This window comes from Lampetra fluviatilis, chromosome 17, assembly GCF_964198595.1.
Source record: "Lampetra fluviatilis chromosome 17, kcLamFluv1.1, whole genome shotgun sequence".
Lineage (NCBI taxonomy): Eukaryota > Metazoa > Chordata > Hyperoartia > Petromyzontiformes > Petromyzontidae > Lampetra > Lampetra fluviatilis.
This window is the reverse complement of record NC_136291.1, coordinates 6,850,485-6,994,663: the sequence shown is the minus strand read 5'-3', so window position 1 is coordinate 6,994,663 and position 144,179 is coordinate 6,850,485. Positions and strand designations below refer to the sequence as shown.

At 44.7% G+C, this 144,179-nt stretch overlaps 1 protein-coding gene across 2 annotated transcripts in view; it reads left to right on the top strand.

Moving 5' to 3' along the window:
- The first annotated feature begins 134,982 nt into the window (after nucleotides 1-134,982).
- Nucleotides 134,983-144,179, top strand: part of KDSR (3-ketodihydrosphingosine reductase) — a 30,965-nt gene continuing 21,768 nt past the window's right edge. Inside the window, exons 1-3 of one of the 2 annotated variants that reach the window (XM_078864096.1) lie at nucleotides 134,983-135,041; nucleotides 135,656-135,717; nucleotides 136,743-136,834. In XM_078864096.1, coding sequence (XP_078720222.1) covers nucleotides 136,814-136,834 — 21 coding nt within the window. In that variant the 5' untranslated portion in view covers nucleotides 134,983-135,041; nucleotides 135,656-135,717; nucleotides 136,743-136,813. Of the gene's footprint in view, nucleotides 135,042-135,655; nucleotides 135,718-136,742; nucleotides 136,835-142,256; nucleotides 142,560-144,179 lie in introns of those variants that run through there. The other variant, XM_078864095.1, reaches the window with a different exon arrangement.

Here is a 144,179-nt window from a genome sequence, read left to right as displayed (position 1 = left end):
TAAATATATAAATGTGTTGTTAAAACCCTCCACCACCCGACACAGCCAACTAGTAAGGGTTGTCACGTAAACAGAACGTGGCTAATTCGTCACTAGTACAGCACACCGGTGTGTTGGAGAGCCAAGCCACAACATTTACAATATTGAGTACAACGTTTCGCCAGTAAATACAACTAGCTTCATCAGGCAACAGCCAGATTTGTGGAGAAGTCCACCTGTTTCGTTCCTTATATAGAGGCGTAGATGTGGTGACCACGCTTCTGCGCTCTTGCCCCCCCCCCCCCCCACGTGGTGGGGGGGGGGGGGGAATTACTGAGGCAACGTACATTATGCATTATGTGAGCCCTTTTAACTTGTCCTTCCTGTCTATTGTGTGTATTCAAATAGCCGTACCAACGGTAATCCCTATTGAAGTATGCTGCCCTTCATAGGCATGCATTTAAACAATGTATTATTTGATGATTCGCTTCCACGCAGCACTAAGACGGTAGCTATCCAAACGGTTAAAGTGATTTTTACGTGACTTTACCGAAAGAACCAAGAAGATGATTTTTATTTCTTCCAATTTCGATAGATTCTCTAATTAGTCTTGGCCAGTAGTAGCTAGTTTGGCACAGAACTTCAACAATATCAAAATCAATTGAGTGTCCTTTTTACCACGTGTGTTCTGCTACTGCTGACAGTTGCATTTGGGAGAATTTAATATTTATCTGATGTTCTTTTAGGCTCGTGCTGATCATTCGTCCTGTTTGCCCAACATAACATTTACCAAACGTGCAGTTAATCCTGTACACGCCTTCTCCTGATAGCGTCGGTCATACATCTTTTGTACCAGATATTAATTTCTGTATTTTATGTACCGTGCCAAATGTGACTCGGATGGTTTTTTTTCCAAACATCTGGCTAGTTTATCAGTTACTCCCGCAATGTACGGTATTTTGATCGTTTTAATTACTTGGGCAGTTTCAATCCTCGTGTTATTTGATTTGGTTTTGGCATTCAATGCTCTGTTAATTCATCGAGCTAAGAAAGTGTCAAATGGTGACAGAAGCGATGCAAATGAACGGTTACAATAATGCACAAATCAACAGAGCATTAGAATGCCAAAACGAAATAAAATAACACCAGCATTGAAACTGCCCAAGTAATTAAAATGATCAAAATACCATACATTGTGGGAGTAACTGATAAACTAGCCAGATGTTTGGAAAAACAAAACATCTCTGAGTAAAATTTGGCGCAGTACATAAAATATAGAAATTAATATCTGGTACAAAAGATGTATTACCGAAGCTATCAACAGAAGGTGTGTACAGGATTAACTGCACGTGTGGTAAATGTTATGTTGGGCAAACAAGACGAATGAATATTACGATACTTAAAGAACATCAGAGAAATATTAAATTATCCTAAATACAACTGTCAGCAGTAGCAGAACACGCGTGCCAACAAGGACACTCAATTGATTTTGATAATGTTGAAGTTCTGTGCAAACTAGCTACTACTGGCCAAGACTAATGAGTTAATTATCTAATTAGATAGATTAGGGTTAGGTTAGGGTTATTTTACTTTTAATTTATGGTTAATTTATGGTTAGGTTAGGGTTAGGTTGGGTTAGAGTTAAGTTAGATTAGGGTTATGTTAAGGTAAGGGTTAGGTTAGAGTGAGGTTAGTGTTACATTAGCGTTTGGTTAGGGATAGTTTAGGGTTAATTTAAGGTTAGGTTAGGGTGATGTTAGGGTTAGGTTAGGGTTCGGTTAACATTAGGTTAGTGTTAGGTTAGGGTTAAGTTAGATTAGGGTTATGTTAGGGTTAGGTGAGAGTGAGGTTAGAGTTAAGTTAGGGTTAGGTTAGGGTTATTTTAGAGTTAATTTAGGGTTTATTTAAAGATAGGTTAGATTAGGGTAAGATAAGGGTTAGATTATGGTTAGGTTACGGTGAGGTTAGGGTTAGGTTACGGTAAGGTTAGGGTAAGGTTAGAGTTAGGTTAGGGTTACGTTAGGGTTTGGTTAGGGTTAGTTTAGGGTTAATTTAGGGTTAGGTTAGGGTGATGTTAGGCGTAGGTTAGGGTTAGGTTAACGTTAGGTTAAGGGTTATGTTTGGGTCAGGTTAGGATTATTATATATCGAAAATGAAAGAAATAAAAATAACTTTAACTGTTCAGATAGCTACTGCCTTAGTGCTGCATGGAAGCGAACAATCAAATAATACATTATTTAAATGCATGCCTACAAAGGGCAGCATACTTCAATAGGGATTACCGTTGGTACGGCTACACACAATATACAGGAAGGTGTCATGCCGCCGCCACGAAGCCGTTCAGCAGGCGCCCCATCTAAGACCTCACCACCACCAAGCGACGGAGCCGACCCCGCGTCCCCCTCACCTCACCTCACACGAACACACCCGCACGCATCCCCCCCCCCCATAGAGCTCCGTGGGGAGGTCACCTGGCCGACCGGTTTTTATCCAAGAAGCCCTTATCGGGATTAAATTTTCACGGTTTCCGGCGACCAGGGAATTGGACGACCTCCCCCGACGCTACTTTGCACCGCGGCGCTGCGACCGGCCTTAAGGTTGCAAGGTCGCAGCGAGGGGCCACTCGGCCACCGCGGGGGAAACGCATCTCACACACCCCACACACGCAAGTATCGACGGGGCAGGCAGAGGGAATAAGCATTGTGATGGAGGAGCATCATTAGAAAACACGCAGGCACCATTGTTAGGGGAGTTAAAGGATAAGGCTGTTAGTATGAGTAATCGGGAGAGCGGGGTCACGCGGGGAGCCGTGCACAAATTCCCACGGCGCACCTTTGTGACGGACGCCGCCGCATAAACTGCGATAATGGGGGGGGGCCTGCGTGAGAAAGGGATTGATTGGAATTTGCGCCGCGCAGGTTGAGCATTAATTAGCATATCAAAAGCGGATTGATTGGAATGTGCGCCGCGCAGGTTGAGCATTAAGTAGCATATCAAAAGCGCCCGGAACGGCGGTGCGCATGCGAGAGGGTCGCGAGCCTATTGTCCAGAGTCGCATTCCCTTTGAGGTAGGGAGGATAAATGGGGAGCGCAAAGGGGAAATCGCTCTGTTGCTCCGAGAAGCCAACGTCCAGGACTGCCCCAGCTCTGCCCTCCGGACGTCCGTGCGACGTGTCGAGGCAAGCAGCGAGGAAAACCCACGGAACGTCGAGTGCCTCAAACCGTGAGTAAGGAGGTAAAAGTGTTTCGTGAACGATAAATAGGGAATAGGTTCCGGGTTAGTAGAGTAGGCAGCCTCGTCGATTCATACTGACTCAACAACCAGTCCCACGTAGCAGACAATAAATCATTAATAGCTGATCGTGGCCTCGTGTGATCTCGTGTTATAAGTGTGAACGCGTGTGGTACTGTGTATGCGTAAGCTCGCGGCGTGCGTAATCAGCGTACCCCAGGTGCGCGATCATAACGTGAGCGGCGAGCGCGGCGCAGAGCGGCGCAAGAGTGGGTATCGCGTGTGGAGCTGTATGCGTGTGTGCGCGCACGTTCACGACGTGTATAATACAGGTGCGCGATCCTAGCGTGAGTGGTCAGGGTTGAGTGAGTGCCGCGCAGAGCTGTGTGTGGGTGTGCGCGTACGTAATTAAACATGCCTACTACGCGGACCCGCGGGGGAGGGGAATCCTGGAGCGACGGCTCTCACCCCATGGGTGAAGAACGCAGCAGCGGTTCGCCTAGCAGCGAGGGGGCGAGTAATGAGGTTAACCCGGCCGTTAGGGGTACCGAGGGAGGGATCTCGGGGGCTAGCGACCCTCACATATTGGTGTCAGAAACGGGACGATCCCCCGCACCCCCAAGGGAAAGAGGCCCCTCAACCCAGATTAAAATCAAATGCACATTTACGGGCAAAGGAATTCCATCATGGAAATCGTTTGCCCGCAGCATCAGAGGGGCTAAAAAAGTTAATGGGTGGTCAGATGAGGAGGCGTTGCAGCAGTTAGAGTTACATTTAGATGGGCGGGCAGCTGACTTTGTGGAAGCTTTGCCCGCAAGCGCACAAAATCAGTGGGAAAAATTAATGTGCGAACTCGAACGGCGCTTCGGCGCCTATGACGAGGAGGATGCGCAGGCGGCCTTAGAGGCACGCCGTCGTCAACCCGGCGAGGATCTGCGAGATTACGCCGAGGATGTACGCATGTTGACCCAGCTCGCGTACCCAGAGTACGAGGCCAAAATAATTGAGGGCCTCGCCGCCGGTAAAATCCAACGATATTTGGCACGCACCCCGTGGTGGCAGCCAAATGTAGACGGTGCACGCCTCTCCTTTAACACCCTCGTCGAGCGCGCGCGAAAATGCGAGAAACTCTCAGGTGAACGCGCGCAGCCTCGAGGGAGGGGACGAGAGTGCGCCGTGGCGAGCCTACTCTCCGACGAGGAGGAAGAGCTCGCCATCGCAGTAAGGGGACGGGCAAGGGAGCCCCAGAGACCCAGCGAGAAAACCCCGGGGTGGGTGGCGGGGTTACAGACCGGCATGGGAGATATTGCTGGCCGGGTAGACCAAATGGATGGTAAGGTAACCCACGTAGGTGAGAATATGACCAAACTGCAATCCTCCGTTGAGACCATCCGATCCGAAATGGGGGACCTAGACTCCACGGTAGGAGGGCTAACTGGAAGGATAGCCCGACTAGAAGCAGAGTATGAGCAGCAGCGCACTGGGGGAGGAGGGAGTGGGCAGAGAGCCCACTACGGAGCCGCCACCCCTCCCCGGGCGTGTTATGTGTGCGATCGGCGAGGGCATCTCAGGAGGGACTGTCCGCAGGTCGCCCGAGCTAGACAAGAGCTAAGGTCAAACACTAAGGCCCCCCTAGAGAGGGGACCACCGGGGGGTCAAATCGACGTAGCCCCGACACAAACAAGCTGTGAGAATAATGGCGAGCGAGTGATCTCCACACAGGTTCCAGCAACAATGCCAACGGAAACGGTGACTCCTGGCGACTGGCTGCGGGAGCTGGTGGCGGGGATCACGGGGGCCACGTCGCTGGTGGAAGGGGAGGTAAACGGAGTGCGTACCCGAATTCTGCTGGACACGGGGGCGGTGGCCTCGCTCGTGAGCGCAGCGCACTGCAGCGCGATCGGGGTCGACGTGCGTCACCTGCAGGCCCCGGACCGCGCGCTGCACACGGCGAGCGGAGCCGGAATGGGGTTGCTAGGGAGAGCCACCCTAGAGGTCCGCATAGGCAGCCAGGTGTGCACCCAGGAGTTCTACGTGTCGAGTGCGTTGTGTCACGAGTGTATCGCAGGTACCGACCTCCTAGAACGGTTGGGACTCAACGTGCAACCCCGCCAGCGATGCGCCACCATGGAGAGCAACGGCGAGCGGATACCGTTCCTGGGACGAGAACCGACGCGCCCCCGCTTCGCACCTGTGGCCGCTATCCTGGCGACGGCAGTCACCATCGGCCCGCTCACCGAGATGCTGGTGCCGGTGGCAACATCCCCCACCGACCCCGCGCTCCGACCATCAGGAGAGGTAATGCTAACTCCTCACCCGGAGTTGGCAAAACGGTATGGGGTTGTGGGATCCGCCACGTTGGTAAACGCAGATGGGGGCCGATTGTTTATGCGGATGTTTAACCCCCACAGTACCCCAGCGATACTGCGGCGGCGCACCCCGATAGCCACCGTACACCCCCTGCACGCACGCCACTCTAACGACTCGGTGTTCGCACTCTGGGCTGAAGACCCCGGTTGTCCTGAGGGTGACCAGGACCTGGCCTGGCGAGTCGGCCCGACTCCCCGAGCCGAGGTCATTCCCCTGCTCGACGCGTTACATGCACCATGGGCGGATTTACCTAAGGGAGAGGCCGATCGGCTGCGCGAGTTACTGCGGGAGTATGCCGACGTATTCAGTGAGCACGACTCGGACGTGGGTCGGACCGATCTTGTTAAGCACCAAATTGACACCGGTGCAGCCCGACCCATCAAACTCCCTGCGTACCGATTGGGCGCACCCGAACGCGCCCAAATCAAAGAGGCAGTTGGGGACATGCTTCGTGATAACATAATTCAGCCCTCGGCGAGCCCCTGGTCAGCCCCAGTGGTACTAGTAACGAAAAAGGATGGGTCAACCCGGTTCTGCGTCGATTACCGTAAACTAAATGCAGTCACGCTCGGCGATGCCTTCCCCATACCCCGCATCGATGACACCTTCGACAGCCTCGCCGGAGCGCGATATTTTTCCACCCTCGATCTCGCGTCCGGGTACTGGCAGGTGGAGATGGCGGAGGAGGATCGGCCGAAAACCGCATTCACCACCCCGATGGGACTATTCGAGTTTCGAGTACTCCCGTTCGGACTCACCAATGCGCCTGCGACGTTCCAGCGGCTGATGGAGTTGGTGATGCGGGGCTTGCAATGGGAACAGTGCCTGATTTACTTGGACGATGTGATAGTGTTCAGTAGATCTTTGTCTGAGCATTGGTCCAGGCTACGAGAGGTGTTCCAGCGACTGCGAGCGGCTCATCTCAAGCTCAAGCCACGTAAGTGTTACATCGCACAACGCGAGGTGGGGTACCTCGGGCATCGCGTCAGCGAGGCAGGCGTGCACACCGATCCGGAGAAGGTACGCGCCGTAGTGGAGTGGCCACGGCCAAGGAATCTGACGGAGATCAGATCATTTTTGGGGCTCGCCACCTATTATCGTCGATTTGTAAAGGGATTCAGCGAGATTGCACGCCCCCTCACCCAACTCACCTCCCCTAAGCACCCCTACCAGTGGACGGGGGCCTGCCAGACGGCCTTCACCACTCTCAAAGACCACCTCACCCACGCCCCCACCCTCGCTTTCCCCGATTTTACCACCGATTTTATTTTGGACACCGACGCCTGCAGCAGCGGGATGGGCGCGGTGTTGTCACAGGTACAGGATGGGACGGAACGAGTCATCGCGTACGCCAGCCGGACCTTGAGTAGGGCCGAGCTTAACTATTGCGTGACCCGCCAAGAGTTGTACGCCGTGATTTTCGCATGTAAGCAGTTCCGGCCGTATTTGTACGGCAGGAGATGTCGCGTACGCACTGACCATTATGCTCTGCAGTTCCTTCTTACATTCAAGGAGCCGCGGGGGCAGATGGCCCGGTGGTTGGCGCAGTTGCAGGAGTACAACCTGCAAATCGAGTATCGGGCTGGCCGGACGCATGCAAACGCGGACGCCTTGTCGAGGCGACCCACGGTGGACGCCGAGACAAGGGCGGAGGAGGCCTGCCCGTGTTTCACGGGGGGACGCTGCCGGCAGGCAACGGACCCCCGAGCGGCCGCGGCCACTGACCCCCCCCCAGCGAGAGAGAGTGCAGTGTGCGCCACAGAGGCCCTCACAGGTGGCACCGAGGATCCCGTCGACCGCACGGCAAGCGCGGGACCCGCGGCTCGGGACCCGATCGGACGGATCCAGGAGGACGTCGGCTGCGCCTTCCCGGGCCTGAACGACGAGCAGCTGAGACAGACCCAGCAGCGAGATCCCGATCTGGCGGCAGTGGAGGCGGCACTGCGGGAGGAAAAGAGTGCCCTACCAGGACCCTGGAGCGGTTTGTATGCCCGGTTGTGTGTGCAGAACGGAGTGGTACGGGAGTTAACCGAGGCCGGCCAGCCGGGGTGCATCTGTGTTCCTGCCCAGGTGCGACCCCAGCTGCTTCGGCTGGTGCATGACCACCCACTCGGGGGCCACGATGGGGAACGACGCACTCGAGAGACCCTGCGTCGCCAGTATCTCTGGCCCAAATTGGCACAAGACGTGGCGGCCTGGGTACAGGGCTGCCGCGCCTGTCAGCAGTGCGGGCCGAAACCGGCACGATACCAGGTACCCCTAAGGCCGTTCCGCGTCAGCCGCACGAATCAGCTGGTCGGGATTGACCTACAGGGGCCATTCCCGCGATCCCATCGAGGCAACCGATATATCCTAGTCGCAGTAGAGTATTTCACCCGCTACCCCGTGGCAGTGGCCATCCCTGATAAAACGGCCTTGGTGGTGGCCCGGGCATTCGTGGAACACTACGTACTTAAGCACGGGATCCCAGAACGAGTCCTCACCGACCAGGGTAGCGAGTTCGAGGCCGAGTTGTTCCAGGCACTGTGCCGAGAGTTCGGAATCCAGAAGGACCGAACCACAGCGTACCACCCCCAAGCGAACGGTATGGTGGAGCGCATGAATCAGACCCTAGCGGGGAAACTCAAACGTATGGCGGCCACAAATCAACGGGATTGGGACGAACACCTCCCCTACGCCCTTTTCGCCTACGCCACCACCGTACACACGTCGACGGGACAAACCCCGTTTTTAATGATGTTCGGCCGTGAGTCTCGTTTACCCGCAGATCTGCTATTCGGCGTCCCTTCCCCCCAGCCGGAGGAGGGAAGCCGCCCCGTGGAACACCTGTTGGAGACCCTGCGAGAAGCCCGAGGCCGAGCATACCCGCAAGGGGAAGCCGCGCATCGGCGGCAGGAACAGGGCACCCGACCCCGCATGGAACCCCCCTTATTCCTGACAGGCGCTAAGGTGTGGCTACACACCCCTCGCGTCGGGGCCGGGCAGGTGGGGAAACTGACGACCTACTGGCGGGGACCCTGGACCGTGGTGCGACAGATCTCCCCCTGGACGGTACTAATTTATGGCGGGGAGAGGGATCGAGAGACGGTGGTCAACGTCCGCCGCTTAAAACCGTGGAAAGCGGCCCGGCGAGAGAGAACCCCGTCACTCGAAGGCCCCGTAATCCCGGAGTACCCGCACCCCTCGTGTTGGGGGGCCTCGCACCCTACATGGGCCCCGCCGGGCCCCCGAGACGCCCCGACCCCCCCAGGGGACGGCGCGGACGACGGCCCCTAAACCCCTCCGCTTCTGAGTTTGTACCCCAGCCCGCAGGTACCGAGGTACAGGGAGAGCCGCTGGAGTGGAGGAGGAGGCCGCCGCAGGAGCTGCAGAGGACGGAGCCACCCACCCCGAGACCAGCCACGAGGGCCGGACGGACCCCCCGGACCCCGCAGCGTTTCCTCGTGGGCGCGGCTCAAGCAAGGTGCTCCAGTCAACCCGGGACGGAGACCAGCACCTCGGGGGGCTATGTCATGCCGCCGCCACGAAGCCGTTCAGCAGGCGCCCCATCTAAGACCTCACCACCACCAAGCGACGGAGCCGACCCCGCGTCCCCCTCACCTCACTTCACACGAACACACCCGCACGCATCCCCCCCCCCATAGAGCTCCGTGGGGAGGTCACCTGGCCGACCGGTTTTTATCCGAGAAGCCCTTATCGGGATTAAACTTTCACGGTTTCCGGCGACCAGGGAATTGGACGACCTCCCCCGACGCTACTTTGCACCGCGGCGCTGCGACCGGCCTTAAGGTTGCAAGGTCGCAGCGAGGGGCCACTCGGCCACCGCGGGGGAAACGCATCTCACACACCCCACACACGCAAGTATCGACGGGGCAGGCAGAGGGAATAAGCATTGTGATGGAGGAGCATCATTAGAAAACACGCAGGCACCATTGTTAGGGGAGTTAAAGGATAAGGCTGTTAGTATGAGTAATCGGGAGAGCGGGGTCACGCGGGGAGCCGTGCACAAATTCCCACGGCGCACCTTTGTGACGGACGCCGCCGCATAAACTGCGATAATGGGGGGGGGCCTGCGTGAGAAAGGGATTGATTGGAATTTGCGCCGCGCAGGTTGAGCATTAATTAGCATATCAAAAGCGGATTGATTGGAATGTGCGCCGCGCAGGTTGAGCATTAAGTAGCATATCAAAAGCGCCCGGAACGGCGGTGCGCATGCGAGAGGGTCGCGAGCCTATTGTCCAGAGTCGCATTCCCTTTGAGGTAGGGAGGATAAATGGGGAGCGCAAAGGGGAAATCGCTCTGTTGCTCCGAGAAGCCAACGTCCAGGACTGCCCCAGCTCTGCCCTCCGGACGTCCGTGCGACGTGTCGAGGCAAGCAGCGAGGAAAACCCACGGAACGTCGAGTGCCTCAAACCGTGAGTAAGGAGGTAAAAGTGTTTCGTGAACGATAAATAGGGAATAGGTTCCGGGTTAGTAGAGTAGGCAGCCTCGTCGATTCATACTGACTCAACAACCAGTCCCACGTAGCAGACAATAAATCATTAATAGCTGATCGTGGCCTCGTGTGATCTCGTGTTATAAGTGTGAACGCGTGTGGTACTGTGTATGCGTAAGCTCGCGGCGTGCGTAATCAGCGTACCCCAGGTGCGCGATCATAACGTGAGCGGCGAGCGCGGCGCAGAGCGGCGCAAGAGTGGGTATCGCGTGTGGAGCTGTATGCGTGTGTGCGCGCACGTTCACGACGTGTATAATACAGGTGCGCGATCCTAGCGTGAGTGGTCAGGGTTGAGTGAGTGCCGCGCAGAGCTGTGTGTGGGTGTGCGCGTACGTAATTAAACATGCCTACTACGCGGACCCGCGGGGGAGGGGAATCCTGGAGCGACGGCTCTCACCCCATGGGTGAAGAACGCAGCAGCGGTTCGCCTAGCAGCGAGGGGGCGAGTAATGAGGTTAACCCGGCCGTTAGGGGTACCGAGGGAGGGATCTCGGGGGCTAGCGACCCTCACAAAGGACAAGTTCAAAGGGATCGCATAATGCACATGCATCATGTATGTTGGCTCATTAATCCCCCACCCACTTTGCGCAAGAGCGCAGAAGCGTGGTCACCACATCTACGCCTCTATATAAGGAACGAAACAGGTGGACTTCTCCACAAATCTGGCTGTCGCCTGATGAAGCTTGTTGTAATTACTGGCGAAACGTCGTACTCAGATTGTAAATGTTGTGGCTTGGCTCTCCAACACACCGGTGTGCTGTACTAGTGACGAATTGGCATGTTCTGTTTACGTGCCAACCCTTACTAGTTGGCTGTGTCGGGTGGTGGCGGGTTCTAACGACACATTTATATATTTACGCGATTTAACCCAGAAAAACCTCTATTATGGATGATATTGGTCGCAAAAGCCTACGTGTTAAACCAAGTACATGTGTAGTGACATGGAATAGGTCACTACGTAGCATAGCACGGGTTGCTGGCAGATAAGTGGATCTGCAGTTACAGCAGCCCTGTCTGTCAGCAGGTCACGTGACAAGTCAGGGATGTATGGGAGAGGTGATAGAGGGGGCACGTGGGGGAAGCCCAGGAACCCGCTAGTAGGTTCTAGAAGGGGGGCGTGGCCAGGGCGGAGCGAGGCCACGCTGGGAGGATAAAAGGGGTCCCCGAACGGGAGCTCGGGGCTGTCGTTTGGAGTGGGATCCCCTCGTCGTGCTGCCGGAGTCTTCACCTTCTCTGCGTCGTCAGTCAGGCAGTCTGCCGGCTGTCCTGACTGGGAGCTGTAGTTACCTCTTGTGAGCTGTGAAGGCTGTTAATAAATAGAGTGCCTCCTACTCCTCGTGTCTCTGAGTGCGTCACTACACACGTGACTTGCCATCCAGAGGTCGCCAGTTTGATCTCCTGGCACGGCAATTGAAGCAACAGGACAACATTTCTTAACCCCACCTACCAACAGCACTCTCTGTCTAACTGGTAGGGAAAATTACCTCTTAGAGGGGCTCTCAAGGGCACCCTCTAGTGGAGGTAACTTATCCCAGCGGTGATGTGAGCAAGAACATGCAGGGCTGCACCTTTACCGTTTTACCATTACCAATTTAATTAAAAAAATATATGTATATACAGTAGAGTAAGCCAACTGATGGGAATATCGCACGTAGCTGACACGCAATCCCGCAGTATTATTAGCAAGAGTATTTGTGTTTATGATAATTACCTTAAATTGAGAGCACGTCATCACACGCTAGAACCCGGTACCATAAGAAACTCGTTGGTGTTGTACAGTCGACGTATATATTATTCAGCTTTGCACCTCTCGGTAAAAAGTGTGATTTATATGCGCTTTGTTGCAGGGAAGACTCAACAGCGACGCGTCAATGTTTGACAAATGTCTGTCCGATAATACGCAACCATTTGTGAGCGCACACACAAAATGAAACGTACTATGGAGAGTATTGTGTATCATCTTCAGATGAACACGTGGCAAAGAGAAACAGACACTGGTAGCGCTGAACCGCCTTTGTGTCCTGGGCATCGCTGAACCCCTTTGTGTCCTGGGCCAGCTTATAAGCGCTTGCCACAGGATGGGATGTGCGGCCATTCATTGCATTTGTCCAATTCCAGGACAAACATGTTGCTTTACCAATGTTGCTTTACATTGGCAACGAAATAAGTAAAATGAAATGTCATTTTACCTCTCTTTATTTAGATTTCCACGCGGAATAGTGTTTGTTTACCGTCGAGTAGGATGAAGGCCCACGGCTATTTTCTAACCAGTTGAAGCAAGTTCCCATGGTTTATTTACAAAGTTCTAGGGTGCAGACACGTTGTGCAGGAAGCTTGATAAACTAACCCCTCACAATGCAACTGGAGTTTGACATTCCAAAACAACAAAGTGATGCAACGTACTGATACTTTGCTATTTAAACGTGTGTGTGCAGTTGTTGTTGATATGCTGGGAAGAAAAACAATTCAATTACAAACACAATAGTTGTAAGTGTTGTCATATTGACGGGAATGTAGACACAACTGTAAAATACAACCTGGAGTGGTGGCAAAGTGGAGAGTGCGTGGCAATATGAAGCCCTCAATAGTTGTATTTATATGTTTCTATTTTTATTTTACCAGGTAAAACCCACTGAGCTATTAGCTTTTTTCAGTAGCGACCTGGCCACAAACGACAGCTCCATGAGAAGGCTTATTACGTGGAAATATATAGCAGCCAAATAACCACGTGTTGATTCTAAATGTGAAGGGAAATATCGGAGGTCCTGGGTTTCCCTCCCCAACACCAACCCACACTTATCAGCGTGGTGGAGTATAATCAAACAACCCCTCCCCACGTGACCAACACGATGTGGAGAAAATTTCATCAAGCAGTATACTGAATTGACAAAGAGCTGTAAATGATACAAAAATAAATATACTGTATATAAAATAAGTCCATCCCCCTTCTAGCAATGATGTACAATGAAATAAATATATGAAACCCCAAACTCCCAACAGCCAATGGTAACCATAGCAATCCTGCCTGCAGCAGAGCTGCTTTGAGAATGATGCCTTGGATGGGACGGCCATTGCAGATTCCACGCCGTAGCACATGGGCCACAGCAGGGATTGGTACCACCTAAGGTAGCACAACTTTGGTGGCACCGATTTATTTATGCGGGGCAATACAAATGAATTACCTGATTCACACGGGAAGTACTCAAGTGGTACGGACGGGTGATATGTCTGGTCTGGGCTCATGGGCTACTGCCAATGAAACACCTGGCAGCACCTGCAAATGCACACAAACGATGGTGTGTTACACGAGAGGTGGGAGGAGCAAAAAAAAAAGTAACTGGTAAATTTGAGTTGCTTTGGAAAGCACAACGTTTAGTTTAGATTGACCCTACCTGTGAAGGTCGACGCGACACATGCAGTCACCACTGTTCCATTCACAACATGCGCCAAGAAAGCAAAAATATTAATGAAACCAGTTTTGCAGATCCTAAGGTCTGTCACCTGGCTTCAACCTGCCACGCCATCGGTGGATCCTGCTGCACCGTTGGGGTCGTCGTGACAACCCCGACACTGCAGCTGTGGTACTGACAAAAGCAACGTCGTGTATCGTTAATGACTGTCCACTCATTAAGTTCAGCGGGGCTCTACGATAGATATGCAAGGCCACCGAGGGCACTACCGCGTGGCTCGGCGATTACGCACACGCGCTGACTGAAATGGCAAATGGCGAAGGTGACCTCTTCATCCACCAGTGGTGTGGTATCTTGAAGTCAGCGTAGAGCCGTGTGTGTGTACAACAACGGCACGCTTGTTCGTCACTGGAAGTGTTGAGGACGCCGATGTTGTTTGGCGATTGGACGTAAGGTTTGGGCCCTTGGGAAGGGTCGTTTTGATGACTTTCAAATGTCGCTCTTCTGACCGTTTTTATGAAATTCGTTGGAGTATTCCATGTAACGGAGTGGGCGTGAGAAGCCTGTCATTTTCCACCCCACGGTGATTGTGCCTGTGATTACATACAAGAGGTTTTGTTTTTTTCGTTTCACATTTCACAGGCCTGTTTGAAAGAAAGAGCGGGTCCTTCAACAATCACTTTCTGTTTCTTTCACGTCTTGTAGGGCGGCAGTGTTGCACAGCGGTGACACTTGTGCCTAGCAGCAAGACACACCTGGGTTTGATTCGGCAGTCTGGAGTTTGTATGCTATTCCCTCGTTCTGCATGGGTTTCCACCAGGTTATCTGGTTTTCATCTTCTTGGTTCTTTCGGTAAAGTCACGTAGACTTTACCGAACGAACCAAGAAAATGAATCCCTGCAGTCACGAAAGCTTTAAATCGAAATTTACTTGGTTTTCTCTCATATCTAAAAAAAAACAATGCAACTGGTATTAGCCAAGCATCCCACCTCCGAAAAATGTACCTGCATTTACTCAATTGGAATTACATTTAGCAACATTGCCCCCTACTGTGAAAACCTGGCAGGACCCTCGTGAGAAAGTCTTGAGGCTTTCCTGGGCAAACAAGCTTGGTGGTAGTAGTGAATATAAATAATAATAATAGGTGGAGCTCCACAGCTGTGGGTTTCTGTGAACCGAGGTTACGATGCGAAATGCTCGGCTTGGTGAGAAAATAGCGTTGGGTGGATGGTGGTGAGCGAATCCTACCTCTGTGGCATTAAAGTGGCCGTTATGGCCTCTTAGTTCGCCAGCATCTGCATGCAGCGCACATACATTAGCCGGCTTTGTACTCAAAGTAATTACTGCTCAGTGACTATAAGCCTCAGTCATTAGTTTGTGCAATGTGCCTTCTGGGTATTATTGTTGATGAATATGAATGTCCTTTGTAAACCTAAGAGAAAAAAAAATCTATCAATATTAATAATAAATAAATGTCTTATATTAAAATATTTACAGCGATGGAAAATTAATTTGGGCTATATAACAAAAACAATAATCTTGGATTCACCAGAGATTTGGCATTTAGAGAGGGCATTGATTTAAAGGTTGTTTTTTTTTACACATTTATGAAGTGGGATTTGACGCCGTTGTGTTTAAATCACAATTTGAAGTGTAGATTTGACCAAAATGTTTGCTTTTTTTGCACGCCTATTTTCAAACGTGAAACATTTAACATCAGCATTTTTGAGTAGAGAGTAAATATACAAGATCATTCTTGGACAGAAGATCCACAACTGGAAAGACAACTAACAAGTCGATAATTGTATCTATTTATCTGCCCCATTTGCATTGTGATCTGAATGCACAACTTGCAATCAGAAGAGTCCAAGTTCAAATCTCAGTTAAGGTTCAACTCAGCCGTGTCATTCTTTGGGATCAGCACCACTTTGTAGGGAGATTAACTGCGGTTAGCCTATGGATAAACTCGCCCCTGTCATAGGAATGTAGAATTTCCACCACTGGCTGAGTTGTGTAAACAGGAGATGAGCACTGCCCGATGCATATTTGAGGGGGGCTTACTTTGACTATTTTATTTCGAGAACAATGTTTATTTTGTTGCAGGTTACATAAATAAAATACATACACACCTCTTTGCTCTGTAAAATAAAATTCAAAGTTTGGCATTTCCTCTTTTGGAGATATTGCTTGAAACACGGGTGTACTTATGATAAATACACAAACACATCTTGTACATTCCTGTTTACAGCATGTAGAAAAACTCTACATAAAGTCACGTGACTTTACCAAAAGAACCAAGAAGATGAATCCCTGCAGTCACGAAAGCTTTAAATCGAAATTTAAACTCTACATAGTCACCCAATACACAGCCCTAAAGAGGGAAATGTATCGATTGAGTTGGCATTCTATAAATGGCCCTTCTTCATAGCAGGAAGAGAAAAGGGCCATTGAATAAAAACATTTCACTGATTATATATGTTTCCCCGTGAGGACAATGTTATTGAAAGATGTGTTAAGTTTCTGTGCATGCTTGTGCACCGCTAACAATGCAGCATTACCGTTTTCTTTATTTATTTAATCCAGTATTTTTCAATTTTCTAAATGTAAACCCTAGTTTTGCATGCAAATGTTTAATAGCTTGTTAAGGTTTCGTCAATAAGTACTTGTGAAATAAATACGTATTCGACAATGGTCGAGTTTCGGCCTAATGTTCGTACAGCATCCACATGCCCTGCACCTTGAGTTTGCCACGTGTCCTGTTTTTTTGCAGGATCGTTCCTCTTATTGAAGCAGCTGTCCGGGTAATTCTGCAAGTCTTCCCAAGACATTACACATCCCAGTGTTTGTGTCAGTTGCATAATAATTCACCACTTAAGACAATACATGTAAATATAGTCCTAGCCTTTTACACTCTTTTGGTAGTGGGAGATATTCATCTTCTGAAATGCCCTGATTTTTTTGGACAACATAGGTTGCAACTCTACCTGTTAGTTTGTAAAGGGGGGGGGGGGGGTAATTTGTTGAAACAGGGTTGTGTTCTGTCCGAAACTTAGCCATCAAGTATCAAGGTGCATATTGTTTTCTGTTGCGTTCTCCCGATGGACTCAATGCAAATGCATCAAATGTAGAAAAAATATACAGCTTACCAATATGGAATAATCCCCCAATGCTTCGCACCTTCGAATGAAGCTTTAAAGTTGGAATCCCTTGGCCGTGCTGTGAGAGGTGACCATCTAAGATGGTGCAATATCCTTTGTTTATCAATTGCATGTAAACGAAGTCGATGATATGCAATTTGGATATTACTGGAGACACTTGTGGAGGTTGGGGTGGTGAAGAGAGAGAGAGAGAAAGAGCAGCAGATAATGGCTTCGATCATGGATGATATGTGGCATTTCCAGTAATAACCAGTTGATTGTTTCCTTGGCCCTTATGGGAGCATTTTCATATCAGCATCGGAAGCATGCAATGCTCAAACTGAATCATATGGATTTGCTGTAGGGGAATCCTGCACTGGAAAAGTAATGTTCTTTGAAACCAAGTTAATAAATGTAATTACCAGAGGCTAGGCTTTAGGAAACGAACCTGAAATAATCTAAAATTACTTTGCACGTTATGATACTTTTAAATTTATGTGCTATGCATGCGGCATGGTGGAGAAAAAATGTGCAAGTAATATGGTCACAAAAAGTTAACGTGAGTTCAATTTAGCACTTTAATACTGTTGTGAAATCTACATTGCATATCGATAATGTGGAATGTGAACTCGATGATGTACGAACAATGACCTGTGGTGCTTTGAGCGCCAACGATATGAAGCTTTTTATTTTGTTTAAAGACAACGCATGTTAAACGTATCAAACAGCACTCTGCAGCTTTTTACAATAAAAAAGCACACAGATCCCTCCGTTACAATCTGCAGCCTGGTTGTGCTTACAAGCTGTTGTGTTGCAAAAGGTTAAATAGAAAACATCTGCACTCGTTTGATTACCGATTATGTTCTTAATTATTCACATATTAAATAATGCACGCTTATTGAAATACGTTGCAGCTGGCTCGGGCGTGATAAAGGTTCGCTATTTTATATTTACAAATAAATAAATAACTACATTCTGCAATGCATGTTTTTTTTCCATCCGTGAGTCTTTTTGCAAACGAAGCTATTCATGCAAAAAAGAATGATACAAAATACGAGCCCGCTTTTAAAATCAAGATGATTTCTCGAAATTGCAACGACCATCACGTTTATGCATTTGGCTTTTACACGCTTGTGTCTCTCACGACAATGAATGATTCTATCGGCAATTGACCCCCACGAGTGGCATTGAAGCCGCACGCATTATGGAATGGAATGTGAAGCACACCGCGGATATCGAGCGCCCATTGGCCCTAAAGCTGCACATCATGCGGGGTTGAGTCATCGCACGATCCCAGTGTGAAGCTACATCCGCGTCTCCGTCATAGTGTGTTGCGTTTGTAATTTTCAGATGGATTCAACAAAAAATTCAAGATCGAACCTTAGATACGAAATTGCATAATATTTGAATAAAATGCTGTCGCGTTGAATTGCACTTAGGTTGTTATTATTCAAAATTAAGAATAAACAAATAATATGAGCCATATGGCCATGGCTTCGGATGCCAAATGAATTCCCAGAAATGTTTACACCTCACTGAATATTCAATGATTGTATGTATGCTGGCTCTTTGTCAAACATTATGGTTTTTGCTTAAGTGCGGGTTACACAGCTCAAATTATATTTCTCAATTTTCCGAAAGCTTGCACTGTTGTTTCATTCCTCAGTTTTACTCTTTCAAAGGCATGGTCGGAAACCGTATCATCTTTTTTTAATAACAATAATATAACCATGGTGGAGCAGTTGATGCGGTGGTTATCGCACTCTGCTGTAGACCTGGTGACTTGAGGCCACGGCTAACATCAGTGATGAGTGATACCTGAACCGCTGCTGGGCCAACCCTCCACCAATCTACACTGACCAGCATGGTGAGGTATGGTCAAACAATCCCTGCAAATTAAACTATTTTAACTGTTAAACTGTATTTTGTTTTACCAGGTAAGGCCCACTGAGTTTTATAGCTCTTATTGTCAGAAGCGACCTGGCCACAAATGATAGCTCAACGAAGTGGCTTTTGACGTGGAAATTTATATCAGCAAAATCAGTGGCGGCTCCTGCAAAATCTCTCAGGGGGGGGGCAAATGTCTGGATGATTTATAAGGATAAGGTCCACCCATGCAAAGGATAAATTAACAGCTTAAGCATGTAAAGGCAACTTCACTTCTTTAATATTAATGAAAAATAAAGTGACTCTTACAATACATCTTGTTTGTTTCTATACTCACTATTAAAACAAACCACTCAAGTTTCTTTTATTAAAGATTCTACTAGGTGGCGACAAATTATATTGTTGGATGAAACGTGCTTACGTATGATGACGTAAGCACGTTTGGGCGAGCCCTCCCGGAAGCCATAGAGAATGCATTGCAGCGCCCCCGTTCGAAAAAAACATCTTTGAATGTAAGTCTATGGGACCACTCTGGGCGATTCTCAGCTGGAGGGAAATCGCCCAAAAAGAGGCGGTACTCTACAGAACGTAGCATGACGCTGATTGGACTATATCCAGAGGCACAGTGACGGCTAGCGTGACTCTGTGGTTGAATGACATTGGTGGTGCGTCGCCCAATCGCCCTAATGAAGAAACCGCCCCTGAGCAAACTACTACAGACGCATTTTTCTATATGTGAAAGGAAAAAACGGGAGGACCACGAGAAAAAGCCATGCATCTCCGGGGAGAACATGCACACTTCACACACACAGGCGCCAGAGTCGGCGTCAAATCCACGACCTCCTGTATAACAGGCGAGGTAGTAAACATCTCCTAGCCACCATAGCGCCCAAACGGCGTAGGGAGGCCTTAATCTAACAGTGGATTTAGAAATAACTTTATTTAAAAAACATAGCAGATGGCAGTACTGTATTATTCAACTATGGAGAAAAACGGGATATCACAAATTGCCTTGAACACAAGAATCAATTTGTTCTCGTAATGGTCTTCCATTTTTAAGGTGACTTTAGTTTGGTAGTATCCAAGAAAATAAAATGCAATTACAATTTACCGTGATGATCGCACGTGTGATAATTTTTACTGACTCATATACTATTTTAAACACAAATTGCATACAATCATAACCATTAATTGTGACAATTAATTTACCTGCGAAGGTGGTCGATTTGGTACACGCTATAAACATATGAATATACTCTATAGCTGTTCCATTCTCCCACAGTGTATGTAAGGCGCCATAGTAGCGAGATGTTAGCTACCTCGCCTGGTATACAGGAGGTCTTTGGTTCGATCCAGACCCTGACGCCTCCCGTGTATTTGGAGTTTGCATGTTCGATTCCACGTTATTACATGTGAGTTCATACAATCATCAGCAAAAATGTATAACTCCATTTATTTCTAACTAGACCCCATGCCCTGCCAATGCAATGGAAGAACCCCTCAGGGCCACAAGGTCCAACAAGGCACCGAGATTTGATGGTCTGTGTCCTGCGCTCCTAAATAACCTGGGACCATGGACAACAATGACTTGCAAACCTTTCCATCTTCATGCACAGGACGGGCAACATCCAAAAGGATTGGAAGCAAACCTGGAAAGCAGCAAGACTCTCCCTCCAGCTACAGGCCAATATCACTCTTGTCCTCAATACTAGCAAGTCAAAGTAAGCCATTTAATCTGGTGAGATTGTAGGATATTAACTTTACGATCAACACGCAATGTTTTATCCAAGCTTCAAAGTCGTTAGAGATAAAAAAAAAACTGTAAACATGTTTGTATAATTTCGCTTCAAGATTACCCTGGCGATGTGCGAATACGTTTGATGGTTTAGCTGTTATTTAGCTTTGATTCGCGATTAAACGATACAAATTCAAAAGTAAGGTAAAAGCATGCAACGTGGTTTTCTGCTCAACTGAGCATATGACAGCGCTCACGTCTTCATCATCTCGGAGCCAGTGGCAAAAGTTCCACATTCCTCTGACTGGAGGCAACGGTGTTGACTTCCCAACAAAGTGGTACTTCTTATTTCGTTATTGCCTTCTCCCGCACATCCAACTAGCACTTCAGCATTTGTTTCTTGCTGTGGTTGTCCCACCTGATGACGGACGCTTGTGTTGCGCCCGAAACGTCGTGATTTATTATTTTATTTCTATTATTATTTCTATCGTTTTATTATTTATTTTTGTTATTTATTTTTACCTACGTGACTTCACCGAAAAAACCTAAGTGTATGAATCCTTGCAGTCACGAAAGCTTCAAATCTAAAATTAGCTACGGTTGGCTACGTACGGTGCGAAAGAAAGTTCAACATACGTACATGCACCTCCGATTAGCTACGATTGACTACGTACGGTGCGAAAGAAGATCAACATAGTACATGCACCTCCGATTAGCTACGATTGACTACGTACGGTGCGAAAAAAGTTTCACATACGTACATGCCACACATTGTATTTACCCTGGAGACGGAGGGGATGGTCGGGCCACGTTGATCCCCAACCAAGAGTTGAAGTGACACAAGCCACACCGTCGCTGTGCCGAGATATTCTCGTACCAACGTTGTCACCTGTGCTCGGTTTCCCCGTACCATGCTCGTTTCGAGGTGGCTGTCCTGGGAAATCAGTACGTCTTCTGCAGGCCATGAATCATTGAAAATCCCGTTTTTTTTAGCGGGTAACACGTCATTCTTTTTCGGTACTGCCAGGTAGTGTTCTTGCCATGACAAATCCCAGGTCTTTGTTCTTCCTAGGTGGTCTACGATGCTCTACACACATGCCTTCGTTTATTGTCGCATTGGCATTCTTAATACAACAAAAAGTCCTTCGCGTCATGCAGTAATGGATGGCCAGAGTGTGGCAAAAAGGATTGAATATTGTTGCATAGTTATGTCCACGCTGCCAAAAAGAACATTTTTTGGCTTCGGGGAAATTAATTAATGGATGGATAGATTTTTTTTTTGTTCCGGTGGGATTACGTTTGTTCTCTACCAATCAATGTTAATGCACCTTGTGGTAACGACATGTGGGAGAGGGGCAGTAATCCTTTTTTTCCCCCTCCACTTGACCACAGCTCGGCGATATTTCCTTAAAACAGCTGACTGCGCCATCATCACTTCCAATGTGGCAGCTTCAGCAAATTCTGCAGCAACAGCAGCAGCAGCAGAAGCCGCTGTTGCCCACGCGGTCAAACATAAATACGATCACAACCGCTCTGTCTGAAACTTCCCATTGCAACGAAAGGATAGCCTTTGCATGAAAAGTTTTTTTGGGTTTCTCACATCCGAGCGTATTCGGAAACAGCATATGAGAGATGAGAATAGGGTTTCCCCTTTTTTCTGGCAACAAAACAGGTGTTAAGATGTTAAAACACCAAGCTGAAACCTTTTACAGGGAATCATGTCTGCATTAACCACAATACTTGTGGTCAGAATGCAAAAAAAACATACTCTCATAATAAATGCATCGTCTTTGAAATTGATTGGTCCACACCAGAGACAGTTTTCTTTTGAGTCCCGTCTCAAACGATGTTAGATCAGAGGACGCCAAAGGGCATTCTGACCACAAGTATTGTGGTTAATGCAGACATGATTCCTTGTAAAAAGTTTCAGTTTGGTGTTTTAACATCTTAACACCTCTTCTTGGTTCTTTCGGTAAAGTCACGTAGAATGGAAATAATAAAATAATAAATATAAAACATAATAAAATAATTCTCCCGACGTTTCGGCCACAACGCAAGCAGCCGTCCTCAGGTGGAGAACATTATGTAAAAAAAAAAATTTTTATTATTTCCATTCTACGTGACTTTACCGAAAGAACCAAGAAGATGAATCCCTGCAGTCACGAAAGCTTTAAATCGAAATCTTAACACCTGTTTTGTTGCCAGAAAAAACGGGAAAACCTATCCTCATATTTTGGTACTGGTCGAAAGAGGTCCCGTGAAGCATATGAGAGCGTTTATTGAGATTGTTCAAACTCTTCATTCATTGATGTCTCTGTCGAAGTCCTGTCAGTGTAGTGTTGGACAGGTGGCTCGGGATCAGAACACGGCAGAGGCTGAGTTTGACTTCTTTATTTGGGGCAGAGGGGGGGGGTTCGCTTTGTCCCTCACATTAGGAATCGCGAGGGCATATTATTCACTTACTAATTTTTAATACTAATTGTAAACTACTGAAAATAATTTCGATGTAAAGCTTTCGTGACTGCAGGGATTCATCTTCTTGGTTCTTTCGGTAAAGTCACGTAGAAGGGGAATAATAAAATAATAGAAATAAAACATAATAAAATATAATAATATAATATAATAAAATACTAATCTAATAATATAATATATATATATATATACTGAAAATAAATTCATGAAGGTTTCCAGTTTTTTTTTTTGGGGGGGGGGTGACATTGCCCCCCCCCCTTCGCATCCCCCCGCATGCCCCCCCCCCCCCCCCCGCATGCCCCCCCCCACCCCCAAACTCTTCCTATGGAACAAGCGGATGCCACTGCTGAGCAGCTGGGTTCCAATCGGGGGAGCCCTGGGCTGCTCGCGATGAAACCACATCAACGTTGCTCTCTCCCGATTAATTTTGGCAACAATTCCAGCTCCGGGAATTGCATATATCGGTTTGACTGGCACGCAAAACAATGAACCTTTACATTTCGATTTAAAGCTTTCGTGACTGCAGGGATTCATCTTCTTGGTTCTTTCGGTAAAGTCACGTAGAATGGAAATAATAAAATAATAAAATTTAAACATTATAAAATAATTTTAATCGACGTTTCGGCCACAATGCAAGCAGCCGTCCTCAGGTAGAGAACAGGTCTGTCGAGAAGACAGAGTCTGAATGACACACCCCAGGCTTGGAGCGTCTATTTAAGCTGGGATGGAGGGGGGGAGAGCGCCTTGACAAAATAATTTGCATATCAAGAGGAATTTAGCATATTTATGGCAAATGCAGATAAGCAGATAAGCCTGGGGTGTGTCATTCAGACTCTGTCTTCTCGACAGACCTGTTCTCCACCTGATGACGGCTGCTTGCGTTGTGGCCGAAACGTCGTGAGAATTATTTTATTATGTTTAATTTTTATTTTTTTATTATTTCCATTCTACGTGACTTTACCAAAGAACCAAGAAAATGAACCTTTACTCTGTAGCAAGGTGCTTAGAGAAGTGTAGCATCTCCAGTGTCAATGGAATGGATCTGATAATGATTTCTGTGACGTCTCCTCGTGGCGATTCTTGAACACGTGGTCTCAGTATTGCACTGTGAGAGTCCCACGCGGACAATTCCTCATCTCGTGGTGTGAAATCTCGTGACGCGAATTGAAATAATATTGGGGGGGGGGGGGGGAAAGACGACCAAAGTATCGCGAATAAAGAGTCATCCTCTCTGGTATTTGTATTCAAATATGTACTGCAGAATCGTGTGTACAGATACTATACAGCGCACTTAATGCATACATAGACGCCTATGTCATTATTATCATATATATTTATAACAAAAGCTTACAAGTGTGCATACATCTCTAAATACGTTATTAGAAAATCGGATGGGATTGCACACCTAGATATATATATTTTTTAAAACAACGCAATGAATGTACGTGTATTTCATAGCTATGTACATCGCCGCATATTTTTTTTACGATTAATCTTATTTAGAGAGCGCTTTACGATTTCCTCTCAACGTGTTGGTTAGTGACACCAAGGCAGTTAAAACGCGGCCCTCGTTAATATAAAAAGGGGCAATTTAACTGAAGGCATTGTCTGCTTTAGCTGAAGGGGTTCAGTGCCCCTGACTGTGCTGATAATTTGAGTCATGAGGCATTTCCTGAGCTAACAATCTTTCGAACCATTAGCAAGCACGAGAGAAAGAAAAAAAACACTTAAATCGAGTCTATTATAGAAGGGCTAGGCTTTGGCATCAGGCTATATGCACTCATCATTACTCCCATTTTCCATCTTCACTGCCGGGCAATGCAAGCTGCCTGCTGCTGCCCTTGCCGATAAATCGACCATTGGTGGGCATGGGAAATTACATTTCCAAGGTTACACGTGAAAGAGACGTACAATGAGCATGAACCACCATCACGCAAACTGCAGTCGTCCTCGCAGTGGCGGCGGTGGCTCTTGGCTGGCGCGCCGTTTTAGATGCGCATCTGTGGCTGTGTGGAGCGCTCTTCCTGACGGTATTAGGAAGCCACTTGAGCGATACACTTTTAAATCATCAGGCTTACAAACTATATTCTTTAGAACTGCTTCTCGTGATTAGTTTGTTGTCCATCCGCCCGCACCTCTGGTGAGCACACTTCAACGTACATGCATCTCAAATAATTATTGCTTTTATTTAAAAGGCCTCGTCCACCAGCAGCACTTTCACAGTGGTTGTCGAGGAAGCTGTGTTTGGCCGAAACGGTCGTGTGCGCGTGCGAAAGCGTCTGCTAACTGAAATGTAACCCTCGCAAACATTGCATCGAAGCCAATGTCAAGTGAAAGGGTCTCCCTGTTTAAACACACAAAGGGGTTGATGCTCGTCTGAGCCAGTCGGGGCAAATTCCACATTCCCATGATGGTTGGCCAGAGGTTGCAACCGGGTACCCGATACCCGTACCCTACCCGATACCCGGCTACCCGTACCCAGCCGGGTACGGGTACCCGTTTGCGACCCTGGTGCGGCCGGGTACGGGTAGGCCGTGAGTCACTGGTGAGTCACCGTTTGTCACTCATTTCGGGTAGGGTACGGGTAGGGAACGGGTACCCGTACCCGGCCGGGTACGGGTACTCATTTGCGACCCTGGTGCGGCCGGGTACGGGTACGGGTAAGGAATCAAAACCCGTTTGCGACCTCTGTGGTGGGCAGGTCACGACGGAACAACCAATGCAACAAAGTGAAACGATAAAGGCGCAGCCCTGCAAAGATGTGCTCACGGACCGGTTGGTGGAAGGGCCTCCACTCGAGGGAACTTTCGAGGGCTGCACTAGGAGGGTATTTTGGCTCACCCGCCTACGCTCACCAAATGTCCTGAACGAGGTGCGAGTAGTCACACTTGACCCCACCACGCGCCACCTGCCGATCGACTCCGAACAGGGTTGGTACTCATTAAATGAGTACCCCCTTCGTGGGCTGTGCCAGCACTCGTAGACGCAGAGGTTTCCACAACTACCACGAGTTCTCAACCGCGGTTCCTGTGCCACTGTGTGAAGGTGCACTGTGTGTGCTGCGCAGTGTCAAAGTGAATACGAACAAAAAAAATATTAAAATAAAATGACAAATCCCAACCGTGCTCGGGGTCGCAAACAGTGGTGTCGAAAAAAAAATTTAAGACATGGCCCAGATACAATTCGGAAACCCACCTACCCGCAACCCCTACTCCGTGTTGATGTGAAATTGGTGGCAAAACGCGTTTGTTCTGCGTTCAGTCACGAGGCCTCTGAACGCACGAACGTACACAAGATGTCAATGTTAGGTCCCCCCCACCCTTTCATGTCATTTTCATAAAATGATTTTCTATTCGTGTCGTTGGGCTTTTTTCGTGCTCCGTAAGCAAACGCTCCCGCATTGCAGACTTTGTAAGACCCGATGCATGTGTTTAAAGTCAAGAACAAAGGAGGGTAGTTAATAGATAACATTGTCAGTACATCTCTCAATCGCATTAATTCTCTCCATTCCGTGCTGTTCTTTAACGACTGGAGGGTCACCCTGTTCCTTGCCACAGGCTTAACATTGTCTCATTAAGATGCTTTAGTCTGACATTAAGGCCTTGGGCATTTTCACTAAATCCAACAAATAAATGACCTTATCTCCCTGGCCTCTTTGTTAACCAGCGCTCCCAAAGAGCTGATGAACATCGTGACAAGATTTATATACGTCATTGACATATTTCACTCCAATTACATGCTCTCATTTAAAATACAGGCCTGTTGACCGGACAAAGGACATCTGTAAGGCTTCTAACCCATCCATTTAGCAATTTAAAAAAATATGGAATGGGTGTGAGGAATGGTTAACACGTGGAATATCTGTGCATGCGTGTGTGCATTCCTTTCTGCGTGCGCGCATGTGTACGCGTGTCATGATCGAGCGTGACCTTATAAGAGCAATTGAGGTGCTGTCGAAGTGCTGTCCATCACAGGTCACACAGCCATAGGTCAAACTGATCTGCCGGAATGACTGTTGAAAAGTAATTTAAAGCCCAGGGAACAGAACGTGTTGTTGCTCTGCATTACCGCAAAACTCAACCCCAGATGTCTCGAAAACGCGAGGGACAGTTCAATAGTGTCCAGTCGAGCTCCGGTAGAGCGCTTGTTAATTTTTTTTTGCGTATCGCCATTACCTCTCACGGTGGTTGGCCATCTGTCTATGAAACGTTTTTTTTTTTTGCACAGAGAGGTAATGCTCTGTATTAAAAAGCTCCGCTCTTCTGATTTTGCAAAGAGAAGGGTGGCAACTGAGGGTGGAAAATGCTATCATTATCTGGCCTGTTTGCTGTCAGTACAGTGCACCTTGTGCGTGACGAGAGCACTCCCTTATGCCAAGTTAACAAGGCTCTTGGCCACAGCAGTCAACCGAGCAATATGCGGAATTATAAAAGTGGCTTACCGGTGATTACTGTCAAATTCTTGTCTCCCTCTTGCTTCAATTCACACAATCACACCATTCACAACCCACCATTTCCTCCCACCTTAGAACAGTCTTAAATACCCAGAACGGCAATGACCTGGCCCCCCCCACCCCCCCGCTCGCCTGCTCTGATGTGCCCAGTGTGCCCGAAACCGTCGATGCAACTGGTAATGTCGTAAGGATTTTGCGATGTATAATGTGAGTGTGAGGATGTGGAATAACGCATATTTTCGTGATATAAAAAAAAAATCTTGCCGTGTAAATTCATTGGGGTTTTTTTTATTTAAATAGCGGAAAGTACAACACGTGCATTTCTTTTTCTCTCTCTAAATATCTTTCAGGGCCAAAGACAGCTCCTGCCAAAACAGAACATTGAGAAGACGCTACAGCAAAAGCCAATTAACAATAAACCGTCACGGTTTTTTTCTACCTCCGTTAACAATATTTGCGATGACAACCAAACTTTCTGAATACAACTGGTTCAGGGTTTTTTTTTACAATTTTCCATACAGACGCAAACTATTACACAATAGCAACACAGAAAAGGTAGATTTTATTTTTTTGTATCATTCATTCATTACATTTAACCATTAATATAGTACCTCTTCGACAAAACGTGGCAACGTGAAATATAACAAGCAATCATTGCAAGCCTACGAGGACATTATAATTTAACAAAGAGGCGGCATTGCAGCCAATGTGCAGGACTTGGACATAGCTGAATGAAAACTGATTAAAGGCCTAATTTGTCTCCTGCCTTATTAAATTAAAAAAACAACAACCTTGACATAAACCTCTATTACACATTCCATGTGGGGTAATATATTTGTTATGTTTTCAAGCACAAAACGAAACCGAATTACCGTGGTGACGATATCGTGATTAGAATGTTTTGTTATATCTTTCGGGAGTGACTATTTTTTTTATGAAAGCATACTACTTACGTATACTGTAACATTCGGGATGTGCTCCTTGATATATGGGCTTAAACCGAAATCTCTGAAAATCAGGCTTAGATACCAACTTACAGACAATCCAATAAAAACACTGCAGACTAATCTGAAAGCTGACAGTGATGTTAAAAAAAAATCTCAGCACAATTTTTCAAGAATACAGCCTTAAAAAGAATAAGTATATCATAAGTGTTGTTTAGGGGAATAGCAATTTTTACAGCACACAATGCTATTGTGCTGTGAAAAAGGGTAATTGCCCTAAAAATCACCTATTTTATATTGTTTTAAATGTTACAAGGAAGCGTTATTGACAAATGTGTTGAGTGTTAATGTCGATTGTGCTTATTTGTACAAAGACATTTGACGTGAGTAGATATGGGAAATCATCTGAAAATCCCAATAAGATCTAAAATTATCCTTGAAAATCTAAAATCCCATGTATATACACTACATAATGTACATATATTTAGCGTTTCTTTTTTTCTCATATGGCCTAATAATTTAGCCATGTGATGATTCACCCTCCAAAGCGATTACTGGACACCTGTGAAAAAGAGCTTCATAGCTCATCAGATTATTCCCTTCTCAATAAAGATTCTGATTGAACGGCCTTGTCCACAATTCAGGGGGCCATAGTTCAGTTCAACAATTGATTGTGCCTCATTTGTATCCGTCGTCAATTGTCCAATCTTGTTTGTCCAGCTTTTGTGTTGTTTGTTCGCACCTCCGATGAGCACGGTTGTCTACGTAGGGTGCGAAAGAAGTTCAACACACATCCTAAATTACGTGGAGAAACCAGGCCGCTCTGCGGTGCATTGCGCTCGTTTCTACATTGGTCAGGTCACACAGGAGCAGATTTGGGCTCGCGACACAACATCACGAGCATGGCATCTCGGCAGTTTCCCGCAGAGTTGTCAAAACAATTCGTTCCACCTCGAGCACCACAACACCGCATTGCCCTCCCTGGCAGCAGATGAAGGGAATGAGCTGCCCCCCTGTTTGCTCCGAGCCCATCTTGAAGGGCCACTGTACAATGAAAGTTTAATTCCCTGCCGCTCGACCCCAAATAGGTGTCTGCCCTTAGAGCCAGATTTTTGTTGTGGCGTCTGGACTTGCACGAGTGTACAGATACACAAGGTGCAGCTCTGTCGATGGCGAAATGTTATCTCCCTCACCTGGTATGCAGGATGTCGCGGGTTCGATCACGACCCTGACCGCTGTATATTTGGAATTTGCGTGTCTCTCTCTCTCTCTCTCTGGTCGTGTGGTTTGTTTTTTCTCCGCGTCCTCCGGTTTTTCCCTCCACGTTTAGAAACGTGCGTTGAGAGGATTTGGCTGCTATACATTACCACGTGATAAGCCACTTCGTTGAGCTGTCATCTGCAGCCAAGTGGCTTCTGAAAAAAAGCCATACACGTATAGCTCTGTGAGCCTTATCTGGCAACATACAAAAATTGTAAACAAAAATAGTTTAGTTTGACTTGAAAACTGCTGGTGGAAGGTGCCTCCACTAGAGGGGCTCTCTAGGGCTCCCTCTCGAGCCCCTGTAAGAGTGTATTTTAGCCTAATCTTTCACACTGGCCAGATGTCTGGAAAGAGGTGGGAGTACGCACACTTTGCCTCGCCACATGCAGCCTGCACCCGTTTGTACCGCTGAGTGAACAGAGGCAGGGGTGTTTAAAAAAAATGCCCATTATTTTGAACTACCGTGCCAGGAGATCGAATTAAATCGAGCCGTTGTTCTCCGGATTGCAAGTGCAGTGTGCTCACCATTACACCACACACGACACACATACACAGACATTGGAAGGCAAAATGATCAAAAAAAACATATGTATTAAAAACTAGAGTGATCACGCTTGTGTGTCACAGTCAATACCAGTGGGATCCTGCATTCGAATTCCAGGAAGCTACCCGCGATTAAATCATGCTGTTCGAGTCGAGAGATTGATGGCCTCAAGCCAGTCAACACAGTACCTGTCACGAAAATGTGTGTTTTCACTTCCTTTGGCCTTACATGTTTCAGGATCTAAAATGGTGTAAATACGTGTACCCTGGACAAATGGCATGTGATAAATCGGTCTCTACAATGTTTCAAGGAGTGTTGCATAAAGTAGGCCTTTTGGAGTCACTCCAAAAACATTAATTTCTCATCACCGTTCAAGGACTAAATTTCGATTTAAAGCTTTCGTGACTGCAGGGATTCATCTTCTTGGTTCTTTCGGTAAAGTCACGTAGAAGGGAAATAATAAAATAATAAAAATAATACATAATAAAATAATTCTCACGACGTTTCGGCCGCAACGCAAGCAGCCGTCCTCAGGTGAAGAACAGCGTCTCATTCAGACGCTGTCTTCCCGACAGACCTGTTCTTCACCTGAGGACGGCTGCTTGCGTTGTGGCCGAAACGTCGTGAGAATTATTTTATTATGTTTTATTTTTATTATTTTATTATTTCCCTTCTACGTGACTTTACCAAAAGAACCAAGAAGACGTTCAAGGACTTTTTTTCCATAAAAATATTACCATGGAACAAGAATGCTAGGTGTTTTCAGTGAAGAGTTAAATAGCAGAGAAGGAGCTTTGGTTTATTTTACATATTTAATTAAAAAAAAATCTCGTATGAGTGTAAAAGCACAACATTTTCATTGCACAAATCGAGTTTTAAATATTGTAAATTACATATGGGTTACCTGTCTTGTTGACAAACTTGTTTCTTTTCACCATGAGCATAGTTTTATTTCACTCCGTGTTGTAGTTACGTCATGTCCAACATGCTCGCGGAACACCTTGAAACTCAGCTTCTTTCATGTTCCTCCCTTCAAATGCAGATGTTCCACAAAAGCCTCCAGGTCTTAAAGTGCACGTGATGCATGGAAAAGGCATCACATAGCCGATCTTGTTGTCAAAAGATGCATGTGCCTTTTTCATCTTTTTTTCAGATTTGTGCTCGGAACCTGAGTTTTTACGTTGTGAAATCTCCAAGGATGTGTTAGCGTTCGAAAATGTGTAATGTTGCACGAAGTTGTCATGTTGTGGATGCTAGATGGTTTCACACGTGCATAAGGATGACAAAGATCCCCTGTATAGATGTTAACAAACTGTTGGGGCAAGTTTATGTTCGCGAGCACCTATGAACGCCGACACCCCAGCACTGATGTTCACATCCCGCACAAGGTAATGATTTAAGGCTACGTCGACCTAAGGAAGGCTCAAGACAATTTCAAATATCCGCCACTGTTATTGGTCATGAGCGAGAAGAGTACGGTGCCACGCGGATATTTTTTTAAATCCGCAAATCTCGTTCGTTGGCGCTTGAAATATATTGGGATATACCGTGGCTGAAAAGCGTGAGCGCTTGTCCCACCCCGCAGATTTTCTGGGTAAGCTCACTGCACATATAGCGAAGCGCAACTGTGGAGGGCGCGAAATCATCCGGCCTGTCGGTGCGGAGCGGAGAGAATAAGGCGACGATCTGCACAGTGATGCCACTGCCTTTCCGACACAACCTGCCGGCTTTATAAGCAGAAAAAAATGCACCTACGCATGCTCAATTCGTACGTGTGGCCATATTATACACCAGAAATAAACTAATTCTAGATTTGAAGCTTTCGTGACTGCAAGGATTCATACTCTTAGTTCTTTCGGTAAAGTCACGTAGGTAAAAAACGAAATTAAAATTAATAAAAAAAAAATAAAAAAAAATAAAAAAAATCACGACGTTTCGGAGGCAACACAAGTCTCCGTCATCAGGTGGGACCATCACAGCCAGATTTGATGCAGCAAATTTGATGCAGCAAATCTGGCTGTGACGGTCCCACCTGATGACGGAGACTTGCGTTGCCTCCGAAACGTCGTGATTTTTATTTTATTTTATTAATTTTAATTTAATTTTTACCTACGTGACTTTACCGAAAGAACTAAGAGTATAGAAATGAACTAAATTAAATTTGGCACCAAGGTGGGGGAGATGTTAGTTACCTCGCCTGGTATACCTCTGATTAGCACGGCTGGTTACGTAAGATGTTAAAGAAGATCAACATACATACGTGGGCTCGTGGGCTAGATCCCGATCCCGACCCTGACGCTTGTATTTTTGGAGTTTGAATATTCTCCCTGTGGTCATGTGGATTTTTCTCTTGCTCCTCCGGTTTTCCCCTCCTCATTTAGAAACATGCGTTTAGAGTTTTTGACTGCTATACATTTACAAATGATAAGCCACTTCGTTGAGCCATCATTTGTGACTAGGTAACTTCTGAAAAAGAGCTATATAGCTCAGTGGGCCTTGCTTGGTAAAATATAAAATAGTTTCGTTTACTTAAAATTGTATGTACGTTTGGAATGCTACTTGCAATTGCAAGCTGGTAGAAGGGCCCGGACTGGAGGGAGTTCTTGAGAGACTCTCTGGAGGGTATTCGCCTTAGGCTTTCACGCTGGCCAGATGTATTGGAAGAGATTAGAGTACCCACACTTTACCCCAGAAAAAGCGAACCTGCCGATTAACTAACAATGGTGTACCAATTTATAATGCTGGGCAGGCAGTGAGGAGATTTAAGAAACTTGCTCCGTTGTTTCATCTGCTGTGCCGGGAGATTGAACCGGTGACCTCTGGATGAGAAGTCCAGTGTGCTGGCCATCACAGCATGGCAGCATCCCGTTCGCCAGTTTTTATCATATATTTTAAATATAAATACCCCCCCCCCCATCTCCCTGTCGGTCGTGCTTTGTACCGGGCTCTTGTTTAATATTTTATATATATACGTGTAAAATATATGAACAAGTTAAGTGCTGTTTCTACCAGAACATACAGCATTAGCATTTTTGCCGTCCTGCTTTTATTTTCGTGGCTTATAGATTGTGAAATATCTTTATTTTCAGATGACTTGTTTTTTCAAGCCCACTTTTAGTCGAGTATTGGCACCAAAACAGAGATGAGACATCCTGTTTCGATCGATTTCACCGTCCTCAATTGCCAAAATGCCAATAGCGTTTATGTGCAATGTTTGTGAATACTTGTAAACACCAACACCGATGGCGCACCTTTAAGCACACGTGACACATCTACCCTACGTGATCCTGAAGTGTTGACAATTGCTCACCTAGATGAGGGCCTCCCCACACCTTGTGGTCCATTGGGTATATTTATTTAATACAGAAATGGATTTTGCTGTACTGCCCTCTGCTGCTCTCAATTCCTATTACGCCCCTGTTGTATGTAACGGGGGTCACTTGTCCAAGCGTTATCCAGGCTTAACCATGCTTAGCTTCCAATATCTGACAGCACGGTTGGTTACGTGCGGTGAAAAGAGCAGTGCAGATTTATCCACTAGGATATTCTGAGCATGGTGGCGCATGGCTGCAATCCGGAGATTGAGGTGAGGTTGATAGTTCACACAGATTGATGGATCTTCCATGCGACGCCCACTTTCCAGATAATGATGTGGCAGTACAGCAAATAGGTTTGCGTGTCCTCTTTGCGCAGCTTTGATGGGGGTTTCTCCAGATTCCCTGGTTTCCTTCCATGTGTTTTGCTTTGTAGAATTAGCCCTTGTTAGATTAATTTTTTGGGTTAAAGTCTCTTGTAACTCACGTGCGTGGTTAAATACATTTAAACATTACATAAATTCACATAAACACACCGAAAAACTACAATGTGACATAAAACGGCATTAGTTACTACACTGTCTTGTCACACATGTGTTTTTAGAATGAATTAAGTTTAACCTATATCTTCTTAAGTACACATTACTTTACTATATTCTGGGTTATTTTCACACGGCCATAGCGGAAACATGAAATAATAAAATATAAAACAGTTATCATGCGAATTGTAATCCCCAATTAAACCTATTGCTTTATTAATTTGCAAAGGGAATTGTGTGAACACTTTTTTTTCAAATCGGCTGAAAGTTGTCCACAAAACTGGCTGTCATTGTATCATGCCTCCTCGTGTTTTTGGCTGTGTGTAGTGTAGCAGGAGGGGGTTTCTTTTTTTGTACAGTAGCCCAGTGCTGCAATGTGCGGTTTATAACTTCTGCCACCTTTGCTTAATCCAAAAATGTTGAATAGTAACGATTTAAATTCATAGTTCCTAACAATAATGATAACTTTAAAGACATGTAACGAGATGATCATACTGGTTGTGACTTTGTGAGTGACTTGAGTGACTGATGTACATTCTAATTATGTTCTGGAAGGGCTAGAAAGCTGATATTCTCACGTACATTTTGTTTAATCTATGCTATATCACGGAAAATGCAAATACCAAGGGCAATGTAAGTGTGTATATGGTGCTGAATCCAAATATGAGATCAGATTTTTGATTAGCAGCAAAGGCATGGAAAGCGTCCAAGAGGTTGTCCACCATGGAGATGGAGCAATGAATACAAATTATGTGCGAGTGCTTTGTGGATTATTACTTCGCAGGGAGACCTTCATTCAGCAGTGGATTGACGACCATGGCCAATAATAGAGAGTACAGGCCGTCCTCAACTTATGAACACCAGTCGACTTACGAACTCCCCTACTTACGAACCGTTCGACTTACGAACGGGTCTCGGAAACGGACCCCGTTCGTAAGTCGAGGACTGCCCGTATATGCACATTACACACATTGATAATTGTTTATTTACCCTTCTATCTGGCAACAAAACTGACACTTTTTTTACAAGGAGTCATGTTTACATAGACCACAATACCTGCAGTCATAATGCAAACAAAAACATAACTCTGATAATGTATGTACTGTCCTTGAAGTTGATTGGTCCACACCCGAGACAGCTTTCCTCAGAGCCTAGTCTCACATGGGTTGGACCAGAAAAAAAGGTGTCAGTTTTGTTGCCAGATAGAAGGGTAAAAAAACAATTATCATATTTTTACTGGCAAATGAGGTTCCAATGATTACACACATTATTTTGGCTGTTAATAAAAGTAGATGGGCTTGGTTGGTGATGTCCTTCGCGTGAAGGAATGATGGCCGGTGGCAGCCGAGGGAGGGAACATACAGGAGAGGAACGTTCACTGCGAGCCGTGGGATTAGCTTGTATGGCAGGAACTATGTCGGATTCATCTTCTTGGTTCTTTCGGTAAAGTCACGTAGAATGGAAATAAAAAAATAATAAAAAAAAATTAAACATAATAAAATAATTGTGAGAATTATTTTATTATGTTTTTATGTTTTTATTTTTTTTTATTTTTTTATTTCCATTCTATGTGACATATTGGGGGAGGCCTTGATTCAGCATTAGATTGATTGTGGCTGATGATGCAATTTAACAGTATACACTTAATCTATTTTACATATTTAATTTTTGTTATTTCCTTACCTTTTCCAATACTTTACATTCCTACCATTTGTTTTGTACTGGACATCTGTGAAAAAGAGCTTTTCATCTCATCGAATTTTTGTAAGATAAATAAATAAAGATTCTAATGAGTGTGAGTAGAGAGTGGGCAAACCTTGCAGCGGGGCATGAGCGTGGTATATTCACTTTGATTTTGCAGCTGTGAATCTGAATCTTGCTGTGAATAATGATGCCCAAAATCACTGATTCAATATTTAGAAACACTATTTAAAATTTTTAAAAATGACTTGCAAAAAGAAATACAGCCAAAACAAATAAATGGAAACTCTAGTCATATGGTCTGTAAATAAATGGCCTATGACATATGACATTCCATCTAAACATACAACACACTATAATCATTCATAATTCATGCATCATTTCGATTTAAAGCTTTCGTGACTGCAGGGATTAATCTTCTTGGGTTTTTCGGTAAAGTCACGTAGAAGGGAAGTAACAAAATAATAAAAATAAAACATAATAAAATTATTCTCACGACGTTTCAGCCACAACGCAAGTAGCCGTCCTCAGGTGAAAACCAGGTCTGTCGAGGCGACAGACCTGGTTTTCGACAGACCTGGTTTTCACCTGAGGACGGCTACTTGCGTTGTGGCCGAAACGTCGTGAGAATAATTTTATTATGTTTTATTTTTATTATTTTATTACTTCCCTTCTACGTGACTTTACCGGAAAAAACCAAGAAGATGAATTCATGCATCTGTATGTAAAACAGTCTGCCTCAGCAGCAGACCATGCTTTCCCACCTGATGACGGACGCTTGTGTTGCGTCCGAAACGTCGTGATTTATTTTATTTTATACCTACGTGACTTTACCGAAAGAACCAAAGAGCATCTGTATATATGTTGAACTTTTTTCGCACCCTATATAGCCAACCGTGCTAATCGCAGGTGCATCTATAAATAGTATGCGGTAATCATTCGTAATTTCTATCAATGCCATATTTAACACTTACATTTATTTTGAAATTCATTTTTTAACACACGTATATATATACACAATTTACAAACTACAAGCGCTGGCGGCTTGACCACGATGGTGCTGAGAGCTTGTGAAAGACCTCTTGTCTACAAGTTCCAGACTAGGCTGCTCCATACATGACGTTAACATCCATGAACGAACCACGGAGTACTCGTGACGGCCATGTTCCATTTGGGGCACGATTCTCTTAAACGTGAACGAGATTTACGACTCGAACATCATCCACCGTTGTTTCACCGCTTTCCATGCAGTGTTAGGTGAGCTTGCACCTCTGAATAACAACGCTTTTGTTGAGGCGATGACAGATTGCCTTTTCCCACCACCACCACCAACAGCAAATTCCTTTTTGTTTTTCTAACTCCGCTGCGTTGTGTTATTTTGTAAAGTAGCACTCTGTGGACTCTCTGGTGACAGTTTACCTGGGAGAGAATGTAACAGCTAAAGATGTATTGTTGCTATTTTAATACATATCGAGTACAGGGCAAATGTGCAGTCCCGAAATTATTTGCTCACACCACTCTTGCCATGGGGGGCCTCTAATAGAAGGCCAGCTGAGAGCCCTGCGAGAGGGGTAATTGGCCTACTCTTCCATGCTGGCCAGACCGTCTTGGAGAAGGAAATACCCTCACTCTACCCCACCACACGTGACTTGCTGATGAACTAACTTTGGTATACCATTTAATAGTGCTGGGGCATCTGTGAAAACTACTGGACATCTGTGAAAAAGAGCTTTATAGCGCATCGGATTCCTCCAATATAATAAATATTCAGATTTGCATTGAAGAAAGGTTCCCATTGTTAAAAAAAGATGCCGATGATCTCCGGATTGTAAATGCAGTATGCTTGAGACTCGGCTCCAGCAGCGTTCCTATATATAGCATATGGAATATGAAGATTAAAGGTTTAAACTGAAATTGAAGCTGTTCTTCCAGTTTCAAGGATTTCCATGCTAAAGGGCTTATGAATGTTTTTTTTTATGACCACATGGACATATTGTCCAACACAGATAAGTATTTGGAAACCCATTTGCCAACAGTGCCCTCATTTTGAGCTGAAACCGTTTGAGATCATGCCAAGGATTACAGGGCCGATAGCGTCAGTGAAATGCCTTGTTGATCGTGGACGCAATTTTACATGAGAAAACATATCCCAAAGTCAGGTATATCTCCAATATCCTGATTATAATAATTACAAATATCCTCATTGTCATTTCTAACCTCCATATAATAAAATCATACTTTACAAGCAGATTAACAAAGTTTAATTCAGTCAGTGAAAAGTCTTAACTACAGCAGTGTGTATTTGAATTGTCTTCATGTGCTTCGGGACAAGAGAAAGGAGATTGAATTTTTGTGTCATCCGGATTAAATGTCGACCTCAATCAAAACAATTGTGCATCCTGGTACAAACCCTTTAACTCGAACAGCTTGGGAAAGAATCCAATTTTCGGTGAGACGAGATGTCAGTTTGATTACTTTTTAAAATTAAAATATTCCTGTAAACTTAATGATTTTGTGAGCTTGTCTGAAACCTGCATTATTAAATCGTTGGCAATTCAGACTAAATAGCATTGCCTAGCAACATAAAATGGTAAAAAAAAAATCATAGTGCATCAGTTATCCATTGTTTCTTTTCAGTACTCTCCATTTTGTTAGACGCAATATGTTACAGGTCCAAGGCTTATACATTCATACTATGGGAGAGGCAAACAATTATATATTTAATACTAATAATAATAATTGAATTCATAACGGGCGCAAATTTGCGGACGTAACGGCCGCAACTCAGAGGCGCGGAGCCAAGCTCAGAGTCGCTCGAAAGCACGTGGTTGTAGAGGTGAGTTTTTAAGTCTCTCTTGAAGGAGGCGATTGAGGTGATGCTGCGAATGTGCAGAGGGGTGATGGCGTTCCAGACTGTTGGGGCTGCCACCGAGACGCGGCGCATAGACACGATGACCATCCTGGATCTTGGTATCAAGAGGAGGTCGTGAGTCGCGCTGCGCAGGCATCTGCCGTGTGCTGAGCTGCAAGTTGTCAATAATGAAGAAAGGTACGGCGGACAGGCAGATGTGAAGGCAATTATATATTTAAACACATACGTTGATGGAAAGTCAAACGAAGCATATGTTTGTTGGGTTTTCATCACAGTGACTGAGTTGAGACCCAAAACACCATGTAGCAAACGGCACTATTGAAGGTACAAGAAGAGATATGAGCCAATATCATAACTTGAGTGGAGCAAAGTGATAAGAACTTTAAATATGACACAATGCGAGGTAAAAACCATTAAAAATGTGTTTTTTACCTACAGTGTGGTGGTTGAACACAATATCGATGAGACAAAACCGTTAGTCTGGTAGACCGAATCCTCAATAGGATTCTGTTTGAACGGAATGACGCTGTGAACTTCCAGTTTCTCCGAGTCCAATAAGCTGACTGCATGTGATGTGTTTAAATATGTGTCTCTGTGGACATAAGGCTTTCAGACACCAGCACACAAACAAGTGGAAGTGTCCACAGGCACAAACAAGCATTTGGTCAGGGCTAAAGTCCAAAGGTATTCCTGAGCAAGTGGCGTTAATTCGTAGCAGAGGGACAGAGGTTATCAGAAGATAAACAACTGTTAACTTTTAAATAAAATGATGCTTGTGCCTCTCTAATGAGTTTTCAAGTTGTTAATACGCGTCGTCAGAATGATGTCTGACATTTGGAGCTTCTACAGGAACCAAAGCTCCCATCACGTTTAGCGAAACTTGAAGAAAGTGTTGGACTTCATGCCGAACAACACACGGAACAACCCGGGAACATGTCAGAGATCTGTATGGCACAACCGCAAAACCCTATGCAGCAGCAAAACTATACTTACTAAATTGACCTAAGAGTTTGAAAATCATTTGAAAACAGCCAATGAACTCCCAACCTTTTAATTCACAGGCAAGTTGCGCTCTAACCACCGCAGGATTTAACCAGTTATGCACTTAAAGGTGTAAAAATAGTGTTTGGTCTTGTGCCTTTGGTGGAAACCTTGATTGTCGGCGTGTCACGCGAGAGGTGGTTGACCAAAACCACGCTCCGCTGTCTGCGTTCCTCCTCCAGCGGTGCTTCCAATTACAGGTGCTGATTTCAACCCGAGGCTCGCTTGGGGGAAACTTCACCTGGGAGGAGGGGAAATATATAAATAATACGAAGGGAGAATCTAGGCCACTCGGGAGGAGTCACTGATTGTACGGCAGCACCAACCTTGAGGGAATAACACCATGGGCAACGAGAGGGAAAATGCCCGTTACAACTTACAGTCCACTCGCGCATTTAACGGGCGTGAGACATTAGGTGCGACAATTAATTAAATGCGATTAACGTCTGGCAAGTGTTAATGTGCATTGTGGCAGATTCGGCGGAGACGCTGGTCTCTCATGAGGTCACTTTCCCAGTGAATTAATAAAACAGGTTAACACTTTAAATTTGAAGCTTTCGTGACTGCAAGGATTCATATTCTTAGGTTTTTTCGGTAAAGTCACGTAGGTAAAAAATTAAAATTAATAAAAGTAGAATTAAAATGAAATAAAAATCACGACGTTTCGGAGGCAACACAAGCTTTCGTCTTCAGGTGGAACCGTCACAGCTGATATAGCTATCGTGCTGTGACGGTTCCACCTGAAGACGGAAACGTCGTGATTTTTATTTCATTTTAATTTTACTTTTATTAATTTTAATTTTAATTTTTTACCTACGTGACTTTACCGAAATAACCTAAGAATAGGTTAACACTTTCTCACGGAGCCAGTGTGCAAGGGTGTTAGTGATGCACCCCACCTAATTAATCGTTTAAAAAAAATGTATTTTCTTATTTAAACAGCGATTTTTTATATTGAATGTAAAAAAGGTTTTAAAAATTACGCTTTCATTTTTTTTTTGGAGATAATTTATTCCAAAAGAATGTAATTATGGGGCGCCTCCTTTGTACAAATCCAGTGTGAACGTCTCTTTGGCCGATTCAAACCACTCCCTTGGAATGCTTACCTGTTGAGAAAAAAAACACAAAGCAAAAAGGACAAAAAATTAATTCCAGCCCTGGCTTAATGACAAAGCTGCCATTTCAAGCACATTTGTATCAAGACAGGCATATGCAAACTAGCTCCTCCATCCACCCCTCCCTCCTTTCCACTTGGAGTGCCACTCTCCACTCAACACCTACCACCTCTGACTATAGCTATGCACAGTACTCGATATCATTACAAAATACATCATGGATTATATATTATAGATGTTTTCATATATTTTGAATGTTAGAGCATGCGCATTCCTTGGATTTCAGATGTACCTTCAACTCGACAGTTTCAAGTTAATTGGCCACTTGCCATATTCTGTTGGTAAATCAATCTTCAAACCACCTGCTGTAAACAAAAGAAGACCCACTTGAATTTAACTCTGCTATGTCGTGTTATTTAACACAACAGGGCCAACAAAGTTCTGCGCGTAGATTAATGAAACCTCCCCGTGCAAAGGTATTAATGAAAATACACTCGGCTTTAAGGTATAACAAGTAAACCCGTAAAAACAAAGTTTTTCACTATAAATCCTTTATATGCGTGGCGGCTAGAGTCCTCTCGTCCTCTGGCTTGAGATGGCTGCCACCTATGCGTCAGATGATTGTCTGCCACCATTAAGCAATTGGTAATTAAATATTTAATTTGTTTTCCCTAAACAGTGTAAAATTTTGGATTTTTTTCACGAAAATTAATTGTCACACACAACGAGTCTGTGTGGAAAATGTCAGCTCGATTGGATCACGGGAAGTGGGTTAAAAAACGACCGAAAGATTTGCACGGTCGTAAGCAAGCACGCAAGCAAGCAAGCGAACTTAATATGAAGGATTTAAAAATATATTCGCCTGTGGAGGACGCGGGGATCGATCCCGCGACCTTTGGCATGGGAAGCGAGGGCGCTACCAACTGCGCTACTCCGCCACGGCCTGTGGAGGGGTTACGCTCTGGGCTCTTACACTCTGACGTTCAGCCAAAGCCATGAATGCGTTCTATTTGAATATATGTAAAATATTTTTTTTTTGCCTAAAAAGTGTAAAATTTTTGGAATTTTTTTTCATGAACAATAATTGTCTGGCACAACGAGTCTGTGTGGAAAATGTCAGCTCGATTGGATCACGGGAAGTGGGTTAAAAAACGACCGAAAGATTTGCACGGTCCTAAGCAAGCAAGCAAGCGCGTGAACTTAATATAAAGGATTTAAAAATACCCCGAGGCTCTGCTCCAGCACTGGAGGCAGCGACAGTTGGTGGATCACACAAACGCTGTGAAACTCCCTTTCCGTGGGTGTCGAAAAGGTGCATTCTCCTAGCTCGCCAGGAGAAGGCAGTACAGCAAGTGGACTAAGTTCTATCTGTTTGCATCTGTACGGGGATAGAGTGTTGTTGCTCTCTCGCGAGCGTAGGTTTCCTCCGGGTGCTCCGGTTTACTGCCGCATGTAGTACAAACACTCGTCGTTTATTGGCTGACGACATAGCTACTATAATCACCCAGGAATGTCTGTCCTTAATGCTCATGGCGTCACTCCACATCGACCAGCCCCCCTCATTAATATTCATGAGCAGGTGACGTCCTCCAAATGGATACCCCCCCCACCCCTCCTCATTCATAATCATGAGCGGGTGACTTCACTCAATATGGAGTACTGCCCCCCCCCTCACTAATAATCATGCGCAAGTGACATCACTCCACATCGAACAGCGCCCTTCATTAATAATCATTATAAGGTAACGTCCTCCACATGGACCCCCCCCTCCCGTCATTAATATTCATGAGCAGGTGACGTCCTCCAAATGGACACCCGCCCCCCTCCATTATTGTTACCTACTATAATGAGCCAATAATGGCTGTATGCAACGCTCGTGACGTCACTCCACGTCGACCAGCCCCCCTCATTAATAATCATTAACAGGTAACATCCTCTAAATGGCCACCCCCCCCCCATTCATAATAATTAGCGGGTGACGTCACTCCACATGGGGGGGGCCGTGACGCCTCCTCCCCCCTCCTTGACATCAACTCACAACCCTCACTACAAAGGCAGAACCCTCACATCACGCGATCTCCATGATGCTGTTGAGACATCAAAGTAAAAAGGACGTCACGATGAACAAGGGATTGCAACCTTAAAATTAAATAGGCCTATGTCACCGCGCCCTTACAAATTGCACACAAGTGTAATAAAGGACTCGACCGCTTGTATCTGTCTCCGTGTCCTTTATTTGGGTTCGTATACTTTTCCCACACGGCTCTCCCCTAGAGACTCTCCGCTTGGCAGCCCCAGGCTGCTGTCGCTCTCGTAGCCTCTTTCTATCTTGTAGCAGTCCCGCTGCTGAACTCTTCGTGCAGACCCCCGCTGCCGATCTCCCCGTGCAGACCCCCGGCTGCTCTCTGCAGCCTCCTCGCTGCTCCCGCTTCTCCGGGGTCGGTCACCGCTGGCCTACGGTGCCGAACCTTACTCGGTGTATGTGGCGATCTCGCCACTCTCTCACCCTCCGCCCTACGTGGCCTTTCTCTATCCCAGTCCCCGATCACTCCCTTTCCTCTTCCGGTTTCTCCCCTTTTAGACTTGAACCCTCTCCCCCACGTGACGTAACTCCTCCCCCCATGACGTCACATCCGGAAGGTCGTTTACGCCCGCATTACACAAGTTTCAAGTTTAATTTATTGGTATAGCCCTGTGAGCCATGCAGCTCTTAAGTCGAGTGCAACCGCAACAAACAAAATATGAACGGAGAACATCTTAAAGCGACGACGCATTAATGCAATGAATATCACGTCGCGGTTTGCTTTTCGCCTTGCAAGTTTCAGATTCACTGAAATACGGCCGTTCTTGGACGGGCAAAAGGCTAGACTTAAAATATTAACCCAATGCAGGACCCTCCTGAAAAGAGTTATACGACTCCAGCACATATAAACAATCATTATTACTTTTAATAATTATTAATATTTTTATTATTATCACCATCATCATAGGTAAAGTATCAGTGAATAATTTAATGGAGTGACTGTGTATGCACGACCATACACTGTATCGAACATACAGTACATCTGACTACATAATTAAATTGTAGGATCCTTTGCCCGCTATCGATTGCAGTGTCACACTCCACAGCAGATGTCCGCTAATGGATGGGGATATTATACCGTATTTGTATTTAACAGGAAACTTAAAAGCTATTTAGAAATATAGGCTGAGTCAAATCAACCAACTTCCGGCCTGTAATTTTCTGGTAGTCCAATTAAAAAAATTGTGTTCCAAATGCAAGATGTCTAGCAGTTGTCAGATTTAATCATTAAAGTTGGGTCTCTGAGTCACAAGTGTCTGTGATGTATTATATACAGTATATTCATAATATATATTTCATCAGGAGGTTGGCGTTGTGGTTTGTGCACTTTATGGAGATCTCATTTACTCAGGTTCAAGTCCCTGACCCACACACAGCATTGGTATCTGAGTTTGACTTGCGTGGCGGTGTAACTTTTTCAGAAATGAAGAAATGCCTCCATCCTCTTAGAAGCCACATTATGAGCGTCATAACACTTTCAGAAAGCGGATTGTGATGTCAAAGTGGTTTTGCGTCAAACTCGTATAACGAGCGAGTGTGTATAGGACATTTAACTGCATTTCCACACACACCGTTTTCAAATGTGTTTTTATTGTTTAAAAAGTAAGAAAACTGCACATCTTGAGCCTCCCTCCCCCTCGTAATGCGGTTAAGTGACACATTATTACCATTATGAACAGTGTGCCTCATCAAAATCCAAATTATATATATATAAAAACATGTTTTTCATTACAGATTAGCATTTATTTGCCGAGAAACATTCAGCGCCCTCTTTAAATGCCATTTAGTAAGATAGCGGTGGCATCTTAATTTTAATGATGGAGTTTATTATTTCTTTTGGAGGAAAGAAAGTATTCAATGATGTATTCTTTCGGTTTTTCGGTAAAGTCACGTAGATAGGTTCAAATAAAATAACAAAAAACTACGACGTTTCGATCGCAACACAAGCGGTCGACCGCTTGTGTTGCGATCGAAACGTCGTAGTTTTTGTTATTTTTCATTGAACCTATCTACGTGACTTTACCGAAAGACCCAAAGAATATTAATTCCTGCAGTCACGTAAGCTTTAAGTCAAGATTTTTCTTCAATGATGCATTATAATGAGCGTATTAAGATCTCCACGAGAAGGCTTCTAAGACGCATAACATGCAGGCAGTTATAGTGGCTACCTTAAGCGTGCTTTGAATTAGAGAAGTATAATGCTGGTTCACATTTTTTTAAGCAAGATTTAAAATGCAGTATGTTACCTTACTGCGGTGAATAATTTAGGATTTTTTTCAAGCATTTAGTTTCCACTTTTGTTTCTAACGTTGAATCTCAGCACCCTGCGTTATTGCTACTGTGGTCATCCCTGGTTCTACCGAGGTTTTATTTCCCTTAAGGAAACAACTTATCGTGTAACGTGAGCTCTCACCTGTTTCAAAATAAATACACCCATCCTGAAATTTACAAACTAAAAATCATCTCCTACTGCACAGCTCCAAGTGAGAATGGAAGGAATTTTTTGTTTGTTTATGTATTACTGAGAATGCTCCCACTGCAGCGTTTTACGTGTTACTATTGTCCATACGCGTGTACAGCCTGTTTGTTAATGCACTGCAGAATGAGGACTTCCCCACACATTGTAGGCCGTAAGGGATGCAATGTGTGGGGATATCCTCGTGCAGAAGATTACTCTGCTGCCTTCTACAGCCCACAATGACGTTTAAACTATCAAACTATTTTGTATTTTACCACTTAAGGCCCACTGAGCTATGTAGCTCTTTTTCAGAAGCGACCTGGCCACAGATGATAGCTCAATGAATTGGCTCATCATGTGAACATTTACAACAGCCAAATACATTTTGATTTAAGGCTTTCGTGACTGCAGGGATTCATATTCTTGGTTCTTTCGGTAAAGTCACGTAGAAGGGAAATAATAAAATAAAATAAAAAATCATTTTATTATTATTTTATTATTTCTATTCTACGTGACTTTACCGAAAGAACCAAGAATATAACAGCCAAATACTCTCAACGCATGATTCTAAATATGGAGGGGAAAACCGGAGGACCAGGATAAAAAATCCACACGACAACGAGGAGAACATGCAAACTCCAAATATACAGGCGTCAGGGTCAGGATCCAAGCCACGAATTCCTGTATACAAGGCGAGGGTCGTTCATATATTGCCACCGTGGTTGGTCATCCATCCAAGCTCTGTCAAGGCTCAAGCCTGCTGAGATTAGGCTCATTCGTGGGTGTTTGGGTTATTAGTGAGGTTTTATGACCATTTAGAGTGCTGCATTAGACAATAATGGACTTTCATTCAAATAAAAACTCAAGTTGCGCTCAGCGATTTGATATGCTTTGAAACGATACGTTATGAAATTTAAAAAAAACATTTTTGAGATGTTACAAAATACGTTATTATTTAAACAAAAAGCATCATCTCTGCGTTAAAAAGTTTTTTTAAAACATCTTATCGTGCTTGCCCGACCCCAAGAATCAGCTCAGACTAATTGTATGGTGTCTCACCATCACGTGAGTACGCCGTTTAATCGGCGCTCACAATTACAAGTTTGAATGAACGCATTGAAGCATTGTGGGTGAACGAGTGGCACATTATTAGGAGGATTGATAATACAATCTGCTTGTGTGGATTTTAATTATCTCACAATGCCCTGTGTTAAGTTACAGACAGACAATATGGGCAATATACATTTTTAGATTGGGTAAGGCAATAAAAAAAAATCCATAGAAATCCAAACGATTACCATGTATCTGTAATAAAGAATGTAGTGAGTGTTCATGTCTAATATTCATTTTGGACTGGGTCCTACTCGTAAATAAATGAAAATATTTGCACACAAATGGAAGATCTGGAACATATTCACGTGTCAGAGCCACTGTAAAATATATCCCATCTTTTTTATAGGCGCTGTATTTGAAACGTGCGTAATTTACCCGTGCTTTATGATCAGATCGCGGGTTGTTCGACAGTAATGGGAAAACAGGTGTCTGCTGTTTCTCTCATAAAAGAAAAGTGACAGTCTTTTAAGCCCCCCCGCCCCCCTCTATTGAGCTTATCTCAATATCATTGATCAGCCTATGTGACGTGTGTACATGCGCCCCCATACAAGCCAATGACTTTGTGATGGGGGGGGGGCTATGAATAGAGCCGACATTTGCCGGCTGACAGGGTGACCTCGGCGTGTTTATGGCCAAAGATGGGCCACGCGCGCGCACACGCGCACACACGCGCGCGCGCACCCGGCACGCGCGTGCACAACCCTGCACGTGCTCACCGAGAAATTGGATGCGCCGTGGTGAATGCGTGCAGTCGAATTGTCATCCTTTGTGTTGGCGGCAAAAAAAAATGAACAATTTGTCCCCTAGCGAGACCAACTGTTATAGTTTCTCACTGCATCCCCCGCTGCAGGATTAAAGTGGGGAGGTGATGCCGGGTTCCAACAATTGAGTGTGCCCTTCCTTTGATCCTCATGACAGCCGTGAAATATTACCAGCAACGCGAAGAAATAAATATTATTCCACGAAACAACGATTTGTGAACGCAGAATGAAAATAAGTGTTGACACAATGCAATACTTGCTCATATGGCTGTTTATTATAGTAATTCATAGCATTGCTTGAAGCCTTTGCAACTTGTAACGGCAGGTGGAGGTGAAATGAAATAAGCAATGTCACGAAATGACGGGTGGAATCCCTTTACCGGAGGATCTTGACTTTCAATGTTAAATATATACATTAGAATGTTAATAATTGGTTTTTTACCCTTTTATCTGGCAACAAACTGACACCTTTTTTACAAGGAGTCATGTTTGCATTGACCACAATACCTGCGGTCGGAATGCAAACAAAAAACACAACTCTGATCACGTATGCACTGTCCTTGAAATTGATTGGTCCACACCCGAGTCAGCTTTTCTTAGAGCCTAGTCTCACATGGTGTTGGACCAGATGACGCCAAAATGCGCAGGTATTGTGGTCAATGCAAACATGACTCCTTGTAAAAAAAAAATATGTCAGTTTTGTTGCGAGATAAAAGGGTGAAAAAACAATTATCATATTTTGCTACTGGCAAAGGAGGTTCCAATGGTGTAAACATTAGAATGTTATCATTTATTTTACACCGTGGAGACAATGGAGCAATATTACGGCCGTGTGAAAATAATTAACCATGTTTATTTAAGACTATGGGATAGCGGCCGTCAATACAGCATAAAGGTTAGTGACTGCTGCACTGACCACATATCAGCATTGTTGAGCATGCGTCTGTTTGTCCGTGAGGATTATTAATGGTGCAATATATTTGGTCCAACAGAAACATGATGCTTTATTTTTGCAGAAAACAACTCCAAATTATATGCCATGTCAAAATGACACGTGTAATCCCGCACCTTTTGTTGGCGGAGTTGTCCATTCAAAATCCAAACTATTTTTTCCTCTTTGTACGCAAGGAAACACTGTCCTATACCAAATGTTGAAGATATCTTCCCGGCAATTCAGAAGACATATGCTCAAGTCAAAATTTTGGCACTGACATTTGGCAACTACAATCAGCCACACTTAACTTTTAATGGCTGCAATTAATCATAATTAACCCTTAATTGATCAGCAATTAACTTTCATTGCACATTTCTAGATTGTGTTGTTAAAATGTGTGAAATATAATTAATGTCGTTTATTTATTCACACAGAGTGTTTCTTTGAGTGGCAGTAGCAGGAGCACTTACAATATCGCTAAGCTGGACCTCAAACTATTCACTTTTTGGATGGTTGGATGGCCCTGATAATGGACCTCTGGGGAATTTTCTTGGTTTAGTCGTGGTAGACAGAATTTGGAAAAGGGTAAGAAAAAAAACATCTCCGATACAGACTACAAATGAGAATATCTGGAGATACACGGGGCTTACAAGCAGGATACATGAGCAGAAAATAGCCGAGCAAGTTAAGAAGTGCATACTTCTCATGGGAGGAGTCGGCCACGAGGGAGATTGGAACAAGGATAGTGGCATTGCGCGTTGCCACGGCAAAAGGAATTGAAGGGCAGCTAAAGAAGGAGGGAACCGGGTGTGAATGCGTGAAGGCGGCGTAGCCGGCACTGGACTCAGCACCTCAGTGAATTGCTGCCACGTTACTAATAGGGGTTTTCCCCTTTTTTCTGGCAACAAAACTGACACCTTTTGCAAGGAATCATGCTTACATTGACCACAATACTTGCAGTCAAATGCAAACAAAAAACAACACTCTGATAATGTATGCATTGTCTTTGAAACTGATTGGTCCACACCAGAGACAGCTTTCTTTAGAGCCTAGTCTCATATGGTGTTCGACCAGATGACGCCAAAAGGCGCACAGTTCAAAGACAACGCACTACCAGAGTAATGAGAGCTCGGGGTGAGCAGCTACATCATGGGACCTCCTTTGCCAGTACCAACATATACTAATAGGGTTTTTCCCCTTTTTTTCTGGCAACAAAACTGACACCTTTTGCAAGGAATCATGCTTACATTAACCACAATACTTGCAGTCAAATGCAACGGTATCAGTTTTGTTGCCAAAAAAGGGGAAAAACCCCTATTAGTATATTTTGGTACTGGCAAAGGAGGTCCCATGATGTAGCTGCCACGTTAATCGCATAATTACTCGTCGACCAATAAGGCCCCCATTACATTGAGTCATGATGCGATAAAGCACGGACTCCATCGCTACATTACCTGCCACTTGTGTCACCTCGAGCCCCGATACGTCACCATAGTCCTCGACCCCAAATTGTAACCTTCACCCAAATTCTAATGCAATTAATAATGTTACTTACATGCAACGAAGCCAAATTTATTCCATTTTCGGGGGTCAGTAACAACGTCAGTGATTATGCGAACAGCTCCTGGGTCCATACCGTCCTTCAGCAAACCCGTCCTTACCAGTATGATTAAGTATTGTCAAGCAACTCCCATGACCAACACAGCATGGAAAAGCGTTCATCCAGCAGTGAATTGAGCCGCGGCTGTTGATGATGATTCAAACAAAGTGGTGTCATGCGTTGCCATATGAACGTCTGTTTATAAATAACACCTCGTCATTTGTCATCGTGGACGATCGTGGTAAATAAATAAATACACAGACAAAAGTGACGATAATGAAATATTATACTGGTAGGAACCACCTGGTTCCACCAGCCCACAGGGGATTATCGTGTCCGTCCGTCCGTCGTACAGGGAGGGGCTGGGTGGGGAGGGAGGGGCTGGGTGGGGAGGGGAGGGTGGGGAGGAGCTGGGTGGGGAGGGTGGGGAGGGGAGGGTGGGGAGGGGCTGGGTGGGGAGGGTGGTGCTGGGTGGGGTGGGTGGGGCTGGGTGGGGAGGGGCTGAGTGGGGAGGGGTGGGGAGGGTGGGGAGGGGCTGGGTGGGGGGTGGGGAGGGGTGGGGCTGGGTGGGGAGGGGCTGGTCACCCCGTGGTGCCCTTATAAAACTCAACGTTTAACCTACTCACGCCGGCTTGCGCCCGCCCTCACAGTCGGGCATATTTGCAGAATACACCACGCCACCGTTGACCCTGGCCATTGACCGAGCAACCCAACGTTCCTACCAGCTCCCTCCGCAGGAATGTGTTTGCAAGTCCATCGCCCTATTTGTCTTCTGTATCGTCGTTTTAAAACAACATTTGTTGTTTCTGCGTCATCAGTGGCGTCAGATCTGTTAACCAAATACTGACGTGATGTTATTGGCAAAAGCACTCATCGTACATCATGGAGCCGGTTCAACACAAAACAGTGCAATAACTGAATGTGATTCGCTCATTTGTCGATTTTGTATGCGTGCAAAGTACTCTTTTTTAAATCCTTTATATTAAGTTCGCTTGCTTGCTTGCTTGCGTGCTTGCTTGCTTGCTTACGACCGTGCAAATCTTTCGGTCGTTTTTTAACCCACTTCCCGTGATCCAATCGAGCTGACATTTTCCACACAGACTCGTTGTGCGAGACAATTAATGTTCGTGAAAAAAAATTCCCCAAATTTTACACTTTTTAGGCAAAAAAATATATTTTACATATATTCAAATAGAACTCGTTCATCGCTTTGGCTGAACGTCACAGTATAAGAGCCCAGAGCGTAACCCCTCCACAGGCCGTGGCAGAGTAGCGCAGTTGGTAGTGCCCTCGCTTCCCATGCCAAAGGTCGTGGGATCGATCCCCGCGTCCTCCACAGGCGAATATATTTTTAAATCCTTTATATTAAGTTCGCTGCCACGCATATAAAGGATTTATAGTCAAAAACTTTGTTTTTACGGGTTATACTTATTCAGCGTTTGTGCCATTCTCTTTCACAATGTCCATAATTCCAAAGGAATTCTAGATTTGAAGCATTCGTGACTGCAGAGATTCATACTCTCAGATTTTTTTCGGTAAAGTCACGTAGGTAAAATCATAATAATAAAATAAAATAAGAATAAATCACGACGTTTCGGAGGCAACATATGTCTCCGTCTTCAGGTGGGACCGTCACAGCTAAATTTACTGTATCAAGCTGTGATTTACTGTATCAAGCTGTGATTTACTGTATCAAGCTGTGATTTACTGTATCAAGCTGTGATTTACTGTATCAAGCTGTGATTTACTGTATCAAGCTGTGATTTACTGTATCAAGCTGTGATTTACTGTATCAAGCTGTGATTTACTGTATCAAGCTGTGATTTACTGTATCAAGCTGTGACAGTCCCACCTGAAGACGGAGACTTGTGTTGCCTCCGAAACGTCGTGATTTATTATTATTTTATTTTATTTTTATTTTTTACCTACGAGAGTATGATTCCAAAGGAAACCTTAAACGTGCACACAGAAGCATGGAGAGAGGTACACGCTGGAATTGCACCGAGGCACGGAGCGGAACGCTTGAATCACAGAATAGATGCAATTCAGAGACATATTGACTTTTAAAAAAGGTATCTAAGGGACCTTTTTTTGCCAGTCTCAAAGTATGAAAAGTAAGAATAGGTTTTACCCTTTCTCGAAATAAAATAGGTAGCCAATCAGTATCAAAGACAATGCATATGTTATCAGAGCACTCTTGATTTAAAGCTTTCGTGCCTGCAGGGATTCATATTCTTGGTTCTTTCGGTAAAGTCACGTAGAAGGGAAATAAAAAAATAAAATGAATATATTTTTTATATTATTATTTACCGAAATAACCAAGAATACAGAGCATTCTTGTTTGTAGTGGTTAATGCAGACTTCATTCCTTGCCAAAGGTGTCTATTTGGAGTTTGAACACGTTATACCGCCTGCTCTATTGCCAGAAAGTGGTAGAACCTATTCTTATTTTGCACACTTTAAGAAAGGTGCGAGCTAGGTCAGGCATGGCCTTGGCCAGCTATTGAGACTAATTTACCGGGTGGCGGTCAAAGAAGGGAGCAGACCTGAGGGGGACATTCACAGCAGGGGATGTGAGTGACGAAATACAAAAAAAAACTATTTTTATTTGACCTGAAAAGGCCCACTTAGCTAATATATCTCTTTCTCACAAGCGACCTGGCCACAATTGACAGCTCGACGAAGTGGCTCACGATGTGGACATTTATAGCAGCCAAATACTGTAAATGTATGTTTCTAAATGTGGAGGGGAAAATCCGAAAAAAGACTCGGAGAAAAATCCACGCGACCACGGGGAGAACATGCAAACTCCAAATATACAGGCGTCAGGGTCGAGATGGAACCCACAATCTCCTGTACACCAGGCAAGGTAGTTAACATGTCTAGGATTTCCTGTGCACAAGCATATTATGTGCGCAGGAACTGGATGGATTGCTGCATTGCAAGACCATGAGAGATGGCGATGGAAAAACCGCCACTTTTTTAAAATGTTCTTGCTGTAGATTTCACACCTGATGATGATTGCTTGTGTTGCATTCGAAACGTCGTGAGAATTTTTATTGTTTTATATTTATATTATTTTATTATTTCTACGTGACTTTACCGAAAGAACCAAGAATATAAAGGTGGTGATGGCTTGAAGAAGTCTTCAACCAGCAGTGGATAGATCATGATTGATGATGATGACAGTACCGACCAAGGGTATATGCTGTACGTGTGTCTGAAATAAGAAGCTCTCTGCATGGGAACATTCTGCGTGCGAATATTTTATCCATTTGATCCATATACCCGACAGCAACTGGATTCATGTGCATGTCTATTTGTACGTATGGTTTATGTCCAAACAGGCGAAAAAATGTATGATGTATGGGAGAAAAAAAACGTATTTCCAAATGGGAAATAATGGAGAGGAAAATGTGTGTGTGTGTGTGTAAAAATGAAATGTATTCAGTATGTCGTCGTAAATTTCTGTTGGGTAGGATTTAAGCCATCATCATCACCATGATTTGCCATATATAAACTCGACTGTATGTGCTTTAGACAGAGAAAATGACACAAGGTGTTGTTTGTTTTCATGAGCAGGTTGCATTGCCCCGTCACTACTGCTGACATTTATCCACTCCCAATGCTGGATACATAATAGTGTCCCACATTTTCACTGATAAGCAAAATTAAATGCCAAACAAATGCCAGACATTCAAAGTCAATTTCTGAAGCTGTTCTGTGGCCCAGCTAAATGGAGGGTGACAACTAATATGAGATTTCATGAAATCCATTATGAGCATTAAACTCTTTGTCGTCATATTATATATTTTTTTGCATCATCATCTTCAGCAGCAGCATCAGCAGCAGATATTCTCCATTCACTGCTGTATTTAGGTCTGGTTATTGTTGGGTGACCTTTATTGGTAAATCTTATATTGTTTGCCCTATTTATTTAATAGCTGCTGATATGAGTAGCTGGCACTGAGGCATTACTCAGAGCTGGAGCCTGACCCAGTTACTGCTGTGTCAACCGCGTCGTCAAATTAAATTTTATTAGCACGAGGATCATATGTTCATTTATATAAATAAGCAAATACAGCACTCGTAAACAATTGGGTCAGCATACAAGAACTAATTGAGAATGTGACATTTTTGTAATTAGAAGGAATAAATGAAAGGGATGCAGATGGTTATTGTAGACTTCACTCTATATTTTATTGCGTTTAAATTAAAACAAAATCTCAAATTATAACGTTTTCTTTCGCCGTGTTCTGCAGAGTCTGATAAGCTCATTGGAGATTCAGAGGGCTGTTTATAACACATTGTTCTGTTTAAGCCCCACTGAGCCTCCTGACACTTGTTAAGTGGTATCAATAAACTTACAACTGACCTGTACTTCTTATTCATTGAGATTAATGGGGTATGAAATTGACACTGCAGATAAAGAGACAGTACCTGGACACCGTGGTACCTGGGGGTAAATGTTATATAAAACGTCCATTAAAAATAAGCCAGGTTATATTCTTTTGGACACAGCTCACAAGCAATGCACTGGCGGAATTGACGCGACTGTGAGAAGGCCGTACTCTGTCTAGGATTGTTCACACAGCTGAAATCATTGTGGACCATGAGTTTGAGTTGAAACAAGCCAAGACCTTTAAAATAAGACATTTCAGACTGTCTTCTCGACAGACCTGTTCTTCACCTGAGGACGGCTGCTTGCGTTGTGGCCGAAACGTCGTGAGAATTATTTTATTATGTTTTATTTTTATTATTTTATTATTTTCATTCTACGTGACTTTACCGAAAGAACCAAGAAGATAACACATTGTGTTTGGATTACATTCGTGCTAATATGTATAACACTCTCAATGATAGCCTCTTAGTTTCATGTTCTTCCCAGCAAGTTGTGACCGTAATTTTTATGCAATATGCATATACATTACTTAAATTTGTATCTGCAGTTATAATTATGGATGCGGGGAGAAACGGTATACATCGATTTAGCTTTGTATGCTTTAAAAAATACTATTAATTAAAATTAATGGTGCATTTATTGTCTACAGTGCAACAATTAATTTATCCCAAAAATAAGCCAATGCATCGTTGTTAAGTAAAATATTACTCATGATGTTACACAATTTGCTCCTACATATTGATAATACTGGTGTGTGCCACCACCCATTAATCTCTAACGGTCTTCCATTTGTTAACGGGGTGACGTTTATATTATTCAGTTTATGCCATCCATACGAATGGGCCATAAATTAAAGCTTTGGATTGGAGTGAAAGATAATTGCCGAAAAGTGCTTTATTTCATCAATCAATCCTTATTTCATTTCGCCGTTTTGCAGTGCTTCATTTCCGTGGTTGAATAGCATGGCCGGGGCTCGGCCCATGTAATTGCTCAGGAGAGAGAATGAAAAATCAATGTCTCGCACAACCATCGCAGCTCAGCATGAGCTGCAGAGCCCTGAACAGTAGTGCGATGAATAAACTTAGGCTCGAATGTATAAATTAAAACCCTTCATTGATGCATGTACTATTGGCAACCTGGGAGTGTGGCGAGATGAATATGCATTGTAATATTTGAAAACCATGAAGGGAAGTAAAGGTACAGCCCCTGCAACTGCCTGCTCATGCCACTGCTGGCTGAAGGGCCTTGACGAGAAGGAGCACTCGAGGGCGGTGTTAGATTATTAATTTGGTCTAATATTTCATGCTGGCCAGACATCTTGTAGACAGTAGGAGCACCCACACTTTATCCCACCACACGCAATTGTGGTGCACGCATTTATACTGCTGGGTGGAAAAACTTGCCCCATTTGTTTCAAATGCCACGCCGGGAGAATGAATCGGTGACCTCCGGATTGCAAGTCCAGTGCTGCAATTTGACAAAATTGCGGAACAAAATATAAACCGTGGAAAATATGATGCTTTCAACAATAAGCATTGTAAAGAAATGCATTTTGTTTTCATTGTCAAACAAAAATGGTCGTTGAAGGAAGTAATTGTAAAAAAGGACACTGAAAATCGCCATTGTTAAAGTTATTTCAAATGACGCGTATAACAATATTTCCCATGTTCGTCAAATTAAGTAATGTATTTAACTAATAAATTATGAGCAATGCATATTTAAAAAAAAAAGTAAGTGTCTATTCATATAACATAATTGCCACTATCGCTTTAAAACTCTCTTCGTGAAATGTGCTATCTTATTTTCTTGCTAATATTTTCATTCAAATAAAACCTTCCAAAAGCATTATCAGCCGTGGTCAGTCCACTGCTGGATGATGACGGCCTCCCTAAGCCACCACCACCTCTCACGGCCCTGCGATGTAATAAACCACCTAGCACCTAAACACGAGCGACTTCATCGCTCCATCTCGTCAGCAATGTCCTCGCAGATGTGTTCCATTCCTTGGCTGCCACTTACTCATTATTCTTGACCATCTTCTAACCTATATAATTCATTTTTTGTCTGTCTGTCTATCTGTCTGTCTGTCTATCTGTCTGTCCGTCCGTCTGCGTACGCTCCCTTGCGGGGGATGTAGCTCTCGGACCGTGGGGTTCGCCGAGATTAAATTTTGCAGGTGGGCACGCCCCCGGCCCCGCGGTAAACTTAGGCATTTCCGATTTTTCGTCTCTAAACTTTAAATCGGCCCGATTATCGATTTAGTGCGATTTCGCTTTATTTATTTAAAGCTTTATTTATTTATTTAATATCGCCGACCGGCGCGGACCACGGCGGTTGCCCCTGGCAATGGGTAGCAACAACTTCGCTGCGGGGTGGACGCCATTTTTAATTCCCGTTAAAAATATGCGCACGCATTAACACGCGACTCTGAGGTAAATTCATCAAAGTTTCACGTCCTCTTCACTCCCCCCCACCCCAATGTGTGCAATTACTATTATAGGGTCGGTAGATAATAAAATTATAGAGATTAGACAGTATTATTGTAACGCGGGGGGGGGGGGGTTAACGGCCCCAGTACCCAGCCTCAGCCGAGTGGGCAATCTAGGCGAGGCCAGAGGCTCTGCACGGTACTAGGCCTCGACACGCAACTCTGTCAGGCGTCGACTTTGTGGTATAAACTCGATATACCCAGCGTTGCCCGGGGGAAAAATACATTTAAAATCTTCTGAAAACTTTAAAACATAACATCCCAATGAAAATACAACTGTGTAATTAAAACTCTAAACCCGACCGCGCCAAGAATTGATTCTCTGAATCGCGAAAAGGAATCGAAGGTTGTAGATTCATTTAGAATCGCCTTATTTCCGTTTAATATAAGTTGGTTATAGAGTTGATATAAACTGCTACGAATGGGAAATATCCGGCGTTGACCGGGGCTAAAATATAATTAAAAACTCCTGAAAACTTTAAAACATAATATAACAATGAAAATAAAACTCTGTAATTAAAAATGGAAACCTCCTATGCGCCAGGAATCGATTCTTTGAATCGCGCAAAGGAATCATCGAAGGTTGTAGATTCCTTTAGGATCGCCCTTAACATGTGGTGAGGGGGAGAGTGGTGAGGGGGAGAGTGGTGAGGGGGAGAGTGGTGAGGGGGAGAGTGGTGAGGGGGAGAGTGGTGAGGGGGAGAGTGGTGAGGGGGAGAGTGGTGAGGGGGAGAGTGGTGAGGGGGAGAGTGGTGGTGGTGTGGGTGAGTGGTGAGGGTGAGGTTGAGTGGTGAGGGTGAGTGGTGATTGGTGAGGGTGAGTGGGGAGGGTGAGTGGCGGTTGTTAGTGGTGATTAGTGAGGGGTGAGTGGTAAGGGTTAGTGGTGAGCATGAGTGGTGAGGGTGAGTGTTGAGCGTGAGTGGTGAGGGTGAGTGGTGATTGTTGAGGGTGTGATTGGTGAGGATGAGTGGTGAGTAGTGAGGGTGAGTAGTGAGGGTGAGTGGTGAGTGGTGAGGGTGAGTGGCGGTTGTGAGTGGTGATTAGTGAGGGGTGAGTGGTGAGGGTGAGCGTGAGTGGTTAGGGTGAGTGGTGAGGGTGAGCAGTGAGGGTGAGCAGTGAGGGTGAGTGGTGATTGGTGAGGGTGTGATTGGTGAGGATGAGTGGTGAGTGGTCAGGGTGAGGGTGAGTGGTGAGCGGTGAGGGTGAGTGTTGAGGGTGAGTGGTGAGTGGTTAGGGTGAGTAGTGAGGGTGAGTGGTGAGCGTGAGTGGTGAGTGGTGAGCGTGACTGGTGAGGGAGAGTGGTGAGGGAGAGTGGTGAGGGAGAGTGGTGAGGGAGAGTGGTGAGGGAGAGTAGTGAGTGGTGAGGGTGAGTGGTGATTGGTGAGGGTGAGTGGTGAGGGTGAGTGGGGAGGGTGAGTGGCGGTTGTTAGTGGTGATTAGTGAGGGGTGAGTGGTGAGGGTGAGCGTGAGTGGTGAGGTTGAGTGGTAAACAGTGAGGGTGAGTGGTGATTGCTGAGGGTGTGATTGGTGAGGATGAGTGGTGAGGGTGAGTAGTGAGGGTGAGTGGTTGTTGTGAGGGTGAGTGGTTGTTGTGAGGGTGCGTGGTGAGGGTGAGTGGTAAGAGTGAGTGGTGAGGGTGAGTGACGGTTGTGAGAGGTGATTAGTGAGTGGTGAGGGTGAGTGGTGAGGGTTAGTGGTGAGGGTGAGTGGCGGTTGTGAGTGGTGATTAGTGAGGGGTGAGTAGTGAGGGTGAGCGTGAGTGGTGAGGGTGAGCGGTGAGGGTGAGCAGTGAGGGTGAGTGGTGATTGGTGAGGATGTGATTGGTGAGGATGAGTGGTGAGTGGTCAGGGTGAGTGGTGAGCGGTGAGGGTGAGTGTTGAGGGTGAGTGGTGAGCGGTGAGGGTGAGTGTTGAGGGTGAGTGGTGAGTAGTGAGGGTGAGTGGTGAGCGTGACTGGTGAGTGGTGAGGGTGAGTGGTGAGGGAGAGTGGTGAGGGAAAGTGGTGAGGGTGAATGGTGAGGGTGAGTGGTGAGGGTGAATGGTGAGGGTGAGTGGTGAGGGTGAGTGGTGATTGGTGAGGGTGAGTGGTGAGGGTGAGTGGGGAGGGTGAGTGGCAGTTGTGAGTGGTGATTAGTGAGAGGTGAGTGGTGAGGGTGAGCGTGAGTGGTGAGGGTGAGGTTGAGTGGTGAGCGGTGAGGGTGAACAGTGAGGGTGAGTGGTGATTGGTGAGGGTGCGATTGGTGAGGATGAGTAGTGAGGGTGAGTGGTTGTTGTGAGGGTGAGTGGTGAGGGTGAGTGATGAGGGTGAGTGGTAAGAGTGAGTGGTGAGGGTGAGTGACGGTTGTGAGAGGTGATTAGTGAGTGGTGAGGGTGAGTGGTGAGGGTTAGTGGTGAGCATGAGTGGTGAGGGTGAGTGTTGAGCGTGAGTGGTGAGGGTGAGTGGTGATTGTTGAGGGTGTGATTGGTGAGGATGAGTGGTGAGTGGTCAGGGTGAGTGGTGAGGGTGAGTGGTGAGGGTGAGTGGTGAGAGGTGAGGGTGAGTGTTGAGGGTGAGTGGTGAGTAGTGAGGGTGAGTGGTGAGCGTGACTGGTGAGTGGTGAGGGAGAGTGGTGAGGGAGAGTGGTGAGGGTGAATGGTGAGGGTGAGTGGTGAGTGGTGAGGGTGAGTGGCAAGTGGTGAGGGTGAGTGGTGATTGGTGAGGGTGTGATTGGTGAGGATTAGTGGTGAGTGGTGAGGGTGAGTAGTGAGGGTGAGTGCTGAGCGGTGAGGGTGAGTGGTTGTTGTGAGGGTGAGTGGTGAGAGTGAGTGGTGAGGGTGAGTTGTGAGGGTGAGTGGTGATTGTTGAGGGTGTGATTGGTGAGGATGAGTGGTGAGTGGTCAGGGTGAGTGGTGAGGGTGAGTGGCAAGTGGTGAGGGTGAGTGGTGATTGGTAAGGGTGTGATTGGTGAGGATTAGTGGTGAGGGTGAGTAGTGAGGGTGAGTGCTGAGCGGTGAGGGTGAGTGGTTGTTGTGAGGGTGAGTGGTGAGTGGTGAGAGTGAGTGGTGAGGGTGAGTTGTGAGGGTGAGTGGTGATTGTTGAGGGTGTGATTGGTGAGGATGAGTGGTGAGTAGTGAGGGTGAGTGGTGACGGTGATTGGTGAGGATGAGTGTTGAGGGTGAGTGGTGAGTGGTGAGGGTGAGTGGCGGTTATGAGTGGTGATTAGTGAGGGGTGAGGGTGAGCGTGAGTGGTTAGGGTGAGCAGTGCGGGTGAGTGGTGATTGGTGAGGGTGTGATTGGTGAGGATGAGTAGTGAGTGGTCAGGGTGAGTGGTGAGGGTGAGTGGTTGTTGTGAGGGTGAGTGGTGAGGATGAGTGGTGAGGGTGAGTGGCGGTTGTGAGTGGTGATGGGTGAGTGGTGAGCGGTGAGGGGTGAGTGGTGAGGGTGAGTATTGAGGGTGAGTGGTGAGTGCTGAGTGGTGAGGGTGAGTGGTGAGAGAGTGGTTAGTTTTGAGGGTGAGTGGTGAGGTTGAGTGGTGAGGGTTAGTGGAGAGTGGTGAGTGGTGATTGGTCAGTGGTGATTGGTGAGGATGGATGGTGAGTAGTGAGGGTGAAGTTGAGTGGTGAGGGTGAGTGGTGGTTGTGACGGTGAGTGGTGAGGGTGAGTGGTGAGGGTGAGTGGTGAGGCTGAATGGTGAGGGTGAATGGTGAGAGTGAGTGGTGAGGGAGAGTGGTGAGTGAGAGTGGTGAGGGTTAGTGGTGAGGGTTAGTGGTGAGAGTGAGTGGTGAGGGTGAGTGGTGAGGGTGAGTGGTGAGGGAGATTGGTGAGGGAGGTTGGTGAGTGGTGAGGATGAGTGGTAAGGGTGAGTTGTGAGTGGTGAATGGTGAGGGTGAATGATGAGTACAGTCAATATGCACTGCTGTTATCATACCAGGTACCACCACCACAATATGTACTCCTCTCATCATAGCAGATACCACCACAGCAGTATGCACTGCTGTAATCATAGCAGGTTCCACCACAATATGCACTGCTGTCATCATAACAGGTACCAACACAGCAGTATGCACTGCTGTAGTGATAGCAGGTACGACCTCAGTCGGTATACACTGCTGTAGCGATAGTAGATACTGCTATCGAGTTGGTAGATACCGCTATAGTAAATACTAAAACAGTCAGTATATACCGCTACAGTCAGTCAATACTGCTACAGTCAGTATATACTACTATACAGTCAGTACATACTACCACGGTGAGTAGCTACTAGAGTCAGTAGATACTATTATAGAGTGAGTAGATACTGCTATAAATGTTGTAGTTACTACTATAGTCAGTGGATACAACTATAGAGTCAGCAGATACTATACAGTTAGTCGTTACGAGTATATAGTCGGTAGATACTACTGTAGGCCCAGTAAATACCAGAGGTGGGACAAAGTCATTGTTATGCAAGTCCAAGTCGAGTCGCAAGTCATCAAATTCATGACTCGAGTCTGACTCGAGTCCAAGTCACATGACTCGAGTCCACATCTCATAGGTGGGACAAAGTCATTGTTATGCAAGTCCAAGTCGAGTCGCAAGTCATCAAATTCATGACTCGAGTCTGACTCGAGTCCAAGCCACATGACTCGAGTCCACACCTCTGGTAAATACTACTATGGTCAGTAGTTATTACAGTCACTAAATACTACTACACAGTCAGTAGCTACTACTGGCTCAGTAGATACTACGGTACAGTCAGTAGATACTACTACAGAGTCAATAGATACCACTTCCTCTGTTGTATGTAAGGTGTTGTTAGTATATATACCTACGAGGGGTAAAGATATTTTTTGAGGGGGGGGGGGGGAGACCGCAATTTTCGGAAACCTTTTGACATCAACTATTTACCCCACACTTTCTACAACTTTTTGGACTTGTGAAAGCCTCTTATATATTTGTTGGTGGAGAAATGTACAAACAGCCCACCGGGCTTTGACAATACCTTAGTATCTGTGTATATATATGTAAGGTTTTTAAGAAATATATTTTTCACCCGGGCAAAGCCGGGTACTTCCGCTAGTCACTTATATATGTTTCGATTTAAAGCTTTCGTGACTGCAGGGATTCTTATTCTTGGTTCTTTCGGTAAAGTCACGTAGAAGGGAAATAATAAAACAATAATAATAAAACAATAAAATTATCACGACGTTTCGATTGCAACACAAGTAATCGTCATCACACATGATGATGATGGCTTGTGTTGCAACGTCGTGAGAATTGTATTGTTTTATTTTTATTATTTTATTATTTCCCTTCTACGTGACTTTACCGAAAGAACCAAGAATATTATATACGTGTGTTGAACTTCTTTTCACACCGTACGTGGAGAACCGCGCTAATCGTAGGTGCGGCTATCATCTTTTCTAATGACTTGTCCTGCCGAAACATACTAACTCTGTTGTTTATTGCTACGATCATATCCATAAGACGTCCTGTTCATAGCCAGCTATCTTTCGCACATCCTGTTCCTTTAAAATCCCAATCGATGTGTTGGTTGGTAGGTCCAGAGCTGATGTGGACTGGAGGCCATAGCTTCTGTGTAAATAAAAGGGAGAAAGGTTTGGCCTTGCTTCACCATGCTGCGTTGGTGAAGAGATCACATTTTGTCTCACCTCTCATTCAGTATCTGCCTGGTGTGGGTGCCCCGATCCGTTACTAGAGCTCCTAACGTCTTGAAGGCTCACAATCTTCTTCTCCATGTCAAGGCAGTGCCCTGTTGAAGAAACGACATGATAAGCTACTAAATTGATATTTTCTGAAAAACTACGATATCCAGTACCAAACCGCCAAATATAAAACGAGTAATGCCGAAGATAACCATATTTTGTTAACATCCGGCAAATACTCTTTTAGGGATTTCTACGTAATAGCACCGACCAAAATATCATTCGTGCAAGTTCAGTTCGGACGTGTTACCAATGAAACAGGTGGTAGAGCATCATAGGGATCGTGGGCCCGACTAGGACTTTTGGTCGATGAACACTTACCGTGGATCGTGACCGTGAGGTCTCCCATTGGTAGTCGCTGTCCCGGCTGGGTGATCTACTTGCGGACCGCTCACCATGCGGAATGCTATAAGCCTAAAATAAAAAAAATTAAACGTATAAAGTATCCTCTAATCACCAGTGGGAGGGGGGGGCAGCAAGTGCCCCCCCATTGATCCGATCGACATCCCTTATTTCGATCGGATCATTGGGGTTTATTAGTAATAAATCGGCATTTTACGACCCCCACTGCCACTGTGTAGCATATTATTACGTGCCATGGACTCTATGAGATGATAGGACAATAGTCTTGAGTCCATAATTGACAATAAGTAACGGCAAAGCAGTTATAAGTGACTCAGAATTGTGCGCAGTTGCGTTTACAGTACACAATTTCCCTGAAGGCATCAACACCTTCAGCGAGCGCGATGCCGATCACACAACGCGCGGTTCGAATTCGACCCTCGATCGATGGCTGCGCCATCGCCGCACACGCGTCAAATAAAAATCAATGGACAAGTCCTTACTTACTAACAACTCCTCTATCATTTTTCATTGCTGGAGGGGTTGCCCCCCCCCCTACCTGAAAATCCTGGCTCCGCCATTGCCTCTAATGCAGTGGTTCTCAACCCGGGGGATACGTGGACCCCTAAGGGTATGTGGCGATGTCCCGGTGGGTACGTGAGGTCATTTATAAATGTGTGATATTTTATCGTACGTGAGAGTGATTGGTTGAATAATCATGTGTGAATCTGCCAAAATGAAATAACTACGATAACATTTAAATCCATATGGTAACCTACAACGATATAAAATTCCTTTCTAAACTCACTGATCGTAAACAATGTGGTTTCCAAGGGTAACCAGAGAGTGCTAAGAAATTACGTCACGTGTGCAGAGCTTCGGTTGATTTTTTTGTATTCACTTGCAGTTACTTGCTCGTTATGAAACCTCACAGAATGGACAATTGGTTCAAATATTGATGTCCATTAGTCATACATTTATTTGTCAGAACCATGTCGGGTCAGTCAAGGGGTTACTTGGTTGAAACAAAATTCCTCAAGGGGGCTACAGCGGCCAACGAAGGTTAAGAACCACTGCTCTGTTCCTTTAACCCACCTGACTAAATCTCTAACATCAACAAAGCAATACGCGCGGCAAGAAAAGTACCTCACATTATCATTTAAGTAATATTGTGCAATGCCATTTGTGGCTTCATTTCCCCTTTCCAAAAATGTATTCTTTTCCCCGTTTCAGAGGCGTTTGCATTTGTTCCTGTAATGTGAAAAGGCGAGTTCTTTCCAAATTAACCACTCTTGCCTCCAAGTTGAAGGTTCACCAGCTGCAACTGCTCAAAAAGCCCCTTGTGTATGAGTTGGATATGATCCTGAAAAGTGCCATCCACGTCATTGTAGGATGGCGGCATCCCTAACATGCCGTTCACAACGTAAGTATTTTTAATTTGACATTCTCGCTGCCGAGGCCATATAGACCTCTCATGATGAGGTGTTGCACTTTGTCCAGGGCCAAAAATAAATAAGTGAAACAATATATAGACAGATAAATAAATAAACGTTAAAAGTGAGCTTGCCGTGTTCCAAAAAGCAATCGGGTTAATGGCAGTGTAATGGCTCATGCACTCTCTCTCTCCATCTCAATGATCTGGCCTTTGACCTTGACCTCCAAGGGTCAACAATTTCAACAATTTTATTTTGCATCTACATTCCATCAAAACCTAGTGAAGGCATCCCTGAGGTCGTTTAAACTTTGAATGAATACTTAGAGCTGTAAAGACAATCATTTGTGAAGAGTAACACATATATACGCACATACAGTATGGTCAGCGCACTGCACTATTCTCCCGGTACCTAAATTCAGGTCCCAGCTTTGGCTAACAGTGACGAGTAATATCTGAACCAGTCCGGGGTATCCACCTCACTCGACCTTCACTCACCCGCTTGACCGGCATGGTAAAGTATTGTCAAGCAAACTCACATGGTTACGGTACCAACACACTTAAACCCAACACCAACGATCGACAATTTGACTGCAGACATTGTATTAGTAGGTCGACTGAAATCACAATAAATTCACTTCGTCCGTGTTCATTTAACGCGCAAACATCTGCCGTCGGGCGATTATGTACACGAAAATCCATACAATCCTCTTTCATTAAAGCCACAGGTCAAATATCTATGACGGTAAGCAAAAAAAATTACAGCAGCAAAGGTAGCTTGGCATCATTTCATTCCATCGCTGTGTTTAAGCGGATTACGGTTTTAAGCAGCAGAATGTATCTGGACAGCAATCTCGCCTCTGCCCCTCGTGCTCACGTGCCACGTGTAAACCCATTTCAGGAATGCCCTGTGCGCTTTCACTCAGCAATGGGGGGTCTCTGCAGCATTGAGGATTTCAAACATGAAATACGGAGGAGGTATTGCTATAAACCAGCACTCCATCTCTAGCCAATGGCACAAGACGAATAGATTCTGGCAGTAAAAGCCAGTGGAAAGTATGAACTGGTGTTGTTGTTCTGCTACACACGTGGTTGGTAAGTTTTATGGGTGCACCAAGGCATCGGTCAGTCAAGTAAAATCGAGTCTTTCACTCACAAAATACATGCGTCGAATCACAAGTGTAAGAATCAAATATTTCCAAATCATACACGCTATATGCAATAGGTTCACGTCACCCCCTGCCATCCATCGAGGCTACCACATTCACTGCAGTGTGCATATTTTTTCGTGTGTGTAAGAAACGAATCTTAACCGAAATCGAATTGTGACCCTGAATTAGTTAAAATTGCATTAAATCACCAGCATCGCAAATCGCTACAGCTAGGGATGGGTTTAATATTTCACGTATTCTCATATTCGTATTTTGCATTATTAGGCACATTTTAAGATTTAATTATATACATTTCGAATCAAAATGAATAATTGTTTTAGTGTCTTTTCATTGTTTATGCGCAAAATGTGCTACTTTTTTGCATCAATTACTTCTTTTTCTCAACATAATATTCCAACCGTAAAAACACGAAAAGTTTTACGTCCTAATAATTGAAGCAAAAGTGACGTCGAACGCAGCGTCCAAATCAAGTCACGTGGCAGCCCTTTTGGTGAGCGATGCACCGAATTGGTGCACCATCGCCTCACTTCTGTGATGTCACTGCTCGTCATGGCACATTGTCTCGGATCAATCAAAAATAAGAAAAAAAATTCAAATTCGAATCAACGAAAATGTCAATCCTTGGCCTGATTTTCTGATTCTTTTTTTTTCGGATGAATCTGAACATTGGGATTAAAACCCCCAAAAGTTTATCGCGATATAGCTAAATGCCTAAAGAGCATCTTAACCAGTCTGTGCATAGTAGGTGCGTGGCATTCCTAAGGTGTATTTGTACTGTGTAGTATAACTTTCACTGCCCACATACACGGCTGGGGTGGAGGGTAGGGAGAAGGCACTCATCCAGCTCAAAGCTGTGGGATGCAGATGATATCAAAACGAGGAGTGTCCGCGTTGACGTCAGCACTGAACAATTACCCGTCCACGTGCCAGCCAGCCAGCAAAGCTTTTTTTTACAATATAATTTAGGTTTCCCTCGCTTTATGCGGGTTCGGTTTGTGCGATTTCGCGTAAATGCGGCTAACCTGTTTCTACTCAACATTCGCACTATTTTGCGGTTCGAATTCATTTCACTCGTATGCGGCTAAGCGGTTGGACATGTGACAACATTGTGTGTGTGTGTGTGTACTGTGCGTGGTGTACGCGATACTCGGCAGGCAAGCTGTCTCGTGCGGTTTCGTTTCGTGAACCCTTTTCTTGGAACGGGTCTACCACCGCAGAGAGCACATGATTTGTTTCTGGTAAAATGTGGCAAGAATATATACCTTGGTATTTGAACAAGTCACCTTGTGACATCGAGACTTAGAAACGTTGGTCTTCACTGCGATGGCACGACGTTTGAGTTTTAAAGGGTTTTTCGTGACATCACGTATTAGGTGAAGCGCCAATGCCATTCCACTGTAAATATAACCGTAATACAAAGGTGCCCCATTTGCGTATGAACAGACAAAGATTTGCATCTGAATAGCGAATATATGTGTAGGTTCGGGTGGGGGGATTGCGTGGGCAGGCCTCAGCACTGCTGATGAAGTGTCAGCCGACGTGTTTGCCATTCTAGTTGTCCTGGCTACATACAGATGCAGTGTGCTTGCCTCATACACCATTCATTGCCAAGTGGACAATTGTCTGGCAGTGTGGTGGACAAATTAGCCACTGACAAAGGCTACGCACAGAACACACACACTCGGACATAAACAGTCTCCTTGTAAACACGCAGTGTAATGTGTTGAGAGTGGCATGTTCTTGTGGATAATTTCGTAGAATTGTAGGCAGTCAAAATGCAGCATAAGTGGATGCTTGCATAATTAATACACTGCGGATGTGCGTTTCGGGGATATAATGGCCAAAAATATGTATAATATTGGAATAATTACAATGAGGCCGGAACACAGCGCTGCACAACGCTGATAATACGTCGCAAATTACTGTGCGTCCAATTCATCGCTGAAGAACAGAAGCCGGCACCTTCGTGCGGTTCCACACGACTTCTTTGTTCGTCCATATATTTTCATACGGGGCACGTGGCGCACGTTACGCAGCTTTTATCGTTGGAAAGGTCAAGAGAGAATGAGTGAACTTCATTCATCGCAAGATAACCTTGAAGCCCAAGTTTTAACAGTTTGGTTGTAAAAGCAGAGACGAAAGAAAGACAGGATTTGGCGGCCATTTTCTCTCCGTTATTTTATTTCGGTCAACCCGCATTCTTGTCTGCTCTGTTCAATGCCCTTTCAGTACCTCTTTTTGCCCACTTTCAACATGGAATAACAAATAAATACATTTTGAAAGTGGGTTAACCTTGTGGTCACCCACCGAAGGACAACTGTTCTGGGTCATTACACAAGGGGAACATCCATCCTGCTCAGTGCTGTATTAAGGCATTGATTAGATTTTAAGTTAACTATCTGGAAATTGCATTTAATCGGGCAATTTGGCTAATGGGACAAAATCACCCGGGAGGATTTAGACTCAACAATTACACGTAAGTGCCTTATGAAAAGTGCTTGAGCCACAAAAACGTTGCTAACAGAATAATATGCATGAAAAACGACCTTGAATGAGCTGATGTCCAAAAATGAAGATATGTTTAAAAAAAAACACATCTGTGGACATTTCAAACTACACTCTTTGCTGCCAGCAATGCCTTGGTAGTCAGCAATCCATCTTCAAGACATGACATAATTTTATTCCCTGCCCTTAAACAAATGAAATATTTTCACATGTTCCACCCTGCAACCAATTACACAGCTCTCGGAGAGGCTGGAGGGGGGAGGGGGAAACACCACGTCCTCAAAACAGCAGAAAGTTAAATCAATTACTCTTCCCACTGCCCTGGGGGAGCTGCGGTTTGCTCTGCTGATCATTTTTTTGTTGTCTCTGTGTGTGTGTCTTTATGTGCATTTGCACGCGATTCCAAAAGTTATGCGTGAAAAAAAGGAAGAACATAAGCACAAATCGGCGTGTGAAACTATAGCATGTCGGCAATAATAAAACATAAGGTATAAACGCTCATTCATTGGCTCGAATATCTAAATATGCAGAAAACTGCATAGCTTGTGCATTGTTGGTGCCAGCTCATCGCTTGGCTGCCTAACAGCTTATCTGTGGCTCCTCAGAGGTTGTGAGATGCGATTTGCATGAACAACCCTATATTAGCACTGAACATTATGACAGGCTCGCACATGCGCATGCAAATATGCAGCACAGAAAGAGCTGCAATCCAGAATGTGCGTAGAATTCTCCAGGTTTCCAGCAGTTGCCACGGTGGCTTGCTCGGATGCCCCATCAGCAGTCGGTTTTAAAACAGCAGAGAACTTCTAGATTTGAAGCTTTCGTGACTGCAAGGATTCATATTCTTAGGTTTTTTCGGTAAAGTCACGTAGGTAAAACATTAAAATTAATAAAAGTAAAATAAAAATAAAATCACGACGTTTCGGAGGCAACACAAGCTTCCGTCTTCAGGTGGAACCGTCACAGCAACGACAGCTGTATCAAGTAAATGAGAGATTGCAAGAGCTACCACTCCGTATATATAATGGTTGGAGAGGGGGAAGGGCCAAGTACGGCACACTTTTTATTAATATGGTAAGGTGAGGTTCCACCTGAAGACGGACGCTTGTGTTGCCTCCGAAACGTCGTGATTTTTATTTTATTTTACTTTTATTAATTTTAATGTTTTACCTACGTGACTTTACCGAAAAAACCTAAGAATACAGCAGAGAACATTGCACCTGAACCTGTCATTCTTGCTCAAAATGCACCGTGGGTTCTCAAAGCCAAACAGCCGCTCATCGAACCTAGAGACGACGTGGGCGTTGCTGCTGATGGCAGGAGCTGTCTCCCATTCCACCTGCCACAGTGAACTGGTGATGTTCTTATCGTAGACTGAGAGTGAACCCTAGCGTCGCGTGGAGACCCATCGGCTCACATACAGACTGGCAGAATCACACAGACACTCATAGCAGCGATGTGGGAGTTCCTGATAGCAGCAGGGACTCTCTCATTCCATCCGCCGCAGCTCACCAACGATGTTCTCATCCTGATGAAGAGTGGCCAGTATTGTCCAGAATATGTTAATGATAAGCTTATACGTGTGTACGATATAACTTTGTGCATTTATCTTACTTACACACCTATCAGACACACTCCTTATCGCAAATCTACTTCTAAGCATCTTCAGAGGTGGTGTCCATACGTCCTTCGGCAAATGATGAATGACATTTCAATGCACACGTGCCCATATCTGGTAAACTGGCCATGACCGATTGTAAAAATGCCCGGGTTGCATTGTTTCCCATTGAGAAATGAAATGTTTTGCCGAGATAAAGACACTCACACACGGTGTCCATAACTGCATCCTTACGTGGTGCACAGATATATGCACTTAAGCACGCACTCTTGCAAGCGCAAATCATTTGCCAATTTAAAAATGTACTTGCTTTTTATCTCATAGACTATGAATTATGCACCTGAACTGTTGATGATCATGGACACCTTATGCTGCCTTTATTTTATTGAAGTGCAGATTGCATCATCATGCCTGCCCATGTGTCATAAAACATTGATCATTGTAACACATGGCAGCGACTGCGTGGTATGCGCGAAATATCATGGCAATGCAACAAATGTGCATGTGCAGTGGGTTTTACGGAGGTGAAGTACCGTTGATGACTCTTGGACACCGTTGGTGAGGCACACGTATTTATTCCGTACAAGTAGTCACAACTGTGGACATACAATACTAGAGGGGGTATCGGCCCCCTCACCCGGCTAGCTGGGAATACACTGCTAGCTATCTCTGACCTACCTCCTAGTCCTCCACTAACGGGCTAGGGGAGGCTGTCTGGCCCGACACTGGTAAGTCGGGCTACGGTACCCGGAGTCCCAGAGCACTAGCTCTGGTTCTCGGGACCACGCCGCTGGCTCGGTCCTGCGCGGCCCTGACAAGGGCGGCGTCCCAGGGGAGTCCAGGGCTCTAGCTAGACGATCTTCGGTCTTCACTGGTTTAGCTTTAACATTCTGCCCCGAGCCCTCTGACACATCCCCCTTTATACTCAACCCCCGCTGAGGGGTGGGGCCCCGGGCTGCCTGGTGCGGACGTCGTTGAGAGCACCCCCCCCCCCCGTGCACTCACGTAGCCCCGCCCACTGTGTTTGTTTCCCATAAGCTGCCATGCATAACGGCTCTAACACCCCTACAGAGGCATACACCTGAACTTGGAGGCAACACGTTTATTTCACGGCCCTAACAGGGCTACTACTTAAACGTAACAACACGTTAACTAGACCACAGTGGGGTAACTACATCTCCGGGTCAATCAGCTAACACATTGCATGACCCACGAAGCCGAAGATCGAGGATCGAAGAGACGTAGCACCGACGGACTCCCTTTCTTCTAGATTTGAAGCTTTCGTGACTGCAAGGATTCATATTCTTAGGTTTTTTCGGTAAAGTCACGTAGGTAAAAAATTAAAATTAATAAAAGTAAAATAAAAATGAAATAAAAATCACGACGTTTCGGAGGCAACACAAGCTTCCGTCTTCAGGTGGAACCGTCACAGCACGATAGCTGTATCAAGTGAGAGAAATTGTGCTGTGACGGTTCCACCTAAAGACGGAAGCTTGTGTTGCCTCCGAAACGTCGTGATTTTTATTTTATTTTTATTTTAAGTGACTTTACCGAAAAAACCTAAGAATAGGATTCCATTTCAGCAGACAGCCTCGATCGGCTCTCAGGACCTCCCTTTTATGTCCCTGACCGTGGCCTCCTCGCTCCGCCCTCGGCCACGCCCCCTTCTGCATCTCACCAGAAGGTTCTCGACCGAGCATCACGTGTCCCTCAAGCCACTCTTTGGGCCCCCTCGCTACCCTGTCCCGGTCACGTACCCTCTCGGGTTCACCCAGACTGTCACGTCCACACTTGCCTTCTCTCTGACTGTCACCAGAACCATGCCCCATAGGGCCCGCTTCCATGCCATACCAACTCTGGTGCCAGAGAGAGACTCCAGAAGCACAGTTCTACTTTTGAGACAGTAGCTGGCGCAAAACGCCATAGTGACTCCATTTTCGTCACTATACATGTGCCGTATTCGCATCCTGATTTAAGATCTGGAAAAGCTCGTTCCGTTATGTTTTTTAAGCATCTCTTTTTAATGGCCAAGGGTTTGTGCATTGCACTAGGAAGAGGAAAACAAAATAAAACATGCTTCGATGTTTGGAAGTCCTTCCCCCAACGTACTGCTGTGCTGTGGCCGAACATAAGATGTGCTCAAGAAGATTTGGGGAAATGTTCCAGTGTGAATTGTTCTTTAATGGATCGCCCCTCACATTAATCCTAACTCCCTGTACAGAAAACAAGTGCACATTCTCAGAATGAGCAGTTTCTGTGCAACTGAGATGTTGCCATAGCTTTTGCCCATTTCTTTTACTTCAAAGATCCTTTTTTGTTGAAATATACTGCAAAGATTCACATGTTCTCGTGCCTCATTTGAAACGCCCTTCACTCTAGCTGTCAACTTGCCTTAAAATTTTCATTTCGATATTTGAATGGACACGTCTGATCATAATTTTACTAAATAATGTATTACTGCCAGCGCTGCATTGTCGTCAACGCATGACGAGCTATTTAAAGTGTACATAAAATACACAAATAACTTGATTTGAATAAAATAAAATAAAAGAATCGTGAGTATAATGTGCGTGAAGCATTTAATGACTTGGAACAATATTTTAAGTCGCTTTTCAAACGTTGCGTTGTCATCAGTGTCACCGTCATCAACAATAATGTCATTGTTTTGCGAGCAACATCTTCATCTTGATAATGTTGTCAGCATAATAATGAGGTTTTCCATAATTAGATGATGCAGTCGTTACACGAACCACAATAGACGCTATTGTCACGAATGGCATTGTAAAAAGCACGTTTTCTCATAATCATCAACATGTCAGCTGCTATTAATTGTCAGCATGAGCTTGTATTTATCAGAGTTTTTACTGCCAAAATTAGCCACATATTAGTCATATTATCACACGCACCACTTGCAACATTTACGAGGAATATTCTTGAGCAGTTTCCTTGTCAAAGTTGTACATATATATGCTGAGCACATAGGATGCCATTGAATCGATTTAAATACAGTTCACAGTGCAGAAGCAGAGAAGCAGCCTCGCATAATGACATGCATCTTTGTGCTGTCATCCGTTCAGATTAAATGAAGGTCATTTTAGACCTGGGGGGTGACAACATTTTACCTTGAAATCTGATAACATAGAAAGAGAGAGCGAGAGAAAAACGTTTTTTCATCAGCATTTAGATTTTACCAAGCGATGCACTGGCACCGTCATATTACACTGAGGGCTGTAAGAGTCTTTGTATCCGCTTGGGTGACATCTCATTAAATGAATTCTCCCTGCCAACATAAAGACAGAGATCCCCCGTGTAGCCTTAACAGACTGTTGGGGAAAGTGCTGTAAGTGCATATGTGTATGTACAAATAAAAATGTATTTATGTGTTTCGTTTGTTGTCCTTCCCCCGCACCTACAATTAGCACGGTTGGCTACATGCGGTGCGAAAGAAGTTCAACGTACATCCATATGTAGTGGTGGTATTGACGTGCGCCGACTGTGACAGTGATGGATCACGGGGCGGCGCGGGGTGCGGGGTTGGGCACGCGTTGTGGGCGTGGTGTGGACGCGCGCGCCGGGAGTGACAGATGACGAGGCGGCGCGGAGTGAGTGGTGAGGCACGATGAGATGTGGGAAAAGAGGATCGTAGCCAGCGCCCGGCGATTGGTCGAATAAGTGGGTGCTCGCAGCGACGTCCGCAGGTGGGGTATAAAGGGGGACGCGCGAGAGCACTCGAGGAGAGTTACCCAGTTGAAGACCCGAAGACGGAGCTGAAGACCTAGTGAAGCCGAGTAGCTCAGTGGCGTTAGTCGCCGAGTAGCTAAGTGGATGTTGGTCATCCGAGTAGCTCAGTGGCGTTAGTCGCCGAGTAGCTAAGTGGATGTTGGTCATCCGAGTAGCTCAGTGGGCGTTAGTCGCCAAGTAGCTAAGTGGGTGTTTGTCACCCGAGTACTAAGTGGATGTTGGTCATCCGAGTAGCTCAGTGGCGTTAGTCGCCAAGTAGCTAAGAGGATGTTGGTCATCCGAGTAGCTCAGTGGGCGTTAGTCGCCAAGTAGCTAAGTGGGTGTTTGTCACCCGAGTACTAAGTGGATGTTGGTCATCCGAGTAGCTCAGTGGCGTTAGTCGCCAAGTAGCTAAGAGGATGTTGGTCATCCGAGTAGCTCAGTGGGCGTTAGTCGCCAAGTAGCTAAGTGGGTGTGCAGACAGGGCCTTTTGATGAGGTGGGACAACATGTCCCGGCGTCACGTGCTCGTTGTGCCTGTTGCTATGCGGGGTAGGGTTGTTCTGGCAGCTCATGAACGGCTCATGCATCTGGGGTTTCACAAAACGCTCGCCCTAATCCAGCGAGACTATTATTGGCCGGGGATGGGTAACGACGTGGCGAATATTCTTAAGGGATGCGTAGGGTGCGCAAAAAGGAAACCGCCACCATTGGCAGCTAATCCACCGCTGCAATCCATTCAGGTTTCGCGTATAAACGAATTGGTAGCGTTGGACATCTTGGGGCCCTTTCCGGTTACACCAAGGGGAAATAGGTTCCTGCTGGTTGGCGTGGAATACTTCACCCGATGGCCTATGGCATGGCCGCTCGCCAACCAGTCGGCTGCGGCGGTGGCGGACGCCTTTGTCCAGGGTTATGTGTTGGACAAGGGCGCCCCCGAACGCTTGCTGACGGATCAAGGGAAGAATTTTTCGAGCGTTTTGTTGCGCGAGGTGTGCGACCTGTTGGGTACAAAGAAAGTGCGTACTTCCCCCTACCACCCGCAGACTGACGGGATGGTTGAGCGTCTGAACAGGACGATTACGTCTATGTTGTGCCAATAGGTCTGCGACGATCAGGTTGATTGGGACTTACAGGTGCCGGGGGTACTCGCGGCCTATCGAATGGCCCCTCATGCGGCGACGGGGTTTTCCCCATTTTTTCTTATGTATGGGCGGGAGGCCGATCCGGCCATGGACGTCCAACTGGGGATTTCCCAGCCACGTGCAAAATCTAAATTGGCAGACCACATCAAATTTAATATAGCCAAATTGACTGAAGCGCGCGAGGCGGCAAGGTTGAATTCGCGGTCGCGGCAAATTGCAAACGAGAAATTGCATGAGCGGAGGGTGCATATGCATGATTGGAAACCAGGCGATAAGGCCTGGCTGCATTGTCCACATGCACCGTTGGCTACGTCCCCCAAGTTGTTGAGACCTTGGAGGGGACCGGTGGAAATTGTGCGGGTTGCACGACCCCAGAGTATACAGATTAAATGGGGGAAACGCCGTTGGTATGTGCACCCCTCCCGACTGAAGCCCTATGTGGCACCGTGTGACCCCGTTCTGTGCCGTGACGACCGGGCGTGTGATGTGACCGTCGACTCGGGGAGGGAGGTGTCGCAGGCTGCTCCTCACGTGTTTCCACCTGACCCACCCCCAGGTGCCTCGGGCTTGACGGCTGCTGACCGTCGAGAGCCTGAACCCCGGGGCACGCACGGGTCCTCGATGCCTGGCCGATGTCTTCCTGAACCGCCGGCACCACCGGACGTTCAACCGCGTCTGGTGCCGTACGACGGACCGGCAAGGCGGACTCGGGCTAGGGCTCAACAATTTTCATGAAGACGTTTTTTTCTCTACACCGAGCTCGCCCGGTGTTCCCCTCTGCCGGGGTAATGTCCCGTTGTAGGGACGCTCGGGAAAAGAAGGGGACACTGCACGAGTCGAAAGAAAAAAAAAAATTTTCCATTTATTTTCCTTTTGCATACACATTGCTATTGTCACTCGCCGGTTTGTATATATTGTTCTATTGTCGCGGTGGCATTGGTTGAGGGTTGCGGATGGTAGTGTTCGCGTCGTGTTGTGTTGTTAAGTTATTTGTTGTTCTTGTTGTTGTGTTGTGTTACGGGGCACACAGGGGGGTTTGTATATTTTTTTATAGCAGCCGGGGCGGCTGCGAGCTATGTGGTAGGGGGTGATGTAGTGGTGGTATTGACGTGCGCCGACTGTGACAGTGATGGATCACGGGGCGGCGCGGGGTGCGGGGTTGGGCACGCGTTGTGGGCGTGGTGTGGACGCGCGCGCCGGGAGTGACAGATGATGAGGCGGCGCGGAGTGAGTGGTGAGGCACGATGAGATGTGGGAAAAGAGGATCGTAGCCAGCGCCCGGCGATTGGTCGAATAAGTGGGTGCTCGCAGCGACGTCCGCAGGTGGGGTATAAAGGGGGACGCGCGAGAGCACTCGAGGAGAGTTACCCAGTTGAAGACCCGAAGACGGAGCTGAAGACCTAGTGAAGCCGAGTAGCTCAGTGGCGTTAGTCGCCGAGTAGCTAAGTGGATGTTGGTCATCCGAGTAGCTCAGTGGCGTTAGTCGCCGAGTAGCTAAGTGGATGTTGGTCATCCGAGTAGCTCAGTGGGCGTTAGTCGCCAAGTAGCTAAGTGGGTGTTTGTCACCCGAGTACTAAGTGGATGTTGGTCATCCGAGTAGCTCAGTGGCGTTAGTCGCCAAGTAGCTAAGAGGATGTTGGTCATCCGAGTAGCTCAGTGGGCGTTAGTCGCCAAGTAGCTAAGTGGGTGTTTGTCACCCGAGTACTAAGTGGATGTTGGTCATCCGAGTAGCTCAGTGGCGTTAGTCGCCAAGTAGCTAAGAGGATGTTGGTCATCCGAGTAGCTCAGTGGGCGTTAGTCGCCAAGTAGCTAAATGGGTGTTTGTCACCCGAGTACTAAGTGGATGTTGGTCATCCGAGTAGCTCAGTGGGCGTTAGTCGCCAAGTAGCTAAGTGGGTGTTTGTCACCCGAGATACAAAGTAGGTGTTAGTCACCTGTAACCAAGTTTGATAAAATAAAGAGTGTGTTACCCGTGAAGTCGTCTCCCGTGGAGTTACTACATTACACATACAACCCTCTAGGCCACACAGGCTGTTGGGACAAGTGCTGTTAGCGAGCGCCTATGAATTTTGTTTCTTTCCCCCGTGCTGATAGTGAAATGTGTATATACACATCTTCTTGGTTCTTTCGGTAAAGTCACGTAGAAGGGAAATAATAAAATAATAAAAAATAAAACATAATAAAAAAAAAATTCTCACGGCGTTTCGGCCACAACACAAGCAGCCGTCCTCAGGTGAAGAAACAGAGCTGTCGGAAAGACAGCGTCCCAAAAATGTATATACACACACAATTCATTGTACAATATAGGCATGCTGCATTTATGCATGTATATGAAGTATTGGAAAATGACGGCAGGAAACTCCTTGACGGGAACACACTTCTTTTATTAAATCTTGACTTGTAACAATACAACGCGTGGCCTCTCTTCTTCACAATGCGCTTCTCTTGACTCTGGATTCTGTGCTGCCGGCTCTCTGTGCCTCGTGTAGACTCCGCGCCTCGGCTACACTCCTCTCTCGCCTCGTGTAGACTCTGCGCCTCTGCTACACTCTCCACTCGCCTCGTGTAGACTTTGCATCTCTCTCTCTGGCTACACCGTATGCATACTCGGCTCGTGTAGACCGTTCTCTCTCGCTGGCTACACACTATACATTACTCAGCTCGTGTAGACCGTTCTCTCTCGCTGGCTACACACTATACATTACTCAGCTCGTGTAGACCGTTCTCTCTCGCTGGCTACACACTATACATTACTCAGCTCGTGTAGACCGTTCTCTCTCGCTGGCTACACACTATACATTACTCAGCTCGTGTAGACCGTTCTCTCTCGCTGGCTACACACTATACCTTACTCTCCTCTACTCTCCATTACTCTCCTCTCCGGGCTCTATCTCTGCACCTTCGTCTTCATTCTTAGATGGTTCCACCTCTCCCCTGCTCCTCTGTGCATCACCTTATATACCCCTTCTTCCCGGGAGACGGAGCGGATGCGGACCTCAACGTCGGCACCGCTCCTCAGTTACCCAATCCCCACGCGCTATCCCTACGATCCGGTTCCGCTCAGCGCGTGTTTCCACTCCCCGACCAATCACACCGCGCTGCTACCCGATCACTCCCTCTGGGCGCGTCACCGGCACACAGCCAATCAGCAGCACTACCCCCACCCGCGCTCTGACGCCTGCTCCTCCCCGTCAGCGCGCGTCACCACACACACACCCGTACATACGCGCTGGCACACGACATATACACCCAGCGCGTATCACCACTACATATATATACACAGTATAGTGCATGTAGTCTGTGCACTCATACATAAAATATATATTCAGCCACGTGCAACAAAACTAGATTTTCAAACACAGCGGTGTAATGGTCTTAACCCACTCACGAACCATTTAATTTAGCCTATCACAGCTCCCAGCGCAAGCATCGGCGGTAATTGTGCGTGATGAATGACACGTGACAATCCGCCAGTCTTCCTTCGCGATGGACATGAATTAAGTAGCGAGGAGAAAATCCATGTCTAAAGTTGTAAATCCAGCTGCTGCCGCCGCCGCCGCCGTACGCTACTGCTGGCTTTCAGAGGACATTGAGCGCGAAGCGACCGTGCGTCTTGTCGGTGCGTTCTCACGGTGCATGACGTTGACTACGACAGTTCACGGATGTTGAGCGCCGCAGTCAAGTTCGGGAGAGGCGGGTGGGGGTGCCTCTCGGAATTTGTTGTTGTTGCAAACAGCACGAGCCGAAAGCCGTCTCGTCTTTGGTTAAAAAAACAAAAGGTCGACCAGAGTGACCTCCCCCCCCCCCAACGCTCCCCCAAGAAAGAGTTGTGCAAGTCTCTCTCGTCGTCCGTAGTGCGCATTCTCGAGGCATATTGCGATGTTTCTGCCGACTAAAGAAGTTGGAGGTGAGAGGACATGTCTTGCACTTACGGGACGTGACCCTGACAGCTTAATAAGTAGCATTCACACCGCTGCATGTACACGCCTTTCATTTTGAGTGGCGTCTATTCTCGCCTCCCGCATTCGCCCGGCAGATGGAAATAAGGCGATGGAAGCCACTCGCTAGCGACACTCTGCCCAAATAAAAGCAAGCAGCCAATGGCTCCAGGCCATGCCAAACTAGGGCAATTGTTTGGCAAATCTTCGCCAGTTACTTACACCAACTATGCATTGACGATGCAGAACTACGGAACGACGTAGTGTCAAAGTTCTGTCTGTCCATTAAAAAAAAGGAGTTTGATGAAAAGTTTGATGAAAAATTATCAGCGCTTAACACGCACAAGTTTGTCATGTTGGCCTCTGTCTGATATTCACAGTTGCACACTAGATTGCAGTAGGTCAGCAATGATCAGACTTTTTTTTCAGATTTGAACAACTAATGCTATTAAAATAGAATTTGCTATGGTGACCGTGGCCGGTGGAAATTTCCAGCAACGATTACCCGAGGTTTGCCACTAGGTAAAAATGAGTATAATCGTTTGTCCCTCTTGAATGTCAATGCAAACTAGCTTAGGGTTTCATATTCTTGGTTCTTTCCCTTCTACGTGACTTTACCGAAAGAACCAAGAATATGAATCCCTGCAGTCACGAATGCTTTAAATCCAAATTTAGCTTAGGGTTGCCACCTCTGAGGTACAACGGCATTTTCTGTCTACAGACCAGCTGAAGCAATCATGTTGGTGCATCTCTATTATTAGTAATATTGTGCAATGGACAATTCGTTGGACTTTGTATTCTCTTTAGATAACTTAAAAATCAGATAATCCCGGTAAAACCAGGACAAGTGGCAACCCTTTACAGGGCCTTAGCCCTCTCCACGGCAGTGACTCCGCGAGGTTGCGTAGGGGAAAGATCGTAAATCAGAATCAAGCACGCAGAGTGACCCAACACAGGGGTTTGCCAGACTGGCTTCACCAGATGAGGTAAATCAAGGTAATTGCGGGCTAAATGCAAAACTGCTGTTTTCCATCCTAATGTAATTGTATGTGTTGCACACCTGGCGTGGCAGACTGGCCCCGTGGTGTCATATCGCTCGGCATTCAACCGCCCATGCCCTGGAGCCCAGCACCACCTCCCCGCTAAGTAAAAGGTTGCCCACTGTCTTCTACCCCCCGCTCCATTACTGATGGATATGCTGCTGGCTCTTAATAAAGAAGGCAGACTCAGCACAGCTTCGCAGCAATATCAGACGCCGGCGATGGGAGTGCGTGAAGGTTATTTTAACCCCTGCCCGTGACGTTCTCCCGTGATGATAATCCACCCAGGTGTAGGGATATGGGACCAAAGTGATCGCTTGCGACAACAACTAACTGCTACATATTTTGTAATGAAACGCAGACCGTACCACTGAACGTAGGGAAGTGTTCGTTTTTGCAAAGTTAACCCTGCTAAAATTCATTAATGGATTATATTGGCAGTATCACAAAAGCACAAACAATTCATCATTAACGCTGCCTTACAGATATATATATTTTTTAATATTTATACTGTGTAACGATAACTTATTTGAGCACTGGAGCACCATGAGAACAAATGGGAGGCAGGGAAAAGTACCCTCGACAACAACTCAAGCTGTTGTTCGTCCGTCGTTCCTTTGTGTAAAAAAAAATAAGAATGCTTTGCAATTTAATACGTGTTAAAATGCCGCTCTTTAACGTGCACGAAACGTACTCATCAAAGCACAGCCCAGCTGAAGCGATGGCTTGTGGTGAAAGCAGCTGCACGTGTCTGCGACCGCATCGTAACTTGTCACGTAAATAAACAGTCAAACACCGGTAACAAATGCGTTGTCAATAAGTGCCGGCTCCTGGGTATTCCCCCTTTTCATTTTTCACGTGAAATTTCAATTACGTTGGACAATCGACTAACGCGTCTGTAAAATATGGTGCAGGTTTCTGAACGTGCGTCCTCAACACTGCATCGTTATGCAGGCGACATACAGACTTGTAATAACACAGCATGGCGACAGATTAAGGTTATGGGGGGGGGGTGTTGCCCAGGGGGGAGTGGGGTGTGGAAGGGGATGGCATAGGATTTGGCCCAAGGCAACGTTGCCTACATCGCTTACACGAGGAGCGAAAGTTTCAAAGTATAAAAATTGGCCCGGGTTGTAATATTGTTTTCAGATTCAACCACAGTACATATATATTTCTTTAATACACATAGTGTATATATTATGTTTTGTTTAGGTCTTCTTTTTTTAAGCATGTGCACCCAATAGCTGTTGTAGAATGAAACACTTCTTTCCATTATCAGAACCCCCTCGTGACAGCAGAACAAAATATCAAGGCAGGGAACCTCTCTTGAATGTTAAACCCTGGTAGAACAATATGTCACCGTCCCTTCCCGAGTGTTTTTTTCTCAGTTCGTTCCCCTTCTCTGATGAAGCCACTCCTGAGTGTGTAATAACAATTACAGCGGAGGGCAACGATGTAGCGTTGAGTACAATTCCCGATCACGGACTGACACTAGTGGCGATTATCTGAACTGGTCCAGGGATTTCCCCAAGCTTGACTCATCCTTAAAATAAGTATCTGGTGTGGTGTGTAAGCATCAGCACTGGGGAGACAAAGGTGGCCAGGTGTGCACCTTGCCAGCCTTCATCGGTCCTTGCTAACAGCGTTTGCCGCAACAGCCTGTGTAGGCTACACTGGGGGTAGTTGTCTTTGTAAAAGCACCGCTGATTATTCACCCAGGAGAGTTCACAGAGTCCCAACACTCTTCTTCGGGAGTGTTCTGCGTTGTGGTGTTTTCCCATAATTATGTGTCAGTACTTGACATGCATAAATAAACCAGAGTACCCAGAGAAAAACTTACTCATAGGAGGGGATAACACTTAAAGCCATCTCCCGGCTATCTCAAAGTCCTACACGTGCAATACCTGGCAAACAAGAGTGGCCACCCATTCAAATGATAACCAGGTTCAATCGAATTCAGCATCCAAGATCTAATTATATGAAGTGCACTGATGGTGATTTAGATGGCAAGGTGGTGCAGTGATAACACTGGTGTCTCCCAACAAGAAATTGTTTGGTTCAATTCCTGACCTTTCTATGTGGAGTTTATATGTTCGCCCCCTATTCTGCATGGATTACCTCTGGGTTCTCCAGTTTTCTGCCATAGCTAAAACAAACGCTACACAATGTAACTTGTGTTGCCAAAATGTCCCAATTCTCAATTGGAATTACACTTAGCAATATGACACCCAACTGCGAAATCATGGCAGGACCCTGAGAAAGAGCGTATTGTGATTTAGTGAGGTTATCCTGGGTAAACAAGTCAAATAATGGTAACTATTTGGTTCATTTGGTTGCATTAATTATTTGGTTGCATGTCTTTTTTTATCTCTTCACAGAGCACGGTATGACCAAATCATCGAGTTCATTATCAGAGTGTGATGGACTTTTTTGGTGTGAGAGACCATCAGAATTCCACACTGCTCAGTGTATCCCCGAGGGTGGGAGAAATAGTTGGCTCTGAACTTGAAACCCCAAAGGTGGTGATTCATTACCCTTTTATTAGCATTAATCCTTGACTCAGCCACACCTCTGAGACGCCTCATTATGTGTGAACACGCATGATCTTTTCGAACAGAAAGCCAACGAACATGCAGTGCCACAGCTGAGTTTTTTTTGCAATGCGGTGCACTCTTTAGGGCCCTCTGCTTAACTAATGACCAAGCCGGCGGATCATTTGGAATGCTTGGGTAGGTGTAAGAAACAAGGCCACCTTGAACTACAGGGATCGCCAGCTTGAAATCAATTTCGTGCAATGAATACTGCCATCGTCATCATTAACAGGCATGTACCAATTCACCACGCCCTCACCAGCATTGCCATTAATTGTCACGATTCAGGGTCACAATTTGTTTGTCTTGTTGTATACTCTAATTTGTATTGTTTCTCATCGTTCTATCACGCTTATGCAGTTTTTTCCCCATGCCATTCGTCTAAATGATAACAATCGCATATAATTTGCATCGTAAATTACTTTTTAGATTGTTTCTCACACACGAAATTTGATGCATGTATCGTGAGCATACAAATCAACGGTAATCGGCGAATTTATATTTTACATTATATTACATTCCTAATCATCATTCATCACAAAATTATATGTCCCTACGAATGATATAGCCTTTCTGTACAGAGCAGCAGTGGCTTGTACCAGGTAAATTAAATCAGGGTTTAATAAAATCCAAAAATAAAAAATACTGAGCATTGGTTGCTAAGTGTATGTTGTTATACACAAAGCTTGACGAACCAATTGTGTCCGTGTGAATGCACATCTGTGCCGGGTAACAGCGGTGCAATAGCTTGTGCACTACAAACCTGAGCTTGATTCCCCTAGTCTTATGAGTAACTGCCTAATTAATGCCCTGCTTTGAAATATATCCTTTATTACATTACAACTCTCTATATATATCAAGCGCATGTACACTTGTAACCCGTATGCTTATCACAAATATTTCGGGTTGAAGAGCGACACGGTGGATAGTACGCCGCACTACGAATCTGGCGACCTCATTCCGATCGCTTGCCTTGGCTTACATCTCAGATTAGCACGGTTGCCTACGTATGGTGCGAAAGAATTTCAAAGTACATTTACGTTTAAGGACCAGTGATATCTGAACTGGTCATTGGTCCCCTGTCCCCTTCAACTAACCTGCACTGACCAGCATGGTGAAGTAGAATGAAATCAACAACCCACGTGACCGAAATGGTCACGTGGGAAGGCTCTCATCCAGTCGTGAATTGACGAATGGGCTCTAAATAATTATTAGCATTATAACCCGTTGTTAATTGTAACGGAGAAATGCTGATACATCACGACAGCTGCATCTGTTGGTGTCATTTCCTACAACATGCACGAGTCTTACCTGTTGTCCCTATCTCATCCGCTCCCCTCCAACAACTGTTCAGCCACGGTAGACACATCGCAAGGAAATAAACCGCATCCTTAAGTTTATGCAACATTTGTTAGCTGTCTTCCGAAGATAAGCCGCCCTTTACACAGCGCAAACAAATGTTCCACAAATTTCAAGCCACGGGCCGGTTCCTGTCAATTTCTGACAGGCAATATGGATGGAAATTTGTAATCGGACATGTCAGCCTGTAATCACGCCCCACTGTATAAATCCCATCACACTTAGAAAAAAAATTGTTTCATTTAGCTCTATCAGCTAAGTGTACGCAAGGGGGGAGAAACGCAGTGGGTCTGATCGAACCCGCAGCTTTGCTCGCTCGCCCGTCAGAGCTCTCGGCTCGACACGGAGGATGAATAATACATTCTTGGCGAGATTTTTTTTTAAGGACATGTTGTGCCCCTCGCCTCTGAAGCGTTAAACTTTTATTCACGCATGAGCATCAAACGTCGTGCTCCACTCTGAAAATCATAAAACGCCTCCAGTAATGGAATCTGTGCAATTTTTTTTTCTCCCTCATCACAGCTGCCTTTCTTTACTGTCGCTCAGAATGAGATTGCTCTTCTGCCTGGGCTTGTTAAGCAACATGCACCACTCAAGAGGCATCAAAACGTGGCAGCCAGGGGTGCTGATAATTTCTCGTCAAACTGCACTCACGCCATTTCTAGCTACGAGTGTTCTCATAGACCAATGTGGGTGCTGCTGTGGTCAGCACGGTGTTTGCAAAAAAAAAAAACTGATTCAAGCACCGTTTTTATAACTGCTTCATAATGCAGAAATGTTTTTTTGTCAAAGCCTTCCTGGGTCTTTGCATTGTACGGCTGTGTATTAAAATTGGACAATAACCCAGAGAAAATGAAATTGGCCAGCCTTGAATATCTGTACATGTTTACAGTACAGATGGGTATTATATTGTTGCTGCTTCAGTGATCTTGCGCATTAGATGACAAGATAAAAAAAATAAAGTCAGGATTATTTTGCTTCTGGGAGGAAGAAAATACAACCCTATTTTACGATATAAATAGGTGGGTAGAGTTTGATGTTCGGCAATCTTGCCACTAGGCATGTAATGAGATTATTTCATGGCTGGTACGTTGAAAGTGCTTATGGGCACAAAAATGTGGATATAGCCACTTAGATCAACCATCTATGTACCTTAGCAGTATGTTTAATGTATGTTGGTTGCCGATGGCAGTTGTGATTAAATCAAAAATGGCGGCAAATATGGCGACTGACTGTAATAGGGTAATTGCTCCCTCCCTGAAAAATGTTTAGTGGATATTTATCTAACATCCTGCCAACGCTCATGCACTTATCACCATTTTTTTACAAATCTGCCTCACTATCAACCCTCCCCACAATATGTCCAGAAAATGTATTAATTGCCATGATTTTGGTTTGAGATTAAATTGAAAAGAAATCAGTTTATTTTGAGAATGTTCTCATTTAAGTTATACTGGGTTTTTTCTGTCTCGTCTCTCGATTAACCTAAGCGTAACATTACAATATTGTATGCATAAAATGTAATCAATTTTTACACACGCAATGTGATGGATATATGTATCATGAGTAGAAGAATCAATGCATCATCACATTCATACTCGCCACTGAGGCGTTTTGCATGATATCAACAGTTCAATTCCTGCTACCCACCCATTGGTGCAGGAAGAATAAATCTGCTGGAAAATGTGGCATTAAAATCCCTGCAACACGATTTGTCCTCTCCAACCATGGACCATTTATATTTAAATTCGTATCTGTTTTTTTAAGCCAACCGCATATAAGGGAAGATAATACCTATACTTTCCTAATGCTATATTTCAGTTGGTTTATATATAACGTTTATGCTTAACCAATCGAACTAAAAAATATAATTTAAAGACGTTGGATTGTTCTGCATTTAAGGCAGTGCAGGAGTTAATCTAATGTCTAGACATAAGTGCGCACCCTATTTTTTATGAGTGGCCGTGTCAGATGTCTTCAAGAGATTTTATGAAAATTGCATGGAGCAATGTCATCCATTCCATTAGGCGAATTGGCCACATATGACTGACGCACTCAGCAAAATCAGGAATTCGTGTGTAACATTGGGCCAACGAGGTGCTTTTTGACCGCTGCTAGCGCGTGTCTCACGGAGCAGGCAATGACTAGTCGCTCGTGTCAGATGATCGTGTGCATCAATACGTTTCGCTGCAAAAAAAAAGTTGTGTTTGCTTTACCAATTTCGAATATGACTTGAGAAGCACACTGCTGAGACATATTGAGCTGCGTTCAAACAGCACGTGAGGGCTGAGCAAATGTGTTCCAGTGGGCAGTGCGAATGGTATTAGGGGCCGCCCATGAATGGGGCGGGGGGGGTCAGACATTTGTGACGATGTGTGACGAGGGAGAGGGGGTTTGAAAAATGTGACACCACATCAAAACGCGAAACTTTAAATAAATATAGACAACACGTTCTACTTAATTAAATATACTTTTTGATGTTTTCTCCTACAACATCAGAGTGCAGCGCCACATTAAATACGCACTACAATGACAATAGTTTAAAACGATTTGAAGCATGTTTTATTTTGGGGGGGGGGCAGTGCTTTGTGACGTCATATTTGAGGGGGGGTCTGACTTTTTGTGACGCCGTGTGACGAGGGGGCGGGGGTCAAAAATCGTCCAAAATCACGTGATGTCATTTATGGACGTCCCCTTACCAACAATTAGAAAAAAAAGGTTAGCTCCCAAGTGATAATCAGCAAGCTAATGGAAATACGTTCATGGTTAACTGAATACAAATTCAATCTCCGTAAGTTGTTTATGTTGCGATGAAACTAGCTTATGACATATCAATATATGTGTATTATGGATGAGATGCAAAGAGCAGATAAAACGTTTTCAAACGGGTTACTGAGAGAGCTCAGCACAATTACAGTACATCATTTTAAAACCTTACCTTTACGTGGCCATCATATAATGAGCACAATAATTTTAAGGGTAACTGATTATTCCATTAAAAGAATAGCTATGATTTGATAAATGTAATGCATATTGACGATTGTGACTTACCGTTGTAATTATTTTATTAAGTTCTCAACTAGCTAAAAAGCTCAAATGTGGGACATGTATAGTTGAATCTGTGTTTCATGATATTTAAAATCATCTGAAAGATCACATTTTTTAATTGCAGACCTAAAATATATTTATATATATATATCCCAGAACGCCATTGGTTTCACTGATAGAGCAAGGACAGCCTAAAGTTACACACTGCTCTAAGTATCCTGCTGCACGCTAAAAATATATTATCCCTATTACCAGTGAACCAAGCAATTTGCCTCCGATGGAGTGTGAAGCTAAAATCTATAGAATGTGGACAAAGCCAGTTACGAGATGTATTTACTCCCCGGTCAACATTTTTTCCCCAATCTCAATCAATTTAATGTGCATTTTAATAATAATCTATAAATTTATAGTGACTACACATAATTACTTTTTCAATTTAATAGACTTTTCAAAAAAGTTGTAAGTTTAATTAAAATCATTAATTGACTAAATCCCACACAAAATATAAATCAAGTTCCTATACATATTTCATGGGGAGGGGGGAATTCTAAGAGACAAAAGTGTATATCAATTTCACAGCTGGGACTATCAAATGAATGAAATCAATCAAGTCTGAGAGAATGTCTGGCTATGATAATCTTGGCTAGTGTCTTCTAATAACTTCCGTGTCTTCCGAGATGATTTTCTCGTAAGATTCATTTCCCGCGTAATACACATAAATATTTCAGAGTTTGACATTTATAGTGTGAAGAGAAACGATTTACGACGAATCTTTGGAGTTCTCTGCTTTGCAGAATCTGGTTAAAGGGTGATATGCATTCATGCCTGAAGTCAATTTTAATTAGCGAAAGCTATAAAGTTATTTTTATATATGATAGCAAAATTCTGCTTGCTATTTTGTTCATTTCCCATAAACCGTGTCCTTTTAAGAGGCTGAGTGAATCTAGTTTACAAAGCACGTTCCGATAAAAGTAAACACTACTGCAAAAAGAAGATAAAAATGTAAAGGTGCGGTCCTGCTCTAGAGAGCCCCGCTAGAGGGTGTTTGGCCTACTCTTCCACACTGGCCAGACGTCTTGGAGAAGGCATCCACACTTTTCCCGACCACACACGACCTGCCAATCAACTAACTGTAGTGCACTCATGTATATTGTTGGCTGGACAGAAGCAGGGGAGATATGAGAAACTTCACCATTATTTCACACTGAGTGTTTTAATCGGGGCGAGTCTCGCGTGATAATCATTACACCACAGAAGCATCCCTTGAAACATTGCACATACACCAGTACTACAGTGTCCAAACTATCTGGATAGTTTCGATTTCAAGCTTTCGTGACTGCAGGGATTCATATTCTTGGTTCTTTCGGTAAAGTCACGTAGAAGGGAAATAATAAAATAAAATAAATAAACCAATAAAATTCTCACGACGTTTCGATTGCAACACAAGCAATCATTTTCTTGCTGTAGTTTTCACACCTGATGATGATTGTTTGTGTTGAAATCGAAACGTCGTGAGAATTTTATTATTTTCTTATTATTGTATTATATCCCTTCTACGTGACTTTACCGAAAGAACCAAGAATATTAATCTCTGGATAGTGTTCATATACAAGGTGCTTCAAAAAAAATGTTAACACTTCGGAGAATTTGCAACAATACCAAAAGAATGTCCCTCCGGGCTCTGGAAACCACCTGGAGAAGATTCCAGGCCACGTGTTGCCAACGATGGCGAACAAGTGGAGACGATTTGACTTTTTGAAGCTATTAACGTACATTTGTTATCATGTTACAGTATAGTATCCGTTCTTTTCTCATTAAAAACGATAGTCCCATATAAGTGTTAACATGTTTTTAAGCACCCTGTATTACATGTATTTTATTTTCTACAAGGATGCCAACACTATATTTTTACTTAAGTTAACTTAGCAGTACATCCATAAACGAGCACTTACGCTTAACATATCCAAAACAATGGACCACTGCCAATATACGTCCCGATTGTAAACATTTTTTTAAAGAGGATGCAGTGGTTATCACGGTGTACGATGAAACCCGTTGTAACACAAATGTGAAGTCTATCATGACGAACATCAGTGGCAATAGTTGCCGGGCATGTCCTTTTATCAACCCACACTCACCAGCAAGGTGAAGTATGGTGAAATGTAATCCCCATGACAGAAAATGTGTTCGTCCAACAGAAGTTTGACAAAGGGCTGTAAATTCGAATTTTCTAAACTCTCACCCTGTGCATCTGGTATGCAGCTACACGAACTCTGAAACTATAACAGCCTCCCACACAGGCATAGTTAATTAAAATAAGTTTACTTCACAATTCTCATACATTCCTGAAGGCACGTGCAGCTGAGAATGTGCATTTGCATGTGCGTGGAGAAATATGATTTGAGTGGAAATATTTTTAACTATCCACTGAACTGTGTTCAACTATTTAATTGCTTTCAGTTAGAGTGCGATCCCAGTTATTTCACTTTACACAACCAGTGACTCAGTCTTGTCAGATTAATTTTGAGGTTCTACATGGTGCTTCTTTTTTAAAAACAAAATCAAAGAAGAAAACATAATTCCATAAATGAAAGCGCCTGGCATTGTTTTTTTTATTGCCCACTGTTGAAGTGCTTAATGTTGTGTGATGGGCAGACACACTATGTATTTGCACACAATACCATAACACATGAAAGTATAAGGGTTGCGTTTAATTGCTTTGGTAATTCAAGGATGAAAAGTAAGCTATTGTAAGGCAATACTTTTTTGCCTGAAAATTAGATATTAATTGATAGTGATAGTGAAGATCTACCGTGCATGACTCATGGGCTTCGGAAGCTTTCTTTTGGCATTACTGTCACACTCCATTGGAGGTGAATTAATTAATTGGTTCACTTATGACGAGGCTGGAATATATTTAAGTGTTTAGCAGAGGACTTACAACTATTTACAACATTACGCTGACCCTTTCAGGTGTTTGAACCAATAAACCTGCGGACATTATTTTCAGGGTCCAAATAAGAACATTTGTGGTAAAATTTCGATTTAAAGCTTTCGTGACTGCAGGGATTCATCTTCTTGGTTCTTTCGGTAAAGTCACGTAGAAGGGAAATAATAAAATAATAAAAATAAAACATAATAAAATAATGCTCACGACGTTTCGGCCACAACGCAAGTAGCCGTCCTCAGGTGAAGAATGAGGACGGCTGCTTGCGTTGTAGCCGAAACGTCGTGAGAATTATTTTATTATGTTTATTTTTATTATTTTATTATTTCCCTTCTACGTGACTTTACCGAAAGAACCAAGAAGATAACATTTGTAGTGTTCGGATTATTATTATTCGGGTTTTCTCAATCCGAACAGGATTTAATTTCAGTCGGGCCTGTCCTGGAAAATATTTCTTGATCCGGCTCACCACCTATTTTAGGCCTAGCTCCTCCTCTGTAGTCCTGTCTCAAGGCCTGTTCCCATCTGCCAGAGACCCAATATATATACAGTGGGTGTAAGCAGAGATTTGACGATACAGTATTTTTTCCCAAATTGTACCATTCCAGCCCTACATGATAGGACACCAGTAGAATGTACATCGGTGACTGAGACAATATCGGCAATATGCATGAGACACATTTCGCCGGATGCCACCTTGGTCTAATGGTCAGCGCACCGGTTGGGTCTCCCGGTGCGACATTTGAAACGGTGGTGTAAGTTTCTTGACTGCCCTTCTCATCTGTTCAGCCAGCAGTATACATGGATATCAACCACGTTGTTGTAGATCGGCCAGTTCAAATGTAGTGGGGTAAAAGTGGGAACTCTACCGCATCTTCCAAGATGTCGAGCCAGTGTGTGGAACAGTGATGCCAAAGACCCACTGGAGCCCGTGTCTTGCGGAGGCCCTTCCCCCAGCATTGGTGTGAAAAAGAAATCAAAGGGCTGCACCCTTACCCCTTTTTACATTCAATCATCACAAATGTGCCTCCATTAACACTTGCTGTGGAGATAGCGCATCTGCATCGGAATGATCCTAAATGTGTCTAATACATAAATACCTTTGCTGATCTCTTTAAGGAGCACCTCCGATTAGCATGGTTAGCTACGTACGGTGCGAACGAAGTTCAACATATAATAATAAACCATCAAGCAAACTCCGGGTCATTCTGGCAGCAGCTGCTGGCTTACCGTCGAACAAAGACAGTCACCTGAATCACGCGCTCGCAGATGCGCTCCTGGGGCCATCTGAAATGCTCTTCGTTCCGATATTATGAAGCCACTGGAGCCATGCACTTTTAAATCTAGATTGAAAACTCACATCTTTAAAACTGCTCTTTGTGTTTAGTTTGCTATCCTTCCCCCGCACCTCAGATTAGCACGGCTGGCTATGTACAGTGCGAAAGAAGTTTAACATTATACATCCTCAATAATTGCCATGATGAGATGGCACCTGTGTCTGGATGGCAAAAGGGCATTTGATAGCTCGAGGGCATCATCATTCAGCACTATTCAGAATCATCGTTGCATTAAATCCCCGTGCCATCACCACAGGACTGTGTGACAGCCATGCAAATTCAAAAAGCTCTGACGGCAGAGGGCCATTCTGGCACCATAACATGTCGTCATTACCAGCCAAATCTCCGTGGTCATTTTCATTCTATATTCACAGTGACTTGCTGTGAAATGACACCAGACGTGGGTTGTAGTCGAGCCACTGGCCCGTCATATTAGTCTCTCCTCCTGAGCAACACCACACGTAGAATATGTCAGGCTGCGTGCACACTTGACCCCGACACTTATAGGTCACATTTCCAAGCGACTGCCTCGTAAACTCACCTCATCATCTCGTGCACCGCTCACAGCAAACCGGTGGCTGATGACAATGTATTTGGCACTGCTCTCGAGGTGAGGAAAAGGATCCATCCGCTCCGAATGACACGCGAAATGAATTAGGGGCGAATGCCTCCGCTCATTATGGCAGTTCTCTGAAAAACACTCCACAAAGTGTCAATAAATGTGTGGTCATGTCTGGGAAATTTTGAGAAATGGCAGGAGTTTGTTTTATCTTACTCTCCCCCTTTGTCTTTCGGTGTCATTGGCACAATCCCTCAAAAGTGCCATAACAATCATATTTAAATGCGTGTGGGTTTGTATAAATTTATGTGCACAGCATCTATATGTATAAAATCGCAAATATGTCTGTCTGTCTGTGTGTGTGTCTGTGTGTCGCCGGACCATACGCAGTTTCATTGGACGGCGGTTGCCCCTGGCAACGGCTAGCGACGCATTCGCTGCGGGTGGACGCCATTTTTAATTCCCGTTAAAAATATGCGCACGCATTAACACGCGACTCTCAGGTAAATTCATCAAAGTTTCACGTCCTCTTCACTCCCCCCCACCACAATGTGTGCAATTACTATTATAGGCTCGGTAGATAATAAAATGATAGCGATTAGACAGTATTATTGTAGCGCGGGGGGGGGGGGAACGGCCCCGGTACCCAGCCTCAGCCGGGTGGGCAATCTAGGCGAGGCCGGAGGCTCTGCACGGTACTTGGCCTCGACACCCAGCACGCGACTCTGAGGTAAAATCATCAAAGTTTCACGTCCTCTTCACTCCCCCCCCACCACAATGTGTGCAATTACTATTATAGGGTCGGTCAACTGTGTAATTACTTTTAAACCTGACGCGCCAAGAATCGATTCTCTGAAACGCGCAAAGGAATCGAAAGTTGTAGATTCCTTTAGATTCGGACGATTCCCGTTTACTATAAGTTGCTTAAAGTCGATATAAACTGCTACGAACGGGAAATATCCGGCGTTGACTGGGGCAAAAATGTAATTAATAACTCCTGAAAAAATAAAAAAATAAAATAACAATGAAAATGAAACTCTATCATTCAAAATGTAACCCCCCAACATGCCAGGAATCGATTCTTTGAATCGAACAAAGGACTAATCGAATGTTGTAAATTACTTTAGGATCGCGCTTCCTGTTTAATATAAGTTGTTTATAGAGTTGATATAAACTGCTACGAATGGGAAATATCCGGCGTTGACTGGGGCAAAAATATAATGGTGAGGGCGGTTGTGAGTGGCGATTGTGAGTGGTGATTAGTGAGTGGTGAGGGGAGGTTGAGTGGTGAGGGTGAGTGGTGAGGGTGAGTGGTGAGGGTGAGTGTTGAGGGTGAGTGGTGATTGGTGAGGGTGTGATTCGTGAGGATGAGTGGTGAGGGAGAGTGGTGAGGGAGAGTGGTGAGGGTGAATGGTGAGGGTGAGTGGTGAGTGGTGAGGGTGAGTGGTGAATGGTGATTGGTGAGGGTGTGATTGGTGAGGATGAGTGGTGAGGGAGAGTGGTGAGGGAGAGTGGTGAGGGTGAATGGTGACGGTGAGTGGTGAGTGGTGAGGGTGTGTATATATGTAAGGTTATTAAGAAATATATTTTTCACCCGGGCAACGCCGGGTACTACTGCTAGTAGTTATATATATGTAGTGACATCGCTGATGTCACTGTGTAATGCCGGCTCTAGAGAGGCACGGCGTACGGTGTACTGACATCGCGGGCACCACTCACATGTGGGTGCAGTACCGGCCCTAGAGGGGCTCGGTGAGCACTGACTGGCAGTGCTGAGTGGCACCACGCTCTGCGTGCAGTGCCAACCCCTACAGGATAGGGTTTGAGAGTGCCGGCCACGGGAATGGGATTACCAAGGGCCATGGCACTCTGGTTGACCCGAAGGACACGTGACCGGTAAAGCTTACACAGGGGCCCCCAGGTGGGGGCTAGGGGTGGTCATGTGTTAGGGCCGAGATCCTACTGGAGGATTCTAGAAGGTGGGCGTGGCTAAGGGCGGAGCCAGCCACGCCACAGAGGATATAAGCCGGGTCCCCGAGCAGGACCGGCTGCTGTTGTTCATCCTGAAGAATCTAAATTCTACGTACTACAAGAGTCACCAACACGGGGACCTGGAGCCGGGCCAGGGTCCGGTCCGTCGTAGCTTAATACCATTGTAATTAGTGTAGTCAGCCTGGTGGTCCACCACCCTATGGTGTTAACGTGTTAAGGGGTAGTACCCCGTGTGTTGGTTTTAATAAATGTGTTGCCTCCAAGAAGTGCGTCTGCGACTAAGTTGAACTCACTACATATATACACATATATATGGGTAGCGACAGTGTCGTGATTAGCGCACTGCGCCACGAACCTGTCGACCCGGGTTCGATTCCCGCTCATGGCCACAACCAGTGATCTTTACCTGAACCGATCCTGGGCCTCCCCTCGGACGACTCATCCTCAAAATGAGTACCTGGTGTGATGTGTAAACATCACTACTTGGGATGCAAAGGCGGCCGGGCGTGGTGCTGGTCACCCACCCCCTCGTGTGCCGTGCCGGCCTTCATACGAGCTACTCTGTTAAGTCTACGCGGGGAGATCTTTGTTATATGCACAGCACATCGACATGTATGGCATTCAAATGTGTAATGGATAAAGAGTTAAAGGCGCGGCCCTGCAACTGCTTGCTCACGCAACTGATAGTGGAAGGGCCACTGCTTGATGGAGCTCTAGAGAGCCTTTGTAGAGGGGTTTTATAATTTATAAATATACATTGGCATTTTGCTCCTGAGCATATTGCCATACGTAGCAAGATCATTGATAAATACAGATTCTATATTTCAGGAGGCTATGCGTGCTTTCCGTTTAAAGAACTACCGCAGTTTGAACAACAGCTCTGTGAAGTATAACGGAGGAATAATAGGGACATATTATAAGCCATATAAAGTATGTTATTTGAAATTAATTCAGGACTATTCATCACTGCACCTACTAAGCAATCTGGGAAAGTTGTTTATAAATGCCATCTATGGTAATAACCTGGAAAGTTTAAAGAAGCATCTTGTTAAACTATATATACTGTATAAAGTGTAACCGTTATTTGATGAAAGCCTATGAAATCCTTTCACCTTCTTATCATGGAACAGCATAAAGCAACGTATTAATTCAAACTGCTTACTTGTATCATCACTATAAAAGTGTGTTTAATCTCACATATGGCTTCAATATTTCAAAGCAGTGCGAAGCCAAATTGTTTTTCCCAATGCTCATGGTGTAGCAGGCACTTGAAATGTCATCTGAGTCTACTACTTGTGTTTCAATATGTAAATGAATGCCCCGAATAATAATATATACCGCGTATGGATAGACTGCTCATTGGTCTGAAAAAGATTAGGCCATTATGCCATGAGGTGAATTTAACTGGGGCATCTTCAAAACAAAGCATCTGTCTCATGTAACATCTAAGCGAATATTCAAAGGAGGAGATTGAGGCTGCTTTTGAGAAAAAAATTAATGTAAATCCCTTGTTGCAGTTTTCATGGCCATATTCCCTTTTTATTAATTTTTTTATGCTGTCGTTACTTTGATCTCCAGGCTATATTGGTTTTCTTTCACTTCCAGTTAAGGGATCTGGAACTGATATCAAAGAGAATGACAGCTCCTAATTTATTGAGTTGGTTAATACTTTTGTCGTTGATATGCAGAAAGATATGCAGAAAGCAGGCCTTTCGTCGAGTCAGGCTAGGCTTTGTATCTTTGTTTTGTTAGTGTAGTTTAGTTTTCTTGCAATAGCAGATCTCTGCCAGGAAACTGCAGTCCTTTGACGCAATAACATAATTACTATTTTCTTTAGTCGGTAATACATTTGTAGTGACATCGTGGACGCCACTGGGTAATGCCGGCTCTAGCGAGGCACGGCGTGCGATGTACTGACATCATGGACACCCCGTACATGTGGGTGTAGTACCAGCTCTAGAGGGGCTTGGTGAGCGCTGATGGAGAGCGCTGAGTGGCACCACGCTCGACGTGCAGTGCCGACCCCTACAGGATAGGGTGTGAGAGTGTCAGCCATGGAATGGGGTTAATAAAGGCCATGGCACTCTGGTTGACCCTGGAAGGCACGTGACGGGTAAAGTCTACACAGGGGCCCTCAAGTGGGGCTAGGGGTGGTCACGTGTCGGGGCGAGATCCTGCTAGAGGATTCGAGAAGGTGGTCGTGGCCGAGGGCGGGGCCAGCCACGACCCGTGAGGATGTAAGCCGGGTCCCCAGAGGGACCGGGGTTCAGCGTTGCTGTTGTCATCCTGAAGATATTCGTTCTACGTCCGAGACGAGTCACCAACACGTGGACCTGGACCCAAGCCAAGGTCCTGTCCATTGTAGCTACTCCCAGTGTATTAGGGTAGTTAGCCTGGTGGTCCACCTCCATAGGTTATTATCTGATGAAGGGGCAGTTACCCCTTTGTGTTGGTGTCAATAAATCTGTTGCCTCCAAAGAGTACGTCTGCGACTCAGTTGAACTCACTACACATTGATTATGTTTAAAGCGCGTGCAGTAAATATGGCATGGGGAAGCAGCGGTGAACGCGCTGCGCTTTGAACTCAACAACCTCAGTTTGAACCCTCAGCAACGGTTAACACTTGTGGCGGAGTGATATCTGGGACTTGTCCAGGCCCACCCTTCCTTCGGCAACCTGCACTGGCCAGCGTGGTGAAGTATGGTCAAATAACCGCCACGACAGACGCGATGTCTAGAGACCTTCCACCAGCAGTGGATTGACAGAGATCTGCGATCTGCAGGGTTGGTCCAATTGTCTTGTGACCCCCATTTAATTCTCGAAAACTGAACTTTTTTTTGTATACCAATAAGTGTGAAATGTAATGTAAGAAATATAAGATAAAATTATCAGGGGTCAATTAATTAGGGGGCACAAGACATCTAGACCACCCTGTAGAAGGTGATGCTAATTCGCAGTATGGACGCACTCTAACTAAATACATCAACAAAATACCCATCATGGTTTTTTATTGTTTAAGAGCTCGGAATAAAGCATCGTGTTCCCATTTAGGGGAAAAAAACCTCTCTAATTAGAGAGAAAGTAAGAAAAAAAATCTGTATCAAAAAATAAATGTACTTTGCACACACGGTATCTGCCGTTGTTGCCATACAAAGGTGGCAGCCCGAATGAAATAAGCAAAGTAATTAAATGAACCACTGGGAACATATGAACGTTTCAATGTAATTAGCCATGAAGCACTTGCAGTACATTAACAGCTGCACCGTTTCATTAAATGGCCTCATACTTGCCTCCATTATTCTGCTTTTACATCGCGGAATAGACCCCCGCGGGGCAATTACTCGGGTTGTATCTATGTGCTTCCACAGTGAGACTTACTTTTGGTCCGGTGGTAACAGCAAAAGTCAACAACGAGACAATCGTGACACCGACGTGAAATTTCACTGGACCAGCGGCGTCTATTTCTAACTGTCTACCCTGATCGTTACCAAACAGGATCCCATAATCTTCTTGGTTTTTTCGGTGAAGTCACGTAGAAGGGAAATAATAAAATAATAAAAATAAAACATCGTAAAATAATTCTCACGACGTTTCGGCCAGCATAAATAGTCGCTCCAATCCTGGAGCGTGCCATTCAGACTCTGTCTACTTGACAGCCCTGTTCTCCACCTGAGGACGGCTGCTTGCGTTGTGGCCGAAACGTCGTGAGAATTATTTTATTATTTTTTATTTTTATTATTTTATTATTTCCCTTCTACGTGACTTTACCGAAAGAACGAAGAAGATGAATCCCTGCAGTCACGAAAGCTTTAAATCGAAAGGATCCCATAATATTACTCTGCTTTATTATAACATTGCGATGAATGTAGCAGCCCACGAATTGTCTGCAGGGTTCATGAGAATCACCACTGTAGCATGACTCGGTTTAAAAGGGGGCATACACAAACTCTGGTGGGACACGTGACAGTCGATGTTCAACACGATTTTAGACAATCGTTAAATGCTCAACGGAATGAGTTCACAATTGCATCTCCTTTTATTTATAGTGCATTCTCCTCTCACCACCCCGTTTGTGTGGTGGAAATACTGTGACGCCCGGCACTTAATTGTGCTAATTTTGAATTGTACTAACAATTGTGTTTATAAGAATTTAGATGGGGGCGGCGGGGAACCTTCAGCAAGGGGGGCCTCAGCCACTTACAGCCACCAGCCCCTCCCAAACGACATTTGGCCGATTGTGTTGCCTCCGAAACGTCGTGATTTTTTATTTTACTTTTATTAATTTTAATTTTTTACCTACGTGACTTTACCGAAAAAACCTAAGAGTACGATTTGAACCCATTGCGTAGGACATATGCAAATTTAAAAAACATCGATTCTCACACACGCGATTAGATGCACGTATCAAGAACTTAACAATCGATTAATCAATGCAATATGATGACTGAGCAGAGCTGATGGAGCAGAGGAGATAGACTTATGGGGAATATTCACCCAATCCTTAAGGCGGGCTGCCCTCCAGTCCATTCTCACATTTGTATTCGGCCTTGAGCGATCGGCTCAAATATGGCTCTTCGGTACTCCCTCGGGTGGCCCATGCTACCAAGGATTCCCTTGAAGAATTTTATATCTAGATCATAAATATGCATGATAGCAAGGTAATGGTGGTAGCTATGTATAATAAACATGCGCTTCCATTGTACAATTGAATATCAGTTTTAGATGTGAAACGTTTACGGAATATACAAATAAATCGGTAGCGTTTGTAAAAAATAAAAACCAGGTCCGCGTACGTGAAGATTTCAGCCCAAGGTGGATATTAGTCATATTTTTCACTCAAAGTGGTGGCTCCCAGCCCCCCGTGGGCTCGCGGGCTTCAAAGAATGAAAACAATGCTCATTTTAAACAATGCAGAGGCAATTAATTATATGTTCACTGCTGCTCATGATCGTCCATGGCTTACATCTGACATGCCCACATGTGCCGTGGAATTTCCTTGCAAATAACGTGGCAGCGCAGGAAACTTTGGCCACAAAAGTTAAATTAATTCTGATCAGGAGCAATGATCTGTTTTTATATAACGGTGCAGTTATTGATAATTGGTTTGTTTTACCCTTCTATCTGGCAACAAAACTGACACCTTTTTTTTACAAGGAGTCATGTTTGCATAGACCACAATACCTGCAGCCATAATGCAAACAAAAAACATAACTCTGATAATATATGCACTGTCCTTGAAGTTGATTGGTCCACACCCGAGACAGCTTTCCTTAGAGCCTAGTCTCACATAGGTTGGACCAGATGACTCCTTGTAAAAAAAGGTGTCAGTTTTGTTGCCAGATAGAAGGGTAAAAAAACAATTATCATATTTTTTACCTGCAAATGAGGTTCCAATGGTGGTGCAGTTATTGTTTGAGCTTTAAATGTGAAAGGTTTTGACGGTGATTATTATTAAAAAGTTCCTCTTTGGCCAAATACCAGACATTTCACGAATATGCACTGACAAAAGAATACATGGAATTGCATCATACTTAAGAGTATAAAATAGTATATTACTTAGTGTTACTCTATCAATCATCATCAACAGCAGCAGGGTATAGTAGTGGTAACATTCGTGCCTCACAGCAATGCATTCCTGGGTTCGATCCTCAACTTAGGTGCCTCTGTGTGCAAATGTAACTAACATGTAACTAATATGTAACTAACATCCCAATCTAGATTCGAAGCTTTCGTGACTACTGAATTGCTCTTTGGTTCTTTCGGTAAAGTCACGTAGATTTTTTTTTGATGCATGTCCACAACATTGCCTCTTCTCTATAGTCCATATGCGTGCCTCTTTAGGTCTCTTCTTACGAGACTTTTCAGCATTTGGTTCCAATTTTGTCGTCGTTGTCAACGTCCATGTTTCTGATGCGATAACCATGGCGGGTAAAATGCACCAATGGGAAGGCGTTATTCCTCAAACACATCGCTGTGCCGCTTCACGTTATCACGTTTGCAAAAATGTTTCCAAAAAAATGCACTTCAACCCGCTCTTGTTTGCCTCTGTATTTTATCAATTTGAGCCTTGTCGCCTTTAAATAACTATCCCAGGTTTACATGTTCCACGGGGTTTTCTAGTCGTCTCCCTCTCGCAGATACATCCGATTGATTTAATTTTATAGATGAAGTCCAAAAATATCTTGCCTTTGGGATTCCTGTATCGTATGAAATCACGTTTATCTTTGACTCTTCATAATCAGCTGTCACCTATTTCACACAACAGCCCCAATTATACTGGGCGATCTTCATCGACAAATCGGCGCAGTATTTAACCGATATTCTCCGTCCATAAAAAAAAATGTAAGAAATCTGAGACAGACCTCTGATCGCTCGTTGACCATTCCGAGATGGAGAACTGCTTCAGAGCCTTGCCGGTTCCAGAGCCTTGCTCAGCACCCACAATTTGGAATGTCCTCAAAGCCAATCGTAACGTTCCACATTTGCCTTCTCTAGCCGCGTGTGTGTTAAGGCCATGCTGCAGGATTACCTTCACCACAATTGCGAATGCTGCAACTAAACTCCGTTATGTCTGAGGCTGTATACACGCTTCATTTACGTACAGCCATGAAGGGATTTCTTTACACTGTTTTTAATTTGTATTTTAAGCACAAGTCATTGTTGATCCTCTTTGCAGGACGTTTTGGCGTGGGTTTCATGTAAATAATTAGTTGTTATTTTTGCTCTTGTGAGTTTTCTCATTCCCTCCACCTTGCGATGTCCTTCAACTGCTGACGGAGTCTCAGGCTCTGGTCATCCTTGTAAGAGAGACACTTGGCTCAAGAGGGCCTTCCTTACCAAGTGCTATTATACAATGATAATTGTTTTTTTACCCTTCTATCTGGCAACAAAACTGACACCTTTTTTTACAAGGAGTCATGTTTTCATAGACCACAATACCTGCAGTCATAATGCATACAAAAACATAACTCTGATGATGTATGCACTGTCCTTGAAGTTGATTGGTCCACACCCGAGACAGCTTTCATTAGAGCCTAGTCTCACATGGGTTGGACCAGAAAAAAGAGGTGTCAGTTTTGTTGCCAGATAGGAGGGTAAAAAAACAATTTTCACATTTTTTACTGGCAAATGAGGTTCCAATGGTGCTATAATACAGCTTGAGTCTGAATTCATACATTTACGTATTGACAATTGCTCTCTGCTCATCGTTGTGAACTTAATAATCTGCCCAGCTTGCACTGGCCTGAATTAGTTTTACAAGGCACACAGCAGAAGCCCACCAGCCCAGTTAGCTTAGACAACTCCTTCTGATGTAAAACGTGCTTTCCAAACTTCCCCCCACGAACGCGATGTACTCCATGTATCTACATTTATCATTCATCCCATATTATTTTGGCTGCGAATTGCTACCTGGCAATTGTATTCATTAAAATGTATTCAGGAAGTAGGAGCTGGATGCACATATATTGGATTGTTTTGTGTGTAATATGGTTAATGTTTAAGCATTTAAGGAGTTATCAGGCAATATTTATTCTTAATTGAGTGTAAAAAAAAATCTGGTTTTGTAATTTTTACGTATTACAACATACTCACGTATATACAGAGACGTCTCGACTTACGAACGAGTTCGGTTCCAGGGGCTGTTTTGTAAGTCGGTTTGTTCGTAAGTAGAGGAGTCCCTGGATACATAAACATCAAACAGCAACGAATATTTTGCCATACCTTGACTGTCCATCGAGCAATCGATCAACAATCATTACACTCTCTCTGTCGTCCATTTGAATTAAAAACACACATGTGCCTTGTTAGATCTAATAATGGCATATGTTTAAAAACAACCGTTCTTAAAAAAAAACACATCTCAGAGCATTAATTTACCCCCTGCCCTCAATGAAGAGATTGTCTCCTTTTATTAGAAAACAAATCTCTCTTTTTTTTGGCAAATATTTTTTAGGTGTTAAGTGCTGTATGCAAATGGCCTTATTATACGTGGACTATGGTTGCATGTAAACGGACATCAGAGATATACAGAGAGACGGTGGCCGATGGTCAAGAGCAATAAGAGAGTGGCAGCCAAAGAATTGAACGTGTTCGAAAGACCGTTCGCCGGGGTGATGGAGCAATGAAATCAGTTAATGTGCAGGTGCTGGATGGATTGTTACATCACAGGATCATGAGGGGTGGTGGTGGCTTCAGCAGAGAGGCTTTCATCCTGCAGTGGATGGACCATGGTTGCTGATGATGATGATGATGATTTTGATGATCGACTCAAAAGTGAATACGTTCACAAACGAATTGTGTGAGCCACATAATACCGAGCCGTGCCATTATCTTCAAAGTAAAACTTACAACCGCAATATAAATAATAATGCCTTTTTCACACATTAAATGTAATGTCTCCAAATATAAATGTATCGCTAAGTGAATGTTCATGCTATCTTAGAAAAAAATAATAAGCTCGTCTAATACAACATTAATGTCGCTGGCTTGTTAATGTTGTGAAAATGCATGTTTAAAATGCCATTATGGCATTGTTAAATTGTAGTTGGATTTTTCTCGCTTGCTAATCAGCGCCTGTGGTATAGTGAAACATTCATTATCGACTTTAATAAAGGTTATTTTTACAACTATTAAAACAAATTTTAAACAACTGTTAAAACCATATCCTAATTAGATAATGTGGACCACTATCTTCGCCATTGAATGCAAAGAATAATTAGAATTGAGAAAAAAAATGCCCCTTGATAACTTGAGAGAAAATGGTCCATGCGGTGATGTAAAGAAGTGAGCTCAAGGATTGCACACAGGATGGAGCTTGAGCCAAAGAGCTGCGATTTGGCCGAGGACAAATTAAGTTCATTTGAATTCATAAAAATGCATACAACTTTAGTCCCTTTGTCAATCCACATCTGGATGATGATGATGACGGTGATGATTCGGTATTGCCAATGAAGAGCAACGATTAGAGATTCACTTCTATGTGATTTAGCCATTCAACTGCTTCGTATGTGATTTGGTGAGTTACAGATACTCCACCACCTTCAATGTAATATTTGGGGCAGTGCAAAGTTCTATGGTCTATGGTTTGGTGCCCATAGCTTGTGCATTAGTTATCCGCATCTTCCACGGTTTGTGCAGATGAAGACCTCCAAGTCAAGCTAATTGTTTCACCAGATCAGACCCCAAGAGACCAGAATAGTTTAATTTGCAAGAATGATTCCCCACACCATGTAAGTCATTGGGGCTAGTTTGGACATTTCACCACGCTGGTCAGTGTGGATTGGTGAAGGGAAGTCAGGACCATTTCAGATCATGCTCACCGCTGTTGTTAGCCATGGATGGGAGTCGAACACTGATTGCCGTGCAGAGTGCAGTGCGCTAGCCAAAGCACAATACACATCAAATCCCAGTTAGAATTGGGCCTATCTGTCTTGAATGATTAACATGAGTCACAGATTTTATATTCTGTTTATGTTCCAAATGTCTGAGGTCCATATTCCCTTATAAATTTGCTTATTTAATTCCGAATCAATAAATGTTGTACTGATGTCGATTCTAGATTTGAAGCTTTTGTGACTGCAAGGATTCATATTCTTAGGTTTTTTCTTAGTGTTTTATTTTAATAATTTTTTGCCTACGTGACTTTACCGAAAAAACCTAAGAATATGATGTAGATTATTGAAACAAACAAAAACAGCGTTGGTAAGCTTTCTAAATTGTTTACTATGTGTAGTGCAGTCAAACCACGCGGAGACGAGGAATACAATAAAGGCTGGTTGCCGTTAATTAAAACCCGCTCTCACACTGCATTCCACACTCACACCAGTGTAGGTGCACTCTATTCTCCGTCCTTCACTTGGACCTGAGATAACTATATACGTCGAGCCCACTCTGGCTACCCCTAGGCTCTCTCACCCATCTGCCCGGGGCGGGGGATCAGCCAACACCGCCCGCGACGAGGAGAAAGCCCTCTTCCAGCCGATCCTTACCCTAGATTTGAAGCTTTCGTGACTGCAAAGATTCATATTCTTAGGTTTTTTTCGGCAAAGTCACGTAGGTAAAACATAAAAAAAAATAAAAGTAAAATAAAATAAAAATCACGACGTTTCGGAGGCAACACAAGCTTCCGTCTTCAGGTGGAACCGTCACAGCCACGACAGCTGTATCAAGTAAATGATTAATTTTAATGTTTTACCTAGGTGACTTTACCGAAAAAACCTAAGAATATGGATCCTTACCCTGGCTCCCTACGACGACCCCGTGTACTTCACGTGGTTCCCCTTAAGAACCCTTTCGGCAGCTCCTCCCCCCAGCTCGGCCCCGCCCACTTACCCGAAAGTGCTTTCCGAAAGTCCCCCAACGTAACCCGTGACGTTACATCATCCTTGGCCTCGCATAACTCTCTACCAACTCGCACTTCCTTACGCTCATCCTTCATTGGCTACACACAGTACTCCTCTACATATGTATAGAAATAATTATGTAGTGTAGACTATGCCATAATCTAAAAACAAATTCGTTAAAGAAAGACTATATCAGAAATCAGACGTAATTTTGTTCTTGGGTAGTAAGTGTTATTTTGTAATTGCTTATGCCTAAAAAGCATAGAAAATGGCTATTATTCCCCACACACTTTGCTTTTGTGACAAGGACAGTGATATTTTTAAATTTACTTATTTTCAATGATAAAATGGGCGAATTTATGTCTTTTCGTTCACATGAAGTCAGAAAAAACCCAACATGTGAATCAATATTAACATGTATTTATACTAAAGTAATACAAAAATGACTACAAAATATTTTGAAGTGAGTAGCTTTTCGAGATTTATGATTATACTGTAAATCACTTTCACGAATCAGTCCCCAAATGTAGTCTCCCATCATGTTCTCGTTATACTGTCCTTGGTAGCGACGTTCAAAGTCCAGTATATCCTGGTGGAAGCGCTCGCCTTGCTCCTCCGAGTACGCTCCCATGTTCTCCTTGAATTTATCAAGATGAGTATCAAGGATATGGAATTTGAGGGACATCCTACAGCCCATTGTGCCGTAATTCTTCACCAGAGTCTCAACCAGCTCCACATAGTTTTCGACCTTGTGATTGCCCAGGAAGCCACGAACCACTGCGACAAAGCTGTCCCAAGCCGCTTTCTCCTTACTAGTGAGCTTCTTGGGGAATTCATTGCACTCCAGGATCTTCTTTATCTGTGGTCTGACGAAGACACCGGCTCTGACCTTTGCCTCAGACAGCTTAGGGAAGAAGTCTTGAAGGTACTTGAAGGCTGCCGACTCCTTATCTACAGCTCTGACAAATTATTTCATGAGGCCCAATTTGATGTGCAGTGGTGGCATCAGCACCTTACTGGGGTCCACCAGTGGCTCCCACTTGACGTTGTTCCTCCCCACAGAGAACTCGGTCTGCTGTGGCCAGTCCTGCCTGTGGTAGTGCGCCTTGGTGTCTACATCTTTTGTCGTCATTTTTGTATTACTTTAGCATAAATACATGTTAATTTTGATTAATATGTTGTTGTTTTTTTACTTTACGTGAACGAAAAGACACAAATTTACTAGTTTTCTCATTGAAAATAGGTACATTTCAAAATATCAATGTCCTGGTCACAAAAGCAAAGATTGTGGGGAATAATAGCCATTTTCTGAACTTTTGAGGCATAAGCAATTTGGAAATAACACTTACTACCCAGGAACAAACAACAATAACAATTTAGTTACACAGTGTAATTATTAAACATTAAGTCGTGGAGTGTGTTGCAATGCTTTCCAGCTCAGGTTGAAAGCATACATGCAGTTCTCTCTGTCTGTACATCTGTGTGTAATTTGGGGGGTCACTGCAACCCTCATAAATACGGTACAATACAGATTACAATTTAATTTGAAGGTGTGATTAAAGGGTTTGTTGCACACTCGGAATGAAGGAAGTGGGCAGGTGCTCCAAATCGAGGACAAACACCTTTCTTGTTATAACATGTAAAATGCAACAGCACGTGTGTCACACACAGCAATCCTCAACCGAGTCGCCATTAACCACGTGACTGGTGTACAGGTCAGGTTACTCAATAACCCCGCCAGCCACCTACAGACCCGACTCAGTATCGCATGCTGGTGTACACACGTGCATTGATGGACCGCACAGCACATAAGGACCGTCACAAAACCACACTTTACTCCCTTGCTGCACGAGGAAATAATTAAGAAGCAAGGAGTAATGGAAGCCTTTTTGGCCAATGCAATTATCTCACGTTGCCTTTTGCACGCCCATCTCCCCACATCGCCATTGTGTGTGACATAAACAAACGATGTCACTCATCACATGCCGTGCGACATGATATATTTTAGCGACATAGAAGTTGCTGTTATTTTGGCTAATTAAGTGCTGTACTCCTGATGACAAACACGTGTTGGACAGTCGTACATAATCCATGGCTATGCACGATTGATTTTCCTTGTTAATTTACATTAATCTCACTACTTAAAATTGCATTGCATTCTTCTCTATGATTTTATTTGTAAATTATAATTCCATCCATCAATTTGTCAGCTCTGTGATTGGTTGAAATTCAGTGTTTTACCATTTTCAACACATTGTCAATAGCAATGCCTAGGTGCTGAAACATGGGTGTTGAACTTTTATTCCTTGGTGGCATGGGATTCTATAATTAAAATGATTTAATTTTCATCGAAAATAGAACATACTTTGATTAATTAAATAAATTAAATTGACTTGAGTTCCACATTAAACATATGTTAAATTATATTGGCATGTTGGCCTCCCAGACTTGTGTTAACCTGCAGCATATAGTAGTTATGTTTATGTGTAGATGATTTATTTCACTAGAATGGCCAACAACATCACGTAATGGGTGGCTATGATGTTGTGAGTTCTCCAGACAATATAAAACGAACAGGAGCCCGCTTGTGATGTGGGAGAGGTCTTCTTCTTATTATTTTGTCTGCGTTTTGCAAAGCTAAGCATATAAATGAGTCGTTAAACCCGCCACCACCCGACAAGGCCAATTAGTAAGGGTTGTCACATAAACAGACATGCCAATTCGTCACTAGTACAGCACGCCGGTGTATTGGAGAGCCTAGCCATGTTGTGCGTTGATGAATTGGCATGTTCTGTTTACGTGACAATCATTACTAATTGGCTGTGTCGGGTGGTGGTGGGTTTAATGACACATTTATATTTTTACACGATCTAACCCAAAAAAAACAGTTTTATGGGTGATATTGGTTGCGAAAGCCTACAAAGCTAAGCACCTGAGTTTTTGCAGCAGCAACAAATGCCATTAATCGATGTCCAAGTGCTGCCGCCAATCGACGGCGTTGGCCGTCAGCTGGTGGATTGCTTTGATGCCGCCGCTCAACGTATCAATGTGCGGGACAGTAGTTGACCATGCTCCCCGTCGCTGGCACAACTGTCTTCTATTTTGCATTTGTGGGGAGGGTGCGAGCGCATCGGAGAGGTGATGAGCTTCTTGGGAAGCGGTGCTAGCAAGGCGATGCCACTATTGTGTGATACACAATACTATACTATTGTATACTATACTATTGTGTATCTCACAATTTCGTGCGTACTTAGGAGAAATAGGTGGAGAGGACATGGCCAGAGGCAGTCTTGGGGTGGAGTGAGCATGACATTTTATAAAATGTCTCGTGGACTAATCATCGTTTAAAAACAACTTCATGCAAATCCATGGGCTGAACCATTTCAAATCACAGTAATTGCGTTAATATATTTGGAAAACTTTCAACCTATCTTCGCGATTCCTGCATTTGTCTAAAAAGGGAAGTTTCCAAACCGTAGCTTTAATATGAAACAGAAGTTAAAGATTCAAGCAAGTGCCCTTAGGGTGTAATTTAATGGTTTTGGAAAATAAATATTCGAAGCCTTTTTACATGTGCCTTGATGAGTAAGCCTTTTTTGTATCAAAAGCATCGCACGTTCTGTTTACTGTCAGGTTTTTATACATTCTTCAAATGCGGCATGTGCATAAAGTGAAGAGACATGTAAATATTTGCTTTGCAACAAAAAAAGGCTGGATCACACAATCTGATGTGAGCATTACATAGTGCTTACAGTATCTATTCAACATTACACTATCCTTAAGCACGACAACGGCAGCATAATAACAGTGTCAAAGTGGTTTCCCACTGAAACGATTATGATACAGCATTCATCTTCTATTTGCAGACCCTGAACCAGCAGTGGAAATTCCACATTTCTACAGTCGGGGCCAAGTCTAAGCAAAGGACAGCCACTGTTGACTTCCCACCAAGTTATGCGTGGAGGCTTTAATTTCTAAAGGAATATATTTATGGGTCGCTGACAAGGCTTGAGTAGGCACGCGACTAGTAGGCACGACCATAACGAGAGGTATAATGGATGTGGTGTGCCGGCTGCGGGAATATTTTCCAGGTCATAGACCCGGGCAGACCCAGCTTAAATAACGTCCTGGTGATGTTCGCTTTATGGGGATGAAGCCAACCTCGAGCAGGATTGAATCTACCAGCAACCTTCCAATATATAATGAGCCACATGCTCTAATCGCTGTGTAAGCAGCCACAGGTAATTGAATAATGATTGTACGATATATTGTAATATTGTATACGCTCATTTGTGCAGTGTGTTAATGGCTTTTTTTGTTCACTGTAATTGTAAAAAAATGTGTTCTGCATTTAAAAAGGCCCGCACTGGATAATGCACAAAAGCAACAAAGAGGATTTCATTTGCATTTGAAAAAGAACATCTCGAAACACATGGCATCCATGGCTTTCAGTTGCACACGGGGTAAAAATGTATGGGTGTGTAATAACCCTTGCACCTGCAGCTTGAAGCCCCGGAAAATAATTCAGCAGCCTGGGTCACATTGTTCTTTTAATTTGTTTCCAAGCATTGTTGAAGCAAAAAAAAAACCGTCATGGCGAGTCGCATTTGATCAAATGAATAATAACCGTGTCTCGAGTGGCACAGTGGACTAGATCAGTGCCAGTTCCTATGAGGTCCTGGCTTTGATTTTATCCCAGAAGTGAAAGCTTTGAACTCATTCCTCGGCTCCTTGTTGGATCGTGAAGGATTCAATGCAAATACAACTAAAATAACTAATTTCAGCCCTATTTCCCCTGCGCATTAGCATGGCATGCAGTTGTCCTCAAATTGTGTTTGGCACTTCATTTTAAATCTCTCACTCGGAATTTCAAAGTAGCTTGGGCAGGTAACATACAGCTGCGTGAAATACAAGTGCATTGACCAGCCAGTAAAAAAAATAATATTGCCTCTAGACTCTCTCTCTCTTTCTTTACTTTACATATATCAAGTAACCAGTGTTATAATTAGGTGCTGCAAATATGAAATGTGATTCTTCCCTTCACTTGTTGTTCGGTAATTGGCACCAGCAAAAAAACCAAAATCCATTTCACAGAATGTGTTCGCGAACACAATAGACACACTTTCAGACCAATTACACTTTGTGGTTTTTGGAAGGTTTTTGTTTTCACTCGGCGATCCCTGGACCCAGAAGCTCGGGGGACGCGGCGGAATGCTCACGGTGAAGACCCCGGCACCTTGTCCGTCCATTCCGCTCGTGACCGGTCACGCGGAGACCAATTACTGTTTCATTTGAAATCGCTCAAGTTTGATTTAATTAATAGGACGGCTCGGGCACTCTCGGCTGCAGAGCTTAACCTTCTACGCTGGCCCACCCGTCGGGCCTTCTCTTGCACGCGAGCTGCTCATTAGCCCCAGAGGGGAAGAGGCGGCGAGGAAGGGCGCTCTGCGGCGCCACGGCCCAGCAAGATGCAAGACTCGAGTTCAGCTGCTGCGCCTCCCCATCCCCACGGTGGAGATGTACAAAGCCACGGAGCAGCCTTTCACGCCGCCTCACACGGCAACAGCGTCGGCGGCGGCGGCAGCAGCAGCAGCGGCGGCGTGATGCATGTCGCCTTGGTTAACGGATGCCTGACCTCGGGGTTATCGCGTAATGAATGCCGCCAATGACTCCCACGGAGGTTTTGCATCTTTTTTAATGTGATCGCTCCCCACTCCCGCAGCCTCCCTCCATGATCGCCTGCCGTTGGAGATGGAATGCTTTGCGCGTGCTCGCGACGCGGTGTTTTTACATTCGCAGAGTAGTTAAATTGTGGGCAGGGCAATTTGTGCCAGGAGGCAAAACACTGTTTTGTACCACCATAAAAAAAGCAATCTAGTGTGTCGGGCCCCTGTTTCTCATTGATAGGAAACGTGTGCTCGCAATTCGGGAAGGACCCTGGCTTGGTTATGGGTGGTTTACGCATTGCTATACTTAGTTGAGGTAGCCAGGTGGGTCAGGGGTCAGTGCACCAAGCCGGCACAACTGAGATCCTTGCGTTTTCGATTGTAGCAAATCGATGGACTGAGCTTGGTCAACAATGACTGGACACAGAGCCCAGATCACATTGAGTTATGTTTTTCACCTTATTTGACTCAACCCAACACTGAGATTTTTAAAGGTTAGCTTGATTTATATAGCACACTCTTTTTACAGGACACATACATGGGTGTGCCCCTAGCGTAGATAAAGAGGTTTATTGGAATAACTTCAGAAGTAGTTCTGCGAAGTCATATTCCGCGACTGTGCTCTGTTAGAGGATGGCGCACTGCTCGGTATGAAATTCCTGATTGGAAATGTATTTTCCCTGTAGCATGATGCCGACATATTCAGAATGATATTGGCAGAGAATATGGGAAGCAAATAAATATTGCTATAAAATAAATAAAAATAACTTACTATATACCTTTGATTTAAAGCTTTCGTGACTGCAGGGATTCATATTCTTGGTTCTTTCGGTAAAGTCACGTAGAAGGGAAATAATAAAATAATAAACATATTAAACAATAAATATTCTCACGACGTTTTTCTTGCTGTGGATTTCACACTTGATGATGATTGCTTGTGTTGCAGTCGAAACGTCGTGAGAATTTTTATTGTTTTATATTTATATTATTCTATTATTTCCATTCTACGTAACTTTACCGAAAGAACCAAGAATATTACTATATACCATCAAGCAAGATCTTCCAGAAACAAAATATAACCTCTTTGAGGCTTTGTTAGACCAATACAGTGCACTGTATAACATCTTTACTTATAATGAATGAATATCATTCTAAACTCATTGCTACGTTGTCTTTATTTATTTTTCTTTTCTTTCAGGCATTTGTCAAATACACTAATAAGGTTAAGGTGTCCCTACATAATTGCTGTTTATGGGGATTGTTTGACCATACTTCACCAAGCCGGTCATTCCTAGTTATATAAAAAAAGGGTCACCCCAACACAGGTTCAAATATTAGCCGTAGCTGGGAATCGAACACGGCTCGCCGAGCTCACAGCGCAGTGCGCTCACCGCTGCGCCACCACTCCTGCCCTTGTGTTCATCGCACGGTGTGATGCGACACGGTAAACACGCGCGTGTACATAGGAGTCAAATGGGATCTGCTTAGTCCCACTTTTGTAATTAGTCTAGGATCTAAGTTTTACTTCATTCCTGTCTAATGCGACCCTTGCTGATTCACCCGTTATTTTGTGCCACTATATCGTTACATTTTTAATTGGCTACCTTTGGGGCCCGTTGTTTATTGCCAAACAGATCAGGTGCACAGGTGTGTTAATTGATCCGCGCATGCTAACGATTAATTAGGTGGGCAGATAAGTGGGTGCTAAAAACCCCAGGGGTATGTACATTTTTTTATTGGGCTGTTTTGTTTATTTATTTATTTTAAAGCGTCCTGCGCAATGTCCTTGCATGTTTACAAAATTCAGTTTCAGAAAGTCGGCATTCTCTAATGCGATTTTACGAATCTTTGTGGAATCGGTTTAGCGATACCTCAAAGGAATTCTCAAAAGATGCAGATGCTTATTTTGCAACACCGTTCACACAAATAAAACGCAGCGTAATTTTTTCCGCGAAAGAGCTTTCCTGCTTTAAAGCAGCTCACTCGTCCACAATCTCTACCGCTCATTTCAGGGCCGAAAATTTGTGAGAGTTAAGAAATGCGAGTGAATGTACCTCCATTAGGCAGCCCGTACGGCTGTTAAATGATGTGTGGGATGAATTGTATGTTGTGTGTGACTATAACTTCAGAGGAAAGAACTTAATATTCTCCTCATTGAAAGCAATTACAGATTACGAGCAGTTATGCTGATATTCCTCTTCCTATTGTGGCATTAGCTTTTAGTGATTTTTGAGAGAGAAACATTTCAATAGTTACCCACTCTTCCATTTAGATCGCCATTATGAGTTTTTCCTAGAGTATGGGACAGAGCAGATTTGTCTCAATATAATACAGAAACCAATTCAACCTCGCAAAAAATAGCTTCAAACTACTACCATTAAACTCACACAGAAACTTGTTATTTGGAAGTGGAGCCAATTTTCCACATCTCTTCCCTTAAGCCGGTGCTACCATCAAGCAAGACAATTTTAAGTGCACATTTTGCATTAAAAATAAAACTGGCAAGTCAAAAACCCTGCAGGCAGTCTTGCAGCAATGGGGATGCTGGCAGGGGCTGAGCCCCCACCCTATGTTGTAGGTAGGCCTCGGCAAGGTAAGGTAATTTACCATTTATACCGGGTAAAAGGGTAAAGGGTAAAGGTGTCGACATGCCAAGGGGTAAGGTAAAGGGTAGGGTAAAGGTAGCGCGAAGTATTACCTGGTAAATACCTTGCTTACCGCTCGCTAAAAGCTCCGTGGCGCAGTCCACGGCCTCCATTTAAAATTGGAATCATCGAGAGTATTCTATATGAATAAAGCGCTCTACCTAGCATATAAACCTTTTTCATATGTAGTACCCCAGTAATTACCCTGTAATCGGGTAATTTGTATGGGGTAAGAGTAAAAGGTAGGGTAAAGGTAGGCTCGTTGCTTTTTACCTTTTACCCTACCTTGCTAAAGGGTAAAAGGTAAGGGTAGAGTGATTGTATTGTGGTAAGGTAAAAGGTAGGGTAAAGGTAGGCTCGTTGTTTTTACCTTTTACCTTACCTTACTGAGGCCTAGTTGTAGGTCCAGCCCCCGCATACATGATTAAGCTCAATCAAGTGATGGGCGCCTGAGCCTCCCTCCATATCAAACTAAACTCAACTTTTTATTTGTATTTTACAAGCTACGGCCCACTGAGCAATATAGCTCTTTTTCAGAAGCGACATGGCCACAAGTGGTATCTCAGTGAAGTAGCTTATCATGTGGTAATTTATTGCAAACAAATACTCTAAACGCACGTTTATAAGCGTGGAGGGAAAACCCCGGAGGACCCGGAGATAAATCCACGCAACTTCGGAATCAAGCTAACCACACGGACTTGTGGAGAACATGCAAACAACACACACTCTGATTATAATATGTGCATTGTCTTTGAAACTGATTGGCCTACACCAGAGACAGCCTTCATTAGGGCCTAGTCTCACCAAGTGTCAGACCAGAGAACGCCAAAAGGTGAACAGCACAAGGACAATGCACGATCAGAGCATCTATAGCTCGGTGAAAATGGAACCTTTTTGCCCGTATCAAAGTATGGAATAATAAGAATAGGTTTTACCCTTTCTGGCAATAAAGCAGGTGTTAAGATGTTCAAACGTGAGGGTTTATATTTGGTCCCATTTTGTAGACAAGAATCAATTGCATCGTAACTCATCGCGTCTCGTGTTGATGGTCCGTTTAAAGTTTGTTTGACGTTGACTGTGTCGTGCCCGCCTCCTGAAAGAGGTCACGGCTACAGGGCTACTTTCAGGGCTAAGATTTTACTTGAAGTGTAAATGGAGGAGGCATACTACAGATTGCGTGACGTCTTTCGTGAATATGGAGCAATTTGTGTTGATTTCGAGGATTTAACTGAATTATAGAAATGCCAACGGCAATAAACTAAATTATGGGGCGGGGGGGGGGGAAATTCTCAGATCTTTTTCTCAATATTTCCGGAGGCTAGGAAGATGCTGCGCTGAGCTATAGCCACGCAACACCAAACCATCACAGGGCAATAGCTGGCATGCTGATAAGGTTGGGGAATGTTGCATTTAATGAGCCAGTCCAAGAGGGCCCATATCAGGTAAGACCAGTGCAGTTGAAGGTAAAGATTACCAGTATCGCCATGCGATGCGCAATAAATAATTTTGGCGCGGCTGATTTGGGCCGCTTTTGATAAGCCGGCTAGGCTCGTTTTGCTTGGCGTTGAACTTTGAACTTGCTAAAACAATGAATTGCCCGGTGTTTCGAGTGTTACTCTCGTCCTGTTCATTAAAGCAGTTGTGTGCGCACTCAGCATTGATTCATTTGAGTTCATCTGAGCGAGATTGGACAATCTCTCTTATTGATTATTCTCCGCGGTAGTTACACATAAATCGGATGCTCCACGGATTCTGTCCGACTGCTACCGTTTTCCCGACTCCGCTGGGAGCAAATGAAGATGGATGTGTCTGTTTTTTTTAGAGCCAGAGCAATGCGAGGCGCGTTATCGTAAAATTGTCATCAAACCTCCTTAACGGGCACGCGTGCCCGTTTACATTCTGAGGAAGGAAACGAAGCCACGGTGGTGGCGTTGATTCATTTCTGTTTACCCGTCTCATTTGCATTTTACAATAGTAATATAAATGTGCAAAAATGCATCACTGTGAACCGCCCTTGATTACGGTGGCTTAAGGAGACGTCGTTTGTTAATAAAATAAATGTTTGTTGCAACATCACTTTGTTGTCTGCCAATGTGTAATAGAGAAACCGGAATTGTAGTCTTAGTAGATATATCGAAAACGCGCTGCCAAAGGGGATTCAATTACGCAGAGGTCTGAGCATCGAGGCGCCCTTCTCTATCATTGCGAATAATATTTTACAGGCCATTACGATAAGCACAGTGGGTAAGTTCTGTTAAAGAGGGAACAGCTGACAACCTCACGAATAGCGACGTCTCAAACATTCGTCCGGGGCATCTCAGACACATTTAAATTGTAATGCTGCCCTGCGAATACGTCATCCTCTGTTTACGTTTCTGTTATTTTGGTCATTAGCGTGGAGACTTTTTCACTCGTAACCCTCCGTTTGCTGTCCGTTCACACCAGAAAATTGTGGGCTTCGGGAAACCTGGAGGTTGAAATAGCAGAGGCTTCTCTTGTGCACCACAAATACCAATACCCCCTGCCATTCGCCACTAAGTGACGTTGACGTCACCACGGCGCCTGTGCCAGGCCAGGTGCACTTTGAGGGCACGTGAAGTGTCGAAGGCTCGCTGACAAGAGGTCTCGGGAGAGACCCAGGTACCATGGGTTGGCTGACTGGGATGAACGGTAAATGCACCAACACAAAACCAGGTGCCTGCTTTATGTTTTTTTTCTTCACAATTAATTTATAAGTATGATGTCACACGATGATGTACATTTTTCCACGGCTCGGCTGGAACATTTGTAATTAAACGAAGTGTGCTGCATATTTTGCCGTTCAATATCCCTCTTAACAGGTTTATTTCGGAGTAATGCACGCACAAGAGCCTTTAGGGAAAGCTAACAGCCAAGCATTGCTCCTGCACCTCAGAACACGCACTTATTGATCGGTTAAAAGTTGTTGCATTAGAACAGAACGTGCTTTGGTAATACTGTTTAGGCACAACTATAAATAATATGCTAGGCATTTGGTATCCTATTTTCTATATTTTGAAACTGTGTACAGAGTGGCAGAGCGAGCAGCTCGCAATCGGAAGGTTATGAGATTAAACCCTGGTTGGGTTTCACCATTCCTCTGGGGTCGATAAAATAGGTATCAGTTTATGGGAAAGTCAACAGTGGTTGTCCTTCTGGATAGATTCGTCCCAATCATGGGAATATGGAATTCCAGCACTGTCTCAGGCCTGTAAACAGGACATTCGCAAAGCCTTGTTGCTCATTTGAGGAGATCACTTTGACTATTTCAGTTTCCCATTCTGTAAGATCTTCACAAATCATCGGGAACCTCTTTCATAAGAGTTTTAATGCGAAATGTTGATGAGATGTCATGATTGATTAAATTAACGTGCAGAAGCAAGATGCGAATGTATCAGATTGCGTTTCATGAAATCCAATAAATGTGCATGTGATAGCAAAATTATGATTGACAATAAATCTACAGGGAGGGAGATACACATCCTATATCGAACACGTGCATCTGCATTCATATGTAAATGTTAATAATGTTTTATGTTGAATTATGTTTCATGTTGAACTTGTGTATTATGTTTTATGTTGAACTGGTGTATTTATGAACTAGTTCGCAAGCAAGCTAAATAGTCTCCCACCTGACAATTGAGATTGTGTGCGCATGACAACAACTTTCTTAAAAGACGTAATGTGAAATAATGTTTCTGGGTTTAAAAAAGCGTATCGCGATGGAGGGAAGGTTTAGTTTGATGCTGACTGATTTCCTTACTGTACCCATGATGTTTCATCCTTCAATAAAAGGCTGGGGGAGGGCCCAACTTGTTATCATGCGATCAAACATTTCCGACTGTGACATTTGATGTATGATATGCACACAAAATGAAACGATTCCGAAGCACAAGTACAAGATAATAGTATTGCTTAACTTCTTCATCACCATCATCAGCAGCAGGAGCCATTGCATGTCCTCACAATGCTGCGATGCTGCGACAGATTGTGGATTGGGTCGATTGCGAAAGTTTTGTAAAACAAAACCAGGAACTTAAACTAAAAGTCTGATAGTAAAACAGTTAACTGTAAACGATTAACAATTGAGAAATTATTTTCTCAAAGTGCCTGTTTTTATGAACCAGATCACGCACAAAACAAACTCGGCGAAACTAAACTTTACACACTACATCGGCATACAAGTGTTAATTCCAAATGATTACTCAACACGATTGATTGCCCACGCGTTCACTTCGGAGCATTATCGGGTGCTCGTTAGCGCCGTCCGTGGCTTTTCAAACTCCGCACTTGATGTACGTCGCTCTTGCCGTTTTAATGCGCATTCTAGAGGACAGATGGGAGCCCTTTTTGTTCGTAATTACACATGTTATCACGGGAAAAACAGATGCCGATGCAGAGTTAGCAGACCCGTGCCCTCGGCTAATCAGGTTTGTTCCAGCACAAATCCCAAATGCCTTATCCACTCGAGTCTACAAAATGTATAATTCTTTTTCCTCCCTGGGGCAATTATGCAACTTTATTTAAATGCACCTTCCCCCATGCCACCTCCCCCCTCCCCCTCCTTCAGCTGCGGAATTGTCACCAATGGAGCATTCTTGACTCTCCCAAATAGAAGTCTATTGTTTGCGCTTAATTAATCACGGTACTGTGTGTTCAATAATGGGGCATGTGCGTAGGAAGATTTAAGTTATTTACTCTTATCAGTGTTTTGTCATGAATAATGGAAAAACCTCTATCAACTGGTTGGGCTGTGCTTTTGTTCCCATTACATTTATGTTCGCGAAGTCAATGGCGATTCCTACCCTCCAAGCGATGGTGCATTAATCATTCTCATGCACAGCAAACACAAGTTGAACTATCGTGCTTGCGAGCTTCGTCTGCAGCGTAGAGGAGGATGGAGGGGGCGGGCACCTGAAATCTTGAGGCAGCAATATAAACTAAAACCAAGGCCGTAGCCATGGAGCCAACATTGGAGGGGGACCAAATCTTCCAGGGTGTCTGGGGGTCCTAACCCAGAAAAATATCTAAATTTGAAAACTCATTTCCTGCCTAAAATATTTTAAAAAATTCACTAACACATGGGATGGACTTTTTATTTATTTTTTACAATGTCTAAGAGTGTATTGTATTACATTGCTCTGTTTTTACTTTTTTACCATTTCTTGTTTCATTGTATGTAATGGCAAAGATTATGGATTAATAAAGTACAACCATAACCACAATCATATAAACAGAAATCTATGCATTGATTTATATGAAGACAAGTCCAGATATTGTGGCCAAGTATTAAGAAAATTGTTGTTTTTATTTACATAGCATAGCAATTATATATTTTTATAGCAATATATTGGGGGGGGGGGCATTTTGAGCATATTTGAATTTTTATGTTACCAGGTAAGGCCCACTGAGCTATGTAGCTCATTTTCAGAGGCCTGGACACAAATAATAGCTCAACGTAAATAGCTTATCATGTGGAAATCTATAGCAGCCAAATACTCTAAAACGCATGTTTCTAAATGTGGAGGAAAAACCTGGAGATAAATCCACCTGACCACGGGAAGAACACGCAGACCCCCAAATATACAGCAGGCGTTACGATCGGGATCGAACCCACGACCTCCTGTACACCAGGCGAGGTAGTTAACATCTCGCCACCACTTTTTAAAACTCCGCCGTGAAATGAAACCAGCGATCTCAGGATTGATAGTCCAGTGTGCTAACCATCATCCCCACATACAGTATAACCATTATAAAGATGTCATGTAGACATGATACAATGTGTGACCCAATCTTGACCTGAGATGGCTCTTCAGCTATTTTCGCTTTTGCTGCGCACCTTGAACTCCTGAGGTTTTGATGTCTTCAAAGCGTCCGGCGATTGAAGTGCCTGTATACCAGGCGAGGGAGTTAACATCTCGCCACCGCGGCACCACCACTGTGAGCTAAAGTTTGCCAGCATAGAGGAGGAGGAGGGAGGATGGGATGGGGGTGGGAGGGTGCCCATCTCAAATCTTTAAATCGCAATATAACCGCCCCCGAGTGCAATCTATTGAAACGAAATGGTCGGGTGAGCAGGCGCTCGAGGTACAACTCCCAGCATCCACCAGGCTGGTCGATACACCACTTCCAGGCCACGGCAGCGATTGCAACAGGCAGCCACCAAATATAAAAGTCAACCTTTTTTTTAATCTCCATCTTTAAATATCTAACATATGTGCATGCGTGTGTGGTGTATGAGAAGATTAAAACGCGTTTTTTGCCCCCCCCCCAAAAGATACAAAAATATAAAATAAGCATATCACACATTGTTTCAAAGTGGCAATTGAAACAATGAGGTTTCTTACATCCACCACCACTTCTGTCGACCAATCAATATAGATGGGTTGTAGGTACGTATGCATGTGTAATGTAGTAACTCGGCGGGAGACGACTTCACGGGTAACACACTCTTTATTTTATCAAACTCGTTCACAGGTGACTAACACCTACTTTGTATCTCGGGTGACAAACACCCACTTAGTATCTCGGGTGACAAACACCCACTTAGTATCTCGGGTGACAAACACCCACTTAGCTACTTGGCGACTAACGCCCACTGAGCTACTCGGATGACCAACATCCACTTAGTATCTCGGGTGACAAACACCCACTTAGCTACTCGGCGACTAACGCCACTGAGCTACTCGGATGACCAACATCCACTTAGCTACTCGGCGACTAACGCCACTGAGCTACTCGGGACACTCCCTGCCCGGGGTATCCGTCTCGACTGTGGGTCCCCAGCCCGACCCACGGGGGCGTCGGACCCCGGGTCCCACAGCCTCGCCTCCGAGCCACACAGGGCCCCGGTCCCCACAAGGACGGCGGGACTAGGGGTCTCGGGGCACTAGGTCTTCAGCTCCGTCTTCGGGTCTTCAACTGGGTAACTCTCCCCGAGTGCTCTCGCGCGTCCCCCTTTATACCCCACCTGCGGACGTCGCTGCGAGCACCCACTTATTCGACCAATCGCTGGGCGCTGGCTACGATCCTCTTTTCCCACATCTCATCGTGCCTCACCACCCACGCCGCGCCGCCCCGTCATCTGTCACTCCCGGCGCGCGCGTCCACACCACGCCCACAACGCGTGCCCAACCCCGCACCCCGCGCCGCCCCGTGATCCATCACTGTCACAGTCGGCGCACGTCAATACCACCACTACATCACCCCCTACCACATAGCTCGCAGCCGACCCGGCTGCTATAAAAATATACAAACCGCCCTGTGTGCCCCGTAACACAACACAACAACAAGAACAACAACTAACTTAACAACACAACACGACGCGAACACTACCATCCGCAACCCTCAACCAATGCCACCGCGACAATAGAACAATATATACAAACCGGCGAGTGACAATAGCAATGTGTATGCAAAAAGGAAAATAAATGGAAAAATCTTTTTTTTTTTCTTTCGACTCGTGCAGTGTCCCCTTCTTTTTCCGAGCGTCCCTACAACGGGACATTACCCCGGCAGAGGGGAACACCGGGCGAGCTCGGTGTAGAGAAAAAAAAGTCTTCATGAAAATTGTTGAGCCCTAGCCCGAGTCCGCCTTGCCGGTCCGTCGTACGGCACCAGACGCGGTTGAACGTCCGGTGGTGCCGGCGGTTCAGGAAGACATCGGCCAGGCATCGAGGACCCGTGCGTGCCCCGGGGTTCAGGCTCTCGACGGTCAGCAGCCGTCAAGCCCGAGGCACCGGGTTTTGTTGGGATGACTTGTGGCCCTGGTCGTCGTCCCGACGTGGTCCTGTGGCGCGCTGACGCGGGGCCCGGCACCCGGCTGCGACGTGACCCCGAAGGCCGCAGTTGTAGCAGACGACGGACGTCGTAGGTTTCGGTTGCTCCAGCTTGCGGGGCGAACGTGTGGGCGAACGACCTCCCGTTCTCCACTCCCCCGGACGCGATGCAGCGAAGGCCTGCTCCTGCACCACAGCTGGCTGAGGTTCGGCGATCGTGGCGGCCAGTGCCGCGTTCCCCGCCCATTTGCAGACGACCCCCGGCTTGCGTTTGAGGACCTCGTACGCGTGAATGCTCGTGGCGATCGCCAGGGAGCAGATATCCATCTCGTCCGCCACGTTGATGGGGACCCCCAACTCGTGGGCCAACACCAGCAGCTGCTCCGTCACCATGGCGTCCCTCCCCTCCTTATCCATACGGGGAAACGCTGCGTCCGCCAAGGCGAGTAGTGCCGTGCGATAGGCGAGCGTCGTTTCTCCAGCCACCTTCCGCCGATCGTAGAACTGGTGGCGACACGTGGAGGGCGGCCCGAACACCTTCGCCATCAGGTGTAGTGCGGCCTGGAGCGTAGAGCAGGACGACCTTGCAGCAGATGTGAAGGCTGCAAGCGCGTCGTCGTCAAGCATCGCTGGCAACGCACGCAGGGCAGTGGTGTCGGACCACCCCGACATCTCCTGATGAGCGAGGAACCTTCGTTGGAAGGCTCCCCAGTCGCCCCCATCCGCCTTGAACGCCGACAGCGCGGGCAATCTTTGCTGGAGGACCCGATCGTCGTCGACGTCGGAGAGATTTTCCCGCGCTCCGCTGTAGTTGTGTAAAATGTCGGCTCGGTTGTCAGGCGCAAAATGGAGGGCTCCGGCGCGCGCTGATGACGTGGGCTGCGCTGCGCGGAGGTGTCCGGCCACGTGGCGTCCGTCTTTCCCGCCAATCGGTGGCGGCCCCCCAAAAACGGCGGCAACTTCCAGACTTTTGGCGCGAAGCGCCTTTTGGCGGGAATCCTCCACCGTCGCTTCCTCCACGACCCCCGCAGCCGTTTTTTCCGCTCGCCGGAACGGAGATGTCGGCCAAGACAGCGGCGGCGGCGAGTAGCAACTCCGCCAACCGGGAGTGCGCGTCCTGGAGGCTGGTGTCGGAGGCAAGCGGAGCGTCGGCCATCACCGCGAAGTGCTGCATCGGCGGCAACTCCTCGTCCTCTACTCCCGAGGTCGGTGTCCCCGGTACGCCGTCGTCGTCCTGACCTCGCTCGTGGGTATGGGTAGTCTTCCTCGTGTCCATACTCCTTGAAGACAGGTTTACTTCTGACGCCAGTTGTAATGTAGTAACTCGGCGGGAGACGACTTCACGGGTAACACACTCTTTATTTTATCAAACTCGTTCACAGGTGACTAACACCTACTTTGTATCTCGGGTGACAAACACCCACTTAGTATCTCGGGTGACAAACACCCACTTAGTATCTCGGGTGACAAACACCCACTTAGCTACTTGGCGACTAACGCCCACTGAGCTACTCGGATGACCAACATCCACTTAGTATCTCGGGTGACAAACACCCACTTAGCTACTCGGCGACTAACGCCACTGAGCTACTCGGATGACCAACATCCACTTAGCTACTCGGCGACTAACGCCACTGAGCTACTCGGGACACTCCCTGCCCGGGGTATCCGTCTCGACTGTGGGTCCCCAGCCCGACCCACGGGGGCGTCGGACCCCGGGTCCCACAGCCTCGCCTCCGAGCCACACAGGGCCCCGGTCCCCACAAGGACGGCGGGACTAGGGGTCTCGGGGCACTAGGTCTTCAGCTCCGTCTTCGGGTAACTCTCCCCGAGTGCTCTCGCGCGTCCCCCTTTATACCCCACCTGCGGACGTCGCTGCGAGCACCCACTTATTCGACCAATCGCTGGGCGCTGGCTACGATCCTCTTTTCCCACATCTCATCGTGCCTCACCACCCACGCCGCGCCGCCCCGTCATCTGTCACTCCCGGCGCGCGCGTCCACACCACGCCCACAACGCGTGCCCAACCCCGCACCCCGCGCCGCCCCGTGATCCATCACTGTCACAGTCGGCGCACGTCAATACCACCACTACACATGTATGTATGTTGAACTTCTTTTGCACCATACGTCGCCAACCGTGCTAATCGGGGGGGGGGGGTCACCACAGTTAGCCGATCGGCAGGTCACGCGTGATTGGGGAAAACTGTGGGTACTTCCAACTATACTCCCAAATATTCCAAGAAATCTTGCCACCGTGGAAGTGTAGGGCAAATACACTCCTATAGATGGGCTTTCTTGAGCTCCCCCGAGTCGAGGTATCTCCACAAGCAGTTGAGTGAGCAAGTCATTGTAGGGCTGCACTTTTGTATGTATGCATGTATGTTGAACTTATTTCGCACCGTAAGAAGCCAACCGTGCAAATCAGAAGTGTGGGGGTAGGGCAACAAACAGTTCTCAGAAGTGGGTTTTCAATTTAGATTTAGAAGTCCATAACTCCAGTGGATTCCTGATATTGGAAGGAAGAGCGTTCCAGAAGGCCACAGAAGCACATCTGAAAGCGCCGCGCGATGCAGTGAAGGTCTTTGTTCGATGGTTAGCCAAAAGCCGCTGGATATAGTTTTGAAGGCAGCGTGGCATCAGTGGTAACACTTCAAGAAGGAGCCTGGGTTCGAATCCAAACTCGGGCACCTTCGTTGTAGACGATGTATAATCTCCCCCTATTCTGCATGGGATTCCTTTGGATTGTCCCGTTTCCTGCCATAGCAAATAAACAAAATGTAACTGTCTTCTTGGTTATTTCGGTAAAGTCACGTAGAATGGAATTAATAAAATAATAAAAATAAAACTTCATTAAATAATTCTCACGACGTTTCGGCCACAACGCAAGCAGCCGTCCTCAGGTGGAGATCAGGTCTGTCGAGTAGACAGAGTCTGAATGACACACTCCAGGCTTGGAGCTACTATTTAAGCTGGGATGGAGGGGGGAAGGGCGCCTTGACAAAAGAATTTGCATATCAAGAGGAATTTAGCATATTTATGGGAAATGCAGATATGCGATTAGTACTACTTGTGAAATGCGTAGGAGGTTTGGCGGGGGGAGGACGGCTGCTTGGCCGAAACGTCGTGATAATTATTTTATTATGTTTTATTTTTATTATTTTATTATCTCCCTTCTACGTGACTTTACCGAAAGAACCAAGAAGATGAATCCCTGCAGTCACAAAAGCTTTAAATTGAAAAATGAAACTGGTATTGGTCAAACATCCTTAATTGCTCAATTGGGATCATACGTACAGTAGTAACATTGCCCACTGCTGTGAAGAGTTGGCAGGACCCTCCTCAAATATAGTTTTAAGATTCAGTCAGACTTTCCTGGGTAAATAAGCACAATATTCAAAAAAATATAATATGGTGGGAAGCAGAGGGCTAGTGCTTAAATATCGATTACTGTGGTCCTAGCCTTCACCAACCCACATTGATTGGCACGGTAAAGTATTCTCAAATAACCCCATGAGCGATATGACATGGGGAGGTCTCCATCCAGAAGTTGAATTAAAACGGCGGTTACCTGTAGTTATCTAAAGTTTGAGAAATCGCGGTTTTTCTTTAGCGGAATACATAATTACCCTTTCAGAAGTACATACAGTGCAGTACTTCAAAAATATGTTATCGTCTGGGGGCTAAACGTAAATTGTATCAATGTCCAGTATGTCCTAAAGTTTGTAATGAAACGCAGACCCGGCAAGCAAAATATGCAGCGTTATGTTTCCTGCACATTTTGATTTTACAATTAATTACCACCCGTTATTATGGAGCCACGTGACTCATGCTAGAACATTTTGGAGAGTCCATAATCATAGCCCTTGACATTTCTAAAGCATTTGCTCGTGTCTGGCATCACAAACTGCTTGCCACGTTACCATTATTTGGAGTCCATTTTATTCTAAAGCCTTTATCTCAAACTCTGAACAATTATTGCTGCTACACAAAGGCCTAAATTCTGACAAAGTTGGAATCCTGTTACAATTTCATTAAGTGCAGCACCCAGATCATACTTCAATATACAGCACTTGATATCATTCAATGTGAAGCAGTTCGGTAGTTTGATGATCCAACACCAACTCATTCACTCCAATGACTCACTCACCAGTCGCCTCCATTTCACAATTTCTGTGATTACTGTTATCACAAACTTCGCTCATTAATTCCTCCACCTGTCTTGCGGACTTGGTCTACCACACCAACTGTTTCTAGGCACCGCGGTGGCGAGATGTTAACCAGCTTACCTAGTATACAGGAGGTCGTGGGTTAGATCACAACCCTGACACCTGTATATTTGGAGTTTACATGTTTTCTCCGTGGTCGCGTGATTTGTTCTCCGGGTCCTCTAGCATTTCCCCCCCCCCCCCACATTTAGAAACATGCGTTGAGAGTATTTGACTGTCTTCTTGGTTCTTTCGTTAAAGTCACGTAGAATGGAAATAATAAAATAATAAAAATAAAACATAATAAAATAATTCTCACGTTTCGGCCACAACGCAAGCAGCCGTCCTCAGGTGAAGAACAGGTCTGTCGAGAAGACAGACCTGTTCTACGTGACTTTACCGAAAGAACCAAGAAGATGAATCCCTGCAGTCACGAAAGCTTTAAATCGAAAAGTATTTGGCTGCTATAAAATACCACGTGATAAGCAACTTCATTAGGCTATCATTTGTGGTCAGGTTGCTTCTGAAAACAGCGATAAAGCTCAGTTGGCCTTACCTGGTAAAATTTAAAAAGTGACTCGTTTCATCTCATCCATGTCATGCTATAAAATACCACGTGATAAGCAACTTCATTAGGCTATCATTTGTGGTCAGGTTGCTTCTGAAAACAGCGATAAAGCTCAGTTGGCCTTACCTGGTAAAATTTAAAAGTGTGTAGTTTCATCTCATCCATGTCATGTTCGACACCACACTGCAGGTCACAGGAATTCTCTTTCTGCCTCTTCTCTTTGGCCGCTCAACTTTGTAAGTCCGTACCACGGATTCTTTTCTCAAATTCTTTCTGACCTTGCTCAATTGTACTGTGCATCCGTGGAAAAAGAGCTTCATAGCTCATCGGATTCCTCCAGTAAAAATACATTTTTTTAAAATATCTGATTCTGATTCTGAATTCACGTATAAATTATCGTCTGCTATATATTCACGAGTGCTCTTCGTTACCGGCCACTTGGTGTTTTGAGCTTTTTGGGGCTGTACTCAGCAACTGTGAGAAATAAAAGAAAGAAGGGAACATGCCGGAGAGATGTCCACCGCGGAGAATTGTTGCATTGTGAGACCATAACAGATGGTGACAGTTTGGCGAGGCCTTCATCCAGCAGTGGATAGATCATGCTTTATGGTAATGATTATATAACTATTTTTGCTTCTTCTCAGATTTGTACATTAATTTCTGACATGGCTCTCGTTAACACTGCTATTGTTACATCCCAGATGAAGATTACAATTACAAAATGCTTTTTTGGTAAAATAATCCATGAAGGCAGAAAGGTGCTTGCACCTGTTTTGTAACATCTGATAAACATTTTAAATAACAGTATGCCAATAATGTTTAAAGAATATTTTTTGACAAATTCGAATGATAAACCAATTTTTGTCAGTGTGTTGGGGGGCAAGTAGCTAATTTATCCACTTTTTCTCATCATGAAACTTCCAGTAATACAGAATAAACTACCGTCGTGTATAATTAAACATTTTCGAAATAAATTGTGCTCATGATAAGGCCACGGCAACATATACTGCGACCAGGCCGACTTTTAACAACCTGTGTTTGAAGGTCAAACATGCTATTTAGTATGTAGCTTTGAATGTGAAATCCTCCACGGTCATGCAAACACCTGGTTTAAAGTGCAAGCATTTGGCCTTACTTGCCCTTTGCGTCTTTGTCTTGAATTTCTGTGCAAATACCGAGAATCCAAACCTTCATATGTCACCTTTACACACTGCGGCAGTGCTCTATGCCAGCCTGCCGTCGAATTTTACACAAGGCTGACTTAAGGTCATCCTGGACCCCATGCAAGAACTATATACCAGAGGTCGCAAACGGGTTTTGATTCCTTACCCGTACCCGTACCCGGCCGCACCAGGGTCGCAAATGGGTACCCGTATTCGGCCGGGTACGGATACCCGTTCCCTACCCGTACCCTACCCGAAATGAGTGACAAACGGTTACTCACCAGTGACTCACGGCCTACCCGTACCCGTACCCGGCCGCACCAGGGTCGCAAACGGCTACCCGTACCCGGCTGAGTACGGGTACCCGGTTGCGACCTCTGCTATATACGGTGCAGTGCAATGGCGCACAGCTGACTCGCTGGGGACTGAGGTGTGGGCGGATGTGTGAAACGGTCGGTTATGTGAACGTCTCTAGATAAATGACAGCCACACGATGCACAGCACTGTACTGGTAGTCCGTGAGCCCAGATGAAGTATTGCACATCACGTGACAGACATTCAGCGGTTCAAAATTATGTATGTGGCCAATAGCATTAAATTGTGTGCTAACCATTAGATATGAGTGGGTTATCAAACAATTCACTCTTATTTGCTATGCAAGTAAATCGATACGTACTCATGTTTTGCTACCATGGACTATGATTCTTGGGGGTTCATTGGTCAGGGTGGATAAATAACTGTAGTTTATTATGCGATGCTGTCTTAAACCTGATTAAATACCTGTGGGTTCTGCTTTACTACAGGGTGGCCATAAAAGGTGTCATCCATTATTCTTTAATTATCATTAGGCAACAGTTTGAACCGCGCAATTTAAATATTAGCAACATTCTTTCCTTCTGTACATCGCCAGCGAATAACAGAAGTGATGACACGGCCGATGGGTCGTGCGTGCCCTGCTCGTTACAGAGGTTCATAGTTCCAATCCATTGGCCACCCTGATCATGACTGCATATTAATCACAATACCACGAGCTTTCTGCATCACGGTGGATGTTGATGCAGAACGCCTTCTGCGTCTTTGTGTGCCACGGCCCAAATGTGTCACATTCAACAATTGCCCACAAATTACTCTATTGGGATGAAACTGTACATAGCAATCATTGCTCCCTCCTGGCAGACAAATGCCTCAGGTCACTCCTGAAAAATTAAATTTAAACTACCCCGGTCTCTTGACTTCTCACTAGGTTAAACAAAATAAACTAGGAACAATCGTAGCCAAAATGTTGGTGAACACCAGGGACTCAAATCTTAATGTGATTGATGTGTGGCGCCAATGCCCAGATGGGAAACGTGGAGATACAGAGGAATGAAACTCATCCAAGAAAATGTTCATTCAACTTCGTATGTGCAATTTCATCAAACTATCTCAAAATGTTGTCTTCATTATAAGTCTTCAGGAATGGACGACACTCTCCTGTTGAACCACGCACAGGACATTTGTAGGCCAACTTAGTTGCTACCATGACAGACAATGTTTCATGGTTACTCAAGCAGAACGCTTTCACACAAAAAAAACACTGTTGCCAATGAACCATGGCTGGGTGTACGACTCAACAGCAGTGTGTTGGAGATAAGTGGGCACTCACATGTTTGGGGCCATCAGTTGCAAGGCTTCTGAAGTCTAAAACCTCTTTTACACTGGCAATTCTGAGCTAAAACAGCACAGGGCCCTCACAGTATATGGGTGGTTTTCCACCGGATATTTTCTGTGTCAAGGTGAAGCCAAACAGTGGTATTTTGCTGACCTTACAAGACATCTAAATCTGGCTCGGGGCCATTCGGTGCTCGGAATAGAGCTAATGATGCATTCGTAATGAGATATTGCAAGTGACGTATGCATCATGGCTCGGTTCATGCAGAAGAAAAACAACCTGGTACCACGTAAGCTATGCCAGGTTGGCTCAGCACGGCCTTGCTGTGGCTTGGTCATGTAGTGGGAAAAGAATGATCATTTGCTCATCTGCATCCCTTTTCCTTGACATGTGACCATGTGACGATCTTGAAACCTTCCGCACATACAACCTTAGTTGGACATTGATGAAAGTGTACAGCGTGCGCACATGCCCGCACATCTACACGCTCACACGCTCACATACACGCATTGGTGACTCCTGACATTGGCGTTTTAGATTTCTGATTTGTTTCCTGGGCCAAGTACAGTGCTTACACTCTCAGCCAGTGCGCCGAAGTGTGAAATGGACTCTAACCTTCTACTGTGTCTGCTTAACCCTTATACCCACAATCCTCTAGACACAGGCATATAATGAAACTGCAGTTTGAAGCTTTGCACTTGTTTTTCCCACGGCTTGCGGATCTTTTAGCCCGCAGCTCCAATTCACCATGCATTCGATGTTATTGTAGGTTGTGAAAAAAAAGGTTAAGAAAAGCTAATCTGTGAGTTTGTCCATGGATTATCACAGGATAGTGTAAGTTACAAAGTGCAGTTTTGTGCACTGCTCAACCTTTGCTCTATTTCCTCTGCCACTGAGCATGCTTCTGATCCATGTCATAGCAGGTAATATGCACTGATTTTAAACTCTCATCTTTGGGTAAATTGGTACGTTGCCAAATTCAATATTCCAAATTCACTCCACCCTGCTGTCACTCTCCTCTCTATTCACGACGTTCCATAATCTCCCCAGTATAGACATTCTGTTGTGTTTTCACTTGCGTCTACTCAACAATGAGGGAACAAACGCCAATGAAAGTGATAGTAACTGTGAATAAAACAAGTGGGCTTGAGCAGGCCACATTGTTAGAGGGATTCACTTAACATGCAGATTTCCACAGCCAGTATTATGCTTCATGATAGATTTTTTTTAAAATTAGGCTATGTAATAATCTGGTTAAATTTTTGTCGGTAAGACAATTCACCAGTCGACAATGATCAAAGGGCTATCAGTCGATGGATGAGACTGAGACTGATGACAGAATGACAGTCAGGTGAGGGATAACTACCGCGGAGATTGAACGATCAGCTAAGCTCACATGCGGGAAGCGAGGTGGACTGTGGCATCACAGAACCATGGGAGAGTGGTGACAGCATGGGAGAGGCATTCATTCAGCAGCAGATAGAACGTGACTGATGATAATGATGCTGAGATCCTCTCTCCATTTGCCTCCAATAAGTCAAAGACTCGCGACTGTAAGGTTAGGCTGTGGTGAAATAACTGTCTCGTTAAATTTGTCACCGCAGATAACATCGCCAACATTTGCATGCGTCACAACAAAGCCTCAATTTTGGGGTTAGAGTGCAACCACCTTTGGCCGTTAAATTTGCCATACGTATGCAGTGACAGTGATTGCAAACTGCCCTTAAATAATTATAAGTAAAATGCTACAATTTGAGTAAAATGTTACATCGCAGATTTAATGTCTATTCCCTGACCATGCTATTAACAAGGGCATGCATCGTGCACAATAACATTTGATGAAGAACAGGGCACGTACAGTATAAGATCCCCACCACCATTATTCAGATATAAATTCGTCCTAACAGTTTGTCAGGAAGTTGGTAAACAATTCCTGACTGAAAATAAATTATCCGAGACAAATAAGTATAAGCAGATAATGATTCTGATTCTGAAGTAAACATGCCTTGAAATACAAATTGTAAACTTTGTTAAACGAAGACTATCACAGCAGTGTGCTACAGACTAGTTTGGTTTGAATATATAAAAACAATGGAATGCAACAAATTAGCATCAGTGGCCTTGCACTGCCATGTGGAAGGATGGATACCCAGTAAACGTGAATTGTTGGCCCAACGGTAACCCAGCTTTGCATATTTACTGGATAAGTAGAGGGCATATAGGAGCAATAAGTAGAAGTGGATAGATGGCATGGAGGACCTAACATAAACACAAACGTGAGCATAAAGCAAGGAGTCATGGTATGCACACTGGATTTGAAATCCAGAGGACACCAGCTCCATCTCCCGTCACGACGGGGAGACAGAGCCGTCCACCCAGCACTACAAATTGGTACAATGCAGGAAGTCAATCGGCAGGTCACGTGCGGTGGCATAAAGTGACAGCTGGCCAGCATGGAAAATTAGGCAAAATGTCCTCTAAATGGGCAATCTCGAGCTCACTCCAATTAAGGCCCTTCTGCCAGCAGTGGCATCAGTCGTAATTGCACGGCTGCACCTTCACTTTTTTACCTTTTACAGGGTGGGAAGTTGAAGCCTTCATGCAGCCCACCTGTTGACTGTTTCAGCACGTGACTAATACCATCACTTCGGCCTTTTTGGAAATCATTAATATACAGGCAAAACTCTTATAGCGCTCAGGATGAGTTCTTGGTAAACGGGGCACTGAACGAAACAACACTATAGGAGGTGATTATAACATGGTTCCAATGGAGATGCGTTACCGAGAGCACATTTTTTATTATTATTAATCTATGAGTCAAATATGAGGGCTTCATTGACGTATCGGAAATAGGCTTAACAATGTTACTGTACACGTGATAAATGCATTACAGCGTTTTATAAGTAAAACAATAATGACTTTTAATGATAATGACATTAAAAAAAAAAATACAACAATTGATGTACTCACCAGTGCATCCTGTCAGAGTTTGTGTAACATTAACCACCGAATAGAGTTCAAGACTAACGGGCAGGGGCGTGGGCGCTGATTGGCTCTGAGCTACTGAGCGTTCGACGCTGAGTGTCGCCGGTTGACCGCTCGGCTCGGAGAAGAGAGGGAGCGTCACGCGCCGCGTGTTCTCGCGCAGGAATTTTGAATCGCGCACTCGAATTTTCCGCCGGGACCAAGAGCGTTATAAGGAACTTCTTTCGCACCGCACGTGGCCAACCGTGCTCATCGGAGACACGGACGAAGGATGACAAACTCAACACAAGGAGCAGTTCTCAAGAAACAAGTTTTCAATATAGATTTTAAAATGCGTAACTCCAGTGGCTTCCTTGTATAAGAGGCAGCGCGTAAAAAGTATGCGTAATTCCCATCCGAAAAACGGTCCTTTAGAGGAACAATAGACCAGACTTGAAGGAGTGGATGACCAAAATAAAACAACTGACTGCCACGGAGCACCCTGCTGAAATGTCATAATGGATTTCAGCACAGATAGCAAGCAGAGAGGGGGAAAAAAAGTATTGTAAATAAAGTGGAATAAAATCAAATCCTTTGGTCGAAAGGTTACATCGCCAGCGTCAGTGAGAACAGGGAACCCAGAGTGAGTGAAATGGTGCTGTTTTATAGAGCCAGATAATGTGCCCCTGAGCTAATGCCTGTGTTGAAGCCCACAGGGCAGCGACCTACCAAACCCCGCTTATGAGGACTGCAAACACGAAGAGACTGGAAAATAACTCTTGGGTCAAAGTATCTGATGGTAAGGTATAAATCGGAGCATATCAGCAGATCTCCAAATACATAACTTTCTCTTACGTGCACGTTCAGCAATTGTGTCATTCCACTGCTGTATCAGGGCCTTCTTCCTACGCCATGCGTGCCGTGAGGATGAATTGATCGGACGACTTCGTGGGTCAAGCGTGGGTTGGTTAAGGTGGGGAGCATAGAAGTTGGAGCATGGTACAGTCGATTTTACTGTGCGACAGGGTGTTTTTCCTGTGCGGCCCTTTTGTTCCCAGAACCGAGCCCTGCAGCAGCCTATAACGCCTGTTGTTTTATTTATGGCGGTCACCAATTCAAGCGCTTGTCTACACTCAACGATGCTTAACTTCAGAGGTCTAACGAGATTGGGCACACCATGGGTCATGGGCTAATTGGCAAGATACCGCTCACGTTCTATACATACCTGCAATTGTATTAGTTCAGGAACCATTTCCTTACGAATTATTGGCTGATCAGTAGAAAAAAAACCTTCTGAACTCAGCAAAATAATGTTTTGAGAGTGTTTTAACCTCCGATGTAAGCCGTATCAGAGTGAGTTCAGAGCAGAATACGTTCCACACAGTGTCCCACTTACAACTGATTATATGCTGTAGTCACAGACTGAAAAATACCTTGAGACCTTTTTTCATTGTAATAATATATAAGCCAAAATTGGGTAATAGTCCTCCTGCATTCGTAAAGACCTTTATTTGAAACATTATCTTGTTATATATCCGACACATATTATATATTCCCACCACTTTAAATCACTTTAGGACCACAGATTTCCTTTCCTTGTACGTGAAATTGATCGCCCTGCTTTTGCAGATTTTAAGTTAACAATTTTTTTTTTACAATCGGTACCTACTACCTCAGTGCTGTTTTACACCGAACATGGTTTTTTGTATAAGATGCATGCTACTACCCTTGTAATATATATTATTCTTTAATGCTGATTGTACCATGTTGATGTACGACCTTGCCATTCGGAACTAACATATAACGTACCGTATTTGGGTTTAGGGCTGTATGTGCTTATGATGGATGGTTGAAGTATTTATGCAAATTATTTTGGTAATGCTGCTGGGCTGACAGTAGTGGCCAAGCACAGCAAACAATAAGACTGTCTTAAAAGGAGTATTTACCCTCTCTAGCCTCTCTATGTACTGTGAACAAGGGACATTGCCCGAAGCATCACCTATTATATACTTTTTGTTACTGACAAATGTTTTGACGTTTTTTTAAGTGTGTGAGCATATTTGGACCAATGACACACATGCATAGTTCCTTAACATACATTTCAATTGGCACACATCAGCACCACTCTGCTGTAATGTATTGCAGCGTTGGATGTGAGCGACCTCTGAAGAAGCGACCTTTGCCATCCCTGCTCTGAGCAGACAATGTACTATCCCACGATATTTTTCCAAAGTAAAATGAAACGCATTTAAAAACTATTTCCTGTTCAGCCGAACGGTGTACCCCATGCGATTTCAAGAACATAACGGTACCGCAGAGTCTGTTCCAACAAAAACGTTGACAGTTTATGAATGCCGGCTATCATCGCCGAGTAATAACGCCCTTCAGAACGCAAATGAATGGTTTCCGGACACATGTAAATGTCAGTGACGGTGTTGCAATGGGGGCTGCGTTTCGGTGACCTTCAGTGCCAGTGACAGGTTGAATGGTCTGGAACCTCCAGTGAACGTGTGGCTGTGTACACACCATCACACTGAAGGGTGGTTGTGTGGCAACGGGTAATGATGGTGAACAGATAGGTTTCGTGAAAACGATGACAGCCCGCACTGTTGCCATGCAATAGAGTACAAGAGTGTGTAATTTTTTTTGAAGAGATGAACTCCATTTCGCAAAATCAATGGCACGTCCTATTGATAGCATCCTGCATTAATTCCGTTCCAACCTAACCTAACTAATGAGGACCGCCCCCTCTGCAGCTTTCTGGATCCAGTCAGCTGATAAGAAAAAGCTGCACTATGTCGGGTTGCCACCTCTGAGATGCGTACAAAAAGAAAAACGGAATCCATCATGGGAAGAGGAATATCTTACAATACCGGCAGAGGAGATGACTGTGTGTAAATGCAATATCTTGAGTGGTGTATTCACGGCTTAATTTCTAACTCGATATTTTCTGCAAGACTGAGGGAGCCTCGCTGAAGTAGGGCTTATCAGCATTAGGCACTAGGACTACAGTTTGAGGTATGACTATCCATAAAAACAATAATCCTACGTAGTCATATCCTATGACCTCACGCACCACTGCAGTACAGCAATACCCCGGGTTACGTTGGGGATGTGTTCCTGAAAGGCGCGATGACGAATATCGAAATGAAATATTCTTAGGTTTTTTCGGTAAAGTCACGTAGGTAAAAAATTAAAATTAATAAAAGTAAAATAAAAATAAAATAAAAATCACGACGTTTCGGAGGCAACACAAGCTTCCGTCTTCAGGTGGAACCGTCACAGCACGACTGCTGCATCAAGACGGAAGCTTGTGTTGCCTCCGAAACGTCGTGATTTTTATTTATTTTACTTTTATAAAAAAAAAATACCTACGTGACTTTACCGAAAAAACCTAAGAATATGAATGCTTGCAGTCACGAAAGCTTCAAATTTAGAATTAATATCGAAACGACGTCAATCGAAGCGATTTACAGGGGTAGGTGGTGGTGGAGGCGAAGGCTGAGAGGCGATGGATAACAACGAGGAGGGACGATGCTGCTGTCAGCGACTTAAGTGCGGGTTGAGCGCGACGCAAATCAGGCAGTGGTGTCAATTAAGTGCCGACGCATTTGTGAAAAGAAGTTAAAGGGGGAGACGTAAATTGTGTTTTACCGTATCGTGGAGACAAAATAAAGCGAGATGGATGTGGCATGGGAAATAATAATCTGCAAAGTGTTCTGGACTGTTCCATGTGAAATTAAGCACTGGCTATATTATTACTACACAGATTATTTTTTTTTAAATTGGAACTTTTAATGTCCAGGGACAAAAAAAAATGGGACAATTTTGGGAAAACCAGGAGAGGTGACAATGTTATCACGATGGCCCCATCATTGCATTATCTTTAGGAAACTGTCCTTTGCAGGGAATTGTATAGGAGACTCATTCGAAAGCAATTAATGAGTTAATATTCATCTTTTTTAATGAGTATAGTTACAAAGTACTCTGACAGCCTCTGCAGGTTTTCCAGTTGTTCATTTAAGTGTTTCCCCGCCCACGTCTCCACCTTACAGTCATTACCCGGAATAGCTTAATGCCCTCCATTACCCACACACCCAAGTGTTTTATGGCATCTCTTGCTGATCGCTTAAAGGCACGCGGCAACCTCCTTTACAGGTGAGCCCACAACTTTCGCCATGAATAGTACTTTCTCACCCAACTGCATTTGTTCACATTTCTTAAGCACTGCAGCAATGCCGGGTATAAATATTCGTACGTCCCTCTGGGCCTGCCAGGAAACTGTGTAATTGATTTCTGACAAAATGGTGATGATTGAATAGTCATGGTTGGGAGCTACACCAACCATTTGCAGCGCAAGAGTGATCATTCTGTCCATTGAACGCGCAATGTGTGTACTGTGTTAGAGAGCATGTTATTATGGGTCATCTGTGAGGCTGGATTTACATGTTAAATCCCCAATAAGTCAAATCATATATGTAGCGTTCTCATTGTTAACGTTGTTTTTGTTGGAAATTGAACAAACGTTTAATTTAACCGTGAAGTATAATCATTTAAGCGATTTTACATCGTTGACGCCAGTTGTTTCTATTTAAAGCAGGTGTTTAAAGTATAATTATGAGGGCTGTTGAAATGTAGGTGTGGTTTACAACACCGATAATGATATTCATTATTCACTGCCAGCATTACTTACTAATGAAGGCTTGCCCACATTGCCATCTAATTACATGTAAAATATATTTGAAATGTGTGTGTTATTGTAAGCGATGCAACCTATTAAAGAGCCAATTTTCTCTCTTTTTTAAGATGCACTTAATATATTACAAGCAATAATCTGGTCCCAAAGGAATGACAATTAAGTACAGTACTGCCAAGGCCCTGTATTGTGAGGACAATCTTACACTGCCACCTTGTGCCTAAGCGTTGGAAGTGTGTGTGTACTCTTAGTTCTTTCGGTAAAGTCACGTAGGTAAAATTAATAAAAAATAAAACAATAAAAATCACGACGTTTCGGAGGCAACACAAGCTTCCGTCTTCAGCTTGTGTTGCCTCCGAAACGTCGTGATTTTTATTGTTTTATTTTTATTAATTTTACCTACGTGACTTTACCGAAATAACTAAGAGTATGAATCCTTGTAGTCACGAAAGCTTCAAATCTAGAATTAAGTGTGGGTGTGTTTATCTGGAGCACAGTATCGACAGCCACCGACTTACGGACGCCGGAACTTACGAATACCAGCACTTACGAACGACCACCCCACCACTCAGGCAAGATATATATTGTTTTAACTATCCGACGTACGAACAGGAGCTCGTGCGGTAGTGTAGCGGTTAGCGCGCTGCGCTATGAACCTGGCGACCCGGGTTCGATTCCCGCTCACGGCTAACACCAGTGACGATTATCTGAACCGGTCCTGGGCCTCCCCTAGGTCGACTCAGCCTTAAATGAGTACCTGGTACGGTGTGTAAACATAGCCGCTGGGGAGACAAAGGCGGTGGGGCGTGATGCTGGCCACCCACCCCCTCGTGTACCGTTCTGGCCTTCATAGGTGCTCGCTAACAGCACTTGCCCCTACAGTCTGTTAAGGCTATACGGGGGATCTTTGGGGGGGCAGTAAAGTCAGCGACCCAAGTTCGATTCCCGGACACGACCAACACCAATGACGATGGGTCCTAGGCCTCCCCTAGGTCGAATCAGCCTCAATTAAACATCGCCACTGGGGAGTCAACGGGGGGCCAGGCGTGGTAGTGGCCACCCACCCTCTCGTGTGACACAGTGCCGGCCTTCGTAGGTGCTCGCTAACAGCACTTTCCCCAACAGTCTGTTGAGGCTATAGGGGGGATCGTTGTTGCGTGTTTGCGTGTGCCCCGTGTGTTTATAGATGTCGGGACAATTGTGGGGATTGCTTCCCTAACGCCAAACAAGCCAGGTTCAGGACTCAAGGCAAGTTAAAATAAAACTGATTTTTCTTATATTTTAATGACTATACAGTATTTATCACAATATAGCATGCACATGTAAAATATGTATTCTTATTTGTGAGTTTAACAATGCTTGCCTTTTTTTGTTGAATCATAACACTCAACACAACACATTTAAACGAATGTAAGATAGTTTTCCTAAAACTCAACACTCTATCATATATTGTATCTCTTTAAGTATACATATACCAAAAACTAAAACCGCTTGTGTGTTTAAAAATATATTCAGTATCTTACATCATTCTAAATACAGTATGGTGATATAAGGTTTTTAAATGGGGTGAAATAAAGTCAAATTCAAGCTGTTTGTGTGTCTGTTTTTTTACATCTCCGTTAATTGGCCAATCGACCAATCAATACATGCCTATTATATGACGTCACAATCCACCCCTCACGCGCCTAAGCAAAAGGTTAATTGTGAGGCACGGTCTGTCGGAGCCCTCGAACACGTGTCTCGGATGAGGGGCCCGTCCACTCACCAGGACCACCTAATCCGCACCACCCACCACTTAGGCAAACCACTCCTCAGTTCGCAACCACGAAACAACGTAATAATGCAACGAGAACCCATTCATGGAAACACGAGACACGTAAGGGGCCGTCCATAAATGACGTCACGCGATTTTTGACGATTTTTGACCAACCCCCCCCCCTCTTCGTCACACGGCGTCGGCGTCACAAAAAGTCAGACCCCCCCCCCCCCACAAATATGACGTCACAAAGCTCTGCCCTCCCCCCCCCCAAAAAAAATAAAACATGCTTCAAATCGCGTTAAACTATTGTCATTGTAGTGCGTATTTAATGTGGCGCTGCACTCTGATGTTGTAGGAGAAAACATGTATTAAAAAGTCTATTTAATTAAGTAGAACGTGTTGTCTATATTTATTCAAAGTTGCGCATTTTTATGTGACGTCACATTTCTCAAACCGCCCCCCCCTCCACTTGTCACACATCGTCACAAATGTCTGACCCCCCCCCCCCGCCTAGGTGCATGACGTCATTTATGGACGGCCCCTACCCAAAGGCTCGACGCCACATAGACTCAGGGACGAGTGTGTATGGTCCCACTTCCAGATGCCGTGAGTACAACTGTCGTCTCGAAATCATCGACATTTCTCCCTGAAAAGGGTTTTGCGTGTATTCGATCGCCAGCATTGTATCGTCCCGGCTGGGAACTCTGCTTGAGCAGAGCGTACGATCTCTCGCTCTTCCCTGCCAGGCGTTGGGATTGTTGCACTTGGACTCAATAAGTAATACTCGAAACTCTGCCTGGGCCAAGGCCGTAATTATAATATATATTGGGTGGGGGACGCATCCCCCCCCCCCCATATTAAAATATGCTCAAAATATCCCCCCCAATATATTGCTATAAAAACATTTGTAAAATGTTTTATAGCGATGCTATGTAAATAAAAACAATTTGCTAAACCTTGGCCACAATGCATCGATTTCTGTTTATATGATTGAGGTTATGGTTGTACTTTATGAATCCCTAATCTCTGCCATTACATACAATGAAACAAGAAAAGGTAAAAAAGAGCAATGTAATACAATACACTATAGACATTAAATTTCGATTTAAAGCTTTCGTGACTGCAGGGATTCATCTTCATGGTTCTTTCGGTAAAGTCACGTAGAAGGGAAATAATAAAATAATATAAATTAAACATAATTATCTTGCAGGGGGTCTGGGGTCCCCCCCCCCGAAAAAAAAAATCTAAATTTGAAAACTAATTTCCTGCCATTTCCTGCCTAAAATTTTAAAAAATTCACTAACACATGGGATGGACTTTTAATTATTTTTTTACAATAATGTCTATAGTCTTCTTGGTTCTTTCGGTAAAGTCACGTAGAAGGGAAATAAAATAAAGTCACGTAGAAGGGAAATAATAAGATAATAAAAATAAACCATTATTATTTTGTTATGTTTGACACGGGAAAGCGTCACGGCGCGTTGTGGTTATGGTAAGAATGTGGTTGCTTCTGGTTGTTGCTATATTGTGGTTGTGATTATATTCTGGCTGTTGTCGTTATGATTGTGGTTATAGCTGTAAGTCATCATCTGTTTCCAACCCTGGATAATCCACATCCCTATGGCGGAATTGAGTCTATAGGACAACCACTCTTAACTTCCCCACAAAGTGGAATGGTATTTTATCGACCACGAATGCATGATGGGCTGAGTGAAGTGCAAACCAGAATATGAACTCGCAAATTTCTAATGTGAGTCACTCGCTCCATCGTTGAGTTTCTTGGCTGGTCTACTCACACTTAGCAGACATTGACCTGTCATTCACCAATGACTGCACATAAAGCCCAAACCATAAAATGGTCTTCTTCATTTCATGTAGCGGAACCCCGGCTCTGAGAACAAACAACACGAGTGTGACTGTCTTACGACGAACATTACGACGAACTCTTGGTGGTGGAGTGGTTGGAAAAATTGTGCCACCTACTGTGTGAAGGGATATCAGGTCAGCTTATCGCGATTTGGGTTAGAGCGTATAAATATGAATTAGTCGTTAAACCCGCCACCACACGACACACCCATTTAGTAAGGTTCGTCACGTAAACGAAACATGCAAATTCGTTACTAGTTCAGTACATTGGTGTGTTAGAGAGTAAACACACAACATTAACAATTGGGTTTACTCTAAATGGCTGTGTCGGGTGGTGGCTGGTTGAACTACATATTTATAATTACGCGATTTAACCCAAAAACCTCTCTTCGGGATATCAGGTATTTCTGTGTTATCGGCACACATAGACACCCTTGCAAATTACATGTTTAATTTAAACGCATTATTCAGTTCAACATTTTAATAAAATGCAGTGTGCCATTCTTTACCACAATCGGTTGCAATGATCTGCACAATACATTAACATTAGATTTTCTGTATCATTGCATGAGGCCGTTTACCAAAATTATGATAAATTTGTGGCAGATTTTTTTAAATACATATTGTCAAAGTTGTCACTCGCTGAGGCCGATGGCCGGGCTTGGGCAGCTTATGCCGACGATCCTCTTCAGTATCTCCGTGTGGCGGAAGGTTGAAGTGTCATTGACAGCTGTCTGCGTCAGGCAAGGCCAACAAAGGACACAAGCCCGTGCGTGCAGCCTGGAGGAGGGTAGCTCAGCGTCAGCGACCGGCAGGGCTGAGTGTGAATGCGTTATCGTGCCCATGCACGGAGCTTGCACGCTTTGCCCTCTCTCCCCACTGCTGTGTTGCTGGTGGGGCCCTCTGAACTGTTCAAGTTCAAGTTCATTTATTAGGTATAGCCCTGTGAGCCATTCGGCTCTTGAATCGGGTGCAACCGCAACAAACAAAAAACAAAAACATGAACAAGAAAACATCTTAAAGTGACTGTGCAAACAGAAAATCCAAGAAAAGACAGCAAAATATTTCAGAAAAAGCACCGTACACCAACGCTGTGTGCAAAAATCCCAGTGGGATGCAAGTCAAACAACAACAACCACAAAACAAACATGGCCAAACCAAAAAACTTTTCGAAAATCACCAAAATAAATCCATAAAAGCAATGAAACAGTGATCATAGGAACTGTGACCGAATTTTCACAATAAACTACGTAAACAACATGTACTACCAAAACTCTGCAGCCATAGCTGGCTGCATGAGTCACTCCACAACAGCAGGAGCATCAGTCGGAGTATCAACATTTTTCAATGCACCTTTAAGATCAGCACACTAAATCAAAACACAGATCATACTTTGCAGCGATCATCCGGAGCTCGTGTTGGTCATGGCTTCGTATTGGTTCGAGCATTCTCTAATTTCTTTGGAAATTGAAAACTCGCTTATTTAGAACTGCTTTTTGTGTTTAGTTTGTTATTCGTCCAACTGTTTCGTTCCTTATATCGAGGCGTAGATGTGGTAACCACACTTCTGCGCTCTTGCGCAAAGTGTGTGGGGGGGGAAAGGGGATTAATGAGTCAAATTAATTCATCATCATACTCTTTGGTTCTTTCAGTAAAGTCACGTAGGTATAAAATGATGGACGCTTGTGTTGCGCCTGAAACGTCGTGATGTATTTTATTTTATACCTACGTGACTTTACCGAAAGAACCAGAGTATGGATCCCTGCAGTCACGAAAGCTTCAAATCAAAATGAACTCATCATCCTTCCTCCACGATAGATAACATAAGCAACGCTTTATAAGAATGTATTAAATCCCATAATCGCATAGGGTATTTATATTTATATTATTAGTATTAATGATGAATGTGGTGAGTTGGGTATTTTTTTGGAGTGTGACAAAACTGTACTCTTTGTTTTTTTCGGTAAAGTTACGTAGGGATAAAATACAATAAATTAAAAATGAAAACAACTAAATTAAAACCACGACGTTTTGGGTGCAACACAAGCATCCGTCTTCAGGTTGAGACAACGCAGCGAAAGCACAACCGCTTAAGTGTGTCTAAGAGATGGCTGTGACGAGGAATTATATATGAGAATAGGTTTTCCCCTTTTTTCTGGCAACAAAACAGGTGTTAAGATGTTAAAACACAAAACTGAAACCTTTTACAAGGAATCATGTCTGCATTAACCACAATACTTGTGGTCAAAATGCAAACAAACAAAACACATACTCTAATAATATATGCATTGTCTTTGAAACTGATTGGTCCACACCAAAGACAGCTCTGACACCTGTTTTGTTGCCAGAAAAAAGGGGAAAACCTATTATCATATTTTGGTACTGGCAAAGGAGGTCCCATGAGAAATTATATAGTTGCGGGGGAAGGAGGGGGGGGGGGACATGGTGAATGTGGGGGGCGGGGTGTGGGTTGGGAGGTAACGCATGTAGTTCAAACTGAAGCTTTGTGTCACAAAACTGATTCTAGTAAAACGCTGCGAGGGCCTGGAAGGGTCACGTGAACTCGTTACATAAAACACATTCAAACGTAATAACATGTAGTCGTTCACACGCGATTTAATTCATGTATCACGAGCTTAGTAATTTAAATGAATCGATTACAGAATAATTATGTGCCTATACTATTAACCACGGGAACTATTGAGTCTGAAAACTAAATTTTTTTAGCGGCCCTATGTTTTAAATTTTTGCAATTTTCCCAATATTTCATTGCAAAATTACTTCTATTATACTTTTTTATTGATAAGAGTTGAAAGGCAAATTCATACTATTATCCGCAAATATTTTTTCCACCACGGATAGGTGGAGTAGAAATGCGGATAAACTCTCAGATAGCATCATCACCACGATCCATTAGCAAGTAACCCGTAGGTTTTTGTGCCCACTTTCCTCTCTCTGGTGCCAATCTACTCAAGTAGTGCACATCTTCTGGCACCAACCTCTTATGTCGTCAAGCCATTTTCTGTCAGGTCTTCCTCTCTTTACATTTATTTCCATTTTGCCGAACAGACACACTTTTAATTTCCCTGTTGTCCGTCTTACGTGTGTCCAAATAGTGCCAGTTTCCTTCTCATCACTGTCTACATCAGGTCTTCTTTGAATAACAGGATCCGCAATATCCCCCCCCACGCCCGTCCACAACAACTAAAGCTGAGAGTTAGATACTCAATACACGAGTTCAAATAAAATGTGACACTTCATCAAATGCTAGCGAGCTGTTAACTACCTTGCGTGTTATACAGGAGGTCGTGGGTTCGATTCCGATCCTGACGCCTGTATATTTGTAGTTTTGCGTGTCTCTCTCTTTCTGTCCTCGTGGTCGCGTGGATTTCTCTCCGGGCCCTCCGTTTTTTTAAATCCTTTATATTAAGTTCGCTTGCTTGCTTAGGACCGTGCAAATCTTTCGGTCGTTTTTTAACCCACTTCCCGTGATCCGATCGAGCTGACATTTTGCACACAGACTCGTTGTGCGTGACAATGTATTTTCGTGAAATTTTTTTTCAAAAATTTTACACTGTTTAGGGGAAAATGTTTAAATATTTAATTACCAATTGTTTAATGCTGCCAGACAATCATCTGACCCATAGGTGGCAGCCATCTCAAGCCAGACGACGATAGGACTCTAGCCGCCCCGATGCCACGCATATAAAGGATTTATAGTGAAAAAGTTTGTTTTTACGGGTTTACTTGTTCCCCTCTACATTTCGCAACATGCCGTTCGGAGTATTAGGCTGCTATAAAATGTCCACGTAGTGATAAGCCAATTCGTCGAGCTATCATTTGCAATAACCAGTTGGCTTCCGCAAAAAGTTGAACACTGTGTAACCCTCACAAATTCTCGCCACCACAAAAGCGTGGCCTTGCCTGGTAAAATCTAATCTTCATTTGAAGCTTACGTGACTTTACCCAAAGAAGTATGGTAAAATCTAATGAACAAAAGACAGTGTTCATGAGTTTTAGCTGAGTGTGTGTCTTTCTCTCCACTGACTGCAATTGGATTGAGCGCTCTCCCATTGCTTGGCGTCCGATCACGACACCCCCCCGCCCCGCCGCCCCTCCCCCTTCCCCCGTGCGTGCCCTTTGAACCCGGAAGCGAGCGAGCGTCCTCCCACGTCTGTCAACATTTCCCTGGTTCAGTGGGTGGCAGAGAGAGAGAGAGAATTAAAAACATTCAATCGTCGCTAATTGTGTGTGTGTGGGAGGGGGGCGGTTGTTTTGTGTTGTTATCGTCGTCGCCGCATCTATTTAAAAGCAACAAAACCCATCGATGTTAGGCGTCGTGTCGCTCCAGTCGGTAATGCTGCTGGTGGCGGTGGCGTTCGTGGTGGCATTCGTGCTGCTGCTGTACATGCTGTCTCCCCTCGTCAGCCCCGCGCGACTGGGGCTCAGCGGCGCTCATGTGGTGGTGAGAGACCCCCCACCACCACCACCACCTTCCAGCATCAAAGTAACACTGACACCGAGTACATTTGTACAGTTAGGCGAGAGCTCGGCTGGTGGTCGTGGAGGCTATGCTAAGCAGCATGAGCCAACGCGAATTCATGTCATGCTGTTGAGTTAACTGCATACGAGCGTAAGGCGCTCATGTGGTGGTGAGACCCCCCACCACCTCCTCCCTCTTCCAGCATCAAAGTAACACTGACAACGAGTACACTTGTACGGTTAGGCGAGAGCTCGGCTGTTGGTGGTGGAGGCTATGCTAAGCAGCATGAGCCAACGCGAATTCATGTCATGCTGTTGAGTTAACTGCATAAGAACGTAAGGCGCTCATGTGGTGGTGAGACCCCCTCCCCTCCCCAGCATCAAAGTAACACAACGTCACAAAGTACACTTCTCATTAACTTGCTTCTGCTGCTGGTGGTAGTGGAGGCTCTGCTAAGCAGCATGAGTTAACGCGAATTAACGGAATGCTGTAGAGTTAACAGCGCTTGCTAACGCCACGTGTGAGAGCCAGCATTAGAGTGGTTTAACTACAGCGATACACTTTGATTTAAAGCTTTCGTGACTGCAGGGATTCATATGCTTGGTTCTTTCGGTAAAGTCACGTAGAAGGGAAATAATGAAATAAGAAAAATGTTAAACAATAAAATTCTCACGACTTTTAGATTGCAACACAAGCAATCGTCATCAGCTGTGAAAACTCACAGCAATACACTCTGTAACTCATGCAATTACGTGAAACTCGTGTGATGGTGAGGTGATGCTAATCAGCAATGGTTAACACGAATTAATGGATTGCATGTCACAGTTGAGACCCGGCATTAGAGCAAAATACTACACGAATACACACGTCAAATATTGGTCTAATATAATAACATTAGGGCTGGTGTGGGTTTGAGGCGAGTCAGCATTCGTTAACATGAATTACTGTTTAGATAACTCTCATCTCGCTTGATAAGGAGCTCATATGGCAGTGAGAGTGTTGGGTTACACAGTGTTAACTAGCGTGTTAACTAGCTCGTGTGGCGGTGAGACTGTTAGTGTTACACAGTGTTAACTAGCTCGTGTGGCGGTGAGACTGTTAGTGTTACACAGTGTTAACTAGCGTGTTAACTAGCTCGTGTGGTGGTGAAACTGTTAGTGTTACACAGTGTTAACTAGTGTGTTAACTAGCTCGTGTGGTGGTGAGACTGTTAGTGTTACACAGTGTTAACTAGCGTGTTAACTAGCTCGTGTCGTGGTGAGACTGTTAGTGTTACACAGTGTTAACTAGCGTGTTAACTAGCTCGTGTGGTGGTGAGACTGTTAGTGTTACACAGTGTTAACTAGTGTGTTAACTAGCTCGTGTGGTGGTGAGACTGTTAGTGTTACACAGTGTTAACTAGTGTGTTAACTAGCTCGTGTGGTGGTGAGACTGTTAGTGTTACACAGTGTTAACTAGTGTGTTAACTAGCTCGTGTGGTGGTGAGACTGTTAGTGTTACACAGTGTTAACTAGTGTGTTAACTAGCTCGTGTGGTGGTGAGACTGTTAGTGTTACACAGTGTTAACTAGTGTGTTAACTAGCTCGTGTGGTGGTGAGACTG